Here is a 132,792-nt window from a genome sequence, read left to right on the forward strand (position 1 = left end):
TGAAGTCTGACGTTCAATTAAACAAAAACGAAACAAAAGCCAGTTGTTGCTTGTATTGCATGTGTTTTCCCGCGCTTGGTACCGGTACCTTGTTAATTTGCCTATACTTGGAACTGTTTGCATGTTTTCCCGCACTTTGCACCGGTTACGTGCTTTCCCGCGCTTGCAACCTGTTGTATGTTTTCCCGTGCTTGGTAACGATTGAATATTTTCCCGCGTTTGGGCATCGACTACATGTTTTTCCATGCTACGGTCAAACTTGCCGTATGTTTCCCGCACTTTGCCCCGGATATTCCTGTTATTCCGCTTACATATTTTACCGTGCATGGAAACGATTTCATGTTTTCCCGCCCTTAGCACCGGTTACCACTCTTGGAACTGATTACAAAGTCATGTTTTCCCGCACTTTCTTCGTGTTTTCATTGGTTCATTCTGGTGTATACAACTATTTCAATTGGACAGATGTAATCACTTTCGTTTTGGCCAGTACCAGCTATTCTCCATTTCAAACAACTCACCTTTAAGACAGGAAAATCCATGATCCAATGATTTAAGCTAAACTTCTTCATCAAGGACATTTTATCAATTGGCCGCCAGGTCCCACAATCTAGATACATCGACGAAGAGGCATTTATGGAGCAATTCGTAGACGGAAGTGTGAAAGCCCTTTCATCTCCTTCCATACGAATACTTAACGGCCCCTTTTTATTCTCAAGAGAAAAGTGAAATCCACAGTCTGAAAAAAAAAATGAATGTGACATTTTCCGGATGAACGGTTTTCAATTGAATTTCAAACGTATTTTACGTTCACACTAGCAACGAAATCTCGTGCCACTTTTTTAAACTAATTCAGTATCGAACAAAAACCAGTCATGATTAATTCCCCGTCCTCGATGCTATTTTCCTGTAATTATCTCGCATTCTAATTAGTTCAATGTGTTATGAATGTTAGCTGGAGTTATACGTTTACACTTGTAACTAGCAATCTGGGCCACGCTCCAATAAACATTATTAGATGTCTCAAACGACGTTTATTGAAATCGTTTTTAAACTTTCCTTTAAGTTTCTTCAAGTTCTGTGCGCAGTAATTCTGATAATCACTAACTCATAGGTTATTCAATCTATATTCATTTTAAATTTTATGTACATTGTAACTGAAAATTATCTTAGGTGATTGATTGTACTTGTATATTGTAACGATTTTTTATTTTTGTTTTGTGCACTACACGACCCCACAAGCATTCTGCTTTAAATTTTATCGTACATAAATAAAGGCCATGATGATGATAATGATGATGCCAAGCCACCTCCCCAACTCATAAACTTAAAGTTTAAAACGTTTATCGAATTGACCCCCTATCTAGAAATTAAATTTCAGCCTGTATCACTGTAGACCGTTACGTAACTAAGATACCTTATGGATGGAATTAGTGCCTTAAAGGGCGGCTGTTGGTGACAGTCAGAAAAAATGCCAAATAAAAACAAGGAAGTAATCTGTCGTCGCCATGACAAAGCTAGAAATCACTTCGACAAATCCAGAGATTGCAATGGTAAGACCTTACTGTCTTGGCCATGGTCATTAGCAGGCAAAATCAGAAGAGATCATAACTTCACTCTGCACGTGACTCACGTGGCTATGCCGTGCTTGCCCCCTGTTGAATTTCATAACAAAGAAATAAAGCAACCTTTACCAGCTCAATATAAGATGCTTTAGCATATATAAAATAATCCACGGAGGTAGAAATTAAAGTTAACAGGTAAGCAATATGGTATTGACAACACCTTAAATACACGTGAGAAATAATAGCTTCGTAGTTCTACAGCTGTTAATGAAAAGGTTTATGTCCCGTGAAAATGTCAGGCTTTGATGGGAGTGGAAGTTTGAAATTCTTATTCATTTCTAAAGCATTTAACTGCAAAGATCAAGAACGTAAAATTCACCTGTCGTCAATACCATATTGTTAATTAACTATGCTGAATATAGTGTCAACATTGTGGGTATTGTTACGTTGAGTGATTTTATATTGAGCCGTAAAGTTGTTTGGCCAGCTAACAATAGTACGATTACGGTACATTGAAAATGAATGGAATCCATACACTTTCAAAACAATGACAATTCGATGACAACTCTTCGCGTGAAATAACGTCATCGGCCTGTAATATTTGATCACCTTTTTTTGCGGCAAGCATGATGAACGGCAAATATATTGGAGCAAACCCTAACGTTGAAAAGCAGTTCGCGTGACTAAAACTGAAAATCCTTCAATTAATCTTACAAATGTTGAGAAAAATCCAGGCTGTTTAAGATGTGAAAAGGCATTTCGGCCCAATATAAAACAAAGTAAGAAAAAATGCAATTAATTTAAGGAGAAGTGCTTTTGAGAAAGGAAGCGAGATCAGCTTGTGAACTGAACTAAAGTTGACAAACTATTGTCCAAACGTTCCACAACGTTGAGAAATCCATTGCATGCGACAAAATCTCAACAACTTTCACGTTATTGCTTCAATTGCACTGTTTAATTATTTCTCTAGGATTATATTTAGGCCTCAAACAAGACATGTACCACGGATCAGTTCACATATCGTTGCTAGTTTATGAAACTAGTTGCGTGCTCACAAACTTTAAAAGTTATTGAAAAACTAATTTTATTTCTTACGCCATTGGTGTGTCAGCTGACTCAGTGTTTTTCGTACTTTCAAACAAACTAGCTTTCTATGTTTCAGGTCAATCAAGATGGAGCATTTTAATTCGTCCTACGAACTTTACGCTGAATATTTTAATCAGACAAACGGAAATGGCGGTTTTTTTTTTCTTATCTGATTTATTCCACTTTGCAGGTAGTAAACGTTTTCCAAGAATTATCCTAAAGTTTCTTATATTTTTCACAAATAAACTATATATACAAACAAAATTCCGTTATGCCTTTCTAGAGTACATACCTTCACGTTCTCGAAAGTCCTCGTTGTCAACGCAAAGCCACCTTCTGTTAAAGAAACTAAACGTTGCTTCCTCCCTGTCGCATTCACACCGGTTCATAGATTGTGCTCCGTACGGTCTTTCAGCGTTAAATTTCGAACATTGCAACGACAAATTTCCAGAGCCTAGTTTTCGAAATCCATCTACCATTGCTCTGTAGCTTGAACCGGATTGAACAGGTCTCTCAATTATAATCTTCTCTGTTATATACTCTCCTCTTGTGTTAAACGCCAGGAAAAAGCAGATTATAACGAAGACTGATTTCATTGTGTATGATGGTAGAAAACAGTAATATTCATTTGCTGCTGAAAACAGGCCGACGTTCTGAATCAAGCAAATCTAGGGTACAGTGATTTTTGACAGTGCTGCTCACTAGTGTTTTTAGAATATCTTTTTTAATAACAAGGTTCACAGATGAAGATTTTACTAAAATAGGCAGGTACTAATACCGGTAGTCTAATATCAGTGTGATCAGTATTGTGTGTAAAAATCCCTGTGCACAGTGCAAAGTCAATATTAAATTCGCGTTTTTTGTTTCTTTGTGCGTTCAAGTAGAAAACTCAGTTAATTCAGAGTTATATATTCACTGAAATTCCACAACATACTGAACATCAAGCAATACCACATGAAAATACTCCTCGAGGAATTTGTTTTGAAAAGTCACAGAATTTCATGTGCAGATTCAAACTTTAGTTTTACAGCATAACAAACAGCAGCATAGAAAAGTACTGCTCAGTAGCTTTCATTTGAATGGTCACGCTTTACGATTTCTCCCACAGACTCAAAATTTAGAACCACCTTGTGCATCATAGTAAACAGCTCCACGGGAAAGTACTGCTCAGTAGCTTTCATTTGAATGGACACATTTCAGGATTTCATCCATAGACTCAAAAGTTAGAACTACCTTGTACAGCATAATAAACAGCACCACAGGAAAGTACTGCTCAGTAGCTTTCATTTGAATGGTCACATTTCAGGATTTCATCCATAGACTCAAAAGTTAGAACCACCTTGTACAGCATAATAAACAGCACCACGGGAAAGTACTGCTTAGTAGCTTTCATTTGAGTGGTCGCACTATCGGATTTTATCCACAGACTCAAACTTTAAAACCAGTTTGTACAGCATTTTAAAGCACTGCTCAGCAGATTTCATTTAAATGGTCAGCCTTTTGTATTTCGTCCGAAAACTTAGAGTTATCAACTCATTGTATATCTGAGGAAAAGTGCCGCTTAACAACTTAGTCCATTTGAGTGATAAAATGTCGGAATTCCCCTGCATTTTCTGACGTTAAAAAATGTGGGAATAAAAAAAAAAACAGGCAAAAGTGGCTTTTAGACTGGTAACAAGGGTGAAAGAAAGAAACCTCACCCCAAAAAAAAATGTATAATAAAAATAATAATAATAATAATAATAATAATAATAATAATGATGATGATGATGATGATGATGATGATGATGATGATGATGATGATAATAATAATAATAATAATAAGTTCACAAAAACTAGCGAGAGGTACAGTAATTCAAGCATAACTGTATGGCATAATGGGAAAGGAAGGAGACCCCACCCCCACCACCTCCCTTCTTTTTGATTTGATTTGATATTTTTAACCAGATGAGATAAGAAGGACCGCATTTTTTAAATTCTGAAAGAATCTCACCTCAGTAAAAAATTCCTTCACCTTTATGCCGTTGCTGCGTTGCTATTGGTCTGGTTTGTTTAGTTTTTGAACACGGGTCTTACCTTTAACGAAATTCGGCATGGCCGGTTTTCGCCGTTAATGTCAATCACTAACAAAGTTTGTAAAAATTAATACAAAATGGATTCCCATCTAGTCCGCACGTTTCTTTCTTTTTACTCGCAAATTGACCTCGTTTATCCCGCACAAGAGATACATTTCGCTTTGACTTTTTTTGCTAAATACATCCAAAATATCATTGAAAAGAATTTTCAGCTTGCCTCAAGATTTCGTCTCAATATTGGTATCCTAACTGGCGTTAATATTGTACAACATTGTATTTTTTGTGAAAGTAAACTAGTGTCGGCCGGTAAAACCATAGAAATATATAAATGATGCTTGAACTTGACATTCCATGCTAGGAAAATCCTGACCCCTACCGAATCCGTGCTGCTGGTTAACAGGAAGCGTTAACAGAAGTACTCCTATTTTTAATTTTACTGGATTTAATTTGCATCGTAGAGTTTTTGACTGGTAGTAATTCCAAGTCAGTAATTTCATGCTAAAGCTTAGCATTAGCTCTAGGCTTAAAATTATGACCAAAAAAATAAGGATGTTTGTCATATGAACCTAGTTTAATGGCCTTAGCTCCTACGAGTCTCCGGTATAGCTTAGTGGTAGAGCATTCGAGCTAGTAATTGATAGAAGGGTCTTAGGTTCGACTCCTGATAGGAGCACTCGGATTTCCTTTTTCCGAGTACTGCATGTGTCAATCACTGAATAATACATCATTCTCAAAAGATAAGCTGTATCGGTTCAAAAGTACCCTGCGACTTTGCCTAACCAATACAACACACTTCAGATGTCTCGTAACATTAACTAAAATAATAACCCTAGTCAATTTAATGAGACGTACACGGTGTAATGAACTAATCACAAGTTGAACCAAATAAGCGCCAACGCGGGAAAACGCCTGCAAGCCACATTTACTTGGGTTTACAGAGGCTTTGCTTCTGATTGGCTGAGAAAGGGACGCTCAACTGTTTTTTTTTTTTCAACCAATTACAGAGCGTAGACAAAAAAACAAAGAAAACGCGAATAATTTTGTACATAGAACTAAAAGTCGCCCTGAGAGTGAACTAAGACGCAAGTAAGTTAATTCAAAACAAATCAATCACAATTGACTTGCGCGAGTTCTCTTGCCTTTGCTGACTACTGGCACCGAGGATAGTTCATTTATGTCCCAAATTGGAGACGGAACCACAATGCCTATGTGGTCATCTGAGCCACTTGAAGATCTACTTATTTGCAGATGTCAAAGCAAAGGCAGCACTTTCTCCTTAGTTGTGTTACGACCGAGTATTGAGGCCCTATAAATTTTTTTTTCACGGGTTTCTATTGAAAAGAAGACCCGGGTTCAATAAATTAGATGGAATCGAGAAAAGTTAAGATTTGAAGGTTTCAACCTTGAAGTTGTATAGTGTTTTAGCTTGATGTCCGCTTGGCTTTTTGCTCCTCTCGTTTCTTTAATTTCTTAAGGCATAGGTCGCTGGGAAAAGAAACTTTACTCTTATCTAAAAGAGAATAATCGCTCTCTTCGCTTTTGTATTACAGCGGTTACCAATAACACGCGACCTATCGCCTTCAAAAGACTCCGATAAAGTTGCGTTTTGGTGGACGTCAATCAGAAAAGTCGTTGAAATTATTTTGAATTCTGAGACCATTTCAAGGCAACAGAACCAAGAAATTGACAGTTTTATCCACTGACGGACGGTAAATTTTATGAAAGTTGATTTCCAAGCCAGATCATCTAAAAAATGGGCATTGTTTAGACAAAGCCGTATTTTTTTATGAAACATTTGAAACCGCTACACCTGATAATAAATCAGCGATGCGTGCAAGTGAATAAATTATCACGTGCATTAAAAATTTAAATTTTTAATTCAAAAAAACCTTTTATTTGCGCTTGATCTGGCTCGAGAATCAATTTAAATGAAGTTTACCTTCTCTTAGCGAGGTAAAATCTTAGTTTCTTGCCGGGTTACCTTGGAATCTTGTCAGAATTCAAAATAATTTCAACGGCTTTTGTTTGATTGACGTCCACCAAAACGCAACTTTATCCGACTCTATTGAATACCGTAGATCGCGTGTTATTGGTAACCGCTGTAGAGCTATTTGGTCAGGACTAATATTATACAGTTGAGGACTTTGTCATGGGGAAATACAGAGCAGAAGCCTCATATTCTGATAGTTATAGACACAGCAAAATAATGAACCCTCTAAGAGTACCAACCACGTCGAGAAGTAACAATTTTATGTAACAACTTTGACATTTCGAGGACATTATAATAATAGTTAACTTTGATAATCAGTCCAGCAACGTAATAACGTCAAAATATAAGGGAATTAATATCAATCGACTCTCGTGACAGCGTCAAGTTAAATTGATAGGCAATATATTAATCAAATTTCCGTCATTTCCGTAGCATTATTAGTTTCTTAAATTCATGACAAATACAATATTTTATTTATTTCTCTGTTCGCGAGCGGGCGGCATCCTGAAAATCCTACAATCTTGGGCATAGTTTATTCCTATACGGTCCTCCCGTCCGGTGAATAACATATTCACACTATACTCCAACGTACTTTACTCTTTACAACTTATATACAACATCAATCTATTCAAAAAACTACTAAAATGGTTAAGAAATATTAAGGACAGTTCCTACTAGTAAAGAATAATTGTTGCGCAGTTTATGACTATGCGGAAAAAGCAGATCTTGGCAAGGGCTATTGGAATCCAAAAAGAAAATTGGGGGCAACCACGCTTTTTTGGGGGGGGACAACAATAATTCTAAAGAGTGGTAAAATGTTTCAATTTTCCCAAATTGAAACTTTGTTATCTCTGTAAAATGCATGGTTACCCCAAATTTTCTTTTTGGATACCAAGAGCTATATTCTGCTTTCGCCGCATGGTTTTAAACCGCGCAAACATATCCCCGTATTAGTAGGCACCACCCATAGGAAACCCGAGTATCTCGTGATGCGCAGTATGAATGCGCAGTACAAAAGTTGGCACCGTCCTTAAACGTGGTCAGACATTATTGGGTCAGTGTTAATTCTTTTACCATTTTCGTATTTGGACTACAACCTATGTAGACAGCCAGACATCACAGAGAGTTCCTGAACGAGTACCATGAGATAACAAGACCTGTCCCCCTCCCCGGATAGGAGGATAATTCATGCCAAGCTTACCCCCAACTTTCCCTCACATTTCGTCTGGTGTTTTCCATTGAATGAAGTAGAAACATGTCTAACTCTTAAGATAACAGCACAACAACAGATACCAAGATCGAACCACGAATCGACGTCCGACTCGTTTGTCGGAAGACTATTACCGCAACCATACAACGGTATGTGACAGCGTTCTTTATACGCCTGTATAAGCTCATCGAGGCGGCTTATTTCTCTTTTTTTAACGGATAATAAAATGTTTGTTCTTGTGCTGGTTTCTTCAAGGGTACGTAAGCAGCCGGATCAATGTCTCTCATTACCTCATAACCGCCGTCACCACGTGTCTCCTTCTCAGGAGCCCGGTACCCAGCATTTGAGCTCTCCAATGGTTGATAGACATTCTGTGTCTCAGGATGTTCCTGTGGTCTGTTTTTATTAACTCGCGTAAGATCCTCATTAGCAACACTATACATGTAACAATAATCACCGCCGTTATTTGGGGCGTCACCGTTCGAGGGTTCATACAAGATGTTTTTAGTATCATATCCATCAACATCTTCATATAACTGTGGTTCGTTATCCAGCGCTTTTGAAGGTGAGTTACCCACTGCGCATGCTCCTTGATCCACAGCATCATCATAGTCGGAATCAGATAGCAAACCCTCGGAAGGTCGCTCGTATTCAGGCGACAAAGCTTGATTTTTGTTCGGGGAGGGGAAGTTTGCTTTTTCTAACACGTAGTATAAGGGTGTCTCGGGTGAATCCGCAACGGGGGCTTCAGGAGATTCTGGAAAAAAGAAAGAATAAATTACAATTTTTAAATCTTTCTGAACTTATCAGTAGACTATCTCTTGCTATGCATTCAAGTCTAAGTTTTAATCTTTCTCTTGCATATTCAAATCTTGCGCTCGTCATGTAATGTGCTACTAAAGAGTTTCCCAGTGTTCATACATGGGGAAACGCAGTGGTAACCAGAAAGGAAATTGTCTTATTGGTTAATTTTGGGAAATTGTTTCTCTCGAAATCAATATAAACTTAGATTGAAAACTTGGAAGCGTAGACAAGGCATACCTTCGGATGGACGCGACTTTCCTCCCGCGTTTGAGCTTGCTCTGAAGGGACAAAATGGAACAAGTTTTCATTAGTAAATGCTGGTCTAATGAAAAGGAAGAAGAGATGAAGAAAAAAAAAAGAAGGAAGGAAGGAAGGAAGGAAGGAAGGAAGGAAGGAAGGAAGGAAGGAAGGAAGGAAGGAAGGAAGGAAGGAAGGAAGGAAGGAAGGAAGGAAGGAAGGAAGGAATGAATCAATGAAGGAATGAATGAATAAATCAATGAATCAATGAATGAATCAATGAATCAATGAATCAATGAATCAATGAATAAATGAGGAAGGAAGAAAGGAAGGAACAAACACAGAGACAGAAGGATGAACTATGGAATGAACGGTGTTAACAAGGAAAGAACGAATGAACGAGATAGTGAATGAAAGAAGAAACACAACAACATATGAAACGAAGGTCAACAGAAAAACCTCAATCGTGCTAAGTTTTCAGTTGAATTTCAAAAATATTTTTAGGGGTTTGCTTTCCTGTGCTCTGTGATTGGTTGGTTAAATTTGCGCAACTTCCTCAAACAATAAGAAGCAACTCCAAAAACCAATCGCGATTCGCTCGCATGCGCACGTGTTTCCCGCGCTTGGCACCTGTTACATGTATTTGCTTCGAGTTCTGATTGGTTGATTACGCCGTCTGCGTCTGTTGCAATTGCGATTGGTCTGAGTAATTATGACGTTAGTTTTGGTTTAAGCACACTCACTCGATTGACAACTGCTCTTCAGAAACAAAAAACAAAATCAAAACACTCACGCTCGCCTTTTTCTCCAAAGACAAAACACTGAAAGCCCCAAGACGCCAATGACAACCACAACACCAGCAATAATGGCTGCCAGCAGTATTGGATTAAACCCTTTCTTGTCTATCCTTCCAGCTGGGTCCTGCAATTTGGAGAAAAATACAATTCATAACAGAAGTTTAGAGATCCTCTTAAAGATCTAGGTCCAAAGTAGGATGTCTATCTAGTATGCTAGCCAAGTAGCCAATCTTGTCCGTAGAGCCTTCATTACACTTGTCCAGTGGAACAGGCAATAAATCCTTGGTGCTGACCAAAAGGATCGCAGCCTCTGGAAACGAGCAAGCAGCACTCGTGTAATTTGATAGAAAAGAAATGAAATATTTTTAGGGTGCTAACGTGATGTCTACTTGCTGTTTAATTGGGCAAGATCAGTCTACCCAATACACCAGTGTGTGACCTATTTCCACAAAACAATCATAGCCTACTATATAAACAGCAAAATGCATGATCACGAAAAACCTTCCTCCCGTATACCGTTTACTCAAAACACAGTGGACAACGTTTTTGTATTTAGCATGCGCATAATGTTTATTTTTACCATTAAACAAAGTGCGCATGCTCAATACGGAATAGTGCTGGGAGGTCCAACAATGAATACTTCTGAACTTAAGAAACGCAAGCTTACCTCTTCGCTGTAGTGTACGTATTCTCCTGTAGTTGGTGAAGAGCTAGGGCCTGTTTGGCGAATAAAAGACAAAAAAAGGATGCAATTTTAGTTTATGAACAAGCTGTTTGATTCCCTGAACATGACACTTTATTTGGTAGATATATCAATGCAAGAGAGGACAAGAAAGCATATGTCCCAATTCGCTGTAGAAAAAAACAGGGGTGCTGCCTAACGATGGGTTTTGGTGGAACATGTCCGTCTTAGGAAGGCCTCAATCGCCTTAGAAATCCTACCCTGGTTTCAGAGGTTTATTTCCTCTTTTTCTCAAACAAAATTAAGCCGCCAAGCGATGACAACGAACCGCGAAACGCCGCTCGAACTTATTTAGATGAACAACTTGATTTTTTGTGAAATGTCCAATCTCTTTTCTTTTTAGTTCGAAGGGAGAAAAAAGATACCATTTAGTGCACGAAATAAGCCCTGTTGCGACTTTCGAAAAGCTAACAGTAACGTGCAGGACAGAATTTCGTTTACTGAAATTTTCAGAATTTTCGGAACTGGAAAGTGCCCCCAATTAGTGCTCTGCGCTAAATACATTGACACTTAAATACACGAAATGATTTCATTTATTTTTGTTTACGCTTTCCTATAGGATCTAAGGACTTTTAAAATATGGATTAGAGATAACTACTATCAATCAATCTAGCGCATCTCAGTCTATTGTCATTGCTAATATTTTGTATTTTTTAATCGTTCACTTCCTAAGGCCTTTTCTTTATTAAGGCAATCTTTGCAAACTTGACCTTTCATTTTAAATTTTGTATTGCGGATTGCCAATCAAGCCTCAAAATCAAATTTAGCTGTTGTGCCAGTTAATGTTACAGTTACCTAGTTACTATTCCGTAGAAAAATTGAGTGTATAAGCAAATAAATTAAACATTAAAACCTGCCGAGAAAAAAACTCAAAATACCTTTTGACTTAGAGGAAGTCTGGGTACTAAATTTCGTAACCGCATGCGCAGTTGTTTTTTTATCTCCAGTCTCCTCCGTCGTCGTCTGACTCGTGGTACTGGCATTCGTTGACCTTACTGTTGTTGGGGTTGTTGCCGCTGTTGTTGTTGTTGTTGTTGGTATTTTTGTTGTTGCTGGTTTTGTAGTAGCTATCGTCGTTGCTGGTATTGCCGAACAGCAGCCGCATACACAAGTCTTCTTGCAATTCTTCACCAGGTCGTGGACGTAAGCCGGCCTCCAACAGTTTCCGACGTGGAGAGCACAATATTGGTCGTTGTACACGTTTGTACAAACTAAGGAAGAATGAAGAATGATCAAACTAAACGCCTTTAGGCTTGGGTTTGGGCTGCTGGCGTTGTTTTTTCGTCCATTAATTATACTGAAAGTGCACCGAACCCCCAATTTTTTTTTCTTTTAAATAAATCTTTGCACCTGTTTGAAACATATTGCGCTACTTAGCGCCTTTTTCAACCAAATCTTGACTTTTTATAGGCTGTAAAAGTTACGAAATCTAGCCATCATCTGTCCCATGACCGAGCTAGTAAGGGGTATGGGTCTATTCCTTACTTGACGTCACAAACTGATTTGTATGTTTTAAGTCTTTGTGAAAATGCATGCAAAGCAGTTTGTGACGTCATGTAAGGAATAGACCCATGCCCCTTGCTAGCTCGGTCATGGGACAGACGATGGCTAGATTAACTTTTACAGCCTATAAAAAGTCAAGATTTGGTTGAAAAAAGGCGCAAAAAGGCTCAATGCGTTTCGAACAGGTGCAAAGATTTATTTAAGCGAAAAAAAATTTGGGGGTTAGGTGCACTTGAAGCAAACGCTTTCAGAATGCTAGAACGCGAGTGAGGGATTGTGGGATCTTTAGGTGGACAGGGAACTATTATATTAATAGCTAAATGGTAGTCCGTATACGGGAAAAGCTGTTTTAGATGAAGCAGATTTAACAAGAGCCATGCTACTAGCCGTCAGTCAGTTATTAAATTACAGTTTAGACGGTGTTTAACAAAACCTCGTTCTAAGCCATTTTCAATTTTGCCAACAGTCATATCTAAACATTGCCTGCTGCTGATGGTAACAAGAAGGGTTGCATCCCAGACTAGAAAACTATTTATCTACGTAAAATAAACCACTTATAAACAGATTTAGAGGCCCGAAGTCATTACGTATTATTTTTATTTAACCACACACAGGGATGGCACAGTGGTGACAGCACTCGCCTCCCACCAATGTGGCTCGGGTTCGATTCCCGGACTCGGCGTCATATGTGGGTTGAGTTTGTTGTTGGTTCTTGTCTTAGCTCCGAGAGGTTTTTCTCCTGGTACTCCGGTTTTCCCCTCTCCTCGAAAACCGATACTTCTAAATTCTAATTCGATCTGGAAAGTGTCCCCAATTATTGCTCTACGCTAAATACATTGACACTTAAATAAAGTAATTCTATTTTATTATTACAGACAACAGAAGTATGACTTACCAACTCCTCCAAAGCACACGTTACAGCTGATAGGACACTGATGAAGCATATAAAGAGGATTCTTCGTACATTCTCCTTGTTTGGCCCAGTAAGAACAGTAATTATTTTTGTCAGTACAAGCCTCTGAAAGATAAAAAGACGCACGTCGTCGTCTTTTATTAAAACCGAATTCGTGGAGGCGCGTGGGTAACGCGTACTTGCCCCAAGAGAAGATGTGTATGACAACGGTGTGCAAGGGTTCGTGGGATGGACAAAAGAGGAAAGCCGCCGGCTCTCTCCCTGTTTTGTTTCTTCCTTCCCATCAACCCGCGCGTTGTACGATTTTAGAATAACAGAGAGAACTGGGGAGTCAGTTGGTTAACGCGTTTCTTTAGATCCTCTATTTGGAGGTTAACCGTCTTTAAACGTAAAAAGACAAGACGGAAAAGGCCATCGAAGTTTTTTTGTTAGTCTGTTAGTTTATCTGGTTAATTGGAGGACGGTCTTTTAGCACTGTCTCTTTGTCTTCGTAAAGTTTTCTTAGGACCTGTTCGCATGAATTCTTTTTTGTTTGTAAATGGAAACTTCTCGTTCCGTTCTCACGTCCCGAGGCCGTTCAAGTCCCGTCCCGCCCCCCTCCCCCCCCCCCCAGTCAAATTACACAGCTCCACAAAAAAAACCCCGCGGTTTCTAAAATGCTTCTGTACCAACTAGAATTACTTTCTGCGCACACACGCGCGCTGGAATGTATATTATTTATAACGAACAAGTGATTAATCAATGTTGGTGCGTAGAATATTAATATAGGCGTTTTTTAACATTTTATACATAAATTAGATCAGTTCGTTTGAAGTTGGCTTTGGAAGGCTTTTATCGGTGCTGGTTGTTTTCTCCGTTGCTACAGTTTGCTGTAGTGTTGTTCAGCCTTGTGGTTCATTACGTGGTATATCACAACAGTTTGTAAGTACCTTATTTCGATATTTCGTCCTTCCGTATTCTTCAAGTTGCAAATTTCATTTATATTTTTGTTTGGGTTTTCGTTGAACGATTGCCAATGTGTCGTATTTATTTTCAGTTGAATCGCAGCTCTTATTAAACGTCATGGATTTCATAACATCGCCTCTTGCTTGGTAAGTTTTTGATGTTCTTCTATAACATATGGCGAATTCGAGAACAGGTGTACGTTTCAGTTTAATGTTGTTGTTGTCGTTGTTGTTGCTGTAACGAAAGCTATCTATGGCCATTATAGCTTCTCGCGAGTTACAGCAAACACGAGAACCCTTCCCGCAATGTGAGCTGCATTGCGGCTTTCTTTATACAAGAAAAGGAGGTTGGTTTCTTGACAAACTGTGGTGCTGCGTTGGTTGAGGAGTGGAAACGAATATTTGGTTTCATCATTTGAGTTAAGGTCATTTTCCGGGCTAGTGTAAGGAAATTCTAGCTCTAGAATCACTTTATAATTATGGTGGTCAAATTACCTTTTGAACTGGAAAGATTTCTGACAGCCCCATAAATTAATTATACATGCACCACTGTCATACCAACCTTCTTCCAAAAACGGCGCCGGCGAGCGTGAATAGAGTTTGAGTCACAAAATGTATACATAATTAACGTATGGGGCTGTGTGGAAATAATAATGCTGCCTTTTAGTTTTCATGGAATGTCTATCACCGTAATTTCTCCTTACACAGCGTGAGGAAATAAAATAATTGTGTGGAGAGCAGTATGCTTCATAGAGTTACAAATACATCCTCGTCTACCACATGAAAAGATCGGCGTTATTTGCCGGACACTATACGTCCTTTCATCTCACGGGGGGTATGTCTAGGAATTTCGGTCCAATCTATAGTTATGCGTTTATACCATTTCCTTTCCAAGCAAGCAAGCGCGATCGAAAGAGAAGGAGCAATCCTACGGGGAGGGGGAGGGGAGGAGTGAGGGTACCCCTCGGAACTTTAGATGCGGGTGTGTGGCTCGGTTCTCCAAACCCTGACCCTATTTCAGACCAAAATATGTCAGTAATTTTCCAGTACCCTTTTTTCAGACCTGGTCTCTAAAATTGAAAATTGCCTGGGAGCAAGTTCTCTCGGGATTGGGGGGAGAGCGCTTGCTCATACACATTCACACCCATTTTCAGATCGGGTTTCTAGAATCCATACCATACCCATTCTGTAAAATCCATAACCGTCTTCAGACCTTTATCGCAAAATGGTTGAAATCTGTACCCTATGTCAGACCAAAACGGCTCAAACACCATACCCCTTGGTAAGCCCCCCCCCCCCCCCCCCAATGGGAAGCAATCCTTTTCAACATCACGCTTCACGAGTCTGTAGGATCAGTCATTGCTGCACAGGCTACTGTTCTGAGCCAATGAGGATGGCCCTCCTCCAGGCTCTCCCTTCATTTTTGTCCCGATCTGCTCTTGTTTCAACTACTGTGCAGAACATGGAGAAAACGGGATGCTATGCCAGGCTAGCTACACTATTCAGCCGCCTTTACTCCATCTCCTTTTCAGACGGGGACAGCAAAACTCGACAGACTCTACACCATATCTCAGATCAAAATCTTCAATATCTGTATACCTCACCTCAGAGTTCAGACCATGCAAAAGGCCGAGAACGGTTATATTTCTAATCAACTTTGTAGAATCTGGAAAGGATCAACCCCCGAGCGCGAAGCAAAGGTTCGTGATCGTGTAGGATCTAATCTGGAAATAATTGAAATTACAAATGAAGAAAGGCCGACAATGTGGCTAAGATAATTTATATTTTCGATCATTTGTCGAACACAGCCTGGCTTCTCCGAGCCGGGAACAAGAGGTTGGAATTCCTACCCCCCTTCCCCCCCCCCCTCACCCCCTCCCCAATCTGACCAAGGGCTAATGCTCGAAACGTCAGCACTCCAATCTCTTTTACGGTGGCCATTACCTTTTGTTGATACACCCAGCATTCGTTTGTACCCCCCCCCCCCCCCTAACGACGCAGAACCACAGTTTCTTTTAGAGACTTGCCTCCCTATCCATTTAAAAGACAGTCGACCGAGAATCAAGACTTCCTAAGGGGACTGATGAGGGGGGAGGGGAGAAAGGGACTCCCATCCTTCCGTTTCGAACTTTAAATATTTGAGACACCACAGGCGTCCCAAGCTCACGTTTAGAGAAAGCGAAAAATTAATTATCTATTTATTCATATGCTGTGTGAGTCTTTCATCTTACGCGGTGTTAGGTTACATGAGAACCGTTGAGAATTTGAGCGCTTTATCAGACGTTGTATGGGGAATAAAATATCGTTCATTTAGAACGCTAAATACTTTAAAATATCCTCATTTTTTACGTAAGATGATTAAAACAACCTCACCTCTTGTGTGTCCGTTGGCTTTTTTCTTATTTTCGCTGTTTTTGGGCTTTTTATGCCACCACTGTTCTCCCCTTAATTTTAAAGTATTTAGCGTTCTAAATTCTAAATGAACGATATTTAATTCCCCCCATACAACGTCTGATAAAGCGCTCAAATTCTCAACGGTTCTCATGTAACCTAACACCGCCTAAGATGAAAGGTCACGTTCCAACTCACACAGCCGTGACGCATATGTGAATAAATAGATAATTAATTTTTCGCTTTCTCTAAACGTGAGCTTGGGACGCCTGTGGAGACACCATCACCATATTGACTGGGTGACCGCAAATCGCTTCGACAAAGCTTCCTTCACGTATAAATTTAACTTGTTAAATCCTCAAACTTACCTGCAAAGATGTTCCCTTGATATGGTATGGCAAGATAAATTAGGATCCATGATGCGATAGTAGACATCTTGGAAATTATATCCGTTCGGCAATCAGTTATGCTCAATATTATAAATATTCGTCTTTTAAGGACAGTGGATCGCTGTCACTTGATCAGCTTTTTCAATTCGTTGTCTGTCCAAACGTTCAAATAACTCGAACTGTCTTGGTCACAAATGCCCAAACGAACGGCGTCTAGTACGATAGACGTTGGTCATCGACGCGGGCGCCAAAATCGTTGCTCGTATGTAACATCACAGGATCTGACGAAAGGCAAAACCTCTTCGTGATTCCTCTGAGCAGATCTTTGTTCTGTAACCTTCCTTCCGGGATGCTCTTGTAAGCACCGAAAAATGCCCGTTAGTCGAGCAGAATTAATCTAGCTAGCATGCGTTCAGTACATGCATGCGATAAATCAGAAACAGCATGCAGCGCCCGGCTTTGAACAAGCTGAAATCGAAATAGTCAGATATGTTTTGTTAGCTATCCCTGCCCATCAAGCTCTTTCAGTCTTTCCGTGGTTTGACGTTTCATATTACTCGCTAACAAGTGTTGAAAAACTGAAGTACGATATACGTGACATGCACGATCAGTCGATTGTCACACTTGAAAATAGAAAATAGAGCAACCGCAGTATTAAAATTTGCACCACGCACTCTTAGAAAATCGGCTCACAGGATTGGCTGTAAAACAAAAGCGAATCGATTAACAAACAACGGAATAATAGGTCAGAGCTACGTGACCATATAAATACAGAACTATCAGAAGTAGAGGTTCAACTTTAATATATGTTAAAAGGGTTACGCGTACGTTAAATCTGCTTGAATTTTTGAAAACAGCATCGTAGGCGATTGAGTAATATTTTTGGAGCAACTACAGAATACAGGGCCCCAAAATATTTTTACAATTCCAGCTGAACAAATTTCGATTTTTTGCAACTTGATCTTTAGTAATCAAAGTGCTTAATTAGCATAACAAATCGAATTTTCTATAATAATTATCATAACCAAACTAAAACAACAAGATTGAAAATGTTAAACAGGATTTGAGCATGACTAACTTCAAGCCGAGGTTGTGAATGTACAGCAAATTTTGGTATTAAATTTTACATTATTTTCTGTACTCTAATAACCCACTGACTCATTTTAGTGAATGGCGGATATTGAACTGTTTGCTAGTCACTGATTAGTCAAAAAAGTGCGCTGAATGAAGCTGCGGACTTGACCTTGAGGAAATGAGTCCCACGAATTTAGCGCGCATTTTACACGTTAGAAACTTGTAAGGTTTGCCCATTTTCCGCTTTATTCTCCACATCGGTAGCCTCCTACGCAGTCCTTCTTTGACGTAACGAGCCAAAGAACGTGAGCGTGGGACTGATAAGTAATCAGTGATCAGTGAAAAAAGACTGATTTTGCAACAGAACGGGAGTGTCAGTCGACAACGCCGCACGCATCAAGAATGCCCATATGACTCCCATATAGTCGAAATAGACTCGCGTCCAGACTATTCCACGCGCTCTCGCGTCCTCAAAAGAAGTCAAAGAGGTTCCGTCTGTTGCTAAATCAGCCATGACGATGACGATGATGATGATAATGATGATGATGATGATGATGATAATGATGATTTATCGGCTTACATCAGTCATTCCATTTTCTGTTGATAACATACCTTGCACGGCAATAGTTCTATAATAATTTCATTTTTAAAATTTTTGATTTATTTGATCGAACAAACGTCACTCCTCTAAGGTCACGATAATTTTGTGTGGTCAACGTATATTTGTACCAAAGAAAAATAATTTTTGACATGTTTAACCGATCATGCCAGTGCAATTTTGCCTTTTAGGAAGACACCATGTCATTTGTAAATGACTCTAGCTAGGCTCCTGCTAGTCTAGTAGTAATTTGACAAGCACTCACCCCCGGGGGGGGGGGGGAGGGGACTCCCATATAAAGTGACGGGTGTGATCGTCGGAAATTTTGAAAAGAACCCCTAAAAGATCCCAGAATTCTGTTTTGTGGGCATGGTAAGAACTATTATTGTACCCCTAAGAGGTACAAAATAATTTGACTCAATACCCTAAAAAGGTACCAGCTCTAGCACACGGTTACCGTTGACGGAAGTCATTTTAGATTTTAGCCCCTGATTAGGGGTAACGCGGTACGGGATCTCGTACATATTCCCGCGGGATCTGGCAATTTTAGATCGTATTGAAGAAAGAATCTCCATTTGAAAACGGATTTTGACTATGCGTTTTTGAGCTATAAATAAGGAACAAACGAAAAAAGAACACGGAAAAAGATAATGCTTTCCCCGAGACCTAGAGTGTTCCTTGGTCGCTCCTATCATCCGGATGCGGTTATGAAACAAGAATTTAGTTTCTTTCGTATTTTCGAAGGGTTTCAGCACTTTCACCGAATCATAGAATTTCAAATTGCCACAAAAGTTATCACCAATATCCAAGTTCGTCTTCGTTCAATCAAAACCCACCCCTGCTCCCTTAAAAAAAATTGTACGTGACTGCCTGCGTGACCGTGCGTGACCTCTACTTTGGCGGTTTTTGCGTCGGTTTTTTGCTATTTTTGTTACTCGTTCCAGTCTATTTGGCGCTCTTCTACACCAAAATGGCGGACAGAGCGTCACTGTGTTGATTCTATATATAACTCTTGATACCGTTTTTTTCCACTGTAAGCCAGACAAAACGTGATTCTTTTCACACAGAAGATTAATATTGGATTCTCGAAGAAGTCTTCGCTATCAGGGTTTTGGATCGTTGGCGAATATTTAGCTTTCTAAAAATAGCAACTGATTCAACCTGAAATTAACAAATTATATTCCGGATAGACATCAACATGGAATAATTATGCAAACAATCAACAGCTGAACAGAGGTCTTCATACCAAGCACGTAAATGTTGTTCAAGGCTAAATGCAGTGGATTTTAACTTGAAAACACGAGAAGAAGTTATAAAGCCACTTTGGACAGCCAGTAAGATCAATTTTCTCAGAAGACTTTCATCACTTGGGATGCGAGCCAATCCATCGGCCCAGACTAGAGAAACACCAGGGAAACGCCACTTCCGGCGAAGGTTAAAAAGAATTTGCTTTGAGAGTTCCTGGAAAGATTTGTGGCAGTGGAGTATGCGCTGAAACTTGGGTGTGAGTTTGCCTTTTGTAAACTACGAACTACCAAGCCAAAAGACTCTATACAGAGATGTTATAATCGATCGAAACCAGTAGAAGGAATGTGAATGTTCGATTGTTTTTTTTCTGAATTCCGTTGATACGAGGATTAGTTTACGCCATTTGTTGTTCCTACATGAATCCTAAACTCAGCAGAACAGTGTTTCCGCTAGCCTTTGTTTTCCTGCTGTTAAATTTATCATCGGCCAAGCGACTGACTTGTTCAGTTACTCGCTGGAGGGTTGGAGATAGTATTCTTTTCGTCGATTACAGTCATTATGGAATTTGCAACGCTGGAGCTAATCCTTGCCAAAAGATAGATGGCAGTGTGTGGAAATACTCGACAAGAGGTTGTACATGCCAGTGTTCATCATCAAAGTCGACGTACAGAGAGGATAAACACGCTTGTATTGTAAACAGGCAGAATCGAGACGGTAGGTAAACTTCCACTTTCGTACCAGTCAATATGTTCTTCAATAATTATTGCAACTGCAGAATGAATCGCTACTTTTTGAACTTGTATGCACTATGTGGCTTGTTTAATTTGGCGCAGCAGTGTAAGAAAGGATGGAAAATTATTATTGTGGTCTGAAGTTTTAGGTCTACTCTACACTATGTAAGTTTAATATAATATTTTTGTGGCTGGCTAGGGTTGGCAGTGGATGAAGTCTTGAGCCAGGTAAATTATAAAATGAAGTTACACATTATTCCTCATTCTTTAAATTCACTTCTGAGACAAATGAGCCATTAACCAACTACAAGTAACTTACTTGTAGTTAATTAATGGCTCATTTGTCTCAGCAGTGAATTTAAAGAATGAGGAATAATGTGTTTTATTTTATAAATCAGCTTTAAATTGGACACATCAAGCTAAATACAAAGAACAAAACAGAAATACGAGAAACAAAATGAATGGTCCAAAGGGGATTGCGCAAAACGGGACAACGAGACCCATGCGAGGGGCAATCCCTTTGGTGGCTTAATTGAAGGGGTGCCTGGAAAAAAGCCCTGAGTGACTTTTGATAAATTTATTGTTAATTCTCCTTCCAAATTGCCTTTTATTCGCTTGTGAAACAAATGGAGAATTTGACCTTACATCAAAAATCACTTAGGGCCTTATTCCACACACCCCTTCAATTGTTTAACTTGCACAATGATATGGCTCATCAGCAGAGGTAATAAATAAGAAATTAAGTGTTAGGTGGTTTGTTTGGCTCATTAACAACTATACAGCCAGCACTAGCTCAGAGTTTGAGACGTGGTTAAAAGAGGCCTAGTATCTTGCAGTTTAACCAATTTATATTATTCCTACTCCTTGTCAGTAGTTGTTAAAAGTTTCTTGGATTCAGTTTGCTGTTAATCCCCACTCCTCTCCCCCTACCTTGCCTGTGTGCTATAATTCCTGTAAGTTATGAATAATTATGGCCTGTTTTTCATACTACCAAGAACAACAACAGACGATTTTGCGGCAACCTGAGGCCTAAGGTGCCCTGCACCTTACTTGAAATCCTCATAATCTGGCAGCACTGGCCAGAGATACATGCATTCACAAGCTTGTAGAACATCCTTAAGTTAAAGGGAGGGGTTCACATTTCAGCACATGTGCACGAATGTAAATGTTTTTTCTCTTTCTCATCAACTTTATGGCCTTAAAAATCCCACTCGCATGTACTTCAGTAATCACATTCTACAAATTATTAGTCGTAGCAAAATGACTGATGACCAAAATTCATTGAAAATGCTGGTGGATTGTACCCATATTGTCGATATTGAATCTAGCGTTGACCCATAGGGTTTATTCCACGGTTGATGTGTTTACAGTTATTTCCATGCGAAATAACGCAGTCACATGATAAAAATTACCACCGGAGTTACCTTCCCCCCCTCCCAGGAATTTTTGATGATCTTCCATGGGGTGGGTATGGATTTTTTTCTGAACTGCACAATGCCCCACACCAGAATCCCCTTGTAAACTTTCTTTGATAGATGCATAATGCAGACACACATCATGGTCAATTCATGCCGATTGTCATGAATTGATACTCATGGCCTTGCTGTTAAATTCTTCTAAAACACTTGTATTTACATTATTTAATAAATTATTTTTATGAAATTTTTAATTTACCTGTATTTTATTTATTTTCAGGATGTAATTTACTATTCCTGAGAGAAAAAGACACACACTCCCTAAGAGTTTTCAATAACTCAAGTTCAATAAAACTAAACAATATTGTATCAGAGAGCTGTGAAGCTAAGGAAACGTATTACGTGACAGAAAGAGTCACACAACCGTGGAAACAACTTCAATCTTCTGCGCCAGCATTCTACATTCGCCATGAAAACAGAAAACCAGGCAAACATGCTCATTTCCTAGAGGTATGCAAAAGCATTACTTTCTCTTTTTCTTCCCAGTGGAGGGAGCAGGGATGGCGATGTGGTGAGGGCACTCGTCTCACACCAATGTGGCCTGGGTTGTATTCCAGGACTCTGCGTCATATGTGGGTTGGGTTTGTTGTTGGTTCTCATCCTTGCTGCAAGGGGTTTTTGTCTGGATTCTCTGGTTCTCCCCTCTCCTCAAAAACTAAGTAAGACTTAAACCAATTAATTCGAAGTTGGTCTGCAAAGTGTCGCCAATTAGTGCTCTGCGCTTAATACATTGATGTTAGGGTTCAATTTTATCCTTGGTTTAAATATTATTTTCCATTGTTATTCTTTACCATAACCAAGAACAACAGAAAGGTAAAATTTAAACCAAGGATAAACTTGAACCACAACATAGGAATTATTTATTTATTTTTTTATTTTAGTTTATTTTATTTAAAATACCGTCGGTTGCATCTTTATTGCGTGTACACAGGAGGGAGAAACATGTTCTAGTTGGGTGCAAACATGACAAGTTTTGGCGCCAAACATTCGAAGTTTGGACTAGGCTGTTGTTGGCTTGATTTGTTTTTGCTCAACAAAATATTCTTTGCAAGCATTTTTAGATGTTAAGAATACTTTCTAGAGGCAAGTGTGCTGTTGCTGAGCAAGAAATATGTCTGCAAGTTGAGAAAATGAAATAAGCTTATGAGTGGAACGGGCTGATCTGAACGCGCCACAGTTTTTTTAACTGCTGTCAAACTTCAAATGTTTCACTTTGGGGACAAAACACGTCATGTCTGGCACCCTATACTTATTAGAACATGTTTTTTGTCTCGTGTCCACGCTTAGATGCAACCGACGGTACATGTATATGATTCTATGATAGTTTAAAAAGTGTTTTCATATTCCACAGCATGCCATTAAGTCTTAGTCCATCTCATAATTTTTCCAAATGAATATTAGTCAGAATGATTAATGTTCTCAAGTTGATTGTGGAAGGGAAATACAATTTACTGGTTTTGACTAAAATAATTAACCCCTTTCTATCATACAATGTAGATTTCAATACTTTCCTTTGTGCTGCCTATGAAAAAAATGTAGAGTTGGCCAGTTACTACATGTCAAAGGGACCATTTCTCAAATGCCATTGATAGTGACTTACTCGGGCCCAAAACTATTTTTTTATGGGTACAATTTTCCCAACAGAGATTCAAAATAATTTCAATATTGATTTTGAAGTGGATCTAAATTTTAATATCTTTGTAAAAATTCTTAAAAGAAATGATTTAGAAATACATGAAACGAGAAATATGAGTGATAGGAACCGACGTTTCGGTGCATCTTGCGCCATTATCAAGGTTACATAATTAATGATAAAAAGCAGTTTGTAAAAAGGCTAAAAATTGTTATGTGAAATGAGCATAATTAGAGCAAATTGCACTTGTCTATAAATTACACCAGTCAGCTAGCAGAAAACAGACTTCACAAAAATACAGTTTATTGAGCCCAGAAGTTTGAGAAACAGGTGACCAATATTGGTAAACAATTATGTTGATGTTTATAGTTATTTTTTTTTATATTACAAACGTTATAATTAAAAGCTCTATAATTTTGTTTTCTTTTGCTTATTCAGTGGAAAAGTGGACAGCCAGTGCCTGCACTCTTTGGAAAAATTGTGAAAGTGAAAATAGAATGTGGAAGTGATACTAAACCAGATGATCGCAAAAGACCACCAGGAAACTTGTGCATTGTGTTTAAGGTCAAAGGCTCTGTCACTTTACCTTGTAAGTAAAACTCTCTTTAAAATTATGTACAGTTCCTAAAAAATCCATACCCACCATGGAAGGCCATGGAAGGCCATCGGAAATTCTTAGGGGGAGGGGGCTTTTAGAAGCCAAAATTTTATAAGCAAAGTATGAAGCAAAACTGGAATTTCCTGGTGAGATGGGGATGCAAAACAAAAAACCTTCTGTGTGGGGAGTATGGATATTTTCTGAAACTGCACATACATTAGACTACCATTGTAATCATTATTATTTAACTATTACTTGTTTAATAATAATAACACTTGTATAGCGCTTATCCGCATGCGTTCTAAGCGCTTTACATCCATTGTATTACAGTATGACTTAGAAATATAAAAACAAAAGATTAAGTAAACTAATTTAGAGTAAAAGTGCATTTAAAAAGGTGTGTTTTCAGTTTAGATTTAAAAATATTTAAACTGGGCGAAGACTTGACTTCTAAAGGTAAGGAGTTCCATAAAAAGGGAGCAGCTACTGTAAAAGCTCTAAAACCATAAGACTTAAGGTTCCATTTGTTTTGTTTTAAAAGAAATGCAGAAGACGAACAAAGCTTTCTATTTGGTACATAACGTTGGATCATTTCATCAATGTAGACAGGGGCAAGGCCGTTTAGAGATTTAAATGTCAAAAGAAGAATCTTGAATTGAATGCGTTCATTAACAGGGAGCCAGTGCAGATCCATCAGGATAGGGGTTATGTGGTCGTGTTTCCGTAATAATAATAATAATAACACTGTTTAAGGCCAATAAGGGCAGTGTCTTGTGTCACTTCAACATTACTTGATATCACTGTTGGAAATTCAAGGAAAAAGCAAGGTCAATAAAGGAGAGTTCAAGCACTTAAATAGCCTTTCATGTGTTTCAGTGCAAAGGCAATTCCTTCTTCTTTAGTTTCGGTCTTAAAGTAAGGGTCAAAATGTCACTGAGCCACCCTGATGGGTCTCAGTTTTTGCCATCAGTGTTTTCCTCATTAAAGATTTTCATTTGTCGCCTTTTCTTTTCAAGTGCTATCACTACTTTTTTGCAAATATACAAGTTTTCTACTTGCATGTAACAGTTGCACTTGTGTATAATAAATATTTGTACGTAAATGGCAAAAAAAATAAGCTATGAAAGATAATTAAAAATGAAAATTTTTACTAAAGAAATATTTCTGTATTGTTCTGATTGACAGGTCCAGTTGGATTACCATCACCCACATCACCAACAAGTGCTGTCAGCACAGTAATTACCAGCACAGTTTCAACCAGCACGGTATGTATTTTTAAATCATATTAAGCTTAGGATTTTTTGGTGATAGAGCTAACATTTTTCATGGCGGCCACGTTGGAGGAACCAAACAATAAAAGATGTTCGCATAAAAATAAAATTCATTTCCCAAAGGAAAATCATTCTTGATTATTGTTTTGCTTCTCCAATATGGCCACCATGAATACACTCTATAGGGATCAGACCTTTTTGGAGAGGAGAGGGTTGAAAATCTAATGTACAGTGTATGTACAGTAGGGAGAAGGAAGAGATGGTACATGTATTATTAATAAGAAGAGAAAGTAACAACTGGGAAATTTCAAGATAATTGCTTGACAAATCATTAAGTAATGTTTAAAACACGTGCAGCAGTGTTTTATTGGATTTTATAAAACCATGAGGTGCAACAGAGTGGTTCTAGACCCAATGAAACATGTGCTGCGAGCTTTTTGAACAGCTTCAAAAAGATTTATGGAAAAGCGTGTGTCAAGAGAGTTCATAACAATGATGCTTTAGCACACGGGAAAAATATTAAACACCACATACTAATAAGGAGGAGGTTTTATTGGGTTTTAAAACCACTTCACATGATGTTTTATCGACCATTTGATAGGTCAATAGGCTTGTATGCATTGTTAAGAGTTTTTGAACTAATATGCTTAACTTTCTTCATTGAAAGTTTAATCACTTTACTTTTAATTATAAAAACAGGTTAAACCAAGTAAAACTGGACAGTCCAAAGAAACAAGACACAAGCCATTAAGTGATACTGTTACAATACCAGTAGAACCCATCACAACTCCAACTAATCCATCAGTTGTCGACAATGGCAAGGAAGAGGCATATGGCGGGGAAAAAGTTGCACTTCCCATTTGGCTTATTGCCGTCATTGCTGGTGGCGCAGTGATTGCTACCCTTGCCATTACCGCTATTGTCTGGATATGCTGCAAAATGAAGCGAAGGTAAGATTAAAATGGCTATTCTCCTTACAAAGGTGATCTTCCACTTTCTAAAACATTAGAAGTTCCGGTTTAACCCTTTAGCTGCAGTATCAAATGTATGCATCATAATTATTATCATCATCGTGATCATCATCTTCATCATCATCATCATCATTTATATTTACATGTTAATATGCCTAAGAGCTAATAGCTTGTTCATACATAATTATTCTCATATTCTGCTCTCTTCACTGTTGTAGTTCTCTATATATCAAGTTCTTTTGACATTTGTTGGGAGAATCAAATCTATGATTATTGTTCTCTTGATCCTCCTGACCTAAACATTTGTCAATCATCAAGGAGTGATCTTATCAGGAAAAATTAGACATTGGTTGACCACCGATAGGGATTAAAGGGTTGTCATAAAAGTGGTGTCATCTTTGAGCAGTTTAAAATTTTCATCTTCAGTTGTCAATCAACCACTGAATGTAAACATCTGACAAATAACAAGCATCTTTTCTTTGTCCATTGAAATTAATTTTGTCTTAATTACTGGGGTATACTTGAACTAGGAAGAGGAAAATGAGGTAGCCTCACTCCTCATTTTTTAGTCAGAGAAGAGAGGGCTACCTTTTGCTCTCTACACTTTCCCTGTAGGTGAAGCTCCATATTTAACAATTTTCTTGCTGTGTCGTTTTATGCCTCAAGCATTGATTCAGTATCTTGTGAAGCCATTTCAATAGAAGAGGAAAAGTTAGAAGACAAACATTTAGAACAAGTATTAGTGATTAATCAAACAGGCATGGTTCCAAGATGCAAGCTCCAAAAGATGCAATGTTTTAGGGGTCCCTCCCCCCTCATGCTCCCTGGTAAATTTTTAATTTTTTTAAAATCGTCCTGAAAGTGCAATTTTAAAGTCACTCTGGCAGACATTGTCTAATTGTTTTATTCTTGACTAAAACTACATGTATCTGTTAATTGTGAAAAATCTGACCATTAATTTCTTCAAATGGTGGAAGCCGTTCTGGACCCATGCCTGCAAAGGTATTACTGTGACTTAGTTGAGTTCTAAAAGTGCAACACAATGATTTTATTGGAAGGAGTCGAAGTTTAAACATAGTTTAATTTGTCTGTCTGATTTCTCGTTAGGCATCGGAGGAGACGCAGGAAGAGACCACATTTAGGTAAGAAACTATATTCCATCATTAAGTGGTCACTTGGTGATGTACAAATTCAGCCACATTTCCTTGAAACTCCCTGTTTACCCATTCAATATTGATTGCCCCATTCAGACAGTTATGTTGCTGGTGAACAACATTAATAGGGGCATGGGGAACTAACTTGGAAAAAACTGGTTTGAGGTTTTTGGCCTGCGACCCAAGATTTCTTGATAACAGAATTATCCTCTGATAAGTGGTAATTTCTTAGTAATGTGACTTGCCAAGTACATATATATGTCCTTAAGAATCAATCAATGTCTTGAATCTCTATGAAACATTGTGCACACAACATAGATTCAGGCCTGATGAATTATTGGGACATTTGAGAAGTGGGTTTCTGGTTTGTAATTTTGTAGTCTATATTAAGTGATATTTTTTTGTACATTTGATCCTAACTTTTTCTTCTTTCGACAGGCAATCCACTGTACAACAATGAGGATGATTCAGTCATCACTTTTACCTCCTCAGTGGGTGGCCCTGGGGTGGATCCAGCGGGGTATGCCAGGGTAGGGAGCCCATGTCGAAAAGGATATGCTTTCTTAAAACCTGGACCAGAGAGGACCAGGTCAGAGTATCAGAGGCTTATGAAGCCAGGCGAAGGTAAAGGTAACCGAGTCTGACAGTGAGATGTGTTCATTAAAGACAGTATCCTGTACAATGTGTTAGTAAAAATACAATTTGACTACTGAGTTCTGAGTCTATGTGTAGCATAGGAACTATCCATGCCCTCACCACAGGAAGTCTTTACCTTTGGTTTAATACTACATGTAGTTACTAGGAAACCAGCTTGATTGCATTGCTGTGATTGGTTGTCAGAAATTACAGTTCAATGTTAGTTATAAATTTTATTAGTAAAACTACCTTGTCATGAGTTAAGGTGGCTTACTGCAATCTCATACCTAGAGTCCTCAGGCTTTTTGGTCAGTGGGTGGGCGCCAGGAGAGACTCTGGAGAATTCGTAAAAATGTAGATTTTTTGATTGGCTGCTTCAATTCGGAACAGCTTACCTTGTTTTACGGCAGAAATCCTGCGGTAATAAAATTCCAGTACCCCAGAGTCTCTCCTGGTGACCATCCGCTGGCCAAAGAGCCCGAGGACTCTGGGTACTAGATTGGGCTTACTGCAGAATGTTCTAGAAGAAGAACCAAAATTCCAGAAACTCTGATGGATAATTGATCACCTTTTTTGGTTCTTATTCCAGAGCATAGCCAGCTGTAGTCTTTGATTACAACCGCAGCCATCCTATTGCTTTCACCCAGTAAAGAGTATTCATGCCTGTGTTGAGTGAACAGCTTTACCAGATGACATTTTCAGGTAGAATATGTGGCATATAAAATGCAGAATACAGAATATAGCAATAGCAAGTTTGCTTCTGTTGTTTTTAGATCACTCAGGATATTTAGTTCCAGTAGAAGAAAGAGCCCCAACAGCAGCAGCAGTAGCAGTAACAACAACAGAAGCGCCTTCTATAGAAGATTCACCAATATACAGTGAAGCGCAAAGTCCTCCACCGCAAGACAAACCCAAGGACAAAGTCTATGACTATGCAAAACCAGAGGACATCATCTGCTTAACAGCTAGCCGTTCAAGTCTAGACAATCTAGATTTGCACACCGACACTGATTCAGGCTATGTTGGAAATAAAAATTATGACAATGATGACAATGGACCCTCATCACCTTTTTATGCAACTGTAGAGGGCCCTAGTTCACCTGGAGTGACCTCTATGAGAGGCCCATCAGAAGGGTCCCCTGATGGGACACCAGTGGAAAATGAACTTGATGATTGCAAGCCAGATTATGTTGAAGTTTTACCAGATAGTGGTTCTGAAAGAGAGAATGCATTGATAAATGCGAATTCAACAGCATAAAAGAGTTAGAATGGGTTCATAAATTTGCCTAATGGCAACAATGTTATGCAATTTATATGAACATAATTCTAAATATTAATATATGTAAATTCATACAAAGGTGTTTAAATTTATGCAAATGGATTAAATTTGTAGATTTGTCACTCATTACTAAAGACCACAGCACCATTGTATTAATAGTGATAAATTATTGTTATTTGCATATAATTAACAATTATTCCACGAGCGCGCGTTGGATATGAGATGATAGATAGCCAACGAGGCGCGTGGCGCCGAGTTGGCTATAATCATCTCTTATCCAACAAGCGCAAGTGGAATAATTGTTTTATTAAAAACAACCGAGAAATATTGCTAGATCTTACTGATTTCGCTGTGCAAGAACGACCAGAAGGCAATTTAATGGTCGCCATTTCTCGGCCATGGTATAATTGCTCATATACCATGGCCGCTAAGCCAATCAAATCCCTCGAATTGCATTATACAATGATGCAGTTTTTAATAATGACAAATATGCATGTATTGAAAACATTTGCAAGTGTGTTCAAAGTTTAAGTGTTTATTAAAACTGAAATAATCTTTAGGAAGTACGTAGTTTGTGTAAATTTGTACAGTCCAATAATATACTGTGGCAGTGTCTACCTGAAATCCAGGACCATAGTCAGTGGTGCTTTTTGCCAGAGCGACATTCAGGAGAACATAAAACTGTGTAGTATTATTATACTTAAGGCAAAGATTTAGATACAGTCAATGCCAAAATGCAAGGGAAATTATTTTAATCATACGTAGAAATGCCTGGGATGTAAGTTAAAAGCGAAAACATAATTTATTAAGGAAAAGAAGTAAATGTCATAAACAAAAAAGTTTTCAACTACTGAAATCAATGATTCAGAATAAGATAACATTTTTGGTTTACTGAAATCTGTGGAGAAGTGTTAATATAAAATGAATGAAGGAATGTTGATGCAAAGTAATTGTTGTGTACCTAATTCTCCTTTTTTTTTTTCGTGGGACTTAAATTTCGCGAAAATTTTCTCGGCACATTTCGCGAGTCTTTAATTTCGCTATCGCGGAGAAAAATTGTGTTTGCAGGGAATTTCATTTCGCGAAATTGACGATTAAGTGACTTTATTTTTTTCATTTTTACAAAAATTGTACGTTAATCAACAAGCGAAACAAAATCAATATGCTGTCCCTTAGAGGCAGCTGTATTCCTTTAAAAGTCAGTCTTACAGTAATAAAAAAAGTCTTCTTGTTCTTCCGAGTCATTATCGAGTATCGAGAGTATCGTTACTGATGAAAACTATCGTCGATCCCCATTGATTCAGGGAGGTCTGGAAATTCCTGTTGAGGTGATATGTGAAATGGACGATACACCAAGGAACAGGGCAATAATGGAAAGATACAAGACACTCGTAACTACACACTACAAGGAGCTGGGGCAGGATGGTCAATTTGACGACTGTACAAAGGATGTATTGGAGGAACTGCGCGAAGATGATTACTCAGATGCCGAAGAAGAACTTGTGTTAAAAATTGTTTAGGACCCTTGAAAACACAAATACATGATTTTTCTATGTCCATTAAATTTCGCGAGATCAAAGTTCGTGGTCGTTATTTTTCGCGGGTCTTTAAGTTCGCGAATTTTTTAAAATCGCGAATTTAAGAACTCGCGAAAATTAAGGAGAATAAGGTATGTAATTAAAAGAACTGCATGCAGTCTTAATTTACAGTCACCGAACTCTGGAAATAGTGTTAATTCTATGAAGAGCCCTTGTTAGCTGTTTGAGAAATAAATCCTGTAGGAAAAACCAGTTGCTGCTTGTTCCAACATACAAAATGGCTCAACATTAAGTATTCCTTAATTTTATTAATTTAAAAGTAATACAGATAAGTGCCCTGCTCTACAGATACCCACTAATACAGACATCTGGTTATCATAAAACAAATTTCCTGGTCTTTCCTTAACATTAACCTACTTGCTTTAATTTCTTGTTTCAGTGCGACTTATATTTTGTTTACTTTATAACTGAACTGCTGCTTGGTTGAAAACTATGCAACAAATTAATGTAAAATTGTCTGATTGTATTATTCAAACTGCTCCAAACTTATTTCAATGGGAAACGAATGTTTGGTTTATTAACGGAGTTGATAACTAAAGGTAAATTGGCGACCGTAAAGAGATTCGAGTGCGGACATTTTGAGCATTAGCCGTTCCTCAGAGCAAATCAGGGAATCGTGGGTTGTACATGTTTGTGTTTAATATGGTGAACAGTGGAGCTACGCTAGTCGTCGGAGCATCGACATTAATAGCATTGTGGGTTGTATGTGTTAGTGTAGTGAGCAGTGAAGCTTCATGCATGCTATTGGTGGGAAGAAAAAATAAGGGATGGTCCTTCTCTTTCCCCCCCCCCCCCCCCCCGTCCCTTTTTAGAACTAAGGAAGCCCTCATACACAGTCAGGCTACTAGGAAAATGCCTTAGATGTTAACCCATGACTTTGACACCTTTAAAAATCATCGGGGTAACACCGAGCTCCAAACAACTGAATAGAATGGCACACACAAATTATCAAATTGAAAAGAATAATGAAAACCTTTATTATTTTTCCGCACATCTCAAACTGTACATCAAATTCTCTGTACTGTATGGTAAAAAAATAAATCACTAAATGATCAAAAGATAATTAAATTTGATATAAAACATGCTTTATGTAAACATTTTATTATACAGTATTTTAACAACAACTGTGCAAAATGGAATTTTTAAAATACCACTTTGAAGAATAATGTTAAGATAATAATATTTTAATATTGTTCTAGGCAGTACAAAAATATACAATATTCCATTCTGCAAAGCGAGCCTTGTTAAAAAAATTACTTATGGTACCAAAACAAGTTTATTTAATATTATCTTTTTTTATCTATATGATCTATCAAGTAGGAAATAGTACACTCCACCATCAATTTTTTCGAACAGGAAATCAAGTTTTAAATTTGTTGCCTGAAAGAGTAGTACAGCACGTTTATAATGTTCGTTCTGGTCATGTTTCATCAGCTATGAATTTGAGCAGAACTGACCAATTTAAATAATAATTATTTAATAACTTTGTTATCATGAGGCTTCAGTAGTTCCAGCTGTGTATTAGTGGTAATTTATCTAAAGTATCACTAACAGAAGTTAACTTTAGTTAACGGGTCTTTGAAGTCATCATCGTCATTATCATCATTATCCTCAATCCCATTCCTATCCCAGTCTGGTTATTATTATCATTATCATATACATCATTATCAACAAATTTTTCAAGCTGGATTTAACTATAAAAGTTAACGTTAAAAAAGAACGATGTTTTGACCGTGGCCGTCGTGACCATAGTTAAATTATTATTATCGTCATCATAACTGGGAGGTTCTTGCCTCGTCAGAATTCATCTTTCGTCTGTGATCATGACAGAGTTTTCTTAAGTGATAGTGTACTGTGACAGTCACAATTTCTCACTTCTTGTAAAAGATGGCATGACAACAAGATTTTAAAAAGTAGTAGCCAGATTTATGACTTCCATCTATTATGTGTCCATGCAGTGTACAATATTACATTTATAATAATACAATATTAATAATACAATAAGCTTGTGAAATTGTCTCATACTCATCTAACTTAACATGCTGTAAGACACCTTCATGAATCCAGCCCCCAATTAATATCATGCTTTCCGTTCCTTTAGTAATAACTACGACATCACTACTTTAGACTATCATGGCTTGCAAAGCAGTGAAATCCCCTACACGGCCATTATTTAACAGAAGATTTCCTAGCTGCAGCTGTACCGGTGCCCACAAGAAAGAGATTAAACTAGTCTCTACAAAGTTTACCTTCAAGGTAAATCCCTCCATATTAAATATACTGTAAGTCATAACCATCCATTTTACTTAGTTTCTTCCTTAATCTCTAAAATAATTTCTCCTATCAATACATTTACAGGCAAGCATAAAATACCATTTGAAACCTGTTTATTATAATTATGGTATTTCTCACCAATAACCATGCTTCAATAGTTTTGCGGGTGACAACTCTGAGTGTCTCCTTGTTTTTTTACCATAAAACCGTAAAGACTGTTAATTTTTGCATCTTGAATGAAAGCTAACATTAACTTTCACAAACGTACTAATATCCTTCTCTTTGCACATAACCTGGTGTGTTTTTCAGAGCTTGCAACGAGCTTTAATTCGTTCCCAAAAGGTATTTATTTCTTAATATCCCTTTCTATAGATTGATTGCCGGTTATTTTTCATACAAAACAGCTCAATATCTTTCTTTATCTTGGAAAATTTAAAATGTTTTTGCTTTCAAAACTATAAAAAATTCAATTTTTGGTAATTAACTTTGTATAAAACTATGTCAAATTGCTTTTCGGCTCTGAAATCTTTTTGGGAGTTTGAGAAACGTGTCCCAGGCCCCAGTTGTTCAAAGCATGATTAAGCTGGCCCAGTCTTAGTGTCAAAAGTCAACTTTGTCTCCAGTTTAATTAGTTATCAGTAAAGATTTCCCAAGAGATTGTTACCCTTCAGATTTGACTTAAAATTTTCCTTTAGCTAACTTTAGCTTAAAATTAGATTTTAAATGTATTTTCATAGTCAGCAAGATGAAAACTTCAGTTAACTTTTGAATAGTGGATCAGTGTTGATCAGCACAACCGTGTCCTTGGAGCTTTCCATGCTTAAGCCTAAGCACCCGTATTTACAATCATGGTCATTTCTATTATTTAGTACATGTACTATCAGTAACTGTTTGACCAAGAAGCAGCAAATTCCACAGCTACTTTAATTATTTTACAAGAGTTTCTTGTGTTTAGTACTTGATCAGTACTTGATCAGATTTGGAATGTAGGTCATCATTATTCTCAACCCAAGGCTTCGTAAAGGTCATGTGTAGGTCCCCTTAAGGGCTGATAGAGAGATTCCCTTTGAGTTCCTGGTTGTTGCACAGCGGCGTATGGCTGATCTAACTCCAGAGTCTGCTCATAAGATGGGTTATCAAGACTTCCTGCAGGACAAGGCTTATTTGGTCCAGGTTGGTTGGTATCATCTGAATCTGGCCCCTCGACAACATTGTACAGGGGCTCATCATGTGAAACAGTAGGAGCCTGATCAGCATCAGGGCCCAACTGGACAAGGTACTTGGGGCTGCTTTCAGGACCAGGGTTCTCTGTCCCAACTTTAGGTGCTTCATACGTGGTGTTAGGACCTTCAAGTGAATGATACAGCCCATCAGCGTTTGCGTCCTCATAATCATTCCCAGAGTCAGGTCCTTCAAGCACGTTATACAAGTCCTCTGTTGTTGTCCCTTGATCTGAACCAGATTCGTCAAGTACATTGTAAACTGGTTCTGGAGTCAAACTGGGCCTTTGACTTGGCTCTACTATGACACCTGGTTTTAGCTTTGGTAGTCCTGTGGCATCTGTTGAGTTTGCTCTAGGGTTTGGTTTGGTAATGGTCTGTGCTGGTTCGTCCTTGCCGATCATCAAACTCTGGTACACAGGACTGCCAGGGGTCTGTTTGTTCAGATTGTGGTACACAGTGCAGTTGTCATAGTCATCCCCAGGACTGCTATATGTTGCTTTGCCATTACTTTGTCCTGCTATGAAAAGGCAAAACAAACTTACAAAAAGTGCAATTGAACTTCATAAATGCTCAGCCAGCCAGGATGCAAGGAAAGGTGGTTGAGACAGATAGGTCTTGAGTAATATCTTTGGTTGAAAAAAGAAATTTTGTCAGTGTCTCGGACAAGTGGTCACTCTGGGTGTGTTAGAATGGCGTATTTCATCCAACAAGGAAACAATACAGTCCCCTTATGATTAGTAAAAATACCTCACAAGGCATTTCTAGAGTTACAAGAATACCAAATGACTAAGTGTATCACATGCCAACACAAGGTTTGGCGTGTGTTTTCCAAGACTTATCTAAATCAAGACAAACAGCTAAATTCAGTTTACTTATTAATTTGAATACAGCCGATAGAAATGCAACCTTACTGTGACGGTAGCTAAGGGGTGATTGGCTGTAATTTCTTATGACCACATATGAAGAAAAAAGAAAAAGGGGGGTGGGGTGGGGGGTGCTTAATGTGGTAAAAATATGAATATTAAAGATAGCCCTTAAGCCCCACCCTATCCCCTCTCCACAAATGGAAAAAAATATTAAAAGAAACATCATTGCTAATTCATTTAATTTATTAAATTCATTTAAAACAAGATCAATTGTATCAAAATACAGTGTACATACATACACAAAATTAATTTGCTTCCAGATATTTGCATAAACACGCTGACTAGTGCTCTCAGAGAGACAACATAGAGCTACCAAAATCAACAATGCACTCAACCTTGTCATTTAGGATTGTGCTAGAAGCACTACATTGTTGTTTGAAAGGCCATTAATAAATACTTTCCTTGGTTTATACAATGCTTTCCTCAGGATAATTCCCTGTATAAATTTGCATTGACATGTTGAGTTAAATAGGTCCATTAACATCAGTGTTAAAATCAAGTACACAGCTTACCATTGCTAATAACAAGGCCCTCATATAATTGATTGTCTTGTGAGCGAGATGGCACAGTTATGCTTCCTTTTGGTCTTTCCAGTTGAATTTCATTGCCTATAGTGGCCGCATATACAGGGTTCTTTACTGAGATGTGAAATGAACAAACAAAATCATTGATTAAAATTTTAATCAGACGTGTCACTGGCATTTGCAACATCTTTACGAGCAGTTTCTAACTAATACTTCAAATATTTGGTAGTTAACCTAAATTACCTTGTTTGCCCTCCTTTTCTGTGCTTTTCCTAGAAAACAAGATAGATATAATTCTATTTAGAGACATTAGTTCAAGGCATTCCTCCAGTGAAACACGTCATGCAGGTGTACAATCATGTACAAGTTAGTTTGATGTCTGACATGTTGCAACAATCAAAATTTACCCTTCCTATAATTGGCCCTGGGGGAAGGGGGGGGGGGGGGTTGGGGAAAGATATTAATTTTTTCATTAACTTCAAAACAAAAAAGCTACATTGTATGTAGTAATAAAACTCAGAGGGTATAATAAATAATAATTATTAATTATTATAGTGCATGTATGTCCAAGAATGTTACTTTTTAGGTCTGACCTTTAGCAAAAATTTGAAGCTCTACATGTATAAAGATCTGCTGTAAATTTGATGAATATAGAAGTTTGAATTTTACAATTTTTACAAAGAAGTATGACTGCCAGGCTACCACTGCCAGCATGCCATAAATATCTTTGTAAAAACTGCAATTCTTTAAACAACATACTTCCTTGAGTTTAACTCAGATCTCTACAAAACTTACCACTACTTTTAGTAAAATTAATGGCAGCTAATTTAGATATCTGAACTCAATAGCAAATTGTGCTATTGATTAGAAGGGCTTCTCCAATGAGAAGTTATGATAAAAAGTACTCATAGATAACCTGCTTATGAATCTCACCCTGCCTTCCTCCGTTTCCAAAAAATGAGAATGATGATGATGAGGATGGCTACAAGTAAAGCACCTCCCACTGCAGCCCCAATCACAACTCCGTCATTATTTCCCCCAGTGCGCTTGCTACTGTCCCCTGGGCCTTTATTACCAGCGGTAGAACTAGTTGGCACCATTGATGAGGGCTGACAAAAAGTAAATAGAAACATATTTTCGCTATAAGTCAAATATAACGTAGCACATAATTATGATATCAACAAGTGTTCTGTACCACTGGTGAAGAGGGTGTCTTTATTGTGGAATATTTTTTAAGCAATATGTTCACTGGTGGAATGCCCTTTCAACACCACAGTGCAGTGGTCACTCAAATCTTAACAGAATGGTAATAGCTTCAGTAGTCGGCACTCTAAATGATCCATCTTGTCGGACAATCACTACTGTCTCTCTGCCTTAAAGAGATGACAGGGGTCTCACTCTAAGAGGGGAGCCTGCCTTAATGATGTGTGCTTTGGAGGGATGCCTGTCTTAGAGGTGTCTGGCTTAGAGAGATCTGTCTGATAGAGGTGCCCATCTTTGCTGGAAAGGTGTGTGCCTTTGAAGGCTACACCTGCCAAAGAGCGGTGTCAGTCTTAGAGAGGTGTCTTTTTAGAGGTGTGTCTGCCTTAGAAAGGTGCCTGTCTTGAAGAAAAGTCTGTCTTGAATAGCTGTGCTCATTTGAGGGAGACACACCCATCTGACAGACTCCTCGTGGATAGTCACTGTGAGACAGGCATTGTGTCTCAGTGAGGCATCTGTCTTTACAGACAAGTGTAGGAGTATCTGTCTTTGAGAGACACCTCTTAGACAGGTGTCTGCCTTCAGCTGTCTGCCTTAAAATGATGGCTGTCATGGAGATGTGTCCATCTATAGTTGGTTTCTGTCTAGAGAAGTGTCTGTCTTCTGAGGAGAGAGGTGTCTGTCCTGGAAGGATGTCTGTCTTGAAGAGATTTTCATTATAGAAACTAGGGTATGTCTTTGAGAGGGGTCTTCTCGCAGGAATAACTCAAGGAAGTCTCAAGGAAGTGTCTTCCACAAAGAGGCATTTGCAAATAAAGACTTGACTAATTTTAAAGGTGTGTGTCTTAAAGGTGCATGTTGCGCAGAGGTGTCTGTTTCAGAGAGATGTCTGTACACCTTAAAGCAGTCACTTTGCAGATACCTTGTAAGTGGCATGAAGAAGAGAACAGATGCTATGAAGCACATGTACTCACCTTTGAGGGTTGTACAGTAAGGACGGCCACCATGTTTGTTGTTGGGTTTAGAAATTCTGTGGTTGTGGCTTCATTAATATTCAAAGATGACAAACTTTTGAGTTCAGATTTTAAAGTTGACTGAATTTCTGTAGTAGTCAAAGCAGGTAATCTCACTGTTTCACTTTGCACCCCTGATGATATCATTAATGACGATGGTGATGGAGGTGGAGCTGGTGATGATGATGATGATGATGATGGTGATGGTAATGGTGATGTCGTTGATGAGGCTGGCAGTGGTGGTGGTGTTGATGTTACTGGTGATAAGGATGGCTGTGATGAAATTGATAATGACACTGGCAGAATTCTTGAATGTGATGAGGATGATGAGAATGATCCAGGAACAAATAATGATGTTGATGATAACAATGGCAACTGCGAAGCCAGATGAGATGTTGAAACAGACTGGTAGGTAGAACTTGTTGAAGAACTGTCAGGAGCATAATCTAAAGGAGACAAATCAAACAAAATAGTTACATGTAAAGTTGCACACAACTTTGACTTAATTTATTGCACAAAAACTTAAACAAGCTCACCATAATTATGATTGTAAATATTTTAAATTACTTTCAAAATTTTTGTAATGGCTGGAGTAAATTTATTCAGATACGTACCAGCCCAACTGGCTCAGTTTTATCAACTACAGACTGTTTACATTTTTTGCCGTTTTTTCTAGGAAGGGGGGGGGGAAGGGGGGGGGGTGAGTGGGTACATATTATATTAGAGAAATCAAACTGTTTTAAAGGGATCAATGATGATGATGATGAAGATGAAGATAGCTTTTCAGTGTCAAAGTATTTATCAGTCTGTCGTGCTAATTGGCTTCACTATAAATCAGTGAAACAAAGATATACAAACTGAACTTAACATTTGTTAAAAAATTATCCTACTTGTGGGAGGCAGATTACAGAAGTTGACTGTTTATTTTACATACATGTAACAATGGCTTGGATTTGAAAACGGGGATACCATGCAACAAATCCAAGTGGTCAGTGCACGGGACTTGAACTTACGACCTCCGGATTTCAAGGCTGGAGCCCTAACCACTACACAATGCTACCTACATGACAATAAAGTGCACTTACAAGTCACTTTTCCAAATGCCTTAAAGAGCAAACAGCGCTCTACATGGTTACATGTGACAACAAGACGAATGATCCGACCAGACAGCTTTCTATCAGAATCTTTGTTCCACTGCAAGAAAAAGAAGAAAAATCTCTTTTGTGTCAGAATTTGAGAAACTATATTTGCAGACATGCTTGCAGATAAGTAATTTGGGTCTGACTTTGAATCATAATTTCAGGTACAAAGTGTGCACAGCTTATCTGCCAATTATTACAAAAAGTAGTTGTTAGTTGTAAGTTTCATACTGTTAATGCTACATGTATAAGGATACATACATGTAAGTCTTGAACACTAGTTTTGTTATTGGTATTGTCCGTTAGATACATTTAATTCCTCAAGCAGGTTAGCTTTCTTTATGACAAACATACTAAGAAAGTTGGTACATGTCCTTTTTAACCACATGTGAATCACCACAAACTAGCCCCTACCCCTATATTTCCATATTGATTAATGTAGAAGAAGCTATCATTGATGTTTCTCCAACTGCTCTGAAAGCCACTGTAATCAAAGTAGTTTCCTCTAAGGGTGCAGCTGGTACGACTCCCGACAGGAAAGTGTGCATAGTTTGAATCCCGTATTTCTAAATTGACTGGATATTGTGTTAAAAGCGTGCCCCTCTTATAGTATTGTCTACAATCTGAAAGTGAAAGATAGAGAAAGAATAAATTAGAAAATATAATTCAACAATGGGAATACAAATAAAGATTTCTAATAGAAGGCTTAATTAAGGCTGAAGGACAATAGAATGTAAGCGATGATTTGAGAGAAAAAGACCTTCCTCAGATCATACACCTTTACTTTTTACCATGTATCAAGTGACAACAAAGCGACCAGAAATTACACTGTTGTTTAATTAGCCAAGGAAAAAAAATTGGCTAGATTCTAGAATACCCAGCCACTAAAATAATTTGCATCCACTAAGGGACTGCGGACTGCGGTAGCACTCCAGTTTAATACTTAAATCAATTACTTATTCATCCATTATGGGACTGCAGACCGCAGTAGCACTCCAGTTTAATACTTAAATCAATTACTTATTCATCCATTATGGGACTGCAGACCGCGGTAGCACTCCAGTTTAATACTTAAATCAATTACTTATTCATCCATTACAGGACTGTGGACCGCGGTAGCACTCCAGTTTAATACTTAAATCAATTACTTATTCATCCATTATGGGACTGCAGACCGCGGTAGCACTCCAGTTTAATACTTAAATCAATTACTTATTCATCCATTACGGGACTGCCGACTGCGGTAGCACTCCAGTTTAATACTTAAATCAATTACTTATTCATTCATTACGGGACTGCAGACCGCGGTAACACTCCAGTTTAATACTTAAATCAATTACTTATTCATCCCATCCATTATGGGACTGCGGACCGCGGTAGCACTCCAGTTTAATACATTCCTCGTTCTTTTATCCATCCACTACTGAACTGCGGACCGCGGTAGCACTCCAGTTATTCATCTCTTGAGTGCGGTAGCATGGACCACGGGTTTAAGAGTAATGTACCTTGCAGGTGGACGGGTATTCTGAAATTGCTCCAAAAATTTCATGTCCATGGTAAGGAATGAACATACATGTACTTCTGTATTAGGATGCACCGTCCTTATAATTGCACTTGCATGTAGCGGAATTATGTTTTTGTACTTACCTCCAAAGAGTGCTGCCCGAGTAAAATTGATACAAGTTTGCATCGGTGGAATGATAGCATAAAATGGGTGGATACAAGAACAGCTACAGGAGCTTTTGTCCCCGTTAGATGTACCTTGATCACCCCGAAACAACCCGCACCAAACATCCACTGAGGATGCAGCGGATCCCTCGGTGCACGTATGGTTAGTTTTCATGTTGACAGTAAAATAATCATAAGGACTGGCTCTCCTTCTCTCCACGACAAAACTCTTCACTTTTGACTCATCAATGTTAGGCATCGTCAGATTTGTTCCGCTGAAATGGATACAAACCAGCGACAAAAAGAACTTCGCTTTCGATGTCATAATATTTTTCGTTCTGGCTTCCAAGATACTCCTTGCGTGCTTCAAGCCACTTAATATATGAATTCGGCGTTTCTCGATCTCCCTTCAAAATATGCACGCATAAACCAAAGACGTTTTCCTTTCCGGATAAACATCTGGAATTGCTTAAGACTGAATAACAACATGTAAACCAGGCAGGCTTTCAAATTGATATTGAAATCAAACTATTTCCTGTTTGTATATTTCTCAAGCGCTACGCAAGTGGTTGATTTGTGGGTACATAATCCCATCATCCTCTTGGGGTAGAAACCTCGGCCTGAAGCCCTGGGAACGAGTCTACTCAAAACTCGTCCCCAGGGTCTTCGCGATATTCAAGTAGACTCTGGGACAAGCTGAAAATACTCCACAAATCGCGGAGCATTTTCCACGTGACACACTTGCTTTTCGTCATTGGAACTCTCTCGGGGATCAAATATGGTTGTTTACCATACCTGATCCAGGAAAAATGTACCGAAGACGAAAATCGTGTTGCCATTTTTGAGGGAAAAAAAAAGTAAATTAAACCATTTTTTCCGTTTTTCATCTTCCTAAGTTTAATATGTAAAAAAAATCATTGTGACGTATTTTGTTTTCGTCTTCCACGTTGTAACGTTAGTTATTTTGCTTATACCTATTTACCAGTTGTATTTTCAAATTTCAAATTGTAACGTTTTTGTTTATGTAACTTTAGCCTATGTTTTTCAGGTATCTATTGTAACTGTTTAAAATTGTAACGTATCTTGCCACAGGGTCAGTCTCAAACATACCCTGAAGAAGAAAGCCTTGCTCTTTTTTTAGGTTATTTGCTTTACAGTTTTTTCGCTGATTAGATCCTTCACTACAGGATCCGGTACTTTTATCATTTTGTCGCGGTGGCCCTTGCAAACACAGTTTATTACTGGGTTTTTACTGTACATCTCCGGAAAACTGAACATCTTATAAGTACTCAGTAGGAGAGAGTAAGACGAAAAGCAAAATGGTGCACCATCATGATCATCATCATCATCATCATCATTCTATTGGTTATGAGTTCAATAATTTTGCGAACACGCTACCAACATTGATACCAACGCTAACACAAGTGGTACCACTACCTGTACCAACGTAAGAAAAAACTTGCGAGATAATGTACATGTACATTCATCCGGCCGTAACCTGCGATCGGGCGTTCCTTTTTTCGGGGGAACGCGAAACGCGAGAGTCCTTCTCCCGGACCGCCGACTCTCGCGCTGCCACACTTTCGCGCTTCCCCGAAAAAAGGAACGCCTGATCGCAGGTTAATCCGGCCGATGCATTACCATTTTGTACAGTATATGGTTAAAGAAAAAGATACTGAAAGAAGATATATTTGAGCCAGGTAGATGAGCCAGAGTCTCAAAAGCCAAAAGACAATGCAACATTCCCAGAAATTCAAAAGCACCGACGATAAAATTTACTGGTTCCGGAAAACAAAAGAGGCCCAGGAACATAACAAGATGGCGAAAGGCAGAAGGGAACATGAGGGACGTCAACCTCACGAAAGCGAGGCTGGCCAGACGATACTATCTAAGGGTAGACCGATACAAGTTTTTTCAAAGCGATCCGATACGGGTACAATATTTACAACAACAATAACAATACTTTATTTGCCAACACTACATCTAGAAGTGATAAAAACTCGTTAAAACATGTGCGTGAAAGAAATAATTTAAAAATTATTTAAATTACTTTAATCTTAAATCTATCTAAAAACCAGCTCGATTTTCTGACGTCATCATCCAAGAATTGTCTGTGATGTTATCACCTACACTCTAAAAACACTCTTTAGGGACTGTGCAATAATTATCAGGAGGGGGGGGCTGAAAAACCAGAGTTATCTAGCAAAAACTTAGACAGTACCCCCCCCCTCCAAAACTAAAAAAATTAGTTCTAAGCCCCCCTCTGTTATGTTAAAAATAACGTCGCACCCCCCCCCCCCCCCCCACCAACACACACACACACGCACTCACTCCTCGCCGCCACCATTACCATAGATGCCTTTACGTAACATTTGGTATCGAGAAGGATATTGATCGCTTGATTGAAGATTTAAACAAAGCATTTGCTAAGTAACGGGGTGCTTACCACATTGGCTCAAAATCCAAAACTTCTGAAGCCAGAAAGAGAAAGGAGCAGAGAAAAAAATCAAAGAACAGGAGATTGAACGCTTCAAATAACAGACGAAAAAGGGCTTGCATTATATTTAGATCATTGGGAGGAGAGCCGGTTGAACTTTGTTATGAGTCAGAAATGTATGGAATTCAGCAAATCGATTCAGTCGATGAAGAAACATTACTTTTATTCACATCAAAAACCGACAAAGCTTGTCTACGAGATCTGTTTGATTCCCATTGTTTTACGGGGGATGCTAAAAAACAAGTGCATGATTTTTGCTTTACATAGGGTCAGCTTAATTAAATAGAAGAAGGGTTAAAATTAATCAGTTATCTTTTCATTTTGATGGAATTTTTTCAATAATCGTTTAACAGCTGTTCGTATTGATATTTGTTACAGTCTATCATGAGGCCTGTATTGAGAATCTTTAATTGCGTTTAAGTTTATTTTCATTTCAAATAAAACTTAAGGCCCCCCCTCTGTCAAATGAGTGATTTTACTTTGACCCCCCCTATCTTGGCAGCAATTTTAGGTAATGCCCCCCCCTCTGGTTTTTCAGCCCCCCCCCCCCTCCTGATAATTATTGCACAGTCCCTTATGGTCCGTAAACATTACACAAAAAAAACACAGCGCTAGCAACTATAGTGTTTCAACTTTAATTTAATGATACTTCCCTTCAAGCTCAGTGCAACAGCTAGTACATATGCAAACGGAAAAATATTGGTTTTCGGCATTAAAACAGCTCTCAAATACCGTATTTCCTCGAATAATGGCCGGGGGCGATTATTTCTTTTTTCGTACCGAAAGGGGGCGATTATTTGAGGGAAGGCGATTATTTCAAATCATTCTCACAGGAGGCCGTGCACTACATATTTTGTTTTCTTATACCATTGAAAGAAACATCATTGCTAATTCATTTATTTAGTAATTTATTAAATTCATAAATTAAAATCAATTGTCACAAAATACATACAATCATGTAGCATACATAAACAAAATTAACATTGATACAAAATTAATGTGCCTACAGATATTTGCATAAACATGCACGTTGACTAGTGCTCTCAGAAAAACAGCATAGAGCTACTAAAATCAACAATGTACTCCAGTGCCCTGTGATTTAGGATTGCCCTAGCAGCACTACAAAATTGTTTGAGGCCATCAATAAATATTTTCCTTGGTTTATACAAATTCTTTCCTCAGAATAACTCCCTGCATAACTTCTCATTGGAAAAGCATTGCATTGACATGTTGATTTAAGTAGGTCAAAACATGTAAAAATCAAGTAAACACAGCTTACCATTGCTAATAACAAAGCCCTGGTATATCTGTTGGTTGTCCTGTGAGCGAGATGGCGCGGTTATGCTTTCTTTTAGTTTTTCCAGTTGAATTTCATTGCCCGTGGTGGCTGCATAAAAAAAATTATGCAGGGTTCTTTACTGAGATGCCAAATGAACAAACAAAAATAATTCGTTATTATATGTTCATAATTTTTATCAGATGTGTCACTGGCGTTGGCAACATCTTTATGAGCAGGTTGTAACTTTAGTTTGGTAGTTTACCTAAATTACCTTGTTTGCCCTCCTTTTCTGTGCTTTTTCTAGAAAACAAGACAGATACAATTTTATTTAGAGACATTAGTTTAAGGCATTCCTCCAGTGAAACAAATCTTACAGGTGTACAATCACGATGTATAAGTTAGTTTGATGTCTGTCAATGTTGCAACAATCAAAATTAACCCTTCTTATAATTGGCCTTGGCTTTTCCTGAGCCCTAGGGTGGGGTGGAAGGGCTTCATTTATATATTAGGGCTCGAAATTAGCTTTTTTGCTCAGGAGCCAGCTGGCGACTAAGAGGAAAAATCTGGTCGCCAGATAATAAATTTTGGTTTCCAACTTATTTTATATGTAGCTTGCATAAAACAAATCATTTTAAATGTTACTTTGTATGCAAGGAAAGTCATAATTAAATAGCTACAAAGAAAAAGCACAAGAAAGACCTCTATTTAAAACTACTGTTGTCTTCGACTTTTATATGTCTCTGGTTCAGTGATCGTGTTCTTTTCTGTTATTTGAAATGGAGCAAAGCACAGAACGTTCTTAGTCTGTGGTTTCCACAGCAAGACAAACATACATGTAGGTCCTTTATCCTTGTTTTTTTACCTCCTCAAAACGTAGTTCTTTTTTCTCCCACAGCCCGTGTGGCAAACAACTTACCTTCCTCACTGTCAATAAATACAATACTTCAATATGCTCGGCCTAGGCTACACAACCACATTGCTTGTACCAGTCTCCGACCGGGATGAAATAAAAAGAGCGACTCACACGATTTCAGTGGCCTCTAAATTCAGAGAATCTTGGTTTCTTAAAGCAGTACTGACTCGATGTTCAACCCCGTAAACCCAAAGAAACCGGAAATAACACAGATTCGGGAATTTCCGTGAGCTCAGCAGTCCGTTTTAATGCCTCATGAGTCGCGTAATACTCGGCATTGAAACAAAGTTCACAAGAAGACGTAAAGCTGTACTTCGTGATTCATCTTCATATACTGACTCAGTGAAGTGGAGTTGTATATTAAACAATTTCCATTTCCTTTTGCTTGAACTGCAATGCGATGTCCAGGATTATCGATTTCCTGAATCAAACTAGTTACGAGGAGTCGTCCTTCGGTAATTTGGCTATAAAATCTATGTTTTCAGCATTCACTACTGACGATGGATTTAAATTTTTTACTAGAAATACGTGACTCGCAAGACCTCGCGAAGCTGGGGCTGGGTGGAAAGCCCTCTTTCGTGTTGTAGCATCAAATGAGGAGATTAAAAGGTTTCTGAACATAGCAACTATTTTGATGAGCATGGTCTTTTCGTAGTTCCACGGGCTAGTTTGCGATTAAAAATCTATTTCTGACGCGATGAAATGCACAACGGGCGTGAAGCGCTGTCGTGTTCGATGAATTTATTTCCCACGGAAAATTATTTTACCGCGGCCACAAAACGTGTAATTTCTTCAATGCAATCTTTCACAAAAAAAGATTTCTGGAAGAAAGGGAAAAGATTCTGGAGAGATAGTTCTGTATCCAGTGAATATTGATGAACATTGCAGTTGAAATTTGATCATGCACGCATATGTTTTTCGGTGTATGCAAATTTTGCTCCAGACAACGCCAGACAGTCTGACGTCATTGTGCGGACACCTTCAAAGATATAAACATATAGATATATATATAAATATATTTTTCGCTCGAATTCGCGCGGCTTAGCCGGCTTGGCCCGACAAATTTATTAACCTCGCTACGCTCGGGCCTTCGGCCCTCGCTTCGCGAGGAATAAATATATTTTTCGCTTGAATTCGCGCGGCTTAGCTCCACTCGGGCCGGCTCGGCCCGACAAATTTATTAACCTCGCTTCGCGAGGAATTAACCTTCCGGCTGAATCTTCATCTCCCTCCCGTAAAAACTTACGTTAATTCTGTTGCCATTATTTTCCCGGCAAAAAAAGCACATGGGGTTGAAGTGCGCCCGCGATCCCTTTTATGGAATTACCAATATGACGCGTAGCGAATGTTATGACTATTGACTTCAGATCGAAGTACTGATTTTGTGTTATTACATGTAATTAACAGAGTGTGAAACCGATTTTCTGGTAGTATTCTGACATTATTTTAGTGGGGATAGAAAGGAGAGTCGTCTTCTAGCTACCAGTTCGGAATGAATTCCTTATTTAAAGAATTTAAATAGAGAAGCTCGCTTGACTGTTTATCCTGGGTCATCGGACAAAACGTGTGTCGCCAGCTGGCGACCAGTTCTGAAAATCTAGTCGCCAGCACTCAATTTTTGGTCGCATTGTCGCAATTTCGAACCTTGTAGTTTGATATGTGGTAATGAATCTCAGAGGGTATGATAAATAATTATTATTAATTAGTGCATGTACGTCCAAGAATGTCCCCTTTTAGCTCTGACTTTTAGCAAAAGTTTCAAGTTCTATAAGGATCTGCCGTGAATTTGTTGAATATACCAGTTTGAATTTTACAATTCTTTCAAAGAAATGTATCACTGCCAGGTTACCACTGCCAGCATGCCATAAATGTCTTTGTAAAAACTGTATTTCTTTAAACTACTTGTACATGTACATACTTCCTTGAGTTTAACTCAACTCTCTACAAAACTTACCATTATTAATAGCAAAAATAGATGCTAATTTCGATATCTGAACTCAATAGCGAATTGTGCTATTGATTAGAAGTGCTTTTCCAATAAGAAGTTTATGATAAAAAGTACTCATAAATAACCTGCTTAAGGGCGATTTAGACGGTACGATTTTCCCTTACGACTGTCGCATGCGATTTCTAGAGCGCGCGCTGCTTGCGTCATGTAAAAATCGTACACAACTCTCGCCACTCAACATTGCCTTTACCTACGATTGTCGTAGGATTTTAAAACATGTTTTAAAATCCTACGACATTTTTCGTGTTGTGTGCGACTGTCGTAAGGATGTTGTAGGTTGATTTACACGACGCGATTCGTGTTGTAGGCATGGCGTAAGCATGTTGCATGCGACAAATCGTAGGCAAAATCGTACCGTCTAAATCGCCCTTAAAACATGTTTTAATAAATTATTCTTCGTAATCCGTGACCTTAAGGTTTTGTGTGACCCGTGAAGAGCTTGAAAACGAAATTTTCATTTCTGTGATCCGTGATTTGCTATTTTTTCTGTTCGTGAACCGTGCAAGAGGCCCACCCCTGTACGACCCTCTTGTTGAATATTTAAGAATCAATATGTTCACCGGTGGAATGCCCTTTCAACACCACAGTACTAGTGGCTTTGAGAGATCTGTCTGATAGAGGTACCCATCTTTGCTGAAGGGGTGTGTGCCTTTGAAGGTCATCTGCCAAAGAGCAGCACCAGTCTTAGGGAGGTATCTGCCTTGAAAGAGGTGTCTGTCTTAGAAAGGTGCCTGTCTTAGAGAAAAGTCTGTCTTAAAGTGGTGTACTGTGTTCGTTTGAGGGATGCCTGTCTTAGGGTGACCGTCCACAAAGGAGTCTGTCAGATGGGTGTGTCTCAGTGAGGCATCTGCCTTTACAGACAAGTGTAGGAGTGTCAGTATTTGAGAGAACTGACTGTCTTAGACAGGTGTCTGTCTTCATGTGCAGCTGTCTGCCTTAAAATGATGGCTGTCTCTGAGATGTGTCCAGCTATAGTTGGTTTCTGTCTAGAGAAGTGTCTGTCTTCTGAGGAGAGAGGTGTCCTGGAAGGGAGTCTGTCTGAGTTGAAGAGATTTTCGTTATAGAAAATTAAGGTATATCTTTGAGAGGTGTCTGTCTTGGAGGAATGCCTGATCTCGAAAGGTGTCTGCCTTAAGGAAGTGTCTTCCACAGAGAAGCATCCGCCAGAGACTTGTCTAACTTCAAAGGTATTATTGTTGCACAGATTAGTGTTTGTTTCAGAGAGAGTCTGCATGTACACCTTAAAGCAGTGACTATGCAGATACCTTGTAAGTGGCCTGAAGAAGAGAACAGATGCTATGAAGCACATGCTACCCACCTTTGAGGGTTGTACAGTAAGGACGGCCACCATGCTTGTTGTTGGGTTTAGAAATTCTGTGGTTGTGACTTCATTAATATTCAAAGATAACAAACTTTTGAGTTCAGATTTTAAAGTTGACTGAATTTCTGAGGTAGTCAAAGCAGTTAATCTCACCGTTTCACTTTGCACCCCTGATATCATTAATGATGATGTTGATGGAGGTTGCGTTGGTGATGATGATGATGATGGTGATGGTATAAATGGTGATGTCATTGATGATGCTGACGGTGGTGGTGGTGTTGATGTTACTGATGATAAGGATGGCCGTAAGGAAACTGATGATGATACTGACAGAATTCGTGAATGTAATGATGATGATGATAATGATCCAGGAACAAATGATGACGTTGATGATAGCAATAGCAACTGCGAAGCCAGATGAGATGTTGAAACAGACTGGTATGCAGAACTTGTTGAAGAACGTTCAGGAGCATAATCTCAAGGAGACAAATCAAACAAAATAGTAACTTATAAAGTTGCATGCAACTTTGACTTAGTTTATTGCACAAAACTTAAACAAACTCATCATATGATTGTAAATATATTAAATTACTTTCACAATTTTTTTAATGGCGGGAGTAAATTTATTCAGATACGTAGTAACCTACCTGGTGCAGTTTTATCAACTAGCTTTTTTTGCCCTTTTTTTAGGGGGGGGGGGGTGGGTGGGGAGGGGGAACAGATTTCACTAGAGAAATCGAACTCAATAACGATGATGATGATGATGATGATAGCTTTTTAGTCTCTAAGTATTTAGCACAGTAGCGCTAGTTGGCTTCACTATACATGTAAATCAGTGAAACAAAAATATACAAACTGAACTTAACATTTGTTTTAAGTCCTACTGGTGTGAGGCAGATTACTGTAGTTGGCTATAAAATAAAAGTTTTACATACAAATCATGTAGCAGTGGCTTGGATTTGAAAACAGGAATGCCATGAAACAAATCCAAGTGGTCAGTGCACAGGACTTGAACTTACGACCTCCGGATTACAAATCTGGAGGCCTAACCACTGCACAACGCCACCTACATGACAATAGTGTACTTACAAGTCACTTCTCCTATTGCCTTAAAAAGCAAACATTTCTGTGAACTGCCACAAGTAACAACAAGACGAATGATCCGGCCAGACAGCTTTCCATTAGAATCTTTGTTCCACTGCAAGAGAAGAAGAAAAACGTCTTTTGTGTGAGAATTTGAGATTTTATTTGCACACATGCTCGCAGATAAGTCATTTGGATCTCTGACTTTGAATCACAATTAATTTTCCAGGTACAAAGTGTGCATAGCTTATCTACCAGTTATTACAACAAGTACATGTATTTTATACTTGCCAACTTTGTCTGAGTCAAACGCGTGAGGTTTTTGTCTCTTCATGGCCGGGATTTCCGAAAACGTCCGAGCCACTTCCGAAGATGTCCGACGATATTCCGACGACCTTTGAACACTTACGATTCGAACGGATTGTAGACATTTGAAAGCTTTTGTGATTGTTATAAGGAGCAAAGAAATAATACATAACAAATCTGAGATAAAATGAAGTTCTTTTAGAACAAGCCGTCCGGATTTGTGAGTCAGGCGTGAGAAATTGTACTTGATGCGTGAGAGCGATTTCTTTAGTCCGCAGGCGTGAGCGTTGGCAGATATAGTATTTCATATACAGGGATATACTGTATATACATGTAAGCCTTGAATAAGAAAATCTTTTAATCTGTCCATTAAATACAGTTAATTTCTCAAGCGGGTTCTAAGCTTTCTGTTTTTTTTTCCTAACCCTTATTTGACCTATCAACAGATCACTTACATTTGTACAGCCTCTGAGGAGAGACATATATTTTGTTTTAAAAGCTTTCATATATGTACAGTCATGTGTTGAATTTATAGAAGTTATGACAAACATACTAAGAGAGTTGGTAGATTATTTATAAACATTAACAACAACAACAAAGAAAAAGAAAAAAAAGAGCTCTAGTTGGTAGATTTCCTTTAACCTAGTGTGAATCACAGCAAACTAGCCCCTACCCCTATATTTCCATATTGATTGATGTAGAAGAAGCTATCATTGATATTTCTCCAACTGCTCTGAAAGCCACTGTAATCAAAGTAGTTTCCTCTAAGGGTGCAACTGGTAGGATTCCCGACATGAAAGAATGCATAGTTTGGATTCTGTATTGCTAAATTGACTGCCATGTCATTTAAAAGCCTGTTCCCGTTATAGTATTGTCCACAACCTGGAAGTGAAAGGTAGAGAAAAAAATATTAGAAAATGATTCAACAATGTGAATACCATTAGAAGAATTCATTTTACAAATAATATTTCATTAGAAGGCTTAACAAGGTGAGTAATAAATAAGCTAAAGTGATGATTTGAATGAATCAAAGGCTCCTGTGAGCCAACTCGTGAATGCAGATGACACATAGTAATTGAAATTTAGACGGCTACGGAAACTTCCTTGAAAGCTAAAAAAAAATTATATCTTTGCCCGATTATGTAACGAAAAATAACCATTCTTGTACTATAAAAATGATTGTCAAATTATTCTCTACAGATTGAATAAGATTATTGTGATGTGCAGATTAAAAAAAAAATCACGTTTTTTTTTATTCAAAGTTCATAGAAGCACGCCATGTGCAGCTACATCATGCAAATATAATTCGTGTCCGATAGTCCGGGGCTACTGGATTTTGTGATCGGGCTAGTGGATTCTGACCATCACTTGCCCGATGGGCAAGTGAAGTTTTTTTGGGAATTAAAATTACAAAATTACTGTAGGGCATACTTTTTTAACTTCCAGGTAGATTTATGTTTTTCAAACCGATCTCACAAAGGGAAATCCGTTCAACAAAGTATCGCATTACATTTCATACCCGACATAAATGCGTGAAATTTTTCCTTTGAAGTTCAGTCCACGCAATCCTCAAGTAAAAATAATGAAATATGACAAGCTCTTGCTAAATAAGAATTATTTATCGACCGCGTCCTTTTGCTTTCCCATAAATTACCAGTTGTAAATTTCGAAAATGAAACATTTTTTCCCTTTGAAACCTTTATGAAAGCTGACAAGATCTTTTAAAAAGGGTATCATGCTATTTTTAGTAACACATTGAAAATCGGAAAGACGTTATTCGGTTGATAGCAGCCAAGATATGATGTCAAAATTCCATTAAAAGACTATCAGAATGCAAAGAAACTATCCACGGATATTTTCGCCGGCAGATGACCCAGATAGAGAGGGGTTCAAATTTGGAAAGGTCTGGCGGACGTTTTCAAATTTCGCTGTTGTAACGGACTAAAAGTCGCCAGTTGTACTATATTTTGGTTCAACCTTTCGTCTTAGAATCAGTATTGATATTTCTTTTAATTAGCGGTTGAGAAATTAATTAAAACAGTGTTCAAAGTTTAAATTTAGTGAATTTTGGTCGAAAATCATGATATCTCCCATGATACTGCCCCTTTAAAGCGTTCGTTTCACGAGAAATTTGCATAATTTTGTTTACGACGCCAATGATGCACGCGTGTCATGGCACGTTCCGCTTTCGCGTGAAAACTGACAGCAAAACTAGTTTTTTTTAGAAAACTAATCTATTTGATGGAATACTTTTGTATGAGAAGGAAAAATATGATGAAAGATGTCGAGTTTTCACGTATGCAAAAAGTTATGATTAGCAGTGAACTTTTCAGTTAATAAGAGTGCTTCTTTCAGCTGAAGACATTTTCTGGCGGGAAATATTTTTTGGTGGCAAAATTTCAAGTTGCGCAACGCAATATCACGCATTCTTTCTGCCTAAAACGATTCAGTTAGTTCAATCGCGAAGGGAGGATAGGTTGAAAAATCGGTGAGACCTACAATAAATAAGGCCACTAGTGCTAAAGGTAAAAGCTCTAAAAAGCGTCTTGTTTATTCAAAGGCCATGCCGACAATTACTTTTAAATTAAATTATTTTTAATTCTTAAAAGACACCACACTTTGAAGAAAAAAACGATAAAACCTATAACTTTGCTCAGATACAGCGAAAAATCCCCATTCTTACCCTAAAATGATTGTCAAATTATTCTCTACAGAATGAATAAGAGAGTTCTGATGCGTCGTGAAAAAAATTTTCACGCGTTTTTTTTTTTTTTTTTCTTCACTAATTGAGTTTACGACCCCGGACTTTCTGAAAAACTAAAAAAACTTGTAACTTTGCTCAGATTTAACGAAAAATCTCCATTCTTACACTAAATGATCGTCAAATTATTCTCTACATATTGAATAAGAAAATCCTGATGCGCCATGAACAATAAATGTTCGCGTGTTTTTTCCACTAATTGAATTGAAAACTCATTCACTGCGCACGCCCGAAAGTTAACGACAGAACCGACCAACCCAATCTCGTTCCCAGAGGCTGCGTTCCTTTTGGTCAGCACCAAGGAAGCAAGACCTCTGGGCTAATCAATGTCAAAATCCAGTAAATCGAAATCTGATTGGATATTACATTTTACCGGAAGTGTCTTTGAGATTTCAAAACAAGAAATGAAATAGACTGCCGGCCGGTCAAGGATATCGGAGCAAAAACCGCCATAGAATCGAAATGCAACTAAATTAAATACGCTTTATTTTTGCAGTGAGTAAACACGAAAAAGATAAGTCAAATCACATGACTTAACGGAAAAGGCGCCAAAACCTTTGCGATATGTTGCAGCGTTTGACAAAGCTGAATGACAGTATGACACTTGCAACGGTCGAGGTTAACGGTAGACCTGACAATTTTCGGAAAAACTTCTCTAATTATCGACTCTGAAATGTGGGTCATAGCCGATGCTGGCCGTTTAAAATCGTTCTAACATTGTCTAAAGCGGATTAGAGTTTAACAGCCTTTCTCGTGTTGTGAAGGAAGTGAAAGAAGAACACTTGTCGTCGACAGCAATCAGGTTAGGAACGATATCTTGCTGAAGTTTCTCGAATGTCGTTTGAAAATCTTTACCCTGTGTTAGTAAATTAGGTTGAAGCTTATATAACCTCCGACCAGGCTCTGTTTTCGTTTCGCTATTAACTTTACCGTGGTGTCATTAAAAACTTGGCTATCTCATACTGCGTAGACTGCGTACCAGCTCACCCCCATTTTAAAGTTTTAAAAACTACATTTACAGGCGAAAACAAGATTAATTTAATTCCAAATGAGTATAGTCCAACAAATGGTTTCTAACCGATAAGCCTATATATGTGTTTTTGCCCCTGCCTATGGAAAATGTTTGGTTTTCTGAAACGACCTGAAATTGTGCAAAATGATTTTGTCGCGGTCGAGAGAGGCAAATCGCCGACAAACCCAGATTTTACGCAGCCTTTGTTTTGGTTGTTTTGTTTTCAAGGAAGTCTCACAAAAATGACAATCACTGGCAAACGGGAGGGATGGAGGTTGTCTCCTTTTACACTCGTTTTCTTGGCCTTTGATGCCATTTACCAGAGGCTGTCTTCCTCTCGGTCAGCAGTATCCCCCTTTAAACCGGAAGCAGGATCCTTGCTTCCAGTCAGGAGGGAGGGGTCAACTTCGGCTTTTCGCAATCGGATTGCTTGTCCGGATGATACAGGCCATCGTGACGTCACTTCCTGTAAAACCCGGGGAGTTTGAATGATTGATAAACTACAACCTCGCCAAATTTTTTCCTCGGATGATCAGTCAAATAATTCTACGCCAGGCCATCAAAGTATCATAGCTATGTATAAACTTATTACCATAATACATGAAAACAGCAACATCGCTCATGAAATTAATATTTCAAGTATGAAAACACGCAATTGTTTGACACTGGTTGATAGCAAATGCGACAAAACAGTAACGGCCTACGCCTCTTTGAAGAAAGATAACTTGAGAATCCAAAAGAATTTAACAACGAGGGAAAAGGGAGATCTTACTGTGGTTAAGAGCTTTCGATTGGCCATTAAAAACAATTATCTTACAACTTAATAAAAATGATCAGTGCGTTTAAACGCATTTCTTCGGTACTGTCTGGCCGAGCGCTCGCGAAAAGAAAGGCGGAAACATTTTTTTCTCCAGCTATCGGAAAAGCTACGTTGCAAAGAACCCTTCAGTACTAAGTAATTTGCCAGTTGGTAATTGTTAATGGGCAATGGGGTTTGCTTTTTTTGCTTAATTATCTCACAAAACAGGAAAATATGACAAGACTTTCCTTGCGAGGCCGAGCGGCTGACGCCAGAGTTCAAGGCAAAATAGTCCAAACATTCTGTATCTAAACATCAAAATTCTAGGGGCAATGCACAAGTTTTTTTCTCACAGGTTTGGAATACATAAGGAGGGTTCAATTACTCACTGGACTAGTACTTAAGTTTAATTCAACTTCAACTCTTTCATCATCTTACTAATGTAAATCAACTGAAACACAGCATTTATCGTCGCCTTGCTCATTCGTTTTGTGGATCATAAGTTTATGGCTATGACAAAATTTCTCCGTATTAGAGATCTAGAGAAAGCTGAAGATATTGTGAATATGTTTGGGTAGAAAACTGAGTCAGGAGTACACGATTTGGGGTGAAATTTCGACAAAAATCTCGCAAAAAGTAATTATCAGTTCAAAAGAAAGTCCGTTTCCTCGGGCGTCCGCATATTTTGCAAGCTTTTTCAAAATTCTAGGTTGCTCAGCAAAAGTCTTCTTTACAAAGATTAAATGGCATGGGAAAATTAAAATAAACTCCTTTGAATCATCATTTTGTATCTATCAATTATTTTAATAATGTTAGAGGCAAATTCTATAACTTCAGGTCAAGTTTCAGTAATAAACACAAACTTATAATTTTCACTGTTTTTCACTCGGCGAAACAAATGCACTGATCATTTTTACAGTTGAATGCAACCTACTAATCTCAACTGGAACGTTTTCACTAAGATTTGACCTCGTCCCGAGCCAAATGTCTGTTTCAGCAGTACTTTGCATACTTAATAAGATGTAATTTTTCTGGCGTGGACAATCTCAGCTTTTCCGATGAGCCCAAGTACACGTAACTCTTCACTGCAATAATTTCAGCATAATTAATGAGTTGAAAATAAATGAACACTTACCTATATCAAGAAAAGAAGATTAAAAAGAAGATTCAGCAAGAAAACAAACCCCATCCGGAGCCTGGCTGGAAAAAAAAATCGTTTGATGCAACAAAATGACCAGCGCCATTTTCGAAACTGTACAAAATCCCGCGCTTCACAGGAAGTGACGTCACGGTGGCCCGTATCATCCGGACAGCCGAGCCCACGAGTTGACCTCTCCCTCCTGCTTCCAGTCTTTGATTAACCCAGAGCTCGTGTCAGAGCTCGTGGACGTGTGGCCACCGCTGGCCTTAAACGTGCGCGGGCTCTGGGGACGAGATTGCGACCAACCAAGTCAACAGCCAGCTATCGCTATAACTCGTTCATTGCGCATGCGCGCATTCACGAGTTAAAAAGACAATATTCCTTAGCTTTAACATGACTGTACAGTGTACTTTGAAGCACCTTTAGCTTTGTACAATACCATGTATCAAACAACACAAACCGACCAGACATAACAATTTTGTTTTACTAGCCTGGGAGAAAACCTCATGTCCATGGTAAGGAAAGAGCATAATTATGCTCTAAATTAGCCCTTAAATTAGCAAAAACTTAAGGACAGTTCCTCCTGTGGCTACCACACATACAGTCTACACAGGATTGTCAGGAAACTATATGGTTTCTTAAAAATGGCCAGCGCCTACTAAAACGCAGATATTTTTGTGCAGCCCTATGACTTAATAGGAGATAAATGTATGTGGCAAAAGCAGAACTAAGCAAGGGTTGTTAGAATTCAGAAAGAAACTTGGGGGTAACCAAGCCTTGTTTTTTTAGAAACAATTTAACTTCAATTTGGGGCCCAAAAATTGGGGGGGGGGGGAAATACTACGCATTGTTATCTCTCAAAAAATTCATCACCTCTAACTTTCTCTTTTGAATTCCAATAGACCTTCCTAAGGTCTCCTTTTCCCGCAAAGTCATGAACTGCACAAAAATACCTCTGTATTAAGGAGGCACAATCCTTTAAACTGCACCTCCATGCTACATCTAGGAAATTAAGCTTACTAGTATGTTTTTGTACTTACCTCCAAAGAGTGCTGCCCGGGTAACATTGATACAAGTTTGCATCGGCGGAATGATGGCATAAAATGGGGGGAAACATTTACAGCTACAGGAGCTTTTGTTCCCCTTAGATGTATCTTGATAACCCTGAAATAACCTGCACCAATAGTAAACGGATCCCTCAGTGCAAGTATGGTTAGTTTTCATGTTGACGGTAAAATGATCATGAGGATCGTTTATCTTTCTCTCCACGACAAAACTCTTCACTTTTGTTTCATCAATGTTAGGCATCATGAGATTTGTTCCGCTGAAATGGATACAAACCAGCGACAAAAAGAACTTCGCTTTCGATGTCATAATTTTCGTCCGGGCTTGCAAGATACCCCTTGCGTGCTTCAAGCCAGTTAACAAAGTTAATATTTGAATTTGACGTTTCTCGATCACACTTCAAAATATACACGCATAAACCAAAGAAGTTTTCCTTTCGGGATAAACATCTGGAATTGCTTCAGACTGAACCAGGCTTCCTTATTTATATTGAAACCAACTTATTTCCTGTTGGTGTATTTCTCAAGGGCATGTAAAAAGTAAAACCAGGAACACCGGAACGAAACCACCGGAACCGAATTCGAAACCACCGGAACGAAACCCCCGGAACCGAAACAATCGAAACGAAACCCCCGGAACCACCGAAACAATCGGATCGAAACCACCGGAACCACCGAAACATATAAAAATGGCGATAATTTTTACTTTTTTTCCCTCCCTGGCAAGTAAAACATATTTATATCATAAAAACCTATAAATATATATTATAAGATCGATGATTTTGAGTTGGGTCCTCTGAAGATATTTACATTAATACTTGCCCTGTTACTAATACAGACAAGGACATTATCACATAGATTGTTGACAGGGAAATATTACTACGATTAAAAAGATATCTTTGCTAATACCACCATGAAACCTCTGACACCCAGGCAGAAAATAATGAGGTAAACACCGGTAAACACGGCTCCTGGTAACATCGCTTTTACAAGTTCAATGAAACAACTCATAGTTAAAAAATCAAAATTTCGCTCCTATGTGTATGAGAGACAGCATTTGGTTATAGGCAGTTACCTTCCCAATCTCCTACGCAACCGTTTTGAGGCTTAGCGTTGCGTGACGACGGTTGTTTCGCTTGTTTAGGTGATTTCGTTTTGTTTCGGCCGTTTAGTTTTGGTCGTTGCGGTGGTTTCGTTTCGTTGTTTTGGTTAGTACCCCAGGACCCAGTTGTTCAAAGAGCGGATAACTTTATTCACTTGATAAGTCACTATCCAGAGGTGCAGATGTGCTCCAACTAATGCTTTTGGCAAGCTAGTTTTCCACCTAATCCCATACTTAAATTTGACATATGCTTCTATTCTATTCACAAATTATGGGTCTATCGGGAAAATCTTGCACACATTTCATCGGCCGGATAGCAACCTATCCCAGAGTATCCAATTGTGGAAACCGATGATCGGAAATTAAATCGATCAATCGATATCAATCGATAAAATTAGTTAATTAGTATCGATTGGTATCGGCCAATCGATGACCAATCGATAACCACACAAAAACCGTTGATCGATTTCTATCGATTGGCTCAGCAACCTCGAACAGATGTCACGCACGCTACCTGTCCGATCATCTGCCATTTTTAGGAAGCCCTGGGGACGAAATTGTGTTTTTTTTTTTTAGATAAAACTAGTGAGCAGCACGTCTGCGAACTCTTACAGTTGTAAAACGATTTATTTTCTCCTACGCGTTTCGTGTGACTAACGCACACTTCGTCAGGGAGTTTTACAATACAACATAAGTGACCCGTATATTTACCTACATAAAAGACTAAAATAAATTTTACATTACGTAAAACCGCACCTATGCTAGCGGATTTACATGTAGGAAACAGGCGAAAAGGTGTGCAAGGCGTTACATATTTTGTGCTTGACATAATTTTAGGGCCCACAGTTTTAGCTAAAACTGTGGGCCCCAAATGTGTTTACAATTACTGCGTACAAAGTTGTGTTTTTTATGCGTCGATTCCGGTTCCGTCAATCTGCAACCAATCGATACCAATCGATACAAATTTATCTATCGATTGGTATTGATAATCGATACCAATCGATAACCACACGAATCTTCGCCATCGATTGGTCATTGATTATCAATATCAATCGATTAATTGATATCGATTGGTATCGATTGATATCGATTGTCATCGATTATCGATTCCATCGATTGGATACTCCGGGTCCAGTGGATAAAGTTATCCGCTCTTTGAACAACTGGGGCCTGCTTAGTACTATGCCGTCATATTTCAAACAAGTCACGTGGGTAAAGATAAATTGTACGGTGTGGGGAGGGGTGAACATGTTTTACTAGCCAGGGAGGGGAGAAAAGTAAAAATTATCGCCATTTTTATATGTTTCAGTGGTTCCGGTGGTTTCGTTCCGATTGTTTCGGTGGTTCCGGTGGTTTCGTTCCGGTTGTTTCAGTGGTTCCGGTGGTTTCGTTCCGGTTGTTTCGGTGGTTCCGGTGGTTTCGTTCCGGTTGTTTCAGTGGTTCCGGTGGTTTCGTTCCGATTTTTTCAGTGGTTCCGGTGGTTTCGTTCCGGTTGTTTCGGTGGTTCCGGTGGTTTCGTTCCGGTGCTCCTGGTTTTAGTACATGCCTTCCTCAAGTGCTACGCGAGGACCTACGCAAGTGGGATTTGTGGGTTGGTTATCATGTCATTCTCTTGAGATAGAACCTCGGCCTGAAGCCCTGGGAACGAGTTTACTCACAGCTCGTCCCCAGGTTCTTCGCGATATTCAAGAATACTCTGGAACAAACTGCAAAATACTCCACTAATCGTGAAGCATTTTGTCACGTGACACACTTGCTTTTCGTCATTGGAACTTTTTCTCCGGGATCAAATATGGCTGTTTTCCATACCTGATCCAGAAAAAAGTGTACCGTAGACGTAAATCAAGGGCGCTTTCCATTCAGTCAAAATTTCCGAGATTTCCGGTCAGAAATCCAATGGAACGGGAAACGTTCCGGAAAGAATTTCCGAAAATTTAGGACTACCTTTTGAGCTTACCCTTCTTTCCGAAATTTCCGGAATTACCGAATTTTCTGTGTTCCATTCGCGATGAGTGTCGGATTTAGTCTCCCCGGCCGAGCGCGAACGTCACGTAAGCCGAAAGAGCCGCAAACAAAATGGCTACGGAAGTGTATCAATGTTCTGCTTGTGGTTTTTTGTCTGAGATTTTCGACGTTTTCTTAAACCACGAATGTCACTTACCTACGACCAGCAACGGTAGGTTTACATTCAATCCAGGTCACGCGTGAACAGTATTTCCAAGAATGAAATGAACATTCGAATTTCTCTTTGTAATGTCCGACGTGTGAATGGAATGTTGGACGTTTCTCTGGAAATCGTTCCGAAAAAGACGCATTAACTGAAAAAAAGATCCAAAATACTAGGGAAACAATTGTTATTCTTTAAATAAAAAATTTTTCAATGTAAAGAAAAATTCATAGCTTTATACCGTCAATAAGCTAGGGAAATTTATACGGGAACTCTGAAATTGACATGTAAATTTCTAAACTCCGTTCAAATTTCAAAAATATCGTTCACGCGTGACCTGGGTTGACTGTAAGCCTCCTCACGTGATTCACAAGTTCAGGGACCCGTTCCATTTGACCAGCAGAAATTCCGAAATCTTGAACCGGTTTTTTTTGTTGAATGGAAAGCGCCCCAAGTGTTGCCACTTTTGAGGGGAAAAGAAGTAAATTAAACCATCTCCGGAAAACTGAACATCTTGTAAGTACTCAGTAGGAGGGAGTTGGACGAAAAGCAAAATGATGCACCATCATCATCATCATCATCATTCTATTGGTTATCAGTGCAATAAGTTTCGAACACGCTACCAACATTGATACCAACGCTACATTGATACCCGTACCAACGTCACAAAAAACTTGCGAGGTGAAAGTGTGGCAACGCGAGTCCTTCTCCCGACCGCCGACTCTTGCGCTGCCACACTTTTGAGCTCCCCCGAAAAAAAGAATGCCTGATCGCAGGTTAATCCGGCTGATGCATTACCATTTTGTACAGTATAGTAAAGGAAGATATATTTGAGCAAGGTAGATGAGCAAGAGTCTCAGAAGCCAAAAGACAACATTCCCAGAAATTCAAAAGCACCGACGATAGAATTTACAGGTTCCGGTAAACAAAAGAGGCCCAGGAACATTACAAGATGGCGAAAGATAGAAGGGAACATGAGGGACGTCAACCTCACAAAAGAGAGGCTGGCCAGACGATACTGTCTAAGGGTAAACCGATACCAGTTTTTTCAAAGCGATCCGATACGGGTACAATATTTACAACAACAACAACAATACTTTATTTACCCACGCTACATCTAAAAGTGATAAAAAAAACTCGTTAAAACATGTGCGTGAAACGAAAAGCATCAAAAACAAAAGAAATAACTTCAAAATTACTTTGATTTTAAATCTAAAAACCTGCTCGATTTTTTGACGTCATCATCCAAGAATTGTTTGTAATTTTTTCCCCTACAGTCTGAAAACACTCTTTATGGTTCGAAGACATTTAACAAAAAACAAACGGACCTAACAACAGTGTTTCAACTTTAATTTGGTGATACTTTCTTCAAACACATACGCAAACGGGAAAATATTGGTTTCCGGCATTGAAACAGCTCTCAAATATTCAAGTGAGCGGTCACGTGAACGGTATCCAAAGGGGTCGAAACAGCAGACATTTCCCGCAAGTATCGAGATTGTTCAAGGAAATTAACCTCATTATCAAGAAACACAAACAAGAAGAAAAACTGCAAAACCTAATAATTTATTTATCCTTCTTATTTACATACAAAAGGGTATTTATCTTGACTTTAATATTCGGTGATTAGACAAAATAGGACTATAATTGACTTCTTTGATTATATTCAAAGGCGTTCAACGCCAAAACAGACAGCGCGGACGATATTATAATGTTCAACAATTTCCATCAAATGGTAACGCAAGGCTTTGATAAAAGGATTAAAAAGTCAGTCCTCACAACTTGACTCAGGATTTTATCCTGGTATCAGAAGTCAAATTACAAAAATCTTTCAGTTACTTACATTTGTAAATAAAATTGTGCGGTCACTTTAAACCGAGGCGACGCGTTTCCGAATCAGAAGTTTACAAAAAAAAAAGTATTTTAACCCAAATTTTCTTTTCTACGTGCAATATTCGCTAAGTAACCAACTCTCAAATAGCCTGAAGTTTTGTAAATAGTTGGTTAATATGACTACACTAAAAATGGTAGATTTCCTTTCTTAACAAAGCACATTGATCTGGACACTAAAATTTAATTCTGTTAAGTTTGTTTCTAGTTGCCAGAAAGTTGTATTACTGATTTAACACAAAGGTAACGATGAATAATCTACAGTTTACAATTGCATCCTTGTGCCATCCTAAATATCCCTCCCTTTCATAAACTTCAAATGGACATCTTTCAAGAATGCACGCACGAGCTTGGTAGCCAGGGGGTCTTCTTTGCCGGTAGAACCCCACTCAGAAAAAGAACGAAGAAAGATACAAGTTGAAAACTTGTTATGCTGGCATTTATATCCTAACTTACTCACGGAAAGCACACCACTATCTCTTCCTGCTCTCAAAAGCTCCAAAAACGCCGAAGGGGGAAAACTCAACCTTTTGATCTATAACGAAGGCCGCGCTGGGTATATGGCGATCAAATCACGCAAAAATACGAACTGTTTTGCAGTCTAAGGAAATGTTTCACCGTCTTATGCCCATTAGCGAAAGGAGACAAGTTGGTCTTAATTTCTTTCCTTTGGTATCACTACGCGAGAGGCAATGTCTAACTACTTGTTGATGAGACTTGGCGGAAACTTGCGGGGCGACCTGCAACGTTTGCAACGTTTTACATGGTTGGTCGAGAGGACAAAAGAACGAACAACAGAACAATGTTGGCAGCCCTAAAAAACAATGCAGCTGCAGGTTATAAGGGTCCAGTGAAAATAGAGCTTTTGAAAGGTACAGGTCTACTGCAGCAACTTACGAGCTCATTTAACTGACCCAATACAAGCATGCGTGAACGCATTTGTGTTTTTTCATACTTAAAGGCGAGTGTCACTGAGATTTTGGCATTATTTTTGGTGAAATAGGTGCAACAATATATTAGCTTAGTTACGAAATAATTAGTAGAACAGCGAGAGAAACAAATCATCTGAATTCTTGAAAGGTACAACTCATAATCTGTTCTAGCACATTTGGAAAAACGAAAATGCGAGAACTTGAAAAAAGTTGGCCTAACTTTTTTCATGCTCTAAACCCATTCCGATCCCGTCCATCTACGGTTAGAGACTGGGGTGTTAATTTATAACAAAATTTGACAATTATTTCTAGATTTCTGTTAAAGAAAAACATTTTGGGTTTTTGAAATGACACCAAAATCTCTGTGACGCTTCCCCTAAGTCTGGTCGAGTCCTCGTTTGGCCAGGACATAATAGAAGTTACGGATCGCAGCGATGTTTTCTTGATCCACGCATGATCTCGATGGAGTGTCTGCTGTGCTTGCAGCAGCTACATGCTGTATGAACGTTTCCTCACAGGCTCTTCAGAGTCTTTCTTCTTCCAAGGCACTGCATATGCTGGATTATCTTCCATGCTTACAAACCCAGACGGTTCACCCGGCATTTCTGGGCCTTCATCTGTAGGTGGGGTCTCGCTGTTGTTATCCTCGCCCACTTCACTGCAAAGTTGCTCTGGTTCTTCCAGAACGTTGTAATCGTGATTGTCAGGTTCATTAAGACCTTGGTTTGCTTCTGAGGAAAATAGAAAAATAAAGAAAACCAATGAATCAATATTGGATTTAAAAGAGGGCGTGTTTTGTTCTCTAACCGGTTGTTTCCTTACAAGTCGGTTTTGCACAATCGTCCAAGAGCATGTTTTCTAAATGGAACCATTGGCTAGAATAAATATACTTGTAATGGCGTTGAAGAACGTTTTCTTTTCTCATTCCCAAATCGTTAGAATGACACTCCATGCCAGCCCACTTATTCTGCTTTTTCAGTGGCGCAGAATGAACAAGCCGCTTTCAATCCTGCTTTCGGAATTCTTGTTTTTTGTGTGTGTTGTTTCCAGTCATTCATCCTTACCATTCTATTCATTCTCATCCCAGAAGAGACCACAACACCATTCCCTTTGTATCAGGTTAGAGAGAAGCCCTAGACTAAATATTGTCAGCCTAGCTCGGGTCTGGGCTTGGCTTTGGTTATAGGGTAGGGCTGGAATTGACTTCAAGTTCTAAAAATATCAACCAATAACCTTATACAGCTCGTTCTACTTGAATCGGGTAGATTTTCAATAGGATGAAATTAGACCTACTCTAAATTCAAGAGCGATATAAAACAAAAACTCTCAACGAAACACCAATCTTATCACATAAGCAAAGATGGTCGTTGAAACCTTTATCGCTGTAGACCTTGATTTTGATCGATTACGCTATTACATGTACGTACCAGTTTCCTCAGGCTCTAATATGTCATATTCCGGAGTCCCGTCCATCTTGCGTTTATCCCCGTCCTAAAAATATTCATTAAAGGAAACCTCCACTCTCGAGACATGTTACCGTTACATTATTGAAAATACAATTTTCTTTGAAATTTCATTGGAAAACATGAAAATAATATTTCAGTGTCGGAAAAAAAAATAATTTGATTATTGGATACTTTCGCTTTTAAATTTCCCGCGCGCCGCCATCTTGGATTTCATGTCGTAATAATGTTGTTCAATTGTTTTACACAAAAGAACTTCTGCTGAATAACAATAGCGGCAACCATTACACGTCATAAAATTCAAAATGGCTGCCCCCAGGAAATTTAAAAACGAAAGTTGTCGATAATCATATCTAATTTTTAACACACTTGAATGTCATTTCTACGTTTTAGACAAAAATTTAGAATGTAGACACTATTTCCACTGTTTACCCGTCAATTAGTTGTGAGAGTGGAGGTTCCCTTTAAAACTCAGATCAACGTTAGCTCCATTTAGCGTGTAAGTTTCTACACTGGCTGTCTCAATCATTCCATATTTTGATATCACCCACCCATCCATCCCACGCATGAATGTGAAAGACTGGCCTCTCTTATATATAAGCCTGGTGGTTTCTTGAGGTATCCTCACCATTGTTGTAAATTCGATCATTTCTTCTATTTTTTTATCAAGGCAAATAAATAAGTAAATGTAAATAAATGATGATAGACCACCACACTACACACAATTTACAACTGAAAGAATTTAGTAACTTTTCCCTACCTCAAGTTCACCATCCCGTGATGGGCTCGCATACAGAGATTCCCTGGTTGCTCTTTCATGTGATAAACTCTCATAAAACGACGCGCTCTTTTGCCTGCGTTCCTCTGTCCTTTCATGCGGACAGTGGCCTGGCCTGCTAAGTCTCTGATAATCTGGATTTTCGTTACAGCTCGGGCATATGAACATACTTTGAGCTCTCTTTCCTTTGACAAGCCCTTGATAATCAAGATCTCCTTCATCACCTAGCACAAGAAAACAACAAATATAAGAGAAATATTTTATTTGCATCATTTTCCTTAAAAAAATCATTTTACAATTTCAGTTGAGGGATAAATGGATTTAAGCTGCTTTAGTTCGTTCCTCTGGAAAATTTACGAAAAGAAAGGAACTTCTAAAAAGGCTGGTCCTGTTTTCCAGGTTGCGAAAGCGACGACGACGACGCCAGCGAGAACGTCAGAAACGATAGTAAATTTAATCGTCGTCCTCTGCAAAACAACAACGTGAAATGACCAAAATCCAAGGTTTTATAGAGAACGTGAACACACGAAGTTAACTTTTCTCTTCTCTTTCTGAACTTGAAAGCCGCCCCCACGAAATCAACTCCTGGATAGGTCGGCTCACAATACGTAAATTAAATCAGTTCGCATTATCGCGAATTTGATTTTGAGGTTGCGTTTTCAGTGGGGTCGTTTTCCTTGATGTTTACATTCCATATTGTGAATGGAAATGAATATTAGTTCTAAAATTTACCATCGACTGCTTCATGAGGATGGTGGTGGTGAAGTTCTGAATTCGGTTCCTCTTCTTCAATATGCGTCTCTGGCAAATGATGAACACCTCTTGATCCGGGCAATGATCCAGAAAGACCCTCTTGAGCTTGTGGGTTTTCCAAAACAATCGACACATCTCTTTGCTCATCCAGTTTGTGTCTATCATTTTGATACGCATGGTCAACGCTACTTTCTGTCCTTGCATTTTCTTCAATTTCAGGTCTTGATGGTAAAGGATCTGTCAAGAGTCTTCCTCTTGTAAACGATGCTCCTTTCGCATAAGGGTTCAATAAAACTGACTCTTCAACCTCAAGTGTAGTCTTTCTCTCGCCGACTCCACCTGAATGATCTGCCCAGAAAAAAAAACTTTCGTTAAACAAGCAAACCTCTACGCTATAATCATCTTTTTCTCTATCAGTACTTGACGCTTAAGAAAAATGTCGCGGTATTGCGGAAGTTCTTGCTAAAAATACAATGAACGAGCAAAAGAACTAAATAAAGGGAGGAAGGAAGGAAGGAAGGAAGGAAGGAAGGAAGGAAGGAAGGAAGGAAGGAAGGAAGGAAGGAAGGAAGGAAGGAAGGAAGGAAGGAAGGAAGGAAGGAAGGAAGGAAGGAAGGAAGGAAGGAAGGAAGGAAGGAAGGCAGGGTGGGAGGGAGGAAGAAAGGGCGGTCTTCTAAAAGAACAGCAAGAGTGAAAGAACAAATGAATGAATGTATGAATGAGATAAGCATTTAACTGAATGAATAAAGGAACGAATGAATGAATATGGTTACCCTAATGAAAGAATGGACGAAAGAGCGAATGAGTGGATTAAGGATTGAATGAATGAAGGAATGAACGGCAAGAACAGAAGAATAAATTACTATATCTATCTAGGAATGAACAAACGATTTAAGTGAATGAATAAACAAATGAACGAAAGAGCGAAAGAAAATGATAAACGATAGAACAAATTTGACCAAGGAATGAACGAATACGAACAAATGTAGCTGAATGAACAAATAAAATTAAAATTGCTACTTTCCAATGAAATTAAGCCACGATGATTAAATTTATTATCGTTAAAAGCCCTAACAGCTTGCAGACAAGCAAAGAGTGATCATTAAGAGAAGCGGAGAGAATGAATGAGTGAACGAACGACGGACGGATGGACCAACGAACGGACGGGAGGCCGGACGACGGATGAACGAAAGTTCGTTACCAACGAACAAACGAACGAACGAACAAGAGGACAGGAAGAATTGATCAAGCGCGTCCGATGACTCTCACCTGTAAACTGCGTGTTACTGGGACAAACGTCTGGCAGTTCAACATAAACTGGCTCTTCTTGGACTCTGTAAGTCTTATTAGATGAAAATAAATAAACTTAATTACTCTTCCAAACATTACTGAAAGCAGACAGAATCCCCAAAGAATCATTATCTGACAATTGGATTGACTTACCTGCGGATCCGAATTGCTTATCACTAGGGAAAAAAAAAAGAACTTTGTTAAAAATTTTAACTATACTGATACACAGCACTGACAGAGGTTTTTACTGATTACTATACAAGACCCCTGGAAACTTGAAAATAATGTTGTAGATACGCTATCAATTGGGATGTTTTTCCGTTGATGCGGTGTTCAATTCAAATCGTCAACATGGCCCAATGACCCTTTAAATCTGGAAGATTGGCTTCTTCAATTCCCCCCACTTCTCCCTCCCTCGCCCCAGTCAAAAAGAGCCGTTCACATGTGTCTTCTCGAAGACAAATTTTTAACTCTAACCAACACCTGCTCATGCTATGCAGACAGAGAGGACCTACATTGATTAGGGTTGCCTTAAACTGATGTAGTATCCTATAGTTTTGTGTTGTTATTATTATTATTATTATTATTATTATTATTATTATTATTATTATTATTATTATTATTATTATTATTATTATTATTATTATCCGTCTTAAATCCTGTTTTGAGGGTGCCATTCGCTCATTAAGGCCAAAATCCTGTGTTTGGAAAATTTCTCAATTACCACACTGCAAGAAATTCCGCCAGCACGCATTCCGCCAGACCAAAAGCAAAAAAAAATCCAATTCAAATTCCCCACCCCTCTTGGAAAAAGATCAACTTCCCCACTCCTCCCAGGGAAAGATCAAATTCCCCAATCCCCATACACTGTAAACGGTCAAATTCCCGGGGAATGCACCCCGGGCGGATGTAGAAGGTTCGAATTTATTGTTGCATAATATTCCCGCACAATGACTTAGTAAATTGCAGCCCATAATGTTTCTGTTTTTTTCAGCATTTTCCTTCCACAACAAAATTTCCATCCATTTAAAAAGGAGGAACCTGTTCAGAAAACATGATAAATGGTGGATTAATTTCCAATAATGGTTTTTTTCCAACAATGTTTTTTTTTCTGCACCCGGTGGGTCTTTAAAATAAACAATTAAAGCGCTGTGAAATAAAAACGCAACCAATTAGTTCTTACCTGCGAAATTTTCAAGCTCTCTTCTTGGCTGGTTCCTGTAGAAAAACAATCAAACAAAACAAAACTTGGCTCCAATTTTACGCTAAGCAACGTGTACTTAGTTCTACGGTAGCCAGCGTAATTCAGGCAAGATGTTGGATGAAGGGAAAGTTGGACGAACGAGCAGAAATACACAAGTGAAATTGGTTTACGCCGCTCAAGGCAGCTCTGCCACCAAAACTTTATGTTCGCGCGCGGTAAGTACCGCCAGCTATCAAAATTCCTTACTTTTAAATTAAAGTCGTTTTAATTAACAAATCCACACTTATATTGAGCAGTACATATATATTACTTTCCTATGGTGGGTATGTGATGCCTGCATCTCCAAATTTAGACCCCAGTTTAAAAGGGTTTTGCATACAAATTGACACCCTTTTCTAGAAACGGACGATGTTCTTAACACCCCATTAATCTCAAGCCTCATGTCTGAAAACTTATTGCTTTATTTGTTCAAGTGATACATCCGAAATACTACTGATGTTTAATTGCAAATTTTCTATGAATAAGTTAAAATTATAGCTAATATTTTTTGAAGCACTTCCAATATTACACCCCATTCTAGAAACGCCTCAATTAGGAATACCCCTTTCGTGATCAGGAGACGCATTATCATGACCCGGTTAGATAGCACATAGCCATAAAGGTCTTGTGGGGGATTAACCAACCTCCCCCCCCCCCCACACACAACCCCCACTTCCCCCCCTCCCAGTAGTCTTTATTAATCTTCTGTTTCAAAGGTGAAAGGGCGTTTGAAATCGCCAAAGGGCCTCTGAACCATCATCAATAAGCCAATTTCTGGTGCTCAGTAAAGATACGGAAATCGATTCCTTCATAAATATTTTTGAAATGGCATCTCCTTTGCCAACAATGATTTTTTTGCAAATCTGGTGTTTAGACAAGAATAAAATGAATTCCCTGCCAGGGACTTTTTTCTGACTTCAAAGTATGGCAACCCCTGAATAGACAGGTTTTTCTCTAGAACTGAAGGAAGTCCCCTTATGGTGGGGTTGTAGTGTTGTTACTAATAATAATTATTAGTAAGGACACTACAACCGTCTTAATTATTAAGATGAATGCATTAATGAGCAGGAATGTATCAAGAACGAGAATGTGGCATGTGCGGAAATGTATTGATTACATTTATGAATAATCATAGGTAAAGAGTATTAAGTGAGTACATGTGAATTGCTATTTGAGTTGTAGATGTGTTCTAGAAACAGGCATCTGTGAGATTCTACAGGGGTGTATGTAGTGTAAACTGGGTGTAGGTAAAGCATGATTTCAATAATTTTTTTTTTGTAGCCTCACCTTGATTTCAGATGTGTGTAGCGATAAGCCACGAAGGCAAACACACCAATCAGAAGCAGGCATAGAATTGCTACAATGGTTGCAAATATTACTGCAAGTGGAGGGTCCTGTTAACGCAATAAAAACAAAAATGTTGTGATAATCAGATCACAAAATATAAGTCATAAGGGACAATAACTTGAATTTCACACTACAAACATATTTTAACAAAGTGGATTGTCCATTGATTACACTTGCATTGTAACCCCAGGTGGTACTCTGCTATATCATTAAGTGCGGTGCCAAAGGGTATGGTTTTGAGCCATTTTGGCCTGAAATAAGGTATCTAGAATATAACCATATTGATTTGAAAGTCTGGATTCTAGACGTGTACCTGAGTGGGTCCAAAAATGGGTATGAATTTTAGAGGCCAAGTCCAAAAAATGAGTGATAAAAATCTGCGAGTCAGCGAGCCATGCGAGCCAAGGTGTGAGCCATGCGAGCCTTGGAGCCGTGCGAGCCATGCAAGTCATGCGAGCCACAGTATAAATGTTAAGAATTTTTATTTGTTGTATTTACATTCACATAAGAACAAGAACAAGAGTATCGGAACAAGATGAATAACATGGCAATATTTAATTCTTACAGTGGGACAACGCAAACCATCATATTTCAGTTTTTTGTTAATTGACACGTCAGGACTACATGTATTAAATTGTCAGTGTCATTCCAATCTTGTAAGGTATGATAAATGAGTACTCAAACAGGCGCGTAGCTAAGGTTTTGATAGAGGTGTTCGTTGAACCCCAAATCTTGCTGAGCGCCGGAGGCGTTCTTACTAGGGGGGTCCGCCGGAAAGTTTTGAAAATCTAGGTTCCCAGAAACCTCATTTCCTGCATTTTGAGACTTATTTTAGGCAAATCACAGCAGCTTTTTAAGCTATATACATCATTTCGACGGCATAATTGTTTCAACTTAAACAAGAAAGTTCGATGTACATTCCACGCCCTGTCAAGTTCTGATAGCTATTCGATCTGCTGATAGTCATACACCAAGCTGGTAAACTGCATCATTCTCGGGTGTAGGCCTTCGAACAAATTGACTATCTCGTCAAGATTGACAGGCATATCATATTTGATATGCATTAGAGCCAGGGCAGACAGCCTACTCTCTCCTATGGTACACCTCATGTAGTTGTTCAACCTTCTCATTGTGCTTATGCAACCTTCACATTCACAAATGGTGACCGGAAGGGTGGCAGCAATTTTCAAGAGCATGTACAGGTTGGGGAAGTCGTCGGGATCACATGCTTTTAGTGACAGTTTTACCGCAAAAATGAAACGTCATTAAAATTTTGAATCTCCAAGGTTTCTTGACAATTTTTATTTTTACTGAGGATAAGACATAAGGCCTAAATAACGGGTTTATATCTCTATTTTTCTTTGGTTGATGTATTTCGACCACAGGAACTTTATTTAAAAGTTTTTCTTCTGCCATTATTGATCTTCCAAGGGGGTTCGTTCGAACCCCTTGAACCCCCCCTCCTACGCGTCTGTCAAAGATGAGCAAAGTCAATATTGTCGCACTAGATTCAATTTGAAAAGAAGCAGCGTAAAAGACGCATTTAATTTGCCGTCGGCTGGTGGGTCGAATGCTATCTCGAAACCAGCCTCTCCCACTCTAGTGGCTCGCAGATTTCGCAGACCCCCCAAAAATTACATATTTTGGTATGAAATCGAGTCAGGGTTTGGAGAACCAGGCCACACACCTCCCATGAACAATTTTGTGGAGTCCCCCCTCCCCCATGCCTTGCCCCCGGGATTTTAACAGTTCATGCAACCAATGTTTTGTATGGACCGTCAATCACAAGTGATATCCACTTTGTATCAGTGGTGGTCATGGATATGCACACATTAACAGATGACAGGTAGAACAGCTTTCATATGAATGGTCGCACCTCAATTGAAACATACATCATGAGTGTTCAGTGCAGCAGACTTAAAAGTTCGTTGTTGTCCCTAAGGTCCTTGTGAAATTCAAAATGGCATGTGGTTAAAACCATGATGTATGCTGCAAAAATTATTGACTAATATACTCCACGAAATGTGGACCATTTTGTGACATTACACACTTGATTTTCATGTTTGCTACACTCTTTCTGATGAACAGTTGTGTATGATCCGGCCTTGTGAGAAAAGGTATAGCATTACAGACAAACATCAATGTTACAATTGTCACATCACAAAATACACCATGATTCCTGGTGTGTACCTGCATTGTCTTTGCTGCCTGCCAATTTGAATTTTGTGAGGACCCTGCGAGAGAGTCAACCACCAAAATAATCAGCACCACAGCAAAGTACTCAGCTCAGTTCAGCTTTCATTTGAATGGCCAAATCTTAAAATTTCATCCACAGACTCAAAAGTTAGAACCACCTTGTACAGCATAATAAACAGCACCACAGGAAAGTACTGCTCAGTGGCTTTCATATGAATAGTCACACTTTAAGATTTAAGGGAAGGAGGGATAGGGGATGGTGCAGTGGTGAAAGCACTTCCATTGCCTCCCAATTCCCAGACTTGGCATCATACATGGACCCTTGAGTTTGTTGTTGGTTCATGTCCTAGCTCCATGGGGATTTTCTCTGGGTACTCCAGTTTTCCTCTCTCCTCAAAAACCAACATTTCCAAATTTCACTGAATTGGATCTGGATAATGTCCCCAACAAGTGCTTTGCACCTAATACCGAGTGACACTTTTAACTCAATTGCTAAACCACCTTGTGAGACCCCTCACGTATATCACTCCATGAGTAAAAGACTTGATTGCATTATATTTACTTATAGCATTAAGTTTACATGTAAGCTTAGAAGCCAGACAAAAATATACTTCCAGTCTAATGCTAATACCTACTGGTGGTGGCGGCCTTGTTGTTGTTGGGGTAGATGGTGTTCCTGTTGTGGTACTTGGTGTTCCTGTTGTGGTACTTGGTGTCCCTGTTTGGGTAGATGGTGTTCCTGTTGTGGTACTTGGTGTCCCTGTTGGGGTAGATGGTATTCCTGTTGTGGTACTTGGTGTCCCTGTTGGGGTAGATGGTATTCCTGTTGTGGTACTTGGTGTCCCTGTTGGGGTAGATGGTGTCCCTGTTATGGTACTTGGTGTTTCTGTTGTTGTGTTTGGTGTAGTTGTGTAGTTGCAAAGAGGAACTAACAGAAAGAAAAACATGATTGTATTCTTTTGTGTGGCAAAATAAAAAATAAAAAGATAATAGTTTTAAATATAAACATGTTCATGGAAACAAGAGAGTATATACATGTCAACTTTTCCTGACTCAAAAATGTGAGATTATTCTCCTGGGAGTGCCAAAATTTTCAAAGATGACATGACTATATCCGAAGATTTCCAAAGATGCCCTCAGATTTTTGAAGACGTTTCAAATAATTCTGAAGTTCTCTAGAAAATGGATAATTATGCTCCATATGGACCTTCAAAAATCACAGATTTTGGGGAAATTTAAGTATTGTCATTTACTCATTTTACATGGACTTTTCGTTTCCTCGCATTGGTTTGAGTTTACAAATGTTTGGAGAGTGTATCAGTTACAGCTGTAGAAGCTCACAATTTCAACCAGGCATGAGAATTGCTCTGTAAGCATGAGCTAGCTGGCATGAGATCGTAGTTTTCAACACTGCAAGTGTGAGACATGCGTATAATGCATGGGAGTTGGCAGGTTAAAAAGACAGCAATTTTCAAAAGCCAAAAACTTCCATAGGGAAGAGTGAGTATGGATATTTAATGGAAGCACACCACACAGTGTCTGCTCAGTGTGGTGAGATTAAAATCAGATTCTGTATGCAATCATATGCGATGGAATTTGAAACTACCCCGTGATGCACTGCAAAAAAAATTTGGTACGTTGTGTATGTCATTGTGCTGCATCTCAGGGAAATGAAGACAGCAGATGAAACTGACCAAATTTTTATCAAAATGAATTAAGGCTATCCTAGAAGGTAGTACAGTTGTCCGGCAAATCAAAGTAACAAAAACTATTTCCATCACTGTGATACACATATTAACCATAAGTTGAAACTGGGTCACTCAATAAAATTTTTCAATTCTGCTTGGTCTAAAGCTGGAAATTAATTGCAGATTGCACTGGTCCGTGTTTGAGATACAGTCGAACTTCGATTATCCGGACACGTTGGACTTGAGTAAATAGTGCGGACAATCGAGAGTCCGGATAATCGAAAATATTAATATTAATGAGACAGTAATTGTAAACAAAGGAAATAAAGAAAACAGAATTTAATTGTGAATAGATCAGAATAATTTGCATATAGGTACAGCCTGTATGTTATGATATATTTACAAATGAAAAAGTTGCTGTTTCAAGTGTTATTGCATTCAAAGCACTCTGAAATGTTCAAGCGTGGTTGTTTGTAAAAAGGAATGACAACGTGGATACATTGTTTATCTCGTGCCACTTGCACTTTTTAAAGTGAAACAGATTAAACGCGGAGTTAAACACACATTTGGAAGGCTTAATGAAATTTTCGTTGCTTCAATTTTTCAAGATCGCATCTTATTAAAATATTCATGAAAAAGGTGGGACCAGAGAAGCAAGTCTGGATAATTGACGTTCGACTGTAACTTTGAAAGTCAGCCAAGCAAGTGAAAAACTTTGAGGGGTCAATAGGTGTGGTTCTAGAGCTCCAAATCTCTTTTAAGTTACCATCCATTTTGTCAGGTCAAGAAGCCAGTTTTCTCAGGTTTTTGGCCCCTCTTTTATCTGACAACATCCTTGCATTCTGTAAGAGTCCATTATACTTCCATAGCAATGGTGTGTGAGTACAACCACATGCACAATTTTGAAGGTCAATGAAAAAATCGCTAACACATAATTTTGCAGTTTCCAATGAAGAGGTGCTTCAGAGCTTAACCTTTTTAAGCCCTAACAGTGATCAGCATCAAATTTCTCCTTGTAATATCAAATTGCTTGTTCAATCCATGAGAATTAAAGATATGATCACCTAACTAAAGGTGAATTTCTTGATATTTTCAATAACCTCTCCTTAGTACTTTTACAAAAAAAGTATGAGGGCAAGATAGGAGAATTTGTTCTTTGATATTAGGGAGATTAAAGGGCTAAAAGAAAAAACAGGCAACGATTACACAAGGAAGAGCCCACAAACATGGGTTGATGTTTGGCATAACTGGGCAGAAGAGTGGGCCATCAATGCTTAAAACCTTTAAGAAATTACTGAGCCAAAACACTCATAATTTTCATAATCATCTTGAATGTACTACAATATTAAATAAAAAATTGGACAACCATATACAATTCAAGCTCTCAGAACATCACTTGTACCTGTTATTCATGAATATAACTAGTGGTCATGCAATTTACTTTTTATACTTAATAAATACAACTGGTCCTAAACACAGCTGCCAATATAAAAGATATTAAAAATAGATCAATCCCCTTACACATTTTAACACTTACATTTTAATTCTCCTTGCACCAATTTAAAAATTAAACATCTGGCAACAGTAGCATTATCTAGCCTCGTGCAGTTCAAATTGAGCTTCATAACATAACCACTTAGCTTGGCAAGCACAGCAGATTGGTTAGTTACCTGACAGAAATAAAAAAGAAATGATAAATATGCATTGAGTATCGCCTTTGTCACCAGTGGGGAGGAGGGAAAGTGAAGGGGACATTCATGTAAAAATCACAGACATGACCATCAGAAATTCTTAGAAAGTACAAAAATCTTTCATTTTTTTGCTGGCCAGGCGTGGATCAAATTCATTTTCACCTTGAGCTAAGATAAGAAGTATCAAGTCAGTTTATTGCCATATGATATTAACAGCACTTAGGTGTCACATCTTTCAGCTCAATACATAACACTAATGGTGACTATCTTAGATTTTAGTACATGTACTTTAATATCATTATTATTTATACAAAAGCAGCACATATACCTTGATCGTTGATTTAAGTGGTTTAGGAACACCAAACAAAAGTTGAAGCACGGTTGCAGATATATTGGAAGGTTTCCATTTTCCTGCAGCATCTAGGAAGGCTATGAATTGTGTCACCTGGCATGATCGAAAAGTTGCTGTTGATGTGTGAAAAACATATTCATTATTCACAAGGTCTGCCACATCGATTAGTTCAACAGCTTCCATGTTATTCCAGAGAAGGCATGGTTCTTTAGAATCTACAATAATGAAGCAATATAAGAAAATTCTTTTAATCAGAGGAGACACTTTAGGTGAACAATTTGAAGGTTTGAAACATATACTGGTACATCATGTTAACACAGTTAATTTCTTTGACCAGAAACTTTTCAAATCCAAAAACCTTTCCTGGGAGAGGAAGAATATTTGCTGGAACCCCACATTGTAACTGAGTATACCTATTCCATTATCACATGAGCAATTGAAGGAATTACATCACTGCTGCCTTAAGGTGATTCCATACAGTTATTTGGCGCACAACAACTGGGTACTAAACTGACTTGAGCTCACGCAGTTTCCTAACTGATACAGGAATTTTCATGTTGCTGCCACGCGAAACAAGGCCAGTTTTAGGCTGAAAAGTAAGACTATTTTAACAAGTTTTCCACAGTGAATTTTTCTGAAAATTGGCTTAATGTTAGGATTTAGCTGGTATTTGTACTCCAAAAAATCTTAGGGAGAATTATACATGGAAAACTGCAATAAATGGCAAAAATGAAATTGCAGAAATTGGCCAAACGTATGTACAGAATTTGTTTTGACTTTATGAGGAGATGCTTAAGTGGTTCTCTCTTCTTTACACAAAAAAAGCCAAATTCTATTGTTTTTTGTTTTTTTTTTATTTTTTTTTATTTTGGAGGGGTATGGAAAGAGGGGCTCAAACCTATAAACCACTTTGATGGGAGAGGTATGAATATTTTCTGGGACAACACATTGTTGGAAGAGATGGAAACCCTTCATCATCATCATCATCATCATCATTCGTTATGCATTAGTCAATTCTAGCACTGTCTATTCCTCCCGGCTCCCCTGTGCATTAGTGGGGTATTTTTCCACATTATCTGTCCAAGGGGTCTAGTATTAGTTTACCCTGGGGAACGATGACAGGTTTGTAGTTCTTGAGCTCCCTGATAGCACTGTCGCAATGACATATTTACCAGTAATGGCAATAAATTTGTGATACGCAAAGTCAAAAGACGGGCATTTAAGAGACGAATGATCCACACAAAACAAACAGTAACTGCTCAGAAATAAGACTTATTTCAGAACTAGTTTATACCCTGAATTATATTTGTTACAGCTCTTCTATAATGAAGGTAAGCTCAAAAGCTAAGAAATCAGCTTCTTTTTTAACCATACCATGGGGCATTCAAGAGCTTGTTTCCCTCCCTTCCGGTATCTGTCAGTTTATTTTCATATAAAGATGCCGATACCTGCGAATTGAGGGGGGCAAAAGTCAAAGTGAAAGTGAAACTGCATGTGTGAAGCCGGATCGGATGGCCGGGAAACCGAGTGAAGGGCCAAGGGGTAAAGAACTATTGTCTACAAGAACGAAAAAGGCTATTAAGAAAAAACAGAGGTATTTAACAGGTTTTATTGCGCGCTTTCTCGTCTAAACTTGAATGGTACGAGGCCGCAAGATGTAAATAAACTGAATGACGTCACACCAGAACATTATTGAAACCTTAAAATAAAATGCTTCCAAATAATGGAAAAAAGGGCAATAAAATCAATAGTCAATAAACTTACTACCAAACTAAACAAATGATCGCAACGACTGCTTACAACGATCCTTAGCAAAATTGTCTTAAACGAAGGTATGTACCATATAAGCTTAAGTATGCAGGGTTGAGTTTATATGAATTTTTCATCCGAAATTTGGTTAATAAGATAACAAGCTGAATTTCACTTACTTTTAAATAGCGGTAACTCAGACACAGCCTTGCACTTTCGCTCTGATCGCATAAATATCGAACGCGATGACCGTGAAGCGTTGCATCTACACGTCGAATTCCCTTCCTGCTTGGCGGCAAATTCGCCACATTTTCCACAAACACCGTTTGTAAAGATGTCATTAAAGTCCCGTGTTATCTTGGTAACGTAGATATCGCTTCGGACCTTGCCGATGACAAACCATACAACGAAAAACCTTGTAAACAGCGAAGGATTCGTAAACATTTCTCGTGGCTCACGCGATCGAGCAAATTAAATCGCGCAGCTTCCAGATCTTTGAGGAAAGAAATTTGATGCTCAAATCATGTGACAGCGTTCAAATATTTACTTCTTTAGAATTCTTTCTCACTGCCACCACACTGTCTTTAACCTGCAGAGGAAAGGATTGTTTGCGGCATAAAATTTGAAAATCGTACTAATACTTTTCAGTACTTTTCTTCCAATGCAATGTACAAAATTACTTTTTACTGCACCAAAAAGCGCGCGAAACCCCTTATCTACCGTGTTGAAAAATTAGCGACTCTCTAGGGAGGGGACCTTTGTCAAGCATCGTAAAAACGGAAAAACAATTCGGAGAAAAAGACGATATTTAATATTTATTGTTTTGAAGCACTTGGGTCAGGGATAAAGATAGCTTTTCCACGAAAGATAGTGTAAAAAAAAACAAAAGGGAGATTAACATGTAAGTAGGTTTTAAAATACTGATTAACCTCTATTTGTCTAGGCCAGTTGACCCGCAGATTTAAGTTCCATTGACTGTCCAAGGATTGACTTCTCGTATGTACAGCAAGTAAGAACTTCAATTTTGAGAACCCGGTTAGGCTTAAATTTCTAATTTACACCCCCTCAAAATAAGAACCTGTTAAGCCTTAAATCTAAATCAGGTTTTTATTATATTTTTATTTTTAAATCTTAGAATTTATAAATAAAATAAAACTTAAGAGTGAATGTCAGAAAATATCGAAGAAAATTTTAAAAAATCAAATTAAAGCACTAGGAAAGTAAGTAAAGGATATAAGGTTAGTTTTTTGAAATATTCCACGAAAAACGGTCACCCTACTCGAAGCTCGGATTTCACCACGACAGGACTCGAAATTTTAAACTTTTCAGCTTCTCCCTAAACAGACATTTACATAGCTGCAAAACCTTCTTCACTATAATTTAACACAATGATTCCTCCTCAGTCAAAGTAATTAGTTTCGTCTCTGTTCATTAGTGAGCGAACTGAACACGGATAAAGTAGAACGTGTTTTAAACGACTTTCAAACGAGTTTTGAACGCGTTTTAAACGAATTTTGAATGCGATTTAAACTCGTTTTGAAGGTGTTTTAAAGGCGTTTTAAACTCGTTTTGAACGCGTCTTAAACGCATTTCAAACGTGATTTGAACGCGTTTTGAACACGTTTTGAAAGCGTTTTAAACTTTTTTTGAACGCGTTTTAAACGCCAATTGAACGGATATTGAACGCGTTTTAAATGCGAATTGAACGCGTTTAAAACGCGAATTCAACGCGTTGTAAACGCGTTTTGAACGCGATTTAGGGGCGTTTTGAATGCGTTTTAAATGCGAATTGAACGCATTTTGAACGCGTTTTAAACGCGATTTTAACGCGTTTTGCACGCGATTTAAACGTGTTTTGAAAGCCTCTTAATCGCGTTTTGAATGCGTTTTGAACGCAAATTGAACGCGTTTTAAACGCGTGTTGAACGCGCTTTAAATGCGAATTGAAGGCGTTTTGAACGAGTTTTGAACACGCTGTGAACTCGATTTAAACGCGTTTTGAACGAGATTCAAACACGTTTTGAACGCGTTTGAATGCGAATTGAACGCGTTTTCCTCGCGTTCTAAACGCTATTTGAACGCACTTTAAACGCGAATTGAACTCGTTTTGAACGCGTTTTAAACGCGAATTGAACGCGTTTTGGACGCATTTTTTATTTTTGTACCCGATTTTTTTAAGGCGTTTTAAACTTGTTTTGAACGCGTTTTAAACACAAATTGAACGCGTTTTGAACGCGTGTTGAACGCGATTTTTTTATTTTTGAACGCGTTTTAAAGGCCTCTTTAACTGTTTTTGAATGCGTTTTAAACCCGTTTTCAACGCGTTTGATAGGCGTTTCTAACCAGTTTTGGACCCTTTTTAAACGCGGTTTGAACCCGTTTTGATTGCATTTAAACGCATTTTGAACGGGATTTTTTCGCGTTTTAAACGCGTTTTGATACCTTAATCAAACAAATAAGTGGCTCTGGTTTGACAAGCAGGATGTTCTTTTTAAAAGCTTTTATGTGCAAACAATAACGAACGAACGAACGACGGCAACATCAGCACTGACCTGTACACTAAACCTACAGACAAACACCAACATCTACTGTATTCATCTTGCCATCCCCTGCATACAAAAAATGCTATTCCTTTCAGTCTAGCACTCCGCTTACGACGTATTTGTTCTACTGACGAAACGTTTAATATACGCACTGCACAACTTACTACATACCTACTCAAACGAGGCTACAAACGAAACTTTGTCACTAAACAAATACGACGTGCCGCCAACATCCCACGCAGACTCGCTTTACAAGTGCCTTACAAACTAAAGACATGAACAAACCTACGCGTGTACCTTTTATTACGACTTTTAACCCATCGCTTCCTCACATCTCCAACATCATAAAAAAACATTATCATTTACTGCACTCGTCTGACCGCTGCAAAAAGGTTTTTCCAAATTTGCCTGTTGTGGCTTTCAGACGATCTCCTAACCTACGTGACTTACTGGTTTCGGCTAAACTTTCTTCTAACTCGACTAATCCCCACCCACAACTCCCTTCCGGCTCCTATCGTTGCGGTAAAAATTGCGCCACTTGCCCATACATTTCCGATGGTCTCACTAACTACACCTTCTTTTCCACTGGTGAAACGCGCCCTATCAAATCTAACCTGACCTGTGAAACTAAAAATCTAATCTACATGATCCAATGTAACCGCTGTAATTTACAATACATAGGAGCGACTAAACGACGCTTAAAAGACCGCTTTAAAGAACACCGCCGCACCATAGATAACCCTAACACTAAATCTAAACCCACCACAGCCGCAGAACACTTCCTCACCGCTCCTAACCACACCGCTAACGACATGCAATTAATCCCCATAGAAAAAGTCTACTCTAACCGAGACTCAATCCGTAAGGCCAGGGAAGCCTTTTTAATCTCAAAAGGCAGAACACTCTCTCCACATGGCCTTAATGTTCGCGAAGAAATGTACTAGCTTTTTCCTTTTATTATTTTTTATTTTTTGTTACTATTATTTCATTTGCTTCATATTTACTGTCAATCAATTTAGTTTTACGTAGTTCCGCTATTGCGCAAATATTTGTCAGCTATATTAGCGTGTGTCCCAATGTAAATTTTCATTATACCTGAAGAAGGCTGGTTTGGCCAGCCGAAATATAGTAACCTTTAAACCGTAATTCTACGTTGTATCGGTCTCTGCTTCTTTTATCATTTGTATTTTTTAAAGCCGATCAGATCTACAATTGATCCAAAGTATACCAGCAGGATTATCGTCCACGGTTGTTGCTTGGACTTGACTAATAATATTAGACCTCCGTTGTCACTTTCGTTCGTCTAGATTATGACAGGCCGTTAGTTTTACACTAAAACCCATGGTATTAAAATAATGATTATCTATATTTGTGGCATTTAATATGTAATAGGGGAGTATAATGTTGTAACTATTACGGTGTTTTCTCTGACTTGCTCGAAACTTTACTTCCCGTCGTTTTTTCTTTAGTTTTGTGTTTTCAAAGTTTATGTTTGATAAATAAAAATCGGTTAGTTGAGTCGCTAGTTGACAATACACAAGAGTTGACATTATAACCATCAGAGTGACGGTGACGTCTAAAGCCTTTTAGCTTTTATAAAAGCCACGGACGAAAATTTTTCGGTTTTCTTGTTTTTGCAACTCGCCTTTCAGTTTTGGTCAAACAAGTGTAAACCTTTACTCGATTGTCACAGTTTTTTCAAGTTGGTTTGGAAAATTATATTAAACCACACGAATGACTCTCTTGGCTATTTTCAGGATTCATGACGTCACAGGTTTGATAATCAGCAATACATATTTCGACCGATGCTCATAACTTGATTCAACAGATGACCACAACCGTTGTCAAGAGCCCCCAACAGGAATCGTTACTGTCAACGCCAAGGGAAGTCGTTTTCTTTAATTCTTAAAAAAAGTTGGGTGGTGAGATATTTTTCGATTTTCGATTTTCACACTACTGTGTGAAAAACATAACCAACATACATCTGTGTTATGCCGATAAACTGGGTAACTACTGGCCTTTTGAAGTCAATGTCATACTCAATCTTGTACCTAGAAACCGCAGGCTCTTTGGCCAGCGGTTGGTCGCCAGGAGAGACTCTGGGGTACTGGAATTTTATTACTGCAGGATTTCTGCCGTTACGGAGCTTATATACAGAGCAGCCAATCGAAAACTTTCAATTTTTTCGAATTCTCCAGAGTCTCTCCTGGCGCCCACCCGCTGACCAAAAAGCCTGAGGACTCTGGGTACGAGATCGAGGCATACTCGGAATATGAAATTCCTAGTTCTCCCGGTGGGAGTCGAACCTATGACGTTCCGATTACTACTAGAAGTAATCGTGTAATAGGAAAATGCGCTCCCACAAATTCAGTACTTACCGGTAGGAAACTGTTCCACATGTTTGCCTTAAAACCTCTCAGGCGTATGAAAAGGCCAACATTTCTTAAAACGTGAAAAACAGTATCTCTATGAAGAAGACATATTTACAGTGCACACATTATGGCACTACTATACACATTAGACAGTACCGCTAGATTCTTTCAGCCACTATACTAAGTGTTACCAAGAAAATAAGAACCTTTGTGGCCTATATTTCTGTTAAGCACCATTTATATAAGAACTTGTTAAGGCTGATTTGGAAAAATACAGGCACTAACTTGCGGGTTTTGACTGTACGCTTTAAGGGTGACCGATAATAACATAACAGTTGAATTTTTCGTCTTAGAAGAAACAGTTCTACGACTCTAGCCAGTGCAAATTCTGTCCAGTAATCTTGAAGCATTTTCGATATGTTTTTGTCTATATCCAAAAACCCTTAGTTTCTTTCGTGCTACATGCATCTCTAGAAGTATGAACACCTCTTCCTTTCTGCCCTTTCTCTCTCTATTACGGACAATCGGCCGTCAAGTGCTGAGGGCGCGTTCTTTTGGGACTATACCGGTTCTTTTGGCGGCCTATTCTGTTTTGAACCGAACAGAATAGTATTTCGTTCATTCTGTTCCTGATATCGCAATGACCGGAAAATATACTATTTACTCAGAACTGACAGTAGCGCTTGCCACATCAACGGATCGGAAATTGGCCGAGAAACTGCAATGTCTCAGGAACCGATATTAACCGGGAATAGCCAGAATTTCAGATGTTACTAAAGGGCTAAACGGCCGTTTACACTCACGACAGGTAAAAAATGGCATGGACCCGTGGAAAAGTGGTACGGTATCCACAAATTTTGTAAAGAAATCCCCGTGCTGTTTTGGGTCCATAGGCGCCTTTGGACCCATCAAACAGCACGGGTATTTATTTACAGAAATTATGGGTACCGTACCCCTTTTCCCCAGGTCCGTACCATTTTTTACCTGTCGTGTAGACAGACGGCTTGTTTTTAAAAGTTTCAAGTACAAACACCGTTTTGCATGGGGACCCGTGCCTTAAGCGTTGCCGCCCCTAAATTCCGTATGAAATTAGACCTGCTTAAAAGTTAAACCAATTTAATTCTGAACTGAAAACTCATTTGTTTCTTATACCGTATTTTTAACCTTCTGTGAACTTTGAAATTGCATTTTTTTTAATTGTAGTTATTTTCTGATTGAAGCAATTCAACTATTGTCATGGCAAGCAAACTGCTTTGCATGCATTTTCACAAAGACTTAATAGAGTGTTTTCATTCACGTGACTACCGGCCATGTTGGTTTACTGAAACAAAAGAAAGTATTTGCATAAAAATAGAGTTCAATTCCCAGAGGTTTAGTTTGGGACACCAACATGGCCGCCATTTCTTTGTTTTGGAACACCAACATGGCCGCCGTGACGTCATGTGAAAACACTCTATACAATGTAAATCAGCTTGTGACGTCAAGTAAGGAATAGACCCATACCCCTTACTAGCTCAGTCATGGGACAGATGATGGCTAGATTTCGTAACTTTTACAGCCTATAAAAAGTCAAGATTTGGTTGAAAAAAGGCGCAAAAAGGCTCAATGCGTTTCGAACAGGTGCAAAGATTTATTTAAGCGAAAAAAGTTTTTGGGGTTATGCGCACTTTAAAGAAGGGGTTTTTGTCAAACATTTGAGCAGTTTTGGCTAATATAGAGCAAAATCTCCGTGGTAGTGCCCCTTGAAGTACAAACGAACGTTAAACTTCTAACCGGAGTTGCAAGCCGTCAGAATTAAGCATCTTGAAAAACATTTATATGCACAAGGTAACAAAAATCAAATATGACAAATTTAATTTAATTGTCGTCAAAAAGTCGTCCAAATATTACCATACATAACAAATAACAAATGAAAGTGTTTTTCGTTTCCTAATTAATCTTAAATAGTATTTCCTTTCTTAAAATTCATAATTTCATTCCTATTTACTTCCAAGTTCATCCGAGATTGGTGATACAAATATCGGTGTACTTAAAAGACAAGTCGTTCGGTTTAGCATTTTTTTGCACAAATTTCTGTATTTTGTTTAGTTTAATACATATGTACACAAACATCGTCTTTGATTTCATCAAGAGTCAAAGGAGTTTTTATAATAAACTTTTTTAGAAAACAATTTGGATTGTTACATTGTATAAAACATACCGTAATTCTTCATGAGCTTCATGGTATAAACACATTTCTAGACTGCTTGCAATGCGATCCCAGGCAGTCGATAGTCAGGAAAAGTACTATTTTTATCGGCTATAGAGTTTGACTCGCAAGTTAAGTCGATAAAGATGAAGGAAAAGGCAGCTTGTTCGTCTATGCTTTTGCTGTTATTTGTAACGTCACGCAATCAATCCACTCGTCCTCGCCACAATGTCACGCTACAAACCTACTAACAAATATAGAGGACCACAAGAGTACATTTTACGTTCGTAAACGCATCTTTTTGTCCGTGTACAAATCATTTTCGCCCTTCCAGACGATAACGCTTAAAAATTGTAATGAAAATTCGCAGATCATGCTCTGTCCGATGATGTGTTGTCAGCGTTTACAAAAGGCCTTTTTCAATTATATCCCTTTGGATAGCTTGCTTTTGCAACGCCCAGTTTCATCCATGCCGTGCATGAGAAATGGGCCCAAACGTATTTTAAAAAACTATCAGTTTTCAATCGTTAACGCCATTGGGACTATTTCCCAGGGAAGAATAATTACTCTAAGGTGCTGTATCAGGGCTTTCCAGGACCGCATACATAGGGGGCTCGCGGCTGAGACCAGTGGAGTCTGGATCAGGTCCCTCCAGGACATCATACACGACAGCGCCTGGAAGAGCATAGTCACCGCTCGGTCCCTCAAGTACATTATACAATGGTGCCTCATAAGGCGAGCCCTGATTCGAACATGTTTTAGAGCCTTCATTTGATGCGATTTCTTCGAGTTCGTCTAAATCTGCGTAATCAGCGTACTCCGGGGATTCATCAACGTCCGCAGGGGGTGGGCCTGTGGAGTATGGTGGTTGATACTCTGGGGAGGTGGGAGAGATGTTCCATCTGTTTTCGTTAGGGTTGAGAAGAGCTAGGTATTCAGGAATCTCATCCTGGCGCTGAATGGAAAAAATAAGAACATCATAATAATTAATATCAGTTGGTTTTGGCAAATAATCGTTTACGTAAAGCCTGATAGCAAAAACCAAGGTGCAAACCAAACCTTTGTGCAAACCAGCAAATGGGTGAATACACGAAAGAATGAACGCATGCACGGATGAATGAATTGATGAACCATTCAACAGTAAAAGGAAGGAAGGAATGAAGAAAGAAAGAAAGGAAGGAAGGAAGGAAGGAAGGAAGGAAGGAAGGAAGGAAGGAAGGAAGGAAGGAAGGAAGGAAGGAAGGAAGGAAGGAAGGAAGGAAGGAAGGAAGGAAGGAAGGAAGGAAGGAAGGAAGGAAGGAAGGAAGGAAGAACTATTCATCTCGTCTTAATCAAAGTACATCTCAAGGAAACACAAGTACCTTAGGACTGATGTTCTTCTGCAAGGGTTGGTACATCAAGCCGTCAGGGTCCAAACTCTGATACATGCCAACATTCGATTGAGAATTAAACCGTGCGCGTGAATTGTTCTTTATTAAGCTCTCATAAGCAGGCTTCTCGCCATCCAGCACGCATCGTGGATTATGGTAAACAAGCTTCCCTCCGTCCTGTAGCTTGCCTCTCGAACACTGCTCTGTGCCATCGTAAGTGTTCTCTCGGTGGATTTTCCTATTCGTCGAGTTTATCGGCTTCATCCTTATATTATTCAATGGTGGGCTTCGGCCATCTTTTGCTCCTGGGTTCTTTAGCAGCAGATCATGAGGAGCATCGTACGAGGGGTTACCTAAAAATTAACGGAATAAGGATTATAAAGCTAACAACTCCATGTACTTACTTTATTGCTTGTCCCTAGGCTACTAGCACTTGTACACTTCACAATCATAGACAAGTGAAAATGAACGATAAAAACGAACAACGTTTTGGTGTCGTCACGACGACATTATCAAGTTCGGAGTAATTGAAATAAAGTCAATGTCAGACGATATAGTTCACCAAAATTGACATAATTAAAAATTAAAAATGATATTATCACCTATTGTAGTGTCACTTTGAATGGCCAAAAACTGTATTTGAATCGGTGGAATCGTTAATATAGTGGTTCAGTTTTGGTAACAATAACCCTTCTAGTACACAGAAACTAGTATTAATTATGTTCAGCTGCGGACGGCTTGGATGGAAATGGATTGCAACTTGAAAAAATTGCCCAATTTTTTCAAGTTCTTCTGAATATTAGAGAAGCCGCTAAAAACTGATTATACTTAGTCCTTCCTCAGCGATACCCCTTAATATTCAATTCCCAGTGTTCTAAGAGCAATTCGATGTTAACAAAAAGGTTTTTACGACATTTTTGAGCAATTTTGAGCAAAAGACAGCAAATCGCCATGACACTGTCATGGACATATTTCTTGGTTTACTGTTCGCCAAAACTTTGCAGATTGAAAAAGAGTTCAACATCAATTGAATTGTTGTAGAATATGAAAGCCCAATAAGTTTCTCATACTCAAGTAATACAGTAAACACCGGCAAAAAAACACCCTGTGATTTTCTGTTTCAGGCTGAATGCATTTCTCACATCCTCGTTCCCAGAGCCTACGACCTTCTGGTCAGCGGTTGGATCGTAGGCCCTGGTAACAGCCGTTACCGGAAGTCGTGAATTTCACGACATCCGGTAGCGCACGCTCAGTGTGATAAATTACCATTGCGCTTGCTCAGCATTATTATTGCTCAGTACTGCTCAGTATTAGGGAATAAAGACAAATGCGCAGAAGCGTATTTTTCACCTTATAGCGCATCAGGTTTTCGACAGCCAATGAAAAAAAAGATATTTTTGGATGGACCCAGAGCCACTCGTTCAACAATTAAAAAAAAAAACGTTGCCCGGCTCTGGGGACGAGAAAGCATTTCTCATATAAAGAATGCTTACTAAGAAATCAGCCTGGAGAGGTTCCTAAAATTGTTTCTGGAAATATTGTACAGTATATTAACCGGGTATTTATTGTACTGAATTCATGAAAGAATTCGCTACCGCTAAGGAGGTTTGGAAATGTGATGTTAATTATTATAGCATTTGGTGAAGTTTTGCTTTGAATTTCTCCAAGAATTATTAATGGTTCGAGAAGCTATATCAAAGCTTGATCCGATTTCCAACACTGGCTCTGGTTTAACACAAGGGAACTCACCAAGGAGACCAGCTGTAGCTTTATTAGCGCTTTCTTCTGGTTCGGCGTATACCGTGTCTTCAAATACAGGATTTTTCAGCAGAGCAGGCATAGGAAAGTGATTCTATATAAAAAAAAATTAAATTAAAAAAAAATTCAGTCAACTCTTGCCTTGCGGACACCTCGCTGTTACGGACACGACAGCAATTAAATCCCCGGCAAAAATAAATTACAGACGTTTAACTGAAATAAATTCCCCGCTATTACGGACTCTGGCTATTAAGGACACTCCCTCGCGGTCACGTAAAGGGAGTTGACTGTAAGTGGCAATACTTAAAATTTTAATTTCATCTGGTGCGCATGCGCTAAACGTGCCATTCAAATTAAATCTAGTTTGTGCGCGCTGCGCAAACGAAAGGAAATCTCAGTTGTACAGTCTTTCTAGCTCATTAATACCTGTAAATTTACGACTTGTAATAAACGCGTAAATGGGACAAAAAACGAACCACGACTGAAGAAAATCACCCACCTGTGATCCTGTGGTCGGGTTTGCAAAAACTGTAAAAAGAAGAACATAAAAATCAAGAATGAGACAAAGAAATGAAACGCCAACCAGACAAAAACAAAAGTTATGCAACTTCAACAGTAAAAACCAAATCTGGACAGACTGTAAGTTTTTTTTAAAAATAACTACTGCATACTTGAGAAAGTTAAACTAGGGATATTGCTTTGATGTACCACCAAATTCTTTTACAACAATAGCAACTAATTTTCCTAGGCAGTGAACGGCACTGCTAAAAGTAGTATTACTTGCCAAAACGTACACGACAGGGGCATGAGCAAGACTTGAAAACCATTGCACCTTCCGCTAAGTCAATTAAGCTTTTAAAGCAAAAGGACGACTGTAGCCTTAACCAGTGACGTTTATTATAAAAACCAATTTTCTCAGACAATTCTTTCGCTATCTCATATTGAAACACATTTCCAAATATGTTTTGAGATATACCTTGTACACGATTTAAAAGGACCGTGTCAACTATAATGATGCAGTACACTTTTTCTTTCTCTATCAATAGTTCAAGCTAACAGTGTCCGCTACAGTTAGCAGACTTTAATACCTGTTGTTCCAGCACCATTGGCAGGATATCTACAAATCAGAACAGAAAACCTCAGCAACAGTTCTCAATAAACTGCGCAACAAGACTGTCATTCCTTTTTCCTTGGAAAACAAAGTGGCCTGGTGGATGGAGTGCAACAAGGCTTCCCTCTCCCCGCTCCATCTCAATCCCGCGGCAATGTTTACTGTGTTTCTCTTCACCTACAGCCTATTGCTATCCATCTTATCGCTCTGACTAAGGGTTAACGCTTAAAACTTCAGCTCTGGGATCTCTTTACAGTGGCCAAATTACCTTACAAACTCTGTTTTATAAAACGAAACATTCGTTTCCACTGCCCACTGACGCAGCACCACAATTTCTTTTATTAGAAAGTAATCCCCTTATCCATCTACACTGTAATCATCAGACAACTAGATTGAGGGAGGCAACCTGGCTCAACATCTCTTAGTTTTCTTGAAATTACCTGTTCTTTTTCCGCTGACTGACAATAAGCCACACACACAGCAAAACAATAGCCACGCAGATTACAGCTGCCACGCCAGCGATTATGGCAATCATCATCGAGTCATCACCATCTTCCTCTTCTTCCTTGCCACTAACATTGTTTTCACCCTTGTTGGGTTCTTGACTGCCTGGGTTATAATCTGTAGGTTCAACTGTCGTAACTTCTCCTGTCATAGGTTCTGTTTGCATTAGAGTTGTTGCAGTTGATTCCACAGCAGTTGACTCTATTGTAGCTTTGGTAACCTTTGTTGTAGTCTCCGTCGATATTGCTTCAGTGGCTTTTTGGTTTGTTGTCATTTCTTTAGAAGATGGAGCCTTGAAAAACATGTGCAGCAGAAAATACATTCACCATAACTACAACAACAACTAATTATCAACATTGAGAGTTAAAAGAGTCGTAGGTTATAAAATTTTCTCATTGTAACTGTGGCCCTGAAGAAGACTAGTGGCGTTAGTTGAAATATTGGCCCAAATAAATAAGCCCTTTTCTGTAGTGTCACCCTGCAATCAGTTTGGTTTGTTTACACATTATAAAGTGACGTCTATCACGTGCATTACCACCACAAGAGATCCGGCAACAAAAAGTATTCAGAACAGTTTATTTGTGCGTCGTGTGGTCCCCTGCATTCAACCGTTTCGTTAAAAAAAGTATATTGGTGACTGTTTTGTAGAGTTCTCAGTTTTGCTTCAACCCACAACTTTTAGCATAGAGACTTGCTTTCTCAGCATTCTGTGTACATTTTGTTCTTGTCCACAACAGAAGATACTCAGATGTGTACTCGGACAAACATCTCAAACATGAGCCCAGGCTTATCCTCAGCTGTGAACACCAAAACTGCCTCGGGACTGTGAGTTGTACCTGTGGGAAGGGGATGGGGGGGGGGTTGGAAGGGGTAGTCCACAGAATTTCTGGTGGGGGTGTGCGGCTTGGTTCTCCAAACCCTGACAATTTCAGACCAAAATATGTAATTTCCGGGTACCCTTTTTCAGACCTGGCCTCTAAAATTTGTACACATCTTCAGACCTAGTTTCTAGAATCCATACCATACCCATTCTGTAAAATCCATACCCCTTTCCAGACTTTTAGAGCAAAGTTATTAGACGAACACTGCTAAAAAAATCCTTTGGGGAGGCACATGTACTTGTATACCTTATGTAGCTTATGTACTGGTTTGACGTTAATGAAACAGTAAAAAGGGAAAATACATGTAGGCAAAAATTCTATATCATCTGTGAGGTGGGCATTTTTATTTGGGGGATTTGAGAAGCACATGAAACATGCAGTCACCTTTGTTGACGATGTTGTTTGAATGGTTCTTGCTGTTGTAATCACCTTTGTTGTTAACAACACATTTGTCGTTGACAACATTGTTGTTGTTGACTTCACTGGTGTTGTCACCTTTGTGGTAGTGGGGGATTCTGTGGTGGTCGACCTTGCAGTTGCAACAAATTGAAAAGGTGTTTCATCTGTTGAGCCAAGGACATCCCCTGTTACAACAAATTGTAAAAAGAAAACTTAAAAATTATGGAAACTCAGAGGACACTCACTCTGGCTGTGAAACCTTTTGTTCACTGTTTCATAGCCACAGGAAACCCACTCTTGTATTAAAATTTTGGTCCTTGTTTTGAAGCCACAGGACAGTCACTCTAGCTATGAAAACTTTGGTTTCCTGTTTCATATCCACAGGATCACCACTCTGGCTATTAAAACTTTGGTATCCTGTTTTGAAGCCACAGGACACTCACTCTGGCTATGAAAACTTTGCTTCCCTGTTTCATAGCCACAGGACACCCACTCTTGCTATGAAAACTTTGGTTCCCAGCAAAATCTAAAATCATAAAGTACAGCTGTTAAAAAGATAATTAAGCATATATTGACCTATATTGACCTATATTATTACACTTACATGTACGACTGCCTTTTGCTTTGAAGACAACGCAGAACTTTGCTTTCCTCAAGGGACCACAACTAATATTTAATTTCATGACGTAACCAAAGTAAGAATGTGGCATGCCGCCATTCCACTGATGAAACAAAAGTAGCAAAAGAACGTTTTCAGTCCCTAGTGTCTAATAAAGAGCTATTTTTGCGCAATTTGACTATGCGGGAAAAGTAGATCTCAGCAAGGGCTTTTGAAATCCAAAAAGAAAATTGGGGGTAACCTTACATTTTTTAATTAGATACAATAACTTAAAAAAGTGCTAAAATACAAAGTAATGTATGGCATTTTTTTTTCAAATTTAAGCTTTATTATCTATAAAAAATGCAGGGTTATCCCCAGTTTTCTTTTTGGATACCAACAGCACTTGCTAAGTTCTGCTTTCTCACCATAGTTTTAAAGTGCGCAAAAATATCCGTGTATTAGTAGGTACCACCCATAGGAAACCTGAGTATCTTGAGTTGCACAGAACATGTGCGCGTAACAAAAGTTGGCACCATCCTTAAATTATCCATGAAATCAACTCATCAAGTTGGCTTAATTGAATTCATGTTATTTATATCTATATATATATTTAATTAAACAGTTCCAGAAAAAATTCATATCAACCCCACAGAAGATCATCCGGAAATTCCTAGGGGGAGTGGGGTCTTAAAAGTCAAAATTTTAGGAGCAAAGTATGAAGCTAAACTGGAATTACCTGGGGGAACTGGGGGTGCAAAACAAAAAACCTTCCATGGGGGGAGTATTGGATATTTCCTGGAAATGCACAATATGATATAAGACAATAATATTTCTATGTACATTTAGTGTGCATCAATCTCTACCACTATCACATATATAGAAAAAAAGGAGGAAATGTATAAAGGAGTAAGGCACCTACCCCAAGCTCTGTGTATGGCCATTTCCTAGTTTTTCTTACTTCAAATGTGTCTTTGTCTCTTGAGCTAAGTTGTTTCCATGTTCTCTTATCAAGGTATAGTGCAGAGTGAATTACACAGTTATTATTATTTTTCACAGATTTAATGATCATGGAGTTTTGTAGCGCAAGATCTAACGTCTCCAGAGGATGTGAAGTCTTTTTTCCTGCAAATGTTGTTGAACAACCTAATGCCAAGGAGAAACAAAATATGAAGGCTCTGTTCACACTATACCAGGTTGGGCGACACAGTGACAGATACAGGGTGGTGGGGTGGGGGAGGAATAATAATTATTGTGATTTTTTTTTTCTACTCTTCACAGGGCTGTCATTAGTGCCAGAAAGTAGGTATTTAGCAGTTCCAGAAAAAATCCATACCCACTCCATGGAAGGTCATCGGAAATTCCTAGGGAGGGGAGGGGGGGTCTTAAAAGTCAAAATTTTAGAAAACAAAGTATGGAGCTAAACTGGAATTTCCTGGGAGGATGGGGGGAACAAAACAAAATACCTCCCATGGGTGGAGTATGGATATTTTCTGGAACTGCAATCAAACAGTTGCCACTGATCTGATCCCAAAATTTAAGGCAACATTACTGCCTGAGCTTCTTTGCTGTTAAGTTCCAAATATAAGATCCCCCCACCCATCAATGTTAAAACCCTTATGATAACAACCAGCCCACCCCCCAACTCCACTCCTGCCCTGAATATAAGCTCACGGACGGTAAGAATTAACAACCCAATTTCAATATGTTAAAATTTAGCCTGAAACCATCACATCACTTCCAGGCTCCTCCTCCCCTCCCTAACCTTATAAGTATGTACCCACCCCACCCACCTAGAATACTGTCTCTCTCCCCAGCCTACCCCTATAAAAACCAGTCTGAGATTATTGCTCACACTAAGATGCAAACAACCCGATAGCAAGGGAATAAACCATTTCAAATACGATGTCACGTGATGTAAAAAAAGAATGCTACAGGCAAGAATGCAATTTCGAACTGATAAAAAAAATTGAAATTGGTCACAAAACATTTTGACTCAAAACTATAATTATATTCAAAACTGAAAGTCAGCATTAAAAAAACTATTGATCAGTATTCATTTCATCAAGTTTATATATATTAATTCTAATGACTGATCTCAATAATGTTATTGTACAATCACATTATTATAATTATATTATAATTTTTTAATTTTAAGCCTTGATGGATATCGATATCCCGGGGGGGGGGGTACTCCCTTATATGGGCTATATAGGTATGTGCGGCGCCAAAGGGTACGGTTTTTCGGCTGTTTTGGTCATAAATAGGGTATCGCTTTTAGCCATTTTGCCGCCATTTTGGTAATAAATAGGGTATAGATTTTTGCACTCTAGTCCTGGGTTCGATTTTTTTTAGGAGAAGCTACATCAGGTCATAAATAGGGTAGGGAAAATCGCAGATTTTAGTCATAAATAGGGTAGGGAAAATCGCAGATTTTAGTCATAAATAGGGTAAGGGTTTTGGGAAGCGGGCTGCACACCCCTACCCAATTTTGTTTGGAAACCCCCCCCCCCCCCCACCCCCGGGATCGATAATTTTATTAAATTTTCTAATTTTTACGTTATAGCTCTTCCAAATGTTTCACTGATTAATTTTGAAAAATGTTAAATCCTCTGGCTAAAATTCAGAGATGCGTTTCGACGAGTTAAACAGTGTAAATAAACAGTTCAAACTTCTAAGAACCTAGAGCTAGAGTGAGGAGCTATTTTTAAAATATTCGTTTGGTAAGTAAGCATACTGTTTTCCTCTCGATTTTTGCAGCATGAAAACGAGAATTGAAATTCTTTCCAGTTGTGATCCTGGCCAATTTTGGGAGTGGTAGGGTGAAGGGAAGACATAAAAAAAAAACGTATTGATGTTGTTATTGTATAAAAGACGGAAATTGCGAAACCAACGAAGCTTACCTGCAAAATTACGGAAAGCTGAATTTTCCTTGCAAGTTGCGGTGTTTACAGAAGAATCCATCCGAAAAGTTGAAAATTGATATGAGCAAACACACATACAGCATCCTTGTTGACTACACTCTGCATTTTTCGACAAACACCAAGATCTTCCACCATTACCAATTCTCGGACAAGTTCCAGACGGGTCCATGTTTGAAAATAAATCTTGACCGGCTCGTTCAGCCCCTCGCGAAACATTGAACAAAAACCCTTCACACGAGCCAAAAAGCACGAGACAAATAAATAAAGACCAAGCAGGCATTCTAAGAGGAAGATCGGTCCCGTGTTTATGCCGATAAACAGGGATTAGCAGTGAGGGCAACTTGAACTGTCCCCTCCAATTAATAAAGTAACCTACGTGAAATGTGATTCCCCCTTTCCGGAATCTGCCGATACCGAACACGAATTCACGTGACCCCTTGCACCGACAATTGACGACGAAGTCTCCGGAGAAAGTCGGAAGGACCAAAAATTAGCATAAAACGACAAATTTCGTCACTTTCTTTTCTCCAACCACTTTTAGATACTGATCGATTTTTAAAGTACAGTCACGACCTTTCAACGTTCACCGTCCGAGTAGAAAACTGAACGACTGTTTGCAGCCTCTCCTTTGTATCTGCTTGAAAAGCTAGAGATGTTTGGTTTATAGCAGAAAAGGAATAAGGCCGAGAGCAATGGTATGGGCACGTCAAATTGGGTGTCATATTGTTTCGTTTCTGAGGTACATTACTGGTGAACAACACTTATCAGCACTGAGACACACGTACCATCCCCGTGGTATGGCCAATAATGTACGCATGCGCACAACCATATCACCTGGGCAGTGGCAGCCATGGACAGCTGTTTCGCCCTTATTGGGATTCATCTCATATTTACAAGTACGCTGTCTTCATATCATGTATTAGCCAATCATTTTTTTCCATGTATTTTTCAAACTTCAATTTAAGGAGCCGTTACTATATTTTCCTTCAGTAAAGCTCTGGCCCTGAGGAAGACTAATTCTATTAGTCGAAATATTGGCCGCTAATAAATCTGCCCTTTGCCGCAGTGCCAGCCTTGCATTCAGTTTTGTATTTTCTCATCAGCATGGCATACCCGTCGGGTTAAAGAGCGGGGGTAAACCCACGTATCAGAGACCCTTTACTGCCGAGGCCAGTGCATAGCACTCCTTTAAGCGCCAGCTCCACCGTATACACAGGTCTGTAAGTGATCCCATCTCCATACGCATTGCCGTGGGAGAACTGTTTTGCGGTTCCCAACCAACAGCTACCACTTGCCTACGGTGGAGCTGGCGCTTAAAGGAGTGCCATGCACTCGCCACGGCAGTTGAGGGTCTCTGATACGCGGGTTTACCCCCGCTCTTTGACCAGACGGCTATACCATGCTGATGAGCCCCAATAAGGGCGAAACAGCTGTCCATGGCTGCCACTGCCCAGGTGATATGGTTGTGTGCATGCGTACGGTAATGGCCATACCACGGGGATGGTACGTGTGTCTCAGTGCTGATAAGTGTTGTTTACATTACTGGTGCCCAGATTGAGCAACATCTGTCCAATATTTCCCGAGATATTCTTGATCTTGTAATTTATACTGGCACTGAGACCATTTGTTCTGTGACGTCATCAGTTTTCGAACAAAATTTGAATATCCCTGTAACCAGAGAAAATATTTCAGAAACAAAAACGCTATTAATCGTCACTTTGAAAGGCCTTTCAAGGAAGCATACTTTTAAACTCTTTCATAACGCGTTAGAAACGCGTTTTGAAAGCGTTTCAACCGCGTTTTGAACGCGTTTTGAACGTGCTTTAAACTCGTTTAAGCTAGTTTTGAACTCGTTTTTGACGGGGTTTAAACGCGTTTTAAAGGGGTTTTGAACGCGTTTGAAACGTGGTTTGAACGCATTTCAAACGCGATTTAAACGGGTTTTGAAACTCGTTACGTTTAGAACGCCTTTGAAAAGCGTTTTGAACCAACCTCGTTCCCAGGGCCTTTTCCCTACCTTGGGAAAAGGCCCTGGGAACGAGGTTGGTTTTGAACGCATTTTAAATGCGTTTGAAACGGGTTTTGGTCGCGTTTTAAACGTGTTTTGGACGCGTTTTGTACGCGATTAAACACGTTTTGAACGGGTTTTGACCACGTTCAAAACTCGTTCAATGCATCTGGAACGCGTTTGAAAAGAGCCTGAAACGCGTCCAAAACGCATTTAAAAACGCCGGTTACACGCATTTTAGCCCCATTTTAAGCAAGTTAGATTCAATTTAAACGCTAATTATATGCATTTTACAACTTTGACGCATGTAAGACGCATTTAAAACTCAAGTTGTCAAATTCGTCTTGAATGTGTTTTAAAATTCGTGGAACTTGAGCTTACAATGTTGCTACCTGTTGCTCTATTTGGAGCCACGGAAAAAAACAGGAGTCAAAAAATAATGCAAGATTTTAAGTTAGAGAAACGAACAGGAATGTAATAACTAGTGAACTGATTGCTCAATTTGGAGCATAAATTCGTGTTTTATTGATTTTTTAAATCTTTATAATTCGTGAAATTTATTGACCATTTCACGCACTAAAACTAACCACCAACAGGTAGGAAAAAATGGGAATAAAAAAAATTATCGCCTGGGTTCCAGTTATATTCGGAATTTGAAACAAGCTCCAGTTTGTTTCAAATACTTGGTTAGCTATCGTTCATGATAAGCTTTGCGTTGTTTGCATAGCATTTTGAGCTCCATCTTTGTTGCCAATTTTGTCAAGACACTTAGCCAGGCAGTAAAATCCAAATGCACTGTCAGGTTTCAGTCTGGTTATCTAAAAACAAGAGTGTTTTAGACAATTATGATTGCAAGAAACGTTACCTATTAAACAAATTGCGTGCACACTGTGTAATAAACATTATCATGGTTAACTCAACCGTTTAAAATGAGATTTTATGACAATGGACATACTTTTAGACACTGAAAGTCTCTCCTTCGCGAACCCCCGTAGGGGCGGGAGCGATGAGAGGTGGCTATAAGATAGCTCGCAGTATGTTCCATTCAATTAGCAAACCTGCTTTACTTTCACCAATAAGGTGCAAAAATAATCGTTATTCGACTTGCTGGTGTTTTTTCCGCGCTTGGCGTGCGCCAGTTAAATGTTTGTACGAATTCAAATGGGCTGCACATTTTTTTTCGCATGGTATAAATCCGGGATTCAGTTGCATGCTTTTGTTTTGTTTGCAAAATTTCAGTTTTCGACGAAAAAACCCGAATTTTGAGTGGACGAGCACTTCACAATCGTGAGCTTGGGTATGGCCTGTAAATGAATAATTTTAAATAATAATATTTATTCATGAATAATATTTAAAAATATGAATAATATTTAAAAATATTAGCGTTGCATTATGGGATTGGAATTTCATAATAAATATGGCGGAAGGCGGAGAAGCCGAAGGAGACAGCGGAATCGAGGAGTTGCAGAAAGCTATAAAGTTGAATGGTCGTTATGTCGATCCCTGGGGTAACGGGGTGAGACCTTCAAAGGCTGATTTGTTCAGATGGCGGTTTAAAGAGAAAAGTGAACGTGGAATAGGGGGCACTTGGAGGAACCTTTATCGGTTCAATACTGAGGCAAGTCCCGGTGTCCTAATAAATTGTAAATAATAAAAGCTATCGATGGCTTCATTGCAATATTTTGAGCTTTGTTCATGTGTCGTATTGTAATCATAATACGTTAAAGACCGAATTTCCTAAAATGTGACACTTTATTTTTATTTGATTCTAGGAACTAGACAAAACTCTTCCTGTCTTGACCCCCAAGAGTGAGATTTTGGCATCACCCCCCTCAGATCAGATTCAAGTAACATGGCTGGGACATGCAAGTGTGCTTGTGCAAATGGATGGGCTCAATATATTAACAGATCCAAACTTCAGCACATATGCAGGGCCAAGCAAGGTCTTGAGTATCAAGCGCTACCGGCCGTCACCTTGTACTGTAGATGAACTTCCAAGAATTGATGCAGTTTGTATCAGCCACGACCACTATGATCATTTAGATTTCAATACTGTTAAAGATCTGAATCGAAGATTCGGCAAAGAGTTGCATTGGTTTGTTCCCAAGGGATTGAAAAATTGGATGATTGACAGTACATGTCAAAATGTCACTGAACTTGAATGGTGGGATGAGGCTGAATTCCCGAAGCGTGGTGACAGCGGAACTTCTGTGAAGTTTATCTTCACTCCTACCCAGCACTGGTGCCGCAGATCATTAACAGATGAAAATAAAGTGTTATGGGGAAGCTGGACTGTTGTGGGACCGAAACATAGATTCTTCTTTGCTGGAGATACTGGATACTGTAAGGGATTCAAGCAGATTGGAAAGAAATTTGGACCATTTGATTTTGCTGCCATACCTATAGGTGCTTATAAACCAAGGTTAGTTTCTATGGAACTTCAAATTTACGGTGAATATAGAGGAGCAAATTTCCTTGTGATACTAGCAGTTGCTGAAGGCAGTTACTAATGATGTATGGTTTTAGTTTGTTGTTGGGTTTTACAGTTTCCCTTCAGGACCCCTCCCTCCATCTCACTCTGTATACCCCCCCCCCCCCCACCTCCAACAAAAATTGAGTAAAAGTCCAGTTCTACCAGGATTTAGTATGAATCTACTAGCATTCTATTACAAATTTTTTTTTTTTTTATTGGCTATGCTACTCATTATCTATTCTGTTTCAGAGTACAGTGAGTAGCCTAACAGTGTGTGGTGGCTTTCTTTGCCCTCATTAACTCTCACGTGATAAAAATCTAGAGCTCATAATATATTTGTTAAAAACTGTGAGTCAACTCTCTGAGTCAACTCTCGCCTTGCAGACACCCCGTTATAGTGGACACCCCAATAACATTGACAGCACTTAAATCTCCCGCAAAAATAAATTACAGATGTTTGACTGAAATAAATTCCTGCTATAATTTACAGACTTTCGCTATTACAGTGCGACGTGCCTTACCGTGGCCACCCAACAAACATTTTTTTGCAAATTAGCCATAAAATGCAAAATGACATGTTTTCAATAGTTCGCTGTTGCATGACTTGCCTGTTGGACTTTGCAAGGAGGCGTGACCGTTAATCAAATTCGCATAATGACATGTTTTCAATAGTTCGCTGTTGCATGGCTTGCCTGTTGGACTTTGCAAGGAGGCGTGACCATTAATCAAATTTGCATATCCTGATTGTCTACCTTGTAAAAAACGTTTGTTGGGTGGCCATGGTATAAGGCACATCGCACTGTAAGGACACTAATGCCTGGTCCCGAGGCTGTCCGCAATAAAGGGAATTGACTGTATATACCTACTCTATTTAATTTAAGTCAGTTCTGTTCAATTCAATAATTTATTTGAACTGATCATCTAAATAACCAGATTAAAAAATTAAACAATAGAAACAATTTAAAAGAAAGCTACAAGTATGAAATACATGTACACAGTCACAGATGAAAGAATGAATACATGAGAGTCTATTAATGCAGTTATGTATTGGAACTTAAAGCAGTTGTGAAGAGAAAGCCTGAAAAAACAATTTCTTCACAATAATTATTAAGTTACACAGTCACATGACTGCAATGGCCAAGATCTCATTTTATTCAAGGTATAGAATGTTAGCTTTCTTGTTAGAGAAATCACATGTGTGGTTAAAATTAATTTATAAAATTGCCTAGTATGTTGCTAGCTTTTGACATCCGAGAGTGTTTTGCAGTTGGTGATGACAGGGTGGTATTACGTTCTGCACTGTAGGTGGTTTCTACGTTTCCAGCATGTTGATCCAACAGAAGCAGTCTGTATTCATGAAGATATTCAATGTCGTTTTTCACTAGGAATTCACTGGGGTACTTTTCCTACAGGATATGAGGTAATGAGTCTATAATTTAAATCACTTCTATTTTTGCTTTTCTCATTCATCTAGCTAAGGGCCAAAACTTTCCCTATCATTGTATGATTCTTGTTCAAAGGATGCTAGAGGAGGTGCTGTTTTTCAGGAAACTTACATGTATTTCGGTAGACATTTTGGTTTCAAAATGGGATGGGTCTTTGATAATAAAAGCAGCTAAACCCAAACAGTCCATGGGCCTACAATTAAAAGGGATAACTGATTTCTATCAATGACAACGACAACAATTTGTACCAAAATAGGCAAGAAATTATGATTAATCAATTTTGATTGAACAAGAAAGCTGGTAGCAGGGCACTTGAAACTACTATGCCAAGCTAAACTAGACAGTTGTGTGCCCCTTTAAAGGTTTACAGTTAATTTGTTTGGTCAGGTAGAAACAATAGATAAAATAATAAATAATTACAGCAATTAAATGAAAAAGGCGACAAGTCATACAAGTGTCTATGAATGTGAAGTAATATATTCTATGTTTCAGAGCGATGTTTTTCTTGGGGGAATCTTTTTTTTCGAAGAGACTTCATTCAGAAATTTACTGTTAACTGAAAGTAATTATGATATTATTTTTAGCACTATCTGGACCCTCCAAAAGATCTGCTTGAAGCACTCAAGTCCAAAGGAATTGCTGAAACAAGTTTCTTCACCTTAAAGCATGGAGAAACCAGAGTCATAAAATGAACATATCACAATAATAATATTCCCAATATTCCCCTTGTAGTACTCAAGGTGTTCAATGAACACAAAGTGCTTGCAAGAAATTGCCTTTTTCCTTGCCCAGTGGTTTTTGGATTAAATCCTTGTACATTATAAATTATTTTGCCCATTGAACAGTCGGGTGAGAAAATATAGTTGTACTTCTCCAAAGAGACTAAACATAATATTATATGGGATTTGAATCTGTGTTATGTAAAATTGTAGTTCCTTTTAAATTGTACATTTTTACTTTTTATTCAGGTGTTACATCTGTAGCATCATTCATTAGTAGATGTTGTTTATGAATTTAAAATGCATATATAAACAATAAATAAATAAATAATAACAAAACAAAACAAGAAAGACACTTATGATTATTATCATTAATTTTGCAAAGCTTCATTTCTGCCAGACCTGGGACAAACAACTAAAAGAATCAACATAAAAAAATGTGTACATGTCAACAGGCCCACTTGGCTGAAGTCTGGGCTGTGATTTACAAGGGGTGGCCTGCACTGTTCGCAATATCTTACATGGTTGGTCGAGAGGACAAAAGAACGAACAACAGAACAATGTTCCCAACCCAAAAAAACAATGCGGCTGCAGGTTATCAGGGTCTAGTGAAAATAGAGCTTTTGAAAGGTGTACATGTAGGTCTACTTATTTGCAAGGCTGGCGGTAAATGTCGGGTGAGGGAGGTGAGCCCCTCCTGTTATGCTAGCTTTTAGGGTCCCAGTGGAAATAATGGCCAGGGATTCTTTATGTTTGCAGTTCAAATTCAAGGAGAATCTGTTTTAAAAGCAAAGATTAAATCATTGGAGAAGTAATCCATACTGAACAAAACATCTTTCAATCATAAATAGTTTATTAACAAGCTCATAAGCCATCTGAATTAAGACAATGGCAATGATGGTAGACGTAAATTAAAGTCCTTTTGTTTTCTATGTTACAAGTTGTTTCTTAGTACAGTCTTAACTAGAATAATTATGGTTGAACCTCTCCTGACGCAAACCTCCACAACAGGGACGCCTCTTAATAATGACAGCCAAGATGTTCCTTGTATGTTTAGTTTAAATTGTTGCAGTTTTTATGGACAAAAATATTTTCCAAATGCTATACTTCTTTAAATAAGAAAACTCTTAGAAATCAAATATCTAACTAGAACTGCAGAATCAAAAATATTACAAAAAACCACTCCAAAAAATAATTATTAGTACAGCTAACTTCCAGTCATTCCATAAAAAAAACGGCCAAAAATAACCAACTTGCATTTTAATTTAAACTCCGACCTACAAAACCAAGAAGCTACAGTGTACACTGTACATCAATCAGAAATACACCATAAAATTATTACAGTAACTTAATATGTGTTCTACATGTACCTTGCATAACTGCCCACTTGGTGTTGATGAAAGTTGAAATTGAAGGGATTCCTGTATTTAAGGAGCATTATATCACTTTTTCAGTGAAATTTTTTTTTGCAGGATCTCGCCAATTCTTAACATATGGACTTGTTTGTAAAAATCAGAGAACAGCATTTTTCCTGTCAAAACAAGTCTGTAATTAAAATTAGCAAGATCCTGCAAAAAAAAAATTCACCAAAAAAGTGATATATGCCCCTTTCCTGGGAATCCCTTCAATATAACCAATACATCCTCACTACTAAACCAAGTTGTACAATACAAAAGAGGAGGTTGAATGTACTCAATATTTATTGCTAAGGACAAATTGTTGAAAAGTCATGCCATGTTTATTTTTGTTGAGAAGGCAAAACTCATAATAAGCTTCATGAGTTCTTGTTCTAGGAAATACATACACCTGTACATGCTATACAGATTTATGTTAAGATTTAAGATTACACACGAAAGAAGCCCAAGCAAAAAGGGCAATGAGATGTCGACTGCAACAGATTTTGCATCCAAGGAGATGAACCAGGCTGTGAAATTGAGACATAGCGACCACAGTCCTGACAGCATCTTGGTGATACATCAGCACAAACTGCAAAGGACACACAACACCGCTGCCATTTATGTCCTTTTAAACAAGTACCAAAGTTTAAGCTCTCAACAGGAATAGCACTTTCACATATTGGGCATTTTTCTCTAGCTGGGAGACTGACCATGGTTTGACCTCCATCCTCCAAATCAGCATTGTTGGCTTGAGTGGAGGTTGCGCTAGTGTCCATTTGTTCAATGGCTGATTGCTTGTCACCATTCACAGCTTCAGAATGGTTGCATTGAGTAGTCATCTGTATTTCTGCAGCATGATTGGCAGTTTCCTTGCTTTTACCTTGCAGCGAGGAAAGCATGTTTAGGCCATCAACATCATTGCAGGCTTGGTAGACTTGAGTTACTAACTCAAGCACAGCGGAATCTTTGTACTTCTTTACTAAAAAGTCGCATATTAACAATGCTGACACAGAGTCTGCAAGATTAACAGATCCCAGTTCTTGTCCTTCTAACCAGCTTTTCAATGCTGCAGTTGCCAAACGTCTGTACATGTCATTCAATGTACATTCAAGCTCTGCAGACCATTCTGTTAGCTGAGTTTTGTCCGGGTCCTGTTGGTCTTTCTGGGAGTTCAAAACCATTAGCGAAAGCAGATGCTGTCTCAATATTAGCTGAGTGTGAGAAAGTGTTTCCACATCCTTGGTGGAAACCAGATGATGAACCTCTTCTTTCACATTTGTGCATTTATGAATGAAGTATTGAAGTGCTTTGCATACATCCCACTTCTTATCCATCTTGATACGTTCATTGTTCAACAGCCGAGAGATTGACGCTGGTCCAAAAGCAATGTTTATGAACAGAACATGAATTTGATGTGATTCTAGAGATTGCAGTGTGCAAGTAGAGGGGGATAGGAATAATGTTATGAAGGCATCATTTGCAGATACCCCTATACCGCTACATAAGAAGCCTTTCTTGGTATCATAATCAACAGACCTCACTGATTTTGCATCATCTGATATAACTTGCACTGAGCCATCTAAACTGCAAGTAATAATAGTTCCATTTTGTGAGACAGCCAATCCGCTGATGGGCATTCTGTGGACTTTGGTGATTATCCTGTGGGTCGGCTTTTGCATAAGGACACCATCTTTCAAAGTCATTGAAAATAATACGACTGATGATCCTTTACATGCCGCAAGTTGATAACGACTACTATCGATCTTGGGCACTGATGGCAGCCATTCTAACCACTGTACTTGCATTTCATCCTTGTCACCCCACAGTGTATACTCTGCCACACCAGTGAAAGAGCCAGATGGCAATACTTTGATGCTAAACACTTTTACGTATCCATCTGTGCCACCCACAGCCAATAGACCTTGGTGGTTTGTAACTGGTTGCCAAGACAGGGAGCATGGCCACGACAGTTGGGTGTTTAGAAACCCTTTCAGTTGAACACCTTCTGGATTACCAATTCTCACAGGAACAGCCACTTTCCAAAAGATGATGTGACCACTTTGGTTCCCTGTCACCAACACGGCAAACTGGTTGTCCCCAACTGAGTCATTCAGTTCAAGAGAACAGTTGTCACTTGCAATGTGGTAAATTTCAGAAAACCAATGCAAACAAGTGAAGGCAAGCATTTGTGCTCGCTGGACAAACTGCAAATACTGGCTGTTGTTCGATACTTCGTCCATGTGATCAGGTGGAGTTGACACATTCACAGCTGTTTGCATTACGTCCTCATTGATCTTGAAGTTGTTCATCTTAAGATAATCGCACAGCACAGGCGACAGGACAAAGGCCTCCTTCCACTTGATACCCAGTGTTGGAGACAAATGGATCCGAAGCTGATGATCGGAAAAGAGCGTGGCAATGGCAGATCTCCCATTTCTGTCGCAATTCAGGGGAGACCACGCAACTTTTTGAAAACTCTTTGTGGTAAGAAGTGTAGTGTTAACGTTTGGATCCAAGTGCCATTCAGGGGATTCTTTACCAGTGGTGTGTTTTGGGTCAATTCCGACATCCACGTGGAACGTCTTCTTGGGACAAGGAATTGTCGTCTTTTCCAAATTCAAACTGGGGTGTAAAGGAGACGAAATTGGGGTGAGAACGTAAACACATTGATCAGTAATCACGGAAATTCGGCCATCTGGAGACCATGATATAGCGCCAGGATACGACGGAGAATAGCTAAGCTTTGCAGTTTCTATTGATTTTCCTTGTAAAGACTCAATGAACAACTGATCAAGAACGGCCGCCATGTTGCATTGCCTTACTCTTCTAAACCCCAGTCCCCCGCTTTTTCAATCAGGAGACATTAGAAGCCGGCTTACATAACCGAATTTCGGATTTCAGAAATATAAATCTTGCACCTGTGGACTTCATCTAGGACTGGAGTAGCTCATGATTTGGGGGTATAAACGGCTTTTTCTCCTGAAAAGCTAACATCACTAAAAGGTAAATTTCGCCATAGCTTTGTTCTATAGAGGATAAACTTATAAACGTTACACAAGCTTGTAATCGCTTGAGGTATTGAAGCCCAAACCCGACCCAAACTTAAGCTCATTTCGTTATTGAATTGTAATCTATTAGTATTATAGGCTTAAAATTAATATCGATCGGTAGGAACAGAAATGCTTCGATTTCTGAATGTAAAACTTGCGAGATATTTTGTACATAAAGTTCGTGTAGTCAACAGGAAAACGCGAGAATCAGTTTATATAAAGATTAGGTAATTAATTCACTCTTGGCTTGACTAGACTGTTCACAGTCCCCCTATTTTTCCGTGGGATTTTCGAGACTGGTACGCTTCGATGGAGCTGCCGCCATCTTGGTTTGTAAAAGCGAGCGCAATCTGGGGAGAGTGTCTAAACTACCGAGGGGAGGGGAGCGGAGTTGGGAGGCGGCAGGAAAAATAGGGAGACTGTAACAGCTTCTTACTGTCTCCTGTTCAAGGGGCGTGCCGAAACTTTGTCGCCTCGACTAATTGAATCAACTAAAAAATATACTCCCCAGAGATAAACATGTCAAATTGAAGGAAATACGATAGTCCTTGTTGCAGTACAGTTTCTGTACCATTTCGAAACAAAGTACAGTTGTGAAATAAAATAAAGTTGCGAAAGTCTTTCGAGTGAGGATAGGCATGAAAATACAGTACAGTACATCAGCTATTTGCAAAGTGAATTTCAATACAAACGGAACACATGCAGTAAAGCTAACAGTGAAACCTTCAGATACATGCCGCATTTGTAACATTTATTTTAAAATAGCAGTCGGTGATTTCGGGAAGCAAAACAAGTACATTTCCACATAAAATTTGGTTAAGATCACGAAAAGAGCTGGAGTTGTCAGCATTCCTCTAGCGGATCTTTTAAAAGCACATCTTGGAGTTGAAGTTGATCCACAAGATGGGACAGTGGGGAAATCTTCACGCGTTTGCTGCAGTGCTTGCGACGAAAGCCACGATCAGCAACGTTTCAATTGCTTTGTGTGTGTTGTTTCGCCCCAGAGAATTTTTAAAAAAGTTGTCCTTACAGTTTGCCATCTATTTCAAAGCAATCCAAAGAGACGGAAAACTGCAGTCTGCTGCCTGCCAAATGTCCGCTGATTTTCAACTGTTCTGAACCAGTTTCGTCCACCGAAACGACCCATACCGAGACAAATTTTACTCTGAATGTTTTGTTAGAAGATGCCAGCGAGTTTGTTTGTATACTGTGAGGCCTCCAAGCCGTCGAGACAAACAATTAAAATCAAAACATTCCCCACGATCTTCACAACATTACACGCCAGCCGTATCCAGTTTTAGAACTGGCGGTGAAAGATACGTCAGTCATGCTGTCAATGCTTCAGAACTACTATTGTCTAATTGACCAATGAGGTGTTGCCATTGCTGGTGCAACGCGAGACGGTGAGAAGCTGTTACAGTCCACCTATTTTTTCGCTTCCCCTCCCCCACTATACTAACACCCACTCCCGCTCCCCTCGATCCCAGATCGCGATCGCTTTTACAGACCAAGATGGCGGCAGTTCCATCGAAGCGTACCAGTCTCGAGAATCCCACGGAAAAATAGGGGGACTGTGAACTGTCTATGGCTTGACATCCTTTTCAACTGTCAATCAATCAATAATTTCATTGTGTATCAGACAGCTGACAATGGCGGCATCATCACAGGATACTGCTGGAAGTGATGAATATCCCAAAGCAAAGAGAGAAAATGGAGTGTTCAGTTTACCTTGGAAGGGAAGTCTGATGAGTACTTGGAATGTAATGAAATGGTTCCTGACATCACCAAACAACTCCAATGTACCAAGGCGCAGTGAGGTATGTTATTGTGTTTCTTGATTAACTTAGTTTTGGCTAAACACTATGCTTCCCTCTGTGTTGCATTAATGTTATGGTTACCGTAGTGTAATGATCAGTACTTCTGACTTGTGATCAGATATGACCTTTTGTTAGAAGCCAGGGGGAAGGGGGTGGGGGTGGTGTCAGCTACTCCCCTAGATTCTGGTACCTTTTAGGGGTGTTTTCAAAATTTTCTGACAAATTACACCCCCATCATTTTTATAGTGATCAAAACCTCCATGCTAATGGAGTATCACGCTTTTAACCTGGAGGATATTGATTGTTTGGTTCTTGAAAGTACACTTACACTTGCAACTTTGGGGTTTGAATTTGGGATTTCATCGATCAAGGGATTTTGTATTTCAACCACACCAAGTTACAGTAGGTCTTGACACCATTTTCTGAAAATCTTCCTTACTTAGAATTAAATGCCCGTGGGACCATGACAGAGAGAAAGTTTTCTTACTTTTAATTTACCAATAAGCTTTTTCTGTAATTTCCAAATATGAATCCCCAGTCACTTTCACATATGGCTTGAGTCCCATATAATTATATGTCCATATTCCAAATCAGCCCTGACTGTTCTGGAGTGTTTCTCAGATCCTGAGATAAAGGAATATTTTTCTTGTATAGGAATTAGACAAAACTTTGCCAGTTCTAAAACCAGACAAAGCGACGTTAGATTCACCTCCACCAAGTGATATCCAAGTTACATGGATTGGCCACGCCACAGTGCTAGTCCAAATGGATGGTCTAAATATCCTGACGGATCCTATTTTCAGTGACTATTGTGGACTGGCTCGTATGGTTGGAGTGAAACGCTATCGTCCTGTCCCTTGCACCATTGATGAGCTTCCTGATATTGACGCCGTTTGTATCAGCCATAACCACTATGATCACCTTGACTATCCAACAGTGTGTACGCTGAACAAGAGATTTGGAGATAAAATTCACTGGTTTGTGCCAATGGGACTAAGTTCATGGATGAAGGATAGCGGCTGTGAAAATGTTGTAGAACTTGAATGGTGGGAAGAACATGCTCACCCTAAATTTACAGAAGGAAGAAAAGCTGTAAAGTTTGCTTTTACTCCAGCACAACACTGGTGTCGCAGGGGAATAAATGACAAGAACACGGTTTTATGGGGGAGCTGGTCGGTAATTGGTCCACGTAACAGGTTCTTCTTTGCTGGTGACACTGGTTACTGCGGCATATTCAAACAGATTGGCAAGAGATATGGACCATTTGATCTGGCGGCAATTCCCATTGGTGCATATAAGCCAAGGTAAACATCCTATTGTGGTTAGGTGTCCTGTGTCTTAAGACCAGACAGGACTCCTAAACTGTGATTCCAACAAACTAGACACAATGAGAAAAGTGATCATAATAAATTCTTTAACTGAAGATCATCATGATGAGGTAAGGACTACTAAACTAAAAAATCCAGGCCCAGTCGATAGTTTGAGGAAAAATAAAATACATTTATTCAGATAATTTTTTTAATTATATACATGTATACCCCTCACCTAGAGCACCTGTCCTCTTTTACTGAGGGTGCGTTCCATTGACCTTATTCTGGAATAGGAATACTTAGTCAACGATGACAAGAAATCCCTCATAAGAGGTTTCAGGAGTTACTGGAGAATGAGACAGCTCTTAAATCATCATGTATCAGTAAAAGTTTGCAGAAATGTCTTTCCAAATTACTTAAAAGGAGAAATATAACAGCTATAACCGCTTATTCTTATTCCGGAATAAGGTCAATCGAACAGAATCTAAGGCAATTAGTCTTCTAACCAGACAGATTTTAAAATTTAAGTCGTGTAGAGGCACTTAATTCTTTCACTTCTAAAGCAAACAAAATTTTTTATATGTTATTAATTTTTGTGTGTGTGTACTAAATCGTAGAGGTCTTATGGAATTCCAACATGTTGACCCGCAAGCTGCAGTCGAAATTCATGAGGACATCAAATCAAACTTCTCCCTTGGAATTCACTGGGGAACCTTTAATTTGTCCTATGAGGTAAACAATATACACTTAATGTATGGTCCCGAGGGAAACAGTTAGTTTTGTTTTCCCGAGAGTCCTGATGTTTCCCGAATCAAAGTCGAGTGAAACATCAGGACTCGAGGGAAAACAAAACTAACTAGTTTCCCGAGGGACCATACATTAAGTGCTTTGTTATATATTTACATGTAGACTTTCCCTTCAACAATTACAGCAAAACAAACAAACAAAAAACCAAGAGGGCAACAACTGCAGAATTGTATCCTGGTTGGAATACATTTGTATTTGATCAGGGGCAGGTGACCAAGAGTCAACCAATCACAGTGCTCGTTTTGTTGAGTGAAAGTCTAGGTATATAACAATGTATTTAAAGTCCTCTGATAAACATTATTTCATCTCAGTGGGGGTTGAAACAGGGAATGACGAAACCGTAGAGGGTGGGGCTCATAATTATCCAGATGATTGGTGATTGATTCCATAGGAGTTTTCATCAAATTATTTTTCTTTCCACTCTTAAGAGTAGTTTTACTTTCTTGTGGTGAATCAGTTTCCAAGTAAAATGTTATGATCATGAGTCTATCATAAAGTTGCTCTAAAGGCCTGGGTATAAAGGTCTCCAATTTGGTTTAACACACCTGTAAATATCAGGGTTTTAACAAAAGGGGGCGAATATTAGAAAATTAAAAGTAATTCAGTGTTTTCCACATACTGACTTTTAATCTCTACAACAGTTGGGTTAAAATAATATTGTCCAATAAAATATGTATTTAACCCTTTAAAACTCAATAGTTACCAGCCTCTGATTTCTCCTCACGATTAACACTGCTTGATTAAAAAAGTACAGGGGCCCGTTTCTTGAAAGTCCCGGTAACTTATTGGGCCTGATAACTATATTTTAAATGTTTTTTCGGTGAGTACACAGTGATTACAGACATGGTACTTGGCCAATGTTTTCATACAGTTACAAGATTTTAAAATTTAGTATTCAAAAATTGACTTCCGCTAAGGAACATTTATCACCAAAATCACTTATCGGGCCCAGTAAGTTACCGGGACTTTCGAGATACCGGCTCCTGGTCACGATGATGTCATAATACAGTGTAAGGGAAGTGATCACCAAAGATGAAATGTTCCAATACTTAAACATTAATTCTCCCAGCTAGTACAATGATGTCCACTCCTATTTCCCAGAAATAATGTAAAACAGACATGCCTCTTGCCCATTCATCTGGCAAGGACATCCTCACATCTGGAAACCAGTGAGGAGCATATGCCTGTTGCAATTGGGTATTTTTGGTTGAAGCTTATGTACAGTTTGTCACAAATATTATAACTATTAAATTTTTTTGGTGGAAACTTCCATAATATGTGATGAACCTTTACATTGGCTGCATGTGGATTATGCTAAAGAAATATTCTTAAATTGTGGCTTGCTAATAAAGAATGACAATGTGCTACATACCTAGATAATTTAATCCTGGTAAGTCAATTCACTTGTATTATCTTTACTTCAATCTCTTCTTTGTGGAACATGCAATTCTTAATTATTTCTAATAATTACATTAATTTTACTTGTCATTAAAATTGCCTAATTTTCCTAAGTACTTTTATTTTTTTCCCTTTCAATTAGTACTACCTTGCACCACCACAGGAGTTAAATGAAAAACTTGACAATGAAGGAATTCCAAGAAAAGAATTCATCACCACAAAACATGGTGAGACAAAAGTCATCACTAAGGATGATACAGAGCTAGCTCAGGAACGGCGTGCTGGTAAAGGATCTGTGTTTGAATCTTCTATTTAGCTGTGAGGAAAAAATGTGCTCTAATATGCACAGGTTCACAAATATATTGTGAAATATTATGAACATTTTCTCCTGAAGTTAAATTATTAGTTATACCATTTAAGTTAGTTTGGTAGTTTATAAAGTAAATATAAGAGGTGACCATTTGAAATCACCAAGTGCTTTACTGTGGTTTCCTTTCAAATGGCAATCTTTTTTTACCTGGTAAATTGCTAGGTAGTCATTGTAAATGATCAAATTTGTACTTTGAAACTTTCAGTAGTATTAAGAATGAAATAATTACTTGTACTTTAAGTACCATGCACAATCATTTGTGCTTGACAAGTTTATACAGGTTTTAAGAAAGCTGTGTATTAAACGAATTGACTATTATATAGCCACATTTATTGCACCGATGTTAATTATCTATGATTTCATACTGGGTATATTTATTAATAAATAATATATCTAGACCTACTTAAGGATGTATAAATTTAACTAAGTTAGAGTTAAATACTTGGCACTGAAAGACATTAAAAATTATTTTACTCAAAATTCTAAACAGCTATCTAATGTGTTTTATTGTCAACTCTAGCACTAGCAAAGCTGCCTTAGATACTTTGATTAGCATGTAAATATATATACATAAAATGAACTTTGTCAACATACACTGTAATGCCAAAATGCCTTACACTTCGGTGAGAGCTACTAGAAAAGGCAAGGGAGCCTTCCTTTAATCATTTGAATTTCAATCTCTCAGGCAATGATTAGGTTTCAAAAGCATTCAAATTTCAATCTCAGGCATTGTTTAGCTTACAAGAGCATTTGTCTTCAATTACCAGTTCTTATATCTTATGTAATGTTTAAAACACGAGCAGTGGTGTTTTATCGGGATTTAAAACCACAAGGCGCAGCAGAGTGGTTTTAGACCCGATAAAACACGTGCTGCAAGTTTTTTGAACGGCTTCAAAAACATTCCTGGAAAAGCGTGTGTCAAGAGAGTTCATAGCAATGATGCTTATATACGAGAAAAACATTAAACACCGCATATGAATAAGGAGGAGGTTTTATCGGGTTTTAAAACCACTGCATGTGATGTTTTGTCAACCTTTTGATAGGTCAATGCGCTTATGAATTATTAATGAGTTTTTGAAGGTTGGGTTTAATTTAAATTGTTTCTTGCCACTGAGTCCAGCCACTTGTTCTTGAAACCTACACATGTACCATATGAATATATAAGCAAATTCTTTTAAAACATTCATTTTCTTCGTGGCTGATGAAGTTCTGTTGGCCCGATTGAAATATTTTATCATTTTTACAGAACATTTACCTTTTACTACTCTTATCCAATCTGCATCCAGATACAATTTTCTATTTTTCATTTGTGATCCCAGAGCAGGAAAGCAACGTTTAACTTAATTTTTTTTTTTTTTTTTGATGAAATGAAGTTTTTGCATTTTAGTTAATTAATGTACACACATTATAAGGCCATTCAGGTCTAATAGTTCGAAAACAGTGTACTTATTTTACCTTTTTAACCATAATAGAATAATGTAGTAATCATTCTACTGTATTAGGCAAAAATTATATACAGTATAATACAGTGTTATGCCCAGCTGTCTTGATGTGTGATTCACTGTCGCAGATCCAAAACTTTGAAGACAATCGGGCAAAATTTTAAAGCAGGAACCCGGAGAGAAAATGTCTCATTTGGTTGTTTGAAAATCTTGTGTTCATTCACTAGAAAACAGAAAATCAACAGGGAGTTGGGGGCCAGGCCCCATGACCATTGTGTACCAAGGGGGGGCTCAGCTATGTTCCTGACTTTTTTGGGCTGTTGGACATTTTTGGAGTGCAGTTTATTTTATTTATTTCATCAGCTTTATTGGACACATCAAAATGAATACAAGGAACAAGACAGAGGTACAAGAAACAAAATGACTGGTCCAAAGGGTATTGCGCAAAACGGGACAACGAGACCCATGCGAGGTGCAACCCCTTAAACACCATAAAACATATAAGAAACATTAAAAAGCTTAAGCACGGTGGCAAGGGCAGTCTCTTGTAAGAGACCATGTACAAGGCAGGTCAATATCGTACGTGGAGTCCAACGAAGTGGCATATGTGACGTGCAGAAAATTTATAGGCTGGCAAAATGTTCAGGTGAGGCAACGTTACACATAGTATTCCAGAGTTGCCGTACAATTCTATAAAAATATGAAGAATGAGAAGTGGAGGTTCTGGGACAAACTGGTTTCGAATTAGAGACGGATTCAGGGAGCGAGACCGACCGTCCATGAGAAACGAAGGTGAAAAATTGATTAACGTTTAAGTAATGTTTAAAACACGAGCAGCAGTGTTTTACCGGGATTTAAAACCACGAGGCGCAGCCGAGTGGTTTTAGACCCGATAAAACACGTGCACCGAGTTTTTTGAACGGCTTCAAAAACAATCCAGGAAAAGCGTGTGTCAAGAGAGTTCATTACAATGATGTTTTTGTGAACGTTGGAAATTAGCATACAAGAAAAACATTAAACACCGGATACTCATAAGGAGGAGGTTTTTATCGGGTTCTAAAACCACTGTACGTCATGTTTTATCGACTATTGGATAGGTCAATGGGCTTATGAATTATTAATAAGTTTTGAAGTCAGTTTTAGCATAATAGGACTTTTTTTTTAGGATCTAAACAATGTGGCCCTATGCTTTTCTCCATGTCACTAATATACCTGATTATATATCCCACCTTGGGACTCTGTACATCTGCCACTGATGTATCATCAATATTTATTTATACCTCAGGATACTCGTGAATATTGTTGATTGTTTTGGAGCACAACAGCAGCGGATTTTAATTTTTTTTTTTTTTTTTTTTTTTTTTTCACTGTATCACCAATAGGTGGTTTGCAACCAATCCCTGGAGATCCAAAAAGAGAACGGTATGGCGGCCATGTTGGATTACAAAACAAAAGGTTCTGTCATCCAACATGGCTGCCACACCATTGTCTTTTGGATTTCTAGGGATTGGTTGCCAACCACCTATAAAGATCTTGTATAGTTAGGGGTCATGGAACGTAGTTCTTAGTGCTGGTGACACTGTTCAGATAAGTATATCGAGATGATCGTTCGTTGTAAGTTAAGGTTAGTGCTCCATACACCCGATTGCATCAAACCAGCGTGTCAGTTTAAACAGTTTAAATATCTTTACTTCCCTTTTTTCCAAACCAGCAGTTCTTTACTTCTGTTGTTGTTCTCACCATTCTCTGGGTTGTTGCGCTTATCTAATGATAGTTCTAGCTGTTAGAATTGTCGCAGTTCTTTATTAGGTCCCCACGTAGTCTGAACTGGGCTTTGTGGGTTATTGTGGTTCTCCTTGTTCTGCTAATCTTATGGGCCCGGTTGTTTAAAAGCCGATTAACATTAATCCCCGATTAAAAGTTAACCGAAGTTTTCATTTCGTCTGTTAAAAATGCATTACAAAGCATTTTTAGTTGAAAATAACGCCCTCACAAAGACTTTTATTTGTTTTAATTCTGTTTCTGACTCTCACCCTGACTTCATCTTTTCTGGGCTATTTCTTTGTCTCTAGTCCCTTGGGAGGCATAAAACGTGTCTCAGAGGACATTTTCGGACACACTGATTCGATTCGATACTTTTAAATAAATATTTGTATTTCGACCAAAAATCGACTCTTTGCCAAGGGGTAAGTCCATGCTTTTTGGCCAAAAATGAGCAACTTTTCAAGTCGGCATTTTTCACTTGTTTATGTCCCTAGGGATCTCGGCGTGTCAAAAAAACTCCCTTGGAAATCATTTTTAAGTGGAAATAACGCCCTGAAAAAAACTTTTCTGTTTCTCTCCCACCCTGAATTCATCATTTCTGGGCTTTTTCTTTTTCCTCGGTCCCTTGGGAGGCCTAAAACGTCTCTCAATGGACATTTTCGGACACACTGAATTGATTCGATGGTTTTAAAAGAATATTTGTATTTCGACCAAAAATCGACTCTTTGCCAAAGGGTAAGTCCATGCTTTTTGGCCAAACAGGAGCACACTTTCAAGTGGGCATTTTTCACTTGTTTATGTCCCTAGGGAACTTGGCGTGTCAAAAAACTCCCTTGGAAATCACTTTTAAGTGAAAAAAACGCCCTGACGAAGACTTTTCTCTTTCTCTCCCACCCTGAATTCATTTTTCTGGGCTATTTCTTTGTCCCTGGTCCCTTGGGAGGCCTAAAACGTGTCTTAATGGACATTTTCGGACACACTGACTCGATTGGATGCTTTTAAAAGAATATTTGAAGTTCGACCAAAAATCGACTTTTTACCAGGGTTAAATCCATTCTTTTTGGCCAAAAACGAGCAAATTTTCAAGTGGGCATTTTTCACTTGTTTATGTCCCTAGGGATCTCGGCGTGTCAAAAAAACTCCCTTGGGAATCATTTTTAAGTAAAAATAACGCCCTGAAAAAGCCTTTTCTATTTCTCTCTTACCATGATGTCATCTTTTCTGAGCTATTTCTTTGTCCCTGGTCCTTTGGGAGGCCTAAAACGTGTCTCAGGGGACATTTTTGGACACACTGACTCGATTGAATGCTTTTAAAAAAATATTTGTATTTCGACAAAAATATCGACTTTTTGTTAAGGGTTAAGTCCATGCTTTTTGTCCAAAAATGAGCAACTTTTCAAGTCGGTATTTTTCACTTGTTAATGTCCGTAGGGATCTACGCGTGTCAAAAACCTCCCTTGGGAATAATTTTTAAGTGGAAATAACGCCCTGACAAGGACATTTCTGTTTCTCTCTCACCCTGACGTCATCTTTTCTGGGCTATTTCCTTGTCCCTGGTCCCTTGGCAGGCCTAAAACGTGTCGAAGTTGACATTTTTGGACACACTGACTCAAATTGCTGCTTTTAAAAGAATATTTGTATTTCGACCAAAAATCGTCTTTTTCCCAAGAGGTAAGTCCATGCTTTTTGGCCAAAGATGAGCAAACTTTCAAGTCGGCATTTTTTACTTGTTTATGTCCCTAGGGATCTCAGCGTGTCAAAAAACTTCCTTGGGAATCATTTTCAAGTGGAAATATTGCCCTGCCAATAAATTTTCTGTTTCTCTCCCACCCTGAATTCATCTTTTCTGGGCCATTTCTTTGTCCCTGGTCCCTTGGGAGGCCTAAATCGTTACGCAGTTGCCATTTTCGGACACACTGAATCGATTGGATCCTTTTAAAAGAAAATTTGTATTTCGACCAAAAATCGACTTTTTGCCAAGGGGTAAGTCCATGCTTTTCAGCCAAAAATGAGCAAATTTTAAACTCGGCATTTTTCCCTTGTTTATGTCCCTAGGAATCTCGGCGTGTCAAAAAACTCTCTTGGGAATCAGTTTTAATCAAATTAACGCCCTGACAAAGACTTTTCTGTTTGCCTCTCAGCCTGACTTTATCTTTTCTGGGCTCTTTCTTTGTCCGTGGTCCCTTGGGATGCCTAAAACGTGTCTCAGGGGACATTTTCCGTCACACTGATTCGATTAAATGCTTTTAAGAGAATATCTGTATTTGGACCAAAAATCGACTTTTTGCCAAGGGGCTAGTCCATGGTTTTTGGCCAAAAAGGAGCAAAGTTTCAAGTGGGCATTTTTAACTTGTTTATGTCCCTAGGGATCTCAGTGTGTCAAAAAACTCTCTTGGGAATCTTTTTGAAGTGGAAATAACGCCCTGACAAAGACGTTATTGTTTCTGTCTCACCCGACTTCATCTTTTTCTAGGCAATTTCTTTGTCCGTGGTCCCTTAGGAAGCCTAAAACGTGTCTCAGGAGACATTTTGCGACACACTGATTCAATTAAATGCTTTTAAAAGAATATTTGTATTTGGACCAAAAATCGACTTTTTGCCAAGGGATAAGTCCATGCTTTTTGGCCAAAAATGAGCAAATTTTCAAGTGGGCATTTTTCACTTGTTTATGTCCCTAGGAATCTCAGCGTGTCAAAAAAACGGCCTTGGGAATCTTTTTGAAGTGGAAATAACGCCCTGACAAAGACTTTTCTGTTTCTCTCTTACCCTAAATTAATCTTTTCTAGGCTATTCCTTTGTTCTTGTCCCTTAAGAGGCCTAAAACGTGTCTCAGGGGACATTTTCGGACACACTGATTCGATTAAATGCTTTTAAAAGAATATTTGTATTTGGATCAAACATCGACTTTTTGGCAAGGGGTAAGTCCATGCTTTTCGGCCAAAAATGAGAAAATTTTCAAGTTGGTATTTCTCACTTGTTTATGTCCCTAGGGATCTCGGCGTGTCAAAAAACTCCCTTAGGGAATCATTTTTAAGTCAAAATAACGCCCTGAAAAAGACATTTCTGCTTGTTTCTCACCCTGACTTTATCTTTTTTAGGCCATTCCTTTGTTCCTTGTCCCTTAAGAGGCTTAAAACGTGTCTAAGGGGACATTTTCGGACACCCTGATTCGATTGGATGCTTTTAAAAGAATATTTGTATTTTGACCAAAAATCGACTCTTTGCCAAGGGGTAAGTTCATGCTTTTTGGCGAAAAATGAACAAATTTTCAAGTGGGCATTTTTCACTTGTTTATGTCCCTAGTTATCTCGTCGTGTCAAAAAATCCCTAATGGAATCATTTTTAGGTAGAAAAAACACTCTGACAAAGACTTTTTGTTTCTGTCCCACCCTGACCTCATTTTTTGTAGGCTATTTCTTTGTCCTTGGTCCCTTGGGAGGCCTAAAACGTTTCTCAGGGGACATTTTCCGAGACACTGATTCGATTAAATGCTTTTAAAAGAATATTTGTATTTGGACCAAAAATCGACTTTTTGCCAAGGGATAAGTCCATGCTTTTTGGCCAAAATGAGCAAATTTTCAAGTGGGTATTTTTCACTTGTTTATGTCCCTAGGGATCTCAGCGTGTCAAAAAACGGCCTTGGGAATCTTTTTGAAGTCAAAATAACGCCCTGACGAAGACTTTTCTGTTTGTTTCTCACCCTTACTTCATCTTTTCTGGGCTATTTCTTTGATCCTGGTCCCTTGGGAGGCCTAAAATGTGTCTCAGGGGACATTTTACGACACAATGATTCGATTGAATGTTTTAAAAAATATATTTGTATTTCGACCAGAAATCGACTTATTGCCAAGGGGTAAGTCCATGCTTTTTGGCCAAAAATGAGGAAATTTTCAAGCGGGCATTTTTCACTTGTTTATGTCCCTAGGGATCTCGCCGTGTCAAAAAACGCCCTTGGGAATCATTATTAAGTCAAAATAACGCCCTGACGAAGACTTTTCTGTTTGTTTCTCACCCTGACTTCATCTTTTCTGGGCTATTTCTTTGTCCCTGGTCCCTTGGAAGACCTAAAACGTGTCTCAGGGGACATTTTCTGACACACTGATTCGATTGGATGCTTTTTAAAGAATATCTGTATTGGGACCAAAAAACGACTTTTTGCCAAGGGGTATCATGCTTTTTGGCCAAAAATGAGCAAATTTTCAAGTGGGCATTTTTTTACTTGTTTATGTCCCTAGGAATGTCGGCGTGTCAAAAAAACTCCCTTGGGAATCATTTGCCCTGACAAAGACTTTTCTGTTTGTTTCTCACCCTGACTTTATCTTTTTTGGGCTATTCCTTTGTTCCTTGTCCCTTAAGACTCCTAAAACGTGTCTCAGGGGACATTTTCGGACGCACTGATTCAATTGGATGCTTTTAAAAGAATATTTGTATTTCGCTAAGAAAACAACTTTTTGCCAAGGGGTAAGTTCATGCTTTTTGGCCAAAAATGAGCAAATTTTCAAGTGGGCATTTTTCACTTGTTGATGTCCCTAGGTATTTCGTCGTGTCAAAAAAATCCCTTAGAGAATCATTTTAAAGTAGAAATAACGCCCTGAAAAAGACTCTTTGTTTCTGTCTCACCCTGACCTCATTTGTTCTAGGCTATTTCTTTGTCACTGGTCCCTTGGGAGGCCTAAAATGTGTCTCAATGGACATTTTCCGACACAATGATTCGATTGAATGCTTTAAAAACAAATATTTGTATTTCGACCAAAAATCGACTCTTTGCCAAGGGGTAAGTCCATGCTTTTTGGCCAAAAATGAGCAAATTTTCAAGTGGGCATTTTTCACTTGTTTATGTCCCTAGGGATCTCGGCGTGTCAAAAAACTCCCTTGGCAATCATTTTTAAGTAAAAATAACGCCCTGAAAAAGACTTTTCTGTTTCTCTCTTTCCCTGACTTCATCTTTTCTGGGCTATTTCTTTAACCCTGGTCCTTTGGGTGTCGCAGTTGACATTTTCGGACACACTGAATCGATTTGATGCTTTTAAAAGAAAATTTGTATTTCGACCAAAAATCGACTTTTTGCCAAGGGGTAAATCCATGCTTTTTGGCCAAAAATAAGCAAATTTTTAAGTGGGCATTTTTTTTACTTGTTTATGTCCCTAGGTATCTCGGCGTGTCAAAAAACGCCCTCAAGGAAATATTTTAAGTAGAAAAAACGCCCTTACAAAGACTTTTCTGTTTCTCTCTCACCCTGAATTCATCTTTTCTGGGCTATTTCTTTGTCCCTGGTCCCTTGGGAGGCCTAAAACGTGTTTTAATGGACATTTTCGGAAATACCAATTCAATTGGATGCTTTTAAATGAATATTTATATTTCGACCAAAAATGGGCTGTTTGCGAAAGGGTAAGTCCATGCTTTTTGGCTAAAAAGAAGCAAATTTTCTAGTGGGCATTTTTCACCTGTTTATGTCGCTAGGGATCTCGGCGCGTCAAAAAACATCCTTGGGAATCATTATTAAGTCAAATAACGCCCTGACAAAGACTTTTCTGTTTTTTTCTCACCCTGACTTAATCTTTTCTGGGCTATTTCTTTGTCCCTGGTCCTTTAAGAGGCCTAAAACGTGTCTCAGGGGACATTTTCGGACACACTGATTCGATTAAATGCTTTTAAAAGAATATTTGTATTTAGAACCAAAAATCGACTTTTTGCCAAAAGGCAAGTCCATGCTTTTTGGCCAAAAAGGAGCAAATGTTCAAATGGGCATTTTTTACTTGTTTATGTCCCTAGGGATCTCGGCGTATCAATGAACGCCCTTGGGAATCATTAATAAGTCAAAATCACGCCCTGACAAAGACTTTTCTGTTTGTTTCTCACCCTGACTTTATCTTTTCTGGGCTATTTCTTTGTCCCTGGTTCTTTGGGAGGCCGAAAACGTGTCTCAAGGGACATTTTCCGACACACTGGTTCGATTGGATGCTTTTAAAAGAATATCTGTATTTGGACCAAAAATCGAATTTTTGCCAAGGAGTAAGTCCATGCTTTTGGCCAAAAAGAAGCAACTTTTCAAGTCGGCATTTTTCACTTGTTTATGTCCCTAGGGATCTCGGCGTGTCAAAAAACATCCTTGGGAATCATTATTAAGTCAAATAACGCCCTGACAAAGACTTTTCTGTTTTTTTCTCACCCTGACTTAATCTTTTCTGGGCTATTTCTTTGTCCCTGGTCCTTTAAGAGGCCGAAAACGTGTCTCAAGGGACATTTTCCGACACATTGGTTCGATTGGATGCTTTTAAAAGAATATCTGTATTTGGACCAAAAATTGACTTTTTGCCAAAGGGTAAGTCCATGCTTTTTGGCCAAAAAGGAGCAACTGTTTGAGTGGGCATTTTAAACTTGTTTATGTCCCTAGGGATCTCGGCATGTCAAAAAACTCCCTAAGGAATCATTTTTAAATGGAAATAACGCCCTAACAAAGACTTTTCTGTTTGTCTCTCACCCTGACTTTATCTTTTCTGGGCTTTTTCTTTGTCCCTGGTCCCTTGGGAGGCCTAAAACGTGTCAAAGGGGACATTTCCCGACACACTGATTCGATTAAATGCTTTTAAAAGAATATTTGTATTTGGACCAAAAATCGACTTTTTGCCAAGGGGTAAGTCCATGCTTTTTGGCCAAAAAGGAGCAAATTTTTAAGTGGGCATTTTTTCACTTGTTTATGTCCCTAGGGATCTCGGCGTATCAAAAAACGCCTTTGGGAATCATTATTAAGTCAAAATAACGCCCAGACAAAAGCTTTCCTGTTTTTTTCTCACCCTTACTTTATCTTTTCTGGGCTATTTCTTTGTCCCTGGTCCCGTGGGAGGCTTAAAACGTGTCTCAGGGGACATTTTCCGAAACACTGGTTCGATTGGATGCTTTTAAAAGAATATCTGTATTTGGACCAAAAATCGAATTTTTGCCAAGGGGTAAGTCCATGCTTTTGGCCAAAAAGAAGCAAATTTTCAAGTGGGCATTTTTCACTTGTTTATGTCCCGAGGGATCTCTGCGTGTCAAAAAACTCCTTTGGCAATCATTTTTAAGTGGAAAAAACGCCCTGTCAAAGACTTTTCTGTTTCTCTTCTACCCTAAATTGATCTTTTCTGGGCTATTTCTTTGTCCCTGGTGCCTTGGGAGGCCTAAAACGTGTGTTAATGGACATTTTCGGACAGACTGATTTGATTGGATGCTTCTAAAAGAATATTTCTTTTTCGAGCAAAAATCGACTTTTTGCGAAGAGGTAAGTCCATGCTTTTTGGCCAAAAATGAGCAAATTTTCTAGTGGGCATTTTTCACTTGTTTATGTCCCTGGGTATCTCAGCGTGTCAAAAAACTCCCTTGGGAATCATTTTTAAGTAGAAATAACGCCCTGACAAAGACTTTATTGTTTCTGTCTCACCCTGACTTAATCTTTTCTGGGCTATTTCTTAGTCCCTGGTCCCTTGGGAGGCCTAAAACGTTCCTCAGGGGACATTTTACGACACACTGACTCGATAAAATGCTTTTAAAAGAATATTTGTATTTCGAAAAACAATCGACTTTTTGCCAAGGGGTGGAGTCCGTCCTTTTTGGCCAAAAATGAGCCAATTTTCAAGTCGGCATTTGTCACTTGTTTATGTCTCTAGGGATCTTGGCGTGCCAAAAATGTCCCTTGGGAATCATTTTTAAGTCGAAAAAACGCCCTGACAAAGACTTTTCTGTTTCTGTCTTACCCTGACTTTATCTTTTCTTGGCTATTTCTTTGTCCCTGGGCCCTTGGAAGGCCTAAAACGTGTCTCAGGGGACATTTTCCGACACACTGATTCAATTGGATGCTTTTAAACGACTATTTGTATTTCGACCAAAAATCGACTTTTTGCCAAGGGGTAAGTCCATGCTTTTTGGCCAAAAAGGAGCAAACTTTCAAGTGGGCATTTTTTACTTGTTTATGTCCCTAGGGATCTCGGCGTATCAATAAACGCCCTTGGGAATCATTAATAAGTCAAAATCACGCCCAAACAAAGACTTTTCTGTTTGTTTCTTACCCTGACTTAATCTTTTCTGGGCCATTTCTTTGTCCCTGGTTCTTTGGGAGGCCTAAAACTTGTCTCAAGGACCATTTTCGGACACACTGATTCGATTGGATGTTTTAAAAAGAATATCTGTATTTGGACCAAATATCGACTTTTTGCCAAGGGGTCAATCCATGCTTTTTGGCCAAAAAGGAGCAAATTTTTAAGTGGGCATTTTAAACTTGTTTATGTCCCTAGGGATCTCGGCATGTCAAAAAACTCCCTAAGGAATCATTTTTAAATGGAAATAACGCCCTAACAAAGACTTTTCTGTTTGTCTCTCACCCTGACTTTATCTTTTCTGGGCTTTTTCTTTGTCCCTGGTCCCTTGGGAGGCCTAAAACGTGTCAAAGGGGACATTTCCCGACACACTGATTCGATTAAATGCTTTTAAAAGAATATTTGTATTTCGACCAAAAATCGACTTCTTGCCAAGTCCATGCTTTTTGGCCAAAAAGGAGCAAATTTTTAAGTGGGCATTTTTTCACTTGTTTATGTCCCTAGGGATCTCGGCGTATCAAAAAACGCCCTTGGGAATCATTATTAAGTCAAAATAACGCCCAGACAAAGACTTTTCTGTTTGTTTCTCACCCTGACTTTATCTTTTCTGGGCTATTTCTTTGTCTCTGGTCACGTGGGAGGCTTAAAACGTGTCTCAGGGGACATTTTCCGAAACACTGGTTCGATTGGATGCTCTTAAAAGAATATCTGTATTTGGACCAAAAATCGAATTTTTGCCAAGGGGTAAGTCCATGCTTTTGGCCAAAAAGGAGCAAATTTTCAAGTGGGCATTTTTCACCTTTTTATGTCCCGAGGGATCTCTGCGTGTCAAAAAAACTCCTTTGGGAATAATTTTTAAGTGGAAAAAACGCCCTGACAAAGACTTTTCTGTTTCTCTCCTACCCTGATTTCATCTTTTCTGGGCTATTTCTTTGTCCCTGGTGCCTTGGGAGGCCTAAAACGTGTCTTAATGGACATTTTCAGACAGACTGATTCGATTGGATGCTTTTAAAAGAATATTTTTATTTCGATCAAAAATCGACTTTTTGCCAAGGTGTAAGTCAATGCTTTTTGGCCAAAAAGAAGCAAATTTTGAAGTGGGCATTTTTCACTTGTTAATGTCCCTAGGGATCTCGGCGTGTCAAAAAACTCCCTTGGGAATCATTTTAAATTGGAAATAACGCCCTGACAAAGACTTTTCTATTTCTCTCTCACCATGATGTCATCTTTTCTGGGCTACTTCTTTGTCCCTTGTCCCTTGGGGGACCTAAAACGTGTCTCAAGGGACATTTTCGGACACACTGATTCGATTGAATGCTTTTAAAAGAATATTTGTATTGTGACAAAAATATCGACTTTTTGTGAAGGGGTAAGTCTATGCTTTTTGGCCAAAAATGAGCAAACTTTTAAGTCGGCAGTTTTTACTTGTTAATGTCTGTAGAGATCTCGGCGTGTCAAAAAATTCCCTTGGGAATCATTTTTAAGTGGTAATAACGCCCTGACAAAGACTTTTCTGTTTCTCTCTCACCCTGACGTCATCTTTTCTGGGCTATTTCCTTGTCCCTGGTCCCTTGGGAGGCCTAAAACGTGTCTAAGTTGACATTTTTGCACACACTGAATCGATTGGATGCTTTTAAAAGAAAATTTGTATTTCGACCAAAAAATTGACTTTTTGCCAAGGGGTAAATCCATGGTTTTTGGCCAAAAATGAGCAAATTTTCAAGTGGGCATTTTTAACTTGTTTATGTCCCTAGGTATATCCGCGTGTCAAAAAACCGTCTTGGGAATCAATTTTAAGTCAAAATAACGATCTGACAAAGACTTTTCTGCTAATTTCCCACCCTGACTTTATCTTTTCTGGGCTATTTCTTTGTCCCTGGTCCTTTGGAAGGCCTAAAACGTGTCTCAGGGGACATTTTCCGACACACTGATTCGATTGAATGCCTTTAAACGAATATTTGTATTTCGACCAAAAATCGACTTTTTGCAAAGGAGCAAGTCCATGTTTTTTCCAACAATGAGCAAATTTTCAAGTAGGCATTTTTCCCTTGTTTATGTCTCTAAGGATCTCGGCGTGTCAAAAAACTCCCTTGGGAATCATTTTTAAGTTGAAATAACGCCTTGACAAAGATTTTTCTGTTTCTCTCTCACCCTGACTTCATCTTTTCTAAGCAATTTCTTTGTACCTGGTCCCTTGGGAGGCCAAAGACGTTTCTCAGGGGACATTTTTGGACACGCTGATTCGATTAGGCGCTTTTAAAAGAATATTTGTAGATCGACCAAAAATCGACTTTTTGCCAAGGGGTAAGTCCATGCTTTATGGCCAAAAATGAGCAAATTTTCAAGTAAGCATTTTTCACTTGTTTATGTCCTTAAAGAGTGGGGGCTGTCAAAAAACCCTCTTGGGAATCATTTTTAAGCGGAAATAACTCCCAGACAAAGACTTTTCTGTTTTTCTCACACCCTGACTTTATTTTTTCTGGGCTATTTCTTTGTCCCTGGTCCCTTGGGAGGCCTAAAACGTTTCTCAGGGGACATTTTCCGACACACTGATTCGATGGAATGCTTTTAAAAGAATATTTGTATTTCGACCAAAAATCGACTTTTTGCCAAGGGGTAAGTCCATGCTCTTTGGCCAAAAATGACCAAATTTTAAGTGGGCATTTTTCACTTGTTTATGTCCCTAGGGATCTCGGGGTGTCAAAAAACCCTTTGGGAATCATTTTTAATTTGAAATAACGCCCAGACAAAGAGTTTTCTGTTTCTCTTTCACCCTGACTTTATCTTTTCTGGGCCATTTCTTTGTCCCTGGTAACTTGGGAGGCCTAAAACGTGTCTCAGGGGACATTTTCAGACACACTGATTGGATTAAATGCTTTTTAAAGAATATTTGCATTTCGACCAAAAATCGACTTTTTACTAAAGGGTGAGTCCATCTTTATTGGCCAAAATTTTTAAGTGGGCAAAAAAATTTCAAGTGGACATTTTTCACTTGTTTACGTCCGTAGGGATCTCGGCGTGTCAAAAACCGCCCTTGGGAATCATTATTAAGTCAAAATAACGCTCTGACATAGACTTTCTGTTTTTTTCTCACCCTGACTTTATCTTTTCTGGGCTACTTCTTTGTTCCTGGTCTCTTGGGAGGACTAAAACGTGTCTCAGGGGACATTATCTGTATTTGGACCAAAAATCAACTTTTTGCCAAAGGGTACGTCCATGCTTTTTCGCCAAAAAGGAGCAAATTTTCATATGGGCATTTTTCACTTGTTTATGTCCCGAGGGATCTCGGCGTGTCAAAAAACTCCCTTGGGAATCATGTTTAAGTAGAAAAAACGCCCTGACAAAGACTTTTCTGTTTGTTTCTTACCCTGACTTTATCTTTTCTGGGCTATTCCTTAGTCCCTGGTCCCTTGGGAGGCCTAAAACGTGTCTCAGAGGTCATTTTAGGACACACTGATTCGATTGGAAGCTTTTAAAAGAATATTTGTATTTTGACCAAAAATCGATTTTTTGCCAAGGGGTAAGTCCATGCTTTTTGGCCAAAAATGAGCAAATTTTTAAGTCGACATTTTTTACTTGTTAATGTCCGTAGGGATCTCGGCGTGTCAAAAAACTCCCTTGGGAATCATTTTTAAGTGGAAATAACGCCCTGACAGAGACTTTTTGTTTCTGTCTCACCCTGACTTCATCTTTTCTGGGCAAATTCCTTTGTACCTGGTCCCTTGGGAGGCCAAAGACGTTTCTCAGGGCACATTTTTGGACACACTGATTCGATTAGGCGCTTTTAAAAGAATATTTGTATTTCGACCAAAAATCGACTTTTTGCCAAGGGGAAGTCGATGCTTTTTGGGGAAAAAATGACCAAATTTTCAAGTGGGCATTTTTAACTTGTTTATGTCCCTAGGGATCCCGGCGTGTCAAAAAAAACTCTCTTGGGAATCATTATTAAGTCAAAATAACGCCCCGACAAAGACTTTTTTTCTGTCTCACCATGACTTCATCTTTTGTGGGCTATTTCTTTGTCCCTGTTCCCTTGGGAGGCCTAAAACATGTCTCAGGGGACATTTTCCGACACACTGATTCGATGAAATGCTTTTAAAAGAATATTTGTATTTGGACAAAAAATGGACTTTTTGCCAAGGGGTAAGTCCATGCTTTTTGGCCAAAAATGAGCAAATTTTCAAGTGGTCATTTAATTTAGACTTGTTTATGTCTCTACGGATCGCGGCGTGTCAAAAAACGCTTTTGGATTTCCTTTTTAAGTCAAAATAACGCCCTGATAAAGACTTTTCTGTTTGTTTCTCACCCTGACTTTATCTTTTCTGGGCTATTTCTTTGTCCCTGGTCCATTGGAAGACTTAAAACGTGTCTCAGGGGACATTTTCGGACACACTTATTCGATTGCATCCTTTTTAAAGGATATGTGTATTACGACCACAAATCGACTTTTTGCCTAGGGGTAAGTCCATGCTTTTTGGTCAAAAATGAGCAAATTTTCAAGTCGGCAATTTTTACTTGTTTATGTCCCTAGGGATTTTGGCGCTTAAAAAACTCCCTTGGGAATCATTTTAGTTTTATGTGGAAATAACGCCCTGACAAAGACTTTTCTGTTTGTTTCTCACCCTGACTTTATCTTTTCTGGGCTATTTCTTTATCCCTGGTCCTTTGTGAGGCCTGAAACGTGTCTCAGGAGACATTTTCCGACACACTGATTTAAATGGATGCTTTTAAAAGAATATCTGTATTTGGACCAAAACTCGACTTTTTGCCAAGGGGTAATTCCTTGCTTTTGGGCCAAAAAGGAGCAAATTTTCAAGTAGGCATTTTTCACTTATTTATGTCCTTGTATCTCGGCGTGTCAAAAAACTCCCTTGGGAATCATTTTCTAGTGGAAATAAAGCCCTGACAAAGACTTTTTGTTTTTTTGTCTCACCCTGACTTCATCTTTTCTGGGCTATTTCTTTGTCCCTGGTCCCTTGGGAGGCCTAAAACGTGTGTCAGGGGACATTTTGCGACACACTGATTCGATTGAATGCTTTTTAAAAAATATTTGTATTTGGACCACAAATCGACTTTTTGCCAAGGGGTAAGTCCATGCTTTTCGGCTAAAAAGGAGCAAATTTTCAAGTAGGCATTTTTCACTTGTTTATGTCCTTGTATCTCGGCTTGTCAAAAAACTCCCTTGGGAATCATTGTTAAGTGAAAATAACGCCCTGACAAAGACTTTTTGTTTCTGTCTCACCCTGACTTCATCTCTTCTGGGCTATTTCTTTGTCCCTGGTCTCTTGGGAGGCCTAAAACGTGTTTCAGGGGACATTTTGCGACACACTGATTCGACTGAATGCTTTTTAAAGAATATTTGTATTTGGACCAAAAATCGACTTTTTGCCAAAGGGTAAGTCCATGCTTTTTGGCGAAAAAATGACCATATTTCCAAGTGGGCATTTTTAACTTGTTTATGTCCCTAGGGATATTGGCGTGGCAAAAAACTTTCTTGGGAATCATTATTAAGTCAAAATAACGCCCTAACAAAGACTTTTTTTTTGTCTCACCTTGACTTCATTTTTTGTGGGCTATTTCTTTGTCCTTTGTCTCTTGAGAGGCCTAAAATGTTTTTCAGGGGACATTTTCGAACACGCTGATTCGATTGGATGCTTTCTAAAGAATATTTGTATTTCGACCAAAAATCGATTTTTTGCCAAGGAGTAAGTCTATTCTTTTTGGCCAAAGATGAGCAAATTTTCAAGTGGGCATTTTTCACTTGTTTATGTCCCTAGGGATCTTGGCGAGTCAAAATACTCTCTTGGGAATCATTTTTAAGTGGGAATAACGGCCTGACAAAGACGTTTCTTTTTCTCTCTCACCCTAACTTCATCTTTTCTGTGCTATTTCTTTGTTTCTGCTCCCTTGGGAGATAGACGATGAGAAGTCTAAAGACTACTGCAAAGCTGACACAACGTAATATATTCGTTAAAACAATATTTCGGCTGGCCAAACCAGCCTTCTTCAGGTTTAGATGTTACTAAATTATATAAATGAAATTACAATATTATATTATGGAGGATGTTGCAATACATAGGAGCGGCGGAAATGACGTTTACAAGGTGGTACCAAAGGATAAGGAAATAAGTAAAATAAAATAAAAAAATTACAATTCATCACGTCTATTCAAACCGTGGGGTTCCAAGGTCCCCGCTAAATCTATAAGAAAAGACTCTCTGGCTTTTCTGATTGAATCACGTGAGGAGTGGATAACTTCAAGTGGTATTAGTTGCATGTCAGTGTGGCAGTGGTTAGGTTGAGAAAGAAAATGTTCAGAAACAGTGGTTGGTTTGGATGTAATGTTAGTTTTGTCAACTGGGCGTCTATGTTCGTTGAATCTGTCTTTGAGACGTCGCTTAGTTTCACCTATGTATTGTAAATGGCAGCGGTTACATTGTACCATGTAGATTAAATTTTTGGTGTTACAGGTTATGTGTGAAGTGATGTTACGGGTTTCGCCTGTGGAAGAAAATGTATAATGTTTAAGACCGTTAGTAATGTAAGGACAAGTGGCGCAAATTTGTCCACAGCGGAAAGATCCTGGTGGTGAATTAGTGCTGTTAGGAGCGGTGACAGTCGGTAGCTGTGCTTTAACTAAAATGTCGCGAAGGTTGGAAGTGCGTCTGTAAGCGACGATAGGTGGGTGATTAAAAACGTCCCTGCAACGGTCGGAGGAAAGTAATATGTTAAAATGTTTGCGTAATATATTAGAGAGGTGAGAAAGTGCTGGGTTATATGTAACGACGAAAGGTATGCGGTTAATAGAGTCGTTACGGTTAGTTTGCAGAGCGTCAGTGCGAGAAATATTAGCAGCTCGTAGGAATTGTGAGTCAAGGAAGGTGTTATGATATCCTCGTGCAAGGAGATAAGCTTTTAATTCATTAATGCAGATTTGAAATGTAGCGTTAGTAGAACAGATACGGCGGATGCGAAGAGCTAAGCTAAATGGAATAGATGTTTTAGTATGTTGAGGATGGCATGATGAACTTAAAAGATGTTGGTGTTTATCTGTAGGTTTAGTGTATAGGTCAGTTTGTATCGTGCCGTTATGTAGAGATACCATTACGTCGAGAAAAGGAACGTTAGTTAATGAGTGACTGCTAGTGAACGTTATAGTAGGATGAATATTATTGAGGTAATCGATGAATATTTTAAGATGATCTAGACCTTCAGTCCAAATCATAAAAATATCATCAAGGAACCTCCACCAGGTATGGACATGGAAAGGAGCATTAGAGAGAGCGTTAATTTCGAAAATGCCGAGAAAAAGGTTCGTTCACGGCTTTTGCAGTTTTTAAAATTTTCATCCCTTGGGAGGCCTAAAACGTGTCTCAGAAGAGATTTTCGGACACATTGATTCGATTGGAAGCTTTTAAAAGAATAATTGTATTTCGACCAAAAATCGACTTTTTGCCAAGGAGTAAGTCCATGCTTTTTGGCCAAAAATGAGCAAATTTTCAAGTCGGCATTTTTCACTTTTTTATGTCCCTAGGGATCTCGGCGAGTCAAAAAACTCCCTTGGGAATCATTTTTAAGTGGAAATAACGCCCTGACAAAGACTTTTCTGTTTCTCTCTAGCCCTGACTTCATCTTTTCTGGGCTTTTTCTTTGTCCCTGGTCCCTTGAAAGGCCTAAAACGTGTCTCAGGGGACATTTTCGGACACACTGATTCGATCTGAAGCTTTTAAAAGAATATTTGTATTTCGATCAAAAATCGACTTTTTTCAAGGTGTAAGTCCATCGTTTTTGGCCAAAAATGACCAAATTTTTAAGTCGGCATTTTTTCACTTGTTTATGTCCCTAGGGATCTGGGCGAGTCTAAAAAGTCCCTTGGGAATCATTTTGAAGTGGAAATAACGCCTTGACAAAGACTTTTCTGTTTCTCTCTCACCCTGACTTTATCTTTTCTGGGCTATTTCTTTGCGCTGGGTCCCTTGTGAGGCTTAAAACGGGGTGTCAGAGGACATTTTCGGACACACTGACTCGACCCGAAGCTTTTAAAAGAATATTTGTATTTTGATCAAAAATCAACTTTTTTCCAAGGGGTAAGTCGAACTTTTTTTTTCAAAAATTGACCAAATTTTCTAGTCGTCATTTTTCACTTGTGTAGGTCCCTTGTCGGCGAACTAATCAATTAGAAAGTGTAAATATCAATATAACAGATGCCCAAAGTTTTTGTTCTAGTTAAAAGCCGTTCTTATAATCTTGGACCATAATTTGATTTATGGAAGCCCTGTTATATATTTCTTTTAAATTCTTTACAATTTTATAGTTCATTTCTGAAAACGTTTTTAAAAAGTCACGCTCAAATTTTCAGCAAGTGCTAAGTTTTTCAATCTCTTTATCGAGTACATTTTATCTGTTTCTATTTTTTTCCTTTATGCTAATGTATCTAAACATGAAAACAATTAAATATAATATTAAATAAACTAGTAATAATCAAAGATTAGGGAGTACGTTCGATGATCTCGATCCCAGGCTTTCTTTCCTTTGCCATGTTGGTGATGATGCCATCCGGCCCTACAAAATCAGCGGGGGGAAGGGGGGTCGGGGGCAGATACGCATCCCAAGATCCATTCATTTGTTGATCGATTGACTGTCCTTTACAATCTCAACTCCAATCTGTACTGAGTGCGTTCCTTCTACGTCGATCGGACGCAATGAAATAATCGTTCTTCTTACGATGCCGTCACTTAAGTTGTAGACCGCCCCTGTACGTCCATGAGTCACGAGTCAACACTACCGGAGTTGTTGGCCAATGAGTCAATTTTCAAACATTGAAAACCATGTGATAAAGATACTTTAATCTACATACTCTAAAGTAGAGTCACCTTGTATACATAGCATGATACTGTAAACCCTGTATTTTCAAGGGTTTAATCGGGAGGGGGGGGGGGGTGGAGGGGGTTCTCCCCTATATTAGCTATATAGGTATGTGTGGCACCAATTAAAGGGTATAATTTTTAAGCCGTTTTGATTTAAAATAGGTTATAGATTTTTGCCATTGTGCTCTGAAAGTTCCTAAACAGGTTTGGATTGTAGAAACCAGGTCTAAAAATTGGTATAAATTTTAGAGGCCAGGTTTGAAAAAGGTTACCGGAAAATTGCATATTTTGGTCTGAAATATGGTCAGGGTTTAGAGAGCCGAGCCACACCCCCCCCCCCTCACCACAAATTCCGAGCAGTACACACCCCCCCCCCCGTGTTACGTATGTAAATGAAGCCAAGTTGAAAAAAAAAATTCCTATCAAACTAAAACGCGACCCCCAAACCGTCCAACATTTGAGACCTTAAGGTGGTCTTCTACTCAAAAAGTTAATTTCTTTAGAAAAGAACTTTACAGGAAACGTTTACCATCACTTCATAGGGATTCACGCCCTGGCTTCAAAATGAGTCTTTTCAGGTCATATGTCATAATAGTTAATGATTAACCAGCCTCCTAAGTAAAAAATAGAGGTGTTCATTGTAGGAACGATATCTAACTAACGCACGGTTGGATAAGTATGAAATCAACTTAGATCTGTCCACTGATGAATTCTTTAGGCAATAAAGGTCTAAAATTAAGCAGCTTGGCCTCTTTAGAATTTATTTTAATTTTTTTTCCAGAGAGTAAGGTAGAAGGAAATAAAAAAGAGGGCAAGGATTCACTTACTGGGAAGCAGTTCAAGATCGTGAGCATTTGTTAGGTTTACGACCTAGGAAATTAAGTCTTTAAATCTTGCTGAAAATATCAGAACACTAGGTTACAAAGCGCCCGAGATATCGTTCTCTCAAAAGTTCATTCAGTTCGAGAAATTTTTGTTACTGGAGAAAACAGTCTTAAAGATAAGGGAACGGATTCTAGACAGCTCATCCGTCGCTCATTATCCTAAAACGTTTGTCAAATTCAAGTTGCCACACTAAAGTACAAGCTGAACGGTAATTTGATGCAAAAACCATCGTAAATGTAAGATTTGGGACATGTTTTGTCGGTTAAAACTCTGACTATAGGACTCTCTCCTCAGTCAGGTTTTTCTCCACAGTAGTACCAGATGTCATTTTACAGAGAGGCGGGGGGGGGGGGGGGGTGGGGGAATGTTGACGCTTGTTTAATAAAGCATTTAATAAATGTAAACAATTGTTGCTATGGCCGTTGTTATGTAAAAAGTTGCATACTGCTGATTAGATTTCTTAGGTTACAATTTTCCTATTTTAAAAAAGTGATTCACTTTTTTGAGTAGAAGACCACCTTAACCTTCAAACTCCATTCTTGCAATACATTACTATAATTTATTTACTCGCCTTCACATAAAGCCCTGAAAAAAGTCCCTGTAAAATCCTTCTATCCCCAAA

General features: G+C 38.7%; 9 protein-coding genes and 1 long non-coding RNA gene across 21 annotated transcripts in view; 4 read left to right on the forward strand and 6 right to left on the reverse strand.

The window, feature by feature from the left end:
• The window catches only part of LOC146451069 (uncharacterized), a 10,763-nt gene extending 7,154 nt beyond the window's left edge, over positions 1-3,609 (reverse strand). The window contains exons 1-2 of the mRNA XM_085099631.1: positions 2,941-3,609; positions 519-736 (exon numbers count right to left, since the gene is read on the reverse strand). Coding sequence (XP_084955757.1) covers positions 519-736; positions 2,941-3,244 — 522 coding nt within the window. The 5' untranslated portion in view covers positions 3,245-3,609. The remainder of the gene's footprint in view (positions 1-518; positions 737-2,940) is intronic.
• Positions 3,610-6,956: 3,347 nt separating this feature from the next.
• LOC146451070 (uncharacterized) lies at positions 6,957-17,193 on the reverse strand. The gene is made up of 7 exons (XM_085099626.1): positions 16,623-17,193; positions 12,902-13,024; positions 11,382-11,714; positions 10,429-10,478; positions 9,758-9,885; positions 8,965-9,005; positions 6,957-8,680 (listed from the first exon to the last, which is right to left on the reverse strand). Exons 1-7 carry the CDS (start codon positions 16,687-16,689, stop codon positions 8,121-8,123), a joined length of 1,302 nt encoding a protein of 433 aa, XP_084955752.1. The 5' UTR covers positions 16,690-17,193; the 3' UTR covers positions 6,957-8,120.
• A 2,073-nt stretch (positions 17,194-19,266) lies between these two features.
• On the forward strand, positions 19,267-29,499 carry LOC146451071 (uncharacterized). 2 transcript variants are annotated; one of them, XM_085099606.1, is made up of 8 exons: positions 19,267-20,277; positions 21,990-22,219; positions 23,841-23,991; positions 25,186-25,265; positions 25,971-26,221; positions 27,350-27,384; positions 27,835-28,019; positions 28,802-29,499. In XM_085099606.1, the coding sequence occupies exons 1-8, from the start codon at positions 19,980-19,982 to the stop codon at positions 29,288-29,290; spliced, it is 1,719 nt and encodes a 572-aa protein (XP_084955732.1). In that variant the 5' UTR covers positions 19,267-19,979; the 3' UTR covers positions 29,291-29,499. The 2 variants fall into 2 exon arrangements, with proteins under 2 accessions (XP_084955732.1, XP_084955734.1); XM_085099608.1 differs by having other exon boundaries at positions 19,268-20,277; positions 27,835-28,020; positions 28,806-29,499.
• Positions 29,500-31,854: 2,355 nt separating this feature from the next.
• Positions 31,855-57,554, reverse strand: LOC146451072 (uncharacterized). Of its 6 annotated transcripts, none has more exons than XM_085099602.1 (8): positions 57,037-57,554; positions 50,957-51,165; positions 49,984-50,092; positions 38,031-38,515; positions 36,790-36,965; positions 36,100-36,128; positions 35,845-35,970; positions 31,855-34,923 (listed from the first exon to the last, which is right to left on the reverse strand). In XM_085099602.1, exons 1-8 carry the CDS (start codon positions 57,368-57,370, stop codon positions 34,187-34,189), a joined length of 2,205 nt encoding a protein of 734 aa, XP_084955728.1. In that variant the 5' UTR covers positions 57,371-57,554; the 3' UTR covers positions 31,855-34,186. The 6 variants fall into 6 exon arrangements, with proteins under 6 accessions (XP_084955728.1, XP_084955731.1, XP_084955730.1 ...); XM_085099605.1 differs by lacking the exon at positions 38,031-38,515 and adding an exon at positions 49,048-49,370; XM_085099604.1 differs by lacking the exons at positions 49,984-50,092; positions 50,957-51,165; positions 57,037-57,554 and adding exons at positions 39,155-39,263; positions 39,623-39,831; positions 40,856-41,450 and having other exon boundaries at positions 38,187-38,515.
• A 3,864-nt stretch (positions 57,555-61,418) lies between these two features.
• Positions 61,419-63,134, forward strand: LOC146451073 (uncharacterized). Its single transcript, XR_014860128.1, has 2 exons — positions 61,419-62,596; positions 62,869-63,134. It is a non-coding gene; the product is annotated as an uncharacterized LOC146451073 (long non-coding RNA).
• Positions 63,135-63,279: 145 nt separating this feature from the next.
• LOC146451074 (uncharacterized) lies at positions 63,280-78,289 on the reverse strand. Of its 6 annotated transcripts, none has more exons than XR_014860125.1 (13): positions 77,881-78,288; positions 75,929-76,167; positions 75,447-75,579; positions 72,857-73,149; positions 69,966-70,072; positions 68,619-68,653; positions 67,589-67,611; positions 67,415-67,487; positions 66,125-66,484; positions 65,375-65,616; positions 64,579-64,642; positions 63,504-63,882; positions 63,280-63,366 (listed from the first exon to the last, which is right to left on the reverse strand). XR_014860125.1 is itself a non-coding variant. In XM_085099625.1 (12 exons), the coding sequence occupies exons 1-12, from the start codon at positions 78,143-78,145 to the stop codon at positions 63,641-63,643; spliced, it is 2,085 nt and encodes a 694-aa protein (XP_084955751.1). In that variant the 5' UTR covers positions 78,146-78,289; the 3' UTR covers positions 63,373-63,640. The 6 variants fall into 6 exon arrangements, 1 of the variants encoding a protein (XP_084955751.1); XR_014860123.1 differs by having other exon boundaries at positions 66,125-66,493; XR_014860127.1 differs by having other exon boundaries at positions 66,125-66,493; positions 69,966-70,056; positions 72,853-73,149.
• A 6,164-nt stretch (positions 78,290-84,453) lies between these two features.
• On the reverse strand, positions 84,454-94,758 carry LOC146451075 (uncharacterized). The gene is made up of 10 exons (XM_085099591.1): positions 94,329-94,758; positions 92,348-92,571; positions 91,432-91,549; positions 90,813-91,012; positions 89,484-89,839; positions 89,021-89,049; positions 88,432-88,460; positions 87,924-88,026; positions 86,166-86,527; positions 84,454-85,759 (listed from the first exon to the last, which is right to left on the reverse strand). Exons 1-10 carry the CDS (start codon positions 94,627-94,629, stop codon positions 85,373-85,375), a joined length of 2,109 nt encoding a protein of 702 aa, XP_084955717.1. The 5' UTR covers positions 94,630-94,758; the 3' UTR covers positions 84,454-85,372.
• A 3,005-nt stretch (positions 94,759-97,763) lies between these two features.
• On the forward strand, positions 97,764-101,926 carry LOC146451076 (N-acyl-phosphatidylethanolamine-hydrolyzing phospholipase D-like). The gene is made up of 4 exons (XM_085099595.1): positions 97,764-97,975; positions 98,130-98,779; positions 100,136-100,250; positions 100,860-101,926. The coding sequence occupies exons 1-4, from the start codon at positions 97,775-97,777 to the stop codon at positions 100,965-100,967; spliced, it is 1,074 nt and encodes a 357-aa protein (XP_084955721.1). The 5' UTR covers positions 97,764-97,774; the 3' UTR covers positions 100,968-101,926.
• Positions 101,927-102,555: 629 nt separating this feature from the next.
• LOC146451077 (general transcription factor 3C polypeptide 4-like) lies at positions 102,556-105,320 on the reverse strand. The gene has a single exon (XM_085099623.1). It carries the CDS (start codon positions 105,196-105,198, stop codon positions 102,838-102,840), a length of 2,361 nt encoding a protein of 786 aa, XP_084955749.1. The 5' UTR covers positions 105,199-105,320; the 3' UTR covers positions 102,556-102,837.
• On the forward strand, positions 105,294-112,683 carry LOC146451078 (N-acyl-phosphatidylethanolamine-hydrolyzing phospholipase D-like). Its single transcript, XM_085099624.1, has 5 exons — positions 105,294-105,394; positions 107,081-107,258; positions 107,913-108,562; positions 109,186-109,300; positions 110,916-112,683. Exons 2-5 carry the CDS (start codon positions 107,091-107,093, stop codon positions 111,087-111,089), a joined length of 1,107 nt encoding a protein of 368 aa, XP_084955750.1. The 5' UTR covers positions 105,294-105,394; positions 107,081-107,090; the 3' UTR covers positions 111,090-112,683.
• Positions 112,684-132,792: the final 20,109 nt, after the last annotated feature.

This window comes from Pavona decussata, unplaced genomic scaffold (genome assembly GCF_977016875.1).
Source record: "Pavona decussata unplaced genomic scaffold, jaPavDecu1.1 SCAFFOLD_403, whole genome shotgun sequence".
Classification (NCBI taxonomy): Eukaryota; Metazoa; Cnidaria; class Anthozoa; order Scleractinia; family Agariciidae; genus Pavona; species Pavona decussata.

Coding starts and splice junctions, on each gene's coding strand:
- LOC146451076 (XM_085099595.1), top strand. CDS start 97,775: ATGGCGGAAGGCGGAGAAGCCGAAGGAGACAGCGGAATCGAGGAGTTG. Junction 97,976..98,129: donor TTTATCGGTTCAATACTGAG/GCAAGTCCCGGT, acceptor ATTTGATTCTAG/GAACTAGACAAAACTCTTCC. Junction 98,780..100,135: donor ATAGGTGCTTATAAACCAAG/GTTAGTTTCTAT, acceptor TCTGCACTGTAG/GTGGTTTCTACGTTTCCAGC.
- LOC146451077 (XM_085099623.1), bottom strand. CDS start 105,198: ATGGCGGCCGTTCTTGATCAGTTGTTCATTGAGTCTTTACAAGGAAAA.
- LOC146451078 (XM_085099624.1), top strand. CDS start 107,091: ATGGCGGCATCATCACAGGATACTGCTGGAAGTGATGAATATCCCAAA. Junction 107,259..107,912: donor ATGTACCAAGGCGCAGTGAG/GTATGTTATTGT, acceptor TTTCTTGTATAG/GAATTAGACAAAACTTTGCC. Junction 108,563..109,185: donor ATTGGTGCATATAAGCCAAG/GTAAACATCCTA, acceptor ACTAAATCGTAG/AGGTCTTATGGAATTCCAAC.
- LOC146451074 (XM_085099625.1), bottom strand. CDS start 78,145: ATGTTTACGAATCCTTCGCTGTTTACAAGGTTTTTCGTTGTATGGTTT. Junction 64,643..65,374: donor CACGGGATGGTGAACTTGAG/GTAGGGAAAAGT, acceptor GAATATTTTTAG/GACGGGGATAAACGCAAGAT. Junction 63,883..64,578: donor ATTAGAGCCTGAGGAAACTG/GTACGTACATGT, acceptor TATTTTCCTCAG/AAGCAAACCAAGGTCTTAAT.
- LOC146451072 (XM_085099600.1), bottom strand. CDS start 41,201: ATGACATCGAAAGCGAAGTTCTTTTTGTCGCTGGTTTGTATCCATTTC. Junction 36,129..36,789: donor TGGAAACGGAGGAAGGCAGG/GTGAGATTCATA, acceptor CTTGTTTTCTAG/GAAAAGCACAGAAAAGGAGG. Junction 34,924..35,844: donor GGGCCTTGTTATTAGCAATG/GTAAGCTGTGTA, acceptor GCCTTTTCATAG/CAGGACAAAGTAATGGCAAA.
- LOC146451070 (XM_085099626.1), bottom strand. CDS start 16,689: ATGTCTACTATCGCATCATGGATCCTAATTTATCTTGCCATACCATAT. Junction 10,479..11,381: donor GACTTCCTCTAAGTCAAAAG/GTATTTTGAGTT, acceptor TTCGCCAAACAG/GCCCTAGCTCTTCACCAACT. Junction 9,886..10,428: donor ACGTACACTACAGCGAAGAG/GTAAGCTTGCGT, acceptor TCCAAATTGCAG/GACCCAGCTGGAAGGATAGA.
- LOC146451075 (XM_085099591.1), bottom strand. CDS start 94,629: ATGCCTGCTTGGTCTTTATTTATTTGTCTCGTGCTTTTTGGCTCGTGT. Junction 91,013..91,431: donor AGCAAAAGGCAGTCGTACAT/GTAAGTGTAATA, acceptor TTGTTGTAACAG/GGGATGTCCTTGGCTCAACA. Junction 88,461..89,020: donor CAATGGTGCTGGAACAACAG/GTATTAAAGTCT, acceptor TTCTTTTTACAG/TTTTTGCAAACCCGACCACA.
- LOC146451071 (XM_085099606.1), top strand. CDS start 19,980: ATGAATCCTAAACTCAGCAGAACAGTGTTTCCGCTAGCCTTTGTTTTC. Junction 22,220..23,840: donor AACATGCTCATTTCCTAGAG/GTATGCAAAAGC, acceptor TTGCTTATTCAG/TGGAAAAGTGGACAGCCAGT. Junction 26,222..27,349: donor TGCTGCAAAATGAAGCGAAG/GTAAGATTAAAA, acceptor ATTTCTCGTTAG/GCATCGGAGGAGACGCAGGA.